Raw genomic sequence first — 144,179 nt, 5'->3', positions numbered from 1 at the left:
GATTTTGGTTGAAACAACCGGTTTTTATTGTTACCCATTTTTATAAATTGACAATACGTTTGCCAAATCACATTTTTAAAACATAACGCAATAAAAGTAGCAAGTAGAACACATGCATACATAGAAGGAAATAGCAAATACGCTAAGCCAAATATTGGCTCTCATATGAAGATATTAACTATAATTGGAAAATAGGGCCACGGTGGATCAGAGCTCTCACCTCTGGTGTGAGGGGTCCGAACTTCAATCCTAGACAATGTTATTTTGAGATGAATAACATAAAGTTGATAGATTTCACACTATAAACCCAGGATGTGCGTTGTCAAACAAAATAATAATAATAATAATAATAATAATAATAATAATAATAATAATAATAATAATAATAATAATAATAATAATAATAACAGAAAGCAAAGCTGTAAACTTATATGCTTTTATAAGTTATTATGGGAATTAAAATACGTTAAGCTTTGTAATAGTACACTTAATTATTGGTTACTAGATACATCGGGAAGTTCATAAGACTCCCAAAGAACCGTCACTATTTTCTAGTGAACTACGGTTCACTATCTCATCCAAAGTGTCGTTCAGAGCGTCTGATGTTAAAGCTCTTCCACCACATATCAGCCTTCTCGAGACAAAGAGGAGTATCTCATTTTCGTAACTTTTCCAGGAGACAATTTTAAACTTTCTCTCATTGGTTATTCTTTCGTCTTCTTTTAAAATTTAATTTGATCTCGTAAGTTATATACCTGAAAGAAGGATATCAAACGAAATTTTAAAAGAAGACGATATAATAAATGATGAGAAAAGGTTTAAAATTGTCTGCTGGTAAAATTAATAAAATGAGATACGCCCCTTTGTCTCGAGAGGGACGATATAAAGTGAGAATACCCTCTTTGTCACAATCAGGCCTTAAAGATTTGAAATGCTGACATCAGCAAGCAAATATGGAACAAATAAATGTGCTTCCTGTACATTCATACAGGACAGAAAAATAGGTTGTGGTGTTGGGGGAAAATGGCGAAGATAAATGGACGAAGAGAGCAACAAACTAAGATGTTTTAAAACAGATAGGAGAGAAGAGTACACTTCTAGCCATCCTTCGTAGGAAGGCCAATTGGATTGAACACATCTTACGAGGGCCACTATTTATATGTTGAGCCTAACAATAAAGAAACACTAATTTGTCATTGAAAATTGATTTATTGTTTTTCGAAATATTCTCCTTTATGATCAATACATTTTTGCATTCGTTCGAACCATTTGTCAAAGCATTTTTTTTAAATCTTCAGACACCTCCATAATATGGTTTTTGAAGCATCAGCGGCTTCTTCCGCCGACGAAAATCGTCCACACGATTCATTCTTGACATTCAGGAACAAGAAGAAGTCATTGGGTGCCAAATTAGGACTCTACGGCGGATGACCCATCAATTCGATTGTTTCACTGTTCAAATAGTCGGTTGTTAGATGAGATGTGTGAGCTCGCATTGTCTTGATTACGAATGATCCGACGGCGCTTGTTTTTTTTTTTTTTTTTTTTTTTTTTTTCGTATTTGACTGAAGACCTCCGGCAAACAAATTGTTGTGTACCATTCAGAGTTGACCGTTCTACGTTTCTCTAAAGGCACAGTTTCCACATAGTCTGTTTTCCCAAACAAAACAGGCGACCATTTGCTTCGATGTGCTTTGAGCACGAACAACTTTTATTGGATTCGGTTCATCTTCAAACGCCCATACAGTCGACTGCTGTTTACGTTTCGGCTCATATGCATATATCCATGATTCGTCACTTGTTACAATCTTATATACGTCTTTTGAAGTACCGCCATTGTATTTATTGAGCATTTCTGTGCACCAATCGACGCGAGCTTCTTTTTGAGTTTTTGTCATATTAAGTGGGATTCAACGAGAACAAACCTTTATCACAGCTAAATGATCACGTAATATTTTATATATGCTGGTTGAACTAATGCTTAGGGTTGACTCAATCTTACAGTATGTCACATGACGACCTTGCAGTATTAGGTTTTGCACAGCATCAATGTTTTCTTGAATAACAACTGATTCTGGAGGATCTTCGCGAATTTCGTCAGTGAGCGAATGGCGACCAAGAGTAAAATCGTTATACCAGCGTTTCACAGTGGCAAAGAATGGAGCTTCATCGCCAAATGTGGAAGTTAGTTGATGCACTCTTGTCTTGATAATCCGCGTCGAAAATCGGAATAAATTTATTTATTTATTTATGATAGGTTTCAGATACAGCGCCAAGCCATTTTACACTGAACATTTTAACATTTTGATAACATAACAATTGAATAACAATTTGAGCTCAAGATGGTACAGCACAATAGCAACATTACAAAAATAGCTTATTGCATGAAAATTTTCACTAGTTAATTCCATTTTTCTGTTGTCACGCAATCTTCAAATCAACGTAAACAACACAAATAAAGCTATTGACAAAACATTTGAAGTACATTATGGTCGACAATGTCAAACATTTCTATGCAAACAAAAAATGGCGCCTAACTGCAATCAGTATTGCCAAGGCTCAAAATATAAATAGTGGCCCTTGTACAGCGGTGGACACTTCTAAATGGTACAGCCATATGGAGATTTACGGCTAAGGTGTACCATTTAGAAGTGTCCACCGCTGTACAAAGTAATTGTCTTCTTCATATCGTCGTAGAAGGAAAGATGGAAGGAAAGCGAGGAATAGGAAGAAGAATACACATTGATTGATGATTTGAAAAATAGAAGAAAATATTGGGCGTTGAAAGAGAAGTTGAAGATGAAGAAACATGGAAGAAACATTTCCAGCTCCAAATCTAAAATAGAAAAAATCTTCATTAGCTCCAGGACCTGACGGAAGGCAGAATACTTAATAATTAATAAAACGCAGGACAATGCTGTATTTACAGAACGTCTGATAATCGTAGGATAATATCATGTCCGTGGCTTTTCTATAGGTTCTCCTTTTTCCTCCCGCATTATTATTCCATCAGTTCCTTTCATGATTACTTCCCTTCATTAATTTATTAATAATCCTTTTAGCCTACAGACATCATTGGATGAAGACCGAAATATTTCATTTATCATTTTACAATGGATTTTTTCATAACCTTTGCAAGTTTAAAAGAATTTTCTGTATGATTTAGTTCGTAAGTTTAAAAGAAAATTCTTGTTTATTGCCATAAAATTTTGTGTTGAACAAATTTAACTAAAGCTCATTGGAAATAGACCTCGAACAATGCAATTTTTATATAGTGCGGACATTTCTCAGAACCAATAAACCGCGTTATGAAAGATATACCTGTATATAAGGGCTACTTATCAATAAATTTACAACTAAAAGAACATAAGTGACCCCACGTAGCGTAGTCGCTAACGCTCTCGCCTTCGGTGCGAGCACTCCCGGTTCGATTTCGGGTGGGGCACTCGGTTGAAAAATTGTAAAACGCTTTTTCAGGCCAGCCACTCTGAATAAGATTTTCCTAGGTTTTCCTCACTCACACCAGGCAAATGCTGGGGTGGTACCTAACTCATAGGTCCCAGGCCGCTTCCTTCCTTCTCGAATCCCTTCTTCCTTCCTTTTCCCGCCGAGGGACGTCATAGCTCAAAAAGTGAAGGGCTAAATGGCCTTAGATGCCCAAAGCCCAGAAATCTAAACCCTAAACCCTAAAAGAACATAAATAAATGTTATTAAAATGTCGACGTTGTATTCATAAAGATATGGAGAGTAATTTTCATTCCTCATCTAATTCTTCACGCCGCAAATACACCGGGTTTATATCCGGAATCGATGTCAAAATCCCATTTTCCAAGTGCGAGAGTGGTTTATCTAGGAAAACATTATTGCAACATACCCATAGAAACTCTCCTTCGTGTAAGTAGTTGTATACACATGTCCTTACAAAAACGGAGTAGAATAAATCAAAGTAAAGTCATTTTTACACAATTTATAATGTTTATTTTATGAAAATGAATATAAGTAAGTATTATATTACCATAAATTACAATGCTGGCTGAAATTTGGTAAGCTGTAATTGGTGTTTTTTCCTTTTATAATTAGCAATCTCTTGTGGAAAAAAATTAATTTTGTACTCTATTTTAATTGATCCACACTACGATACGTGGGCTACATACATGGTCCACACTACCACTGAAACACCGCGTTCTCTGAAATTATTTAAAGGAGAAAGGGACTAATTTATGAAAACATAATGACGAACACATTTGTTAAAAAATGCCAGCTTTTCGTGAAATATTGCTTATAGACATGAGCGGATTAAGGCTTTTGGGGATCTGAAGCCGACTATTTTAAGGTGACCCTATGTTACGAATAGTTTCAGCGCAAAAAATTTCTTTGCTGCCTTCCACTGCCTCATAGGCTTATCGAACCACCGAGAACTATAATGTACTATTTTAATATGCTCCAAGTTTACAATAATTAGTTTAGTTACATTCATTATTAACAGTTAAATACTGCTGATAGAAAGACTTAAATCTAGCGATACCGCGAGCGTACCGAGTCGAAAAAAAATTAACATACTTCTGAAGCCTATAACTATTCTATCAGGCCTTGTTTCCATATTGTACTAATACACAATAACACACTGAGCAAGGCTATGTGATAATATGTAAAAAAAAAAAAAAAAAAAAAAAACAGTATCACATAACAGTTTCAACACAATAACTGTTACGTGATACTTTTTTTTTTTTTTTTACATATTATCACATAGCCTTGCTCAGTGTGTTATTGTGTATTTCGAAGCCTATAAATAATAAGTTGATTGGTACATTTTAGTATTAAACAGAGGGATTTTAAGGGTCCCCCAGAGCTTGGGGTCCCGGAGCCTGGGCTCCAATGGCTCCGCCCTTAATCCGCTAATGCTTAAGATTCAGGGGTCCGGACCGGGTCCGGTCTAAAAATTCCGGCCCGTGCAGACCTCTAGCCCTTGTGTATATGCTGTCTTTGGAAATACAATAGAGTTTCGTTTATCCGACATAAAATATGCTGGCAGAACGCCGGAATTTATGAATGTGTTAAGAAAAGACCTATTAAAAGTCAAACTATGATATAATTTTACATATTACGCATCCAATAATCATGTTTTGTAAGACATAAATATAATGCATTGAATCAGGGACGTATCGAGCGTGAGGTCCTGGATGCTGTCCCCTTCCAAAACTCAAGCACTTTTTAATAAACCTTTTTTCCCTTTTGAAGTTCTTTTATATCAGATTACTTTGAGGCAGTGTCCAAACTGTGGACAGTTCCCCGTTATTAAGAAAGAAAGCTATAGAAAATTATTGAAGTTTGTCTTCTTTAGGGTTTCAGCATGATATATATATATATTCTTTACAAGACTATACTTTATAAGGCAAGATGTGCGATTATACTCACAAATTTAGCATAATGTTGTTGTTATAATTCGTACGGTATGTTGTTATAATTCTAAGAACATACCGTAATGCAATTGATACCAGGTGGAATTAAAGAACACTGGTTTAAATGGGATTACAATTTTGATTCCGTTCTGTTTATAACGTTAATATATTAGAACGATACACTCGTTGCCATTTGCTATTTTTGTTATGTGATATACGTAGCAAATAATACGAAAGTTTTATTTACATGTGTCTCAAAAACATTTTTTTTTTTTTTTTTTTTTGATTTCGTTTGTGTTACAATGCAGTTTGTTTAAAGTAAACCGGTCCAAAAATGAAAAGTAAGAAACGTTTAAGAGAAATACAGAACTGTTGCATATTATTATTATTATTATTATTATTATTATTATTATTATTATTATTATTATTATTATTATTATTATTATTATTATTATTATTATTATTGATATTTTTGAAACATTAGAATTAGGTGCTGACGAGGATTCGTGTTGGGGGCCCTCCGAATAGAAAACCTGGATACGTGCCTGCACTGAATGATAGACGTATGAGTCATGGTGTAGATGGGCTTCCTAGGCGATAGAGTGCAGAGCATCAAAAACAAACTAAGACCACAACTTGCAGTTCTTCTTGCCGATTGATCTCCTTTTTACCTGCAGAGATATGTCGGATGATACGGTATGTGGAATAAACGAAGGCCAGATAAGCGAGACCATGGCGTATTAGTGTTTCATGCACCTAAACTGTAAAATATTTATGCATAAAACATCTTTCACTCACTAGTTAAATTTGTAGGTGTGATCGCACATCTTGCCTTATAAAGTATAGTCTTATAAAGAATATATATATATATATATATATATATATATATATATATATATATATATATATATATATATATATATATATATATATATATATATATATATATATATATATATATCATGCTGAAAACCTAAAGAAGACCAACTTCAATAATTTTCTATAGCTTTCTTTCTTAATAACGGGGAACTTATTCATTTCATCACGTTTGGTACTAAGATGTCTGTTTCTGTCTATACATATTTATCACACTTTATTGGAAACAAAATTGTTCTTTTTCCAGGAAAAGAAGCTATACAATAGCATAAACTAAAAGAAAATAGTACACTACTACACACGAATAGTACACTACTATTACTAATAGTACACTAATTCTGAATAAATACGTCATCAGAGGAAACAAAAGGTTATTTCCTTATTATATTGTTTCGGTTCTTATTAACATAAAAAACTATAAACTTTCTATAATGTTTTGTAAAAAAATAAAATGGATGGGATGGGATTCGATCTGGTGTCAAAACAGTGTAAGAACTAACAGTCCGCCACTCTACCCACTTGACCTTTTTTTAAACTTTTTGTTATTTATTTATTTAGATGCAGGAAGGTATTATACATTGGAATACATAACAATTTGTTTTCCAAAAAGGATAACTTATACTGTATTATGAACAAGTAACAAGGAATCAAATCACAAACAGCAGAAACATTAAAAAAAAAAAAAATAGAAATGCAAAAATTATGAATACATCATTGTTAATTTTTCATCAACAACAGCTAAATAATTCGAAAACAGTTTTCGTTTGATATTTTCAGTTATCTTCCATCGTTCTTTCAACAGGTGAAAATAGTAGCCAGCAAGGGTTGGCGTTTGACTTTGAATCAAATATTCCACAGTTACATCACACAACCAGATTACACTATTTTGTTTGTAATGAGGATAATATGAAAAAACAGGAAATAAAATCATTAGCGGGGAAATATCCTGGATCCCACAACGAACTAGAATACACATGATACGTGCGAACGTCGACCATATGTCGTGCACCAAATCACAAGTTGAAAGCCGATGTTGTAAAATATCGTCTCTACTACAATGCGAACATGTTCCGATAGACATCAGCTTAATCTTCTGTAACTTTATATTAGTTGGTATGACGTCATGTACAATTCGGTACCACACAGAACGTTGGTTGACATTTAGGACTGTGTTATTGATATTTTTCCAGATCATATCCCAATTATAGTTAGGAAAGTTGTCTTTTCGTTTAATAGTAACATTTTGTTTACACTGATATGAGCTGTACAAAATTTTAATATTCTGACGTTTGGGAGTAGCTAAGTCTAGAACCATGTAACTAGAATTCAAGAGTACATCATACAAATATTTTACAGTGTTTGAAAGAATCGACATATTAAGAGGAGGGGTGACCGCCGTGGCCTGTACCCAATAGAGGCTCCAGATTTTAGCAAAACTGGGTGTATTTAATTGTAACTTGTACATCCAATTAATCAAATATAAAACAGTGCTTTTGCAATATATATCCACCATGTTAAGGCCTCCAACATTTTTAGATTGAGTAAGAACATACATGGGTGTTTTAAAAATGTTACCTCTCCAAACAAACCAATAAACTGCAGCTTGCATAGAGTGGGCAATTTGACTTGGCAACGGTAAAACATGACTTAAATATCAAAGGTGAGACGTAATATATGTATTAACAATCCAAATTCTTTGTTCAAGACAGTAGCCACGAAATTTCCACGATTGACATAAACCTTTCACTTTCTGGAGGGCTAGAGCCCAATTTTCTAAAATCATTTGTTGGACCGTGCAATAAAAATAGACACCTAAAATTTTTATCCTATCAACATGGAGAATAGGAAAAGTAATCATCTGAAAGTTCCAAGTACCAAATGCAAGCAATTTTGTTTTCTGAAAATTTATGCATGCTCCACTAGATTATCCAATATTTTGTATGATATGAATAACTTGATTAAGTTGAGCTTCATCTCGTACTAAAACAGAAAGATCGTCAGCATAGGAACGCACTGTAAGGTGGAGATCAGCAAAGGAAATATCTATTTGCATAGCATGTAATTCACAAATCAATGATGAAATGTAAATATTAAAAAGAGACATAGAAAGCGGACACCCCTGTCTAATATATCTATTGATTGTTACAAAAGGGGTTTATATCCATTCACCTGAATTTTAGATCTCGCAAACATATACAAAATTTTCACTTGATTAATTACAGCAGAATGAAATCCAAATTTTTCCATTACTTGATATAAATACCCATGGTTAACCAAATCAAATGCTGTCCTTAAATCTATAGATAGAAGGCCACCTTTACATTTGTTGTAATCAAAATATGCCACTGCATCGCGAAGATCCATCAAGACATCAAGAAGTTTATTACCTTCTAGAAATCCTGCTTGCATTGGGTGTAGAAAGCTTGAGAGCACTGTTTTTAACCTATTGAAAAAGCATTTTGCTACTATTTTATAATCAACATTTAACATAGTTAATGCTTAAGACAGGTAGGATTTGGTAACTTTGGTACTAATATAATGACACCTGTAGCAAAGGATTCACTAATTACACCATGATACAATATTTCATTGACAATAGTAGTAAACTCATCTGCTATAATAGGAAACACCTTTTGATAAAATTCTGCTACTAATCCATCAATTCCAGGAGTTTTATAACGCTGAAAAACTGAGTATTACATCATGGATCTCATTTTTGGTATATGGTTGCATTAACATGTCGTTATAATCAGATGTCACTGTATAACCTGGCAGAGGCGTAAATTGCCAAACAGGAGTCGTGTTCTGTGATACATTATACAATTCTTGGTATGTTTTATGAATGTGAGCTCTAATTTCACTCGGAATAGTTAGTACTTGCTGAGTATTAGAGGTTAATCTTGAAATTAAAGCTCGATTTTTACGTTTCTTTGTATGAATTAGGTGGTACAACATCATACGCTCGTTTTCTACCACAGTGTTATCTTTACAATAGTAACGAAATTTTTCAGTACATTCTCTCTGCAAATGTAAAATTTTACCTTTATAATACTGCATATCTCGGTACGATATTGGGGAAGTAGTCGATAAACCACTAACAGATTGTAAACATTTAATATAAAATTGCATCATATGGTTACTATTGGCATTCCTATCTCAAAAGTGATCGATATATAGCCATTTGATATTGGGTTTCACATATTGCTCCCACCATGTGAGGCTTGTGGTATACATGTGGCGGTGGTGAAGCCAGACTGACCAGTGCCGATGAAACTGGTTAAGAAAATAAGGATCATTTAGACCAAGAGGGGACATTTTCCACTAGGATCGTCCCCAGACACAGTACGGCGAACCAATATTAAACTCAAGAACTAGACCCAAATGTAAACGGGGTAAAAATCAGTAAACGGGGCTAAAACGACATCATATTTTACAATTAATTTAACCAAGTCTGGATTACAATAGCAACGGTCAATTCTGGACGCCGCATTACTGCGCACGTAAGTAAAGATATGGTCCTTTTTACAGTAGATAGCAGTGTCAACCAGCCCATATTGAGAAACAAAAAATTGTAGTGCAGGACTATATGATGGTGTCCCGACACAATCATTAGCTCGAAGTACACAATTAAAATCGCCCATGAGCATAATGTTATTAAAGGGTTCAGAAAGCAAATACAACAAATCTTCAGAATATAAAGTCTCTCTACCCGTCTTCCCTTGATGCTCCGAATTCCCATATATATTGACAATTACAGTGTTTTTCCAATACAACGCTATCCCTCTGCCATCCACCAACATTTGAAGGGAATCAACTTGTATTCCTTCTTTCACTAATATAGCAGTTCCAAAACCATGTACACCAATATTAATATGACTCTTATAACCAGAGATGGAACAGTGTTCATCGGAGATTATTTCCTGAAGACATACAAAATTTGCGTCATAATCATAAACAAATTTTTTAAACAATTCTTTTTTAACACTATTTTGCATACGGTTTACATTGAGGGAAACAATACGTGTAATGTACAGTGTTATAAGTAAGAAAACAAAAAAGCAAACGTAAGATTGGAACATATCAACGAATTACTATAAACAGAAGACGAGAACGTCAATATAGTCACACTGACAACAAAAAAGCGAAAAAAGTGTTTACAAATCTTGAAGGTCAGTGAGCACACCTGAGGCAGTATCGTCGTGACGTAAACATTCAGTTATTGAAGCACCACGCCTTTTCTTCTTTCGAGTTGTTATGACATTCACAGGTTGTGAATAAGAACCACGTGACCCTCGTTTCTATCGTGAACGTAATTCCCTTGTGTCAGGAATGTCTGTTATTTCACTTTCCAGGTCAAGGTCACTACCGTCTGTATCTGAAGTAGGTGCAAGGAATTCCATATCAGTTTTTTTTGTTTCACAGCTTGGAGGGAGCCCTCAGTACCAACAGGCTGTTTACCAGGGAGACAAGACGGTGTATCGATATTATCAACACTTGCAAAGTCATTAACATTAACATTAGGTGTATGTGTTTCTTCAGCTGCATTGTTGATAAGACCAGATGTGGAATCAGAGTTGTCATCCGTATGAGCAGCAATCGTAGCAGAGGTGTCAGTTACTGATTCTGAACTGTTTGGTTGTAATTGCACATGTTGTTCGCAAGGTTTTTTTGGAATAGTGCCGAGGGATGACATTTGTAAAGGCAGTGGCGGTGCGCTAGATGCGGGGCGGAGTGGGGGGAAAAACTCGGTAAATCGAATGTCAGACGTTTGAGACGTATGAGGGCCATTCAGTTCTTGTCTTCTTTTCTTATCACAGTCACTAAGTCGGTGAGTTAATGATCGACAGAAAAAACACATTACAGGCTGGCCTTCATATGATATGAAGCCACGAAAGCCGTTAAAGAGTAAACGTGAAGGGATAGTTTTTTTAAGGACAATATTCACAGTTCGTATTCCATTGGATACTGCAAGGGGATAATTTTGAGACCATGTATCATTAGTTATATTTTTCACTGTTCCATAGTCAGTCAGAATTTGCACAATTACGTTATTATCTAGTTGAATAGGTAAATTAAAGACTCTTACCCTGGTAATATTTTCTATTGCGTTGACAAGTTTGACAAAAGAGGTACTACCGTCACTATGTTTAAATGGTACCGTAGGTTCAAGCTTACTTAACACTTTTTCAAAAATGGCATCAGTATTAAAAGTCACAAACACAGTATATTCATCACAGTGAAGTTGGAGCGCAATAATGTCATGGCAGTCCTCTTTAAATAGACTTTCGATCCATTTATGAATAGCGAGGGGTTACGGGCGATTATTACGTTTTTCCTTGTCAAATACACATTTGATGGTATTTTTTCTAACGAGCTGAGACATCGTAATATATAGTCACTTACACAAATAAACCACACGTAGTGGTAAAGCTAAGCACGTCAAACTGCGAACAAACACTGCAGCGGACAACACGTCCTACCACTAGCACAGTTTAACAGCAACCTCGACCATAGAGACTCCGTTTGCTTACTTGTCTTTTTCTTAACAAATAAATGCTCATGGCTATAGAGCATGTCACTTCCAAACTTAAGAAAACAGTTTTCCTCTTTGTTTCTATATTTCCGAACAACATCTTGGTTACAGAAGCAAATTTATATTTGGCAGACAACTTAAACCTTAGATTTAGGCCAATAGATGCAATATTTTACTCCACTTTTCAGTTCCTTGATTCAGCCCTCCCCCTACCAATCGTGTTGTTCCCTCTGCAATCGTGCTCTGCTACTGCAAAATTCCTCGAAAACAGTATTGCCAGTATATACAAAACCGAATATAATTTTGTTTTTTGCTTATATTTTTATTATTTTATATTTTTTGGAAATATCTTCTTAGATGGATTGTTTTCTATTATCTCTACTTACTAATAACTGAATTTTACCCATAAACGTAAGGAAAATCGAATAATTGCGAAAAATCGTGGGTTAGAGTATACGCGCAATTTTTTGCGCATGAGGGTACGTACCTCTAACAGTGAAATCACATGGATGGCAAATGATAGACACAGTCTATGTCCGCCCCTAGGCACATGCCTGATATGTATGATACCTGGGGAACGTGCCTAGTATGTTCTAGGTGTGTTCCTCATGCCGTAAGCGTCTATGAACCAGAAAATAAATCCCCCACAATATGTTAAATCGCCTGTATGCGTAATGTATTTACATTAAGGTGAGTCTAAAAACACTTTAAGCAATTAAAAAATGCAGCTACCTCAGGGTGGGCGCGAACCACTAACCCTTAGATTACTAGCCGCGTACTCTTCCGACTTGGCCACGAAGACGACGAAAATAACAATGCTCGTAGAGAGTGATAAAATATTGATGTCTTTTGAATTTGGCTAATCAGAGTGCTCAGTAACCGCGTATATTCGACGATAGCCGTTTGGGATCAGATAAAATCTGCTCCCCATATAATTTTATAATAAAATGACGAGTGTCTATTTACTTTCTTCCATATTCACTTTCAAATAATCGGCGACAGTTGCCATCTAATATAATCGATGTGTTTGTTGCTTCTAGTACACAATCGCTTAGAAAAAGCAGCAACAAATGTATCAAATGTGGGAGTTGAATTTAGAACACCGTAATAGCGCATGCCTAGCACATTTTGTGCTGTTAAGGTATCTGAAACGGTATGTACCTAAAGGACGTACGTAGAACATGACAGATATGTGTCCCAAGTGACGACATAGAAACAAATGACTGTTAGAGTGCGAAACTGAGCCAGGTATATAAATGCTGTGTGTGTGGTCCATAGTTGCAAATATCAATTAGGTGTAACAAGTACCTAAGACTGTAGGTAGCTGAAGTACATACTTAGCACATGAATATCAAATGTGCAAAGTGTCGGGTACCTAAAAAGTAGCTGGGACACCTAAATGGCACGTGCCTAGCACATCTCGTGCTGTTAGGGAGGAGTTCAGGAAGTTAGGTGAGAAGGAACTGGATCTGTGAATTCCGGAAAATTTACGTTCTTTTACGGGGAAGGAAATAAAAATCACCAATTAGGACCAGGGTTTTTCGTTCACAAACGAATATTACCAGCAATTAAGCGGGTTGAATTTGTCACTGACAGACTTTCTTTTATTACTCTTAAGGATCGGTGGTGTCATATTATTGTTTTAAATGTATATGCCCCAACAGAAGATAAGGATGACGATATAAAAGACAGTTTTTACGAAGAAGTGGAACGGATATTTCACCAACTCCCGCGATACCATACGGGGATTTCAATGCGAAGGTAGGACGAGAGGATATTTTCAAACCGATTATAGGGAACGAAAATCTGCATAAGGAAAGTAATGACAACGGTGTTAGACTCGTGAACTTTTATCACGTGTTAGTAGATAGAAGAAGACAGTCTAGCATAATTGATTTCGATCGTTCAGAGAAGCTGACCGTGACACTGATCACTATCTGGTATCAGTGATAAGAGTGATATTATCATTGAAGAAAGCAAATATTCAGCAGCTTAAAACAAGGAGGTTTAATTTAAAGAAATTAGAGGAGAGCTAGTCGAGAGGGAATACTAACATGTAAGTGGGAATAAGATTCTTGATTTTAGAAGGTTAGGAAAGAACTAGGTGGAAACTTCGGTTGAAATTTGGGAGAGCATTAAAATTTCAGCAAAAGAAAAATTGGGGCATGCGGAAATATATAAGAACAAATCATGCTTCCACCAGGAATACATTAAACAAATAGAGAAGCAAAAACAGGAAAAACTGTGTTGGCTACAAAATCCGAACGATATAACTATACAAAATTTCGTTGTTATCAGGCGGGAAACATTCAAAATTTTTTAGAACAAAGAAACTCACATTTTTGAAACAAAAACATTTGGGACATGTATGAGGGAATCAACGAATTTAAGAAACGCTATCAACCCGGAACAATTCTCACTGATACAGATAGTATTTTAAATAGATGGAAAGATTTCTTTCACGATTTCCTTAACACGCAGCCAAAAACTAATGTTCGAGGAGAGGAAGTGAAATGAACATAGCATAACCATATATTACAGTGCCTAATCGAACAGAAATAGAAATTACTATCAAGAAATTAAAGAAATACAAATTTCCGGGAGTAGACGAGGGAAAATATTGTGGAACGAGATCCACAAACTCATTTTCCTCATTTGGAGCAAAGAGGAGTTGCCACAAGAGTGGGAGGAATTTATCATTGTTCCAATTCATAAGAAAGGCTACACAACTACCGAGGCGCGTCTTCCTTCTGTCTACTTCCTATAAAATCCTCTCAAACATTCTGTTAACAAGATTTATCCCATGCCCAGATGAAATTATTGGAGATTATTAGTTTAGGTGAAATCAATCGACTATCGACCTGATATTTACAATTCGACAAATATTCGAAAAGAAATGGGAATACAATACTCCCGGTTCATCAATTACTTATTGACTTTAGACAGGCCCACAAGTCGGTTAGGAGGGAAACATTGTACAACATTCTTACTGAATTCGGTATACTGAGAAAGCTAGTTAGATTAATTAAAATTTGTTTAAATGAATTCCAAAGTAAAGTCGGAGTAGGATAATATTTGATTAAGAGCTTTCACATCGAGAATGGTTTGAAACAAGGGGATGCGTTGTCGCCGTTATTATTCAGCTTTGTTCTAGAATACCCATACGAAAAATCAAAGATAGCAACCAGGGCCAGGTATTCTCGAGTTATGGCGTATGCTGATTATGTAAATCTTAAAGGGGTATAGGAGGAAAATAGAAAAAGTCCCGAGGTTTCGTTAAATGCTTGCAGGGACATGGGTTTAGAAATAAATGCAGGAAAAGCTAAATACATGGAAATTCACCGTTATCATAATACTGCAAATTATGGATACTTCAAAATGTCAAATAATATTTTTGACAAAGTTGATAGTTGCAAATATCTAAGATCAATATTAACAGACCAAAACCACATCCACGAAGATATTAAATGTCGACTGAAAGAAGAGAATTTGTGTTACTAATATGTTCAAAAATTTTTGTCTTCGCGAATTCTGTTGAGAAATTTGAAGTTAAAAATGTATAAAAGGATCATCATGCCTGTTGTGCTGTATGGTTACAAAACTAGGTTGCTTACTTTGAGGAAAGAACGCAGACTTAAAGTATTTGTGAATAAAATAGTAAGACGAATATTCGGACCCAAAAAGGATCGGAATGGGAAATGGTGGAAATTTCATAATAAGGAGCTGCAAAATTTATACCATTTACCTAACCAGTGATTGTTAGGACCATCAAGTGTATGATGCTCAGGTGGCACATCATGTAGACAGAGTGGAAAAAAGTAGGAATGTGTTCAAAATTTTAACTGGAAATTTAATCGGAAAAAGTCCAATAGGAAGACCTAGACGCAGATGGGAGGTCAATATTAAGATGAATCTCGCAAAAATAGGAATACAAAGTAGAAACTGGATCCAGTTGGCTAAGGACAGAAGTCAATGGAGAGTACTTGTGCATGTGGCATGGAACCCACGGGTTCCATAGGTCATAGAGTTAGTTAAACCACCAATTCTAAATCTTAATCCTAATTCACTATATTGTTGTTTTCGTTTCTAATTAATCTTCTTTCTTTCCATTTTCTGGACGTTAGTTGGATCGATTGTAAAAAAAAGAAAAGCTTTTTGATATCTATTATAGTTTTCGCTCTATGGAACTTAACATTGAAACCAAAAGAACTAGTAAATTTCAACCACTTTTGGCTTCTTTAGAAAATTGTGGGTGGCGATAATGTATTGTCTTGATACGCTGAAACGATTGCAGAAATCGCTCATTTCTATCAATTACTGTTTTTATTATGGCGATGAACATTGCAATTGGAAATGGTTGGTTTTTATCCTTCCGGTTTGAATTAGGGCTGGGCAAAACCTTTTTTTTAATAAAAACCGGAAACCGGCTTCTACAAAAACAGAACCCAACAAACCGACATATTCACCAAAATGCGGTTCGGTTTTTCACTGAAACCGGTTTCGGCTTTCTCCAAAACCGTTTTGGGTTTTTCACCGTAACCGGTTTCGGTTTTCTCCAAAAACAGGTTCGGTTTTTCACCGGAACCGATTTCAGTTTTCTCCAAAACCGGTTCGGTTTTCTCCAAAACCGGTTTCGGATAAAAAGTTTTGGAAAAAAAACAAAACTATTTCTGTGGAAACAGAATAGGTTTCCGGAGAACAACGAAGCACTTTTGTCATCAGAAATAGAACCAGTTTTGGAAAAACTGAAACCGATTTTGGAGAAAACTGCCACGGGTTTTGAAGAAACCCGAACCGAACCGGTTTTAGAGAAAACCAATAATCGGTTTTGAAGAAAACTGGAACCGGTTTGGTGAAAACAGGTTTCGGCGAAAAATCGTTTTTCTCAAAATTTTCAAAGCCCGGTTTCGGTTTTTTAAAGTCCGGAAACCGAAAAACCGGGTTTTGTGCCTACCACTAGTTTGAAGAGACAGTAAACTCATGAGATAGAGTCTATATTGTCAGAGACGCTGAATCGTTTGCAATTAAATGATCTTCGATATCTGTTATCGTTTCTGTTCTATGAAAATAAATATTGCAACCGGGAATACTGGTAAATTTCAACCAACTTCGGTTTTTGTAGTGTTGCGGGTGGAGATGATATGTTTTCTTGAGACGCTGAACCGATTGCAAAAAGACGCTTGTCGCTATCAATTGTCATCTTTTTCTATGATGATAAATATTGTAACCGGAAATGGTTGATCTTTTTTTACCTCTTTTGGTTTGAATATAGGATTAAAGGAGGAGATGGAACCATACTTGGGATCCTAAATCCACTGCAAGAAACCGTTTCACGATATCTCTTACACCTATTGAGTTACTTTTAAGAAATATGATTGTTTTAATAAGGAACTGAGTACGTATTTTCGTAGTATAATGAATACATACTGACACAGTGGCGGTGGTTGGACGTTAAAAGTGGGGGGGCAAGACATGATGTTAACAATTGTATATCAATGTTAGATTTCCTGGATGTTTCTAACAATGGTTTATGAAAGGTTGCATAACTAATAGGATACTATCTTTTTTCACTTAAAATGCCGTATATCGTATTTCTGTTTTATTAAGTAAATTCGTAAGAGCAATACAGGTAGGTACCTAGCCCTTTAAACTCTTAAACAACGAAAGTGTAAGAAGATATTTGATTCCTTGCTCATGAATATCTTACAATTCTGTCTGGAAAATTGTGTGATCAGATTATTTAATAACAAATTTGCAAAACAAATAAATAGAAAGGATAATATTAATCATAGTAATGAATAATGATGCTTGTTTTGCAGAAATTATATTAAAACCGGGAATTAATGAACAACTTATACTTTTAATTCCACACATGCCATTAAATGAATGTTTTTACTCTTAGAAAATGAAATACAGTAAGTACTGCAAGCATATGATATGACATTTACGGAAATATGTAATTGCAATATTAGTTTCTTTGAATTGCAATTACAACGCAATTCCTGTAGCTTTCTTAACTCCACAGGAAGACAAATATCCAATACGTACTCACGCAACGGCAAATATCATATGGCATTATTTTTTCCTATGAAACAGTAATACATACAAAACCTTTACCAGGGTGTCCACATTCTTGTAAATAAGTGAAAGTCAGGGAAAGGTCAGGGAAGTAAAAATGTGTCAGGTGAAGTCAGGGAAATGGCAGATTGGACAGGGAAAGTCAGGGAAAAATCGATTTCGGTCCATTGTTCAATTACTGAATTTATGAAATAGGGTTGATTTCTTTACTGTTACTGGATGCAAAATGTAGTGTTCTCTGATATAGTTGTTGAAACTAATTTTCTGCGGAAAAGAAATATCTAACTGCATCCTGGCATATTTGCTCAAAAGAGTAGACACTGTTCTAGAAGAATTGCATGGTGCCAAGAGGATATCTGATCAAGTGGCTGAGAACGCGAAGAAATATTATCTCCAGCTCACAGTAAAAGCTCAGACTGAAGAATTTAGAAAACACTCGAATGAATTCATAGTCAATGATAGAGATGGTATTGGACTTGATGAGTTTTTTACTTAGTCTTAGGAAATGAGAAAAACTTCGCTGACTTATGGTCAGTTATGAAATTGTGTTTTATCTTTTTTCACGGAAACGCATTTTTTGAAAGTGGTTTCACAATAAATAAAATTCTCATTGTTGACAACTTACAAGAAGAATCTCTGGTGGCTCAACAGATCATATATGATTCTGTGATGAGAATATGTGGATAATCAGGATTAATAATTACAAGAGGTATGATAAATTCAGTGAGAAGTTCGATGAGACAATACCATGTGTATCTGGAAAAGGAAAGAGAAATAAATGCTGGAGACGAGAAGAGGAGAGAGAAATGGAAGATTCAGCAACAACTAAAGGAGCTGGAGGAAGAAGAAAAGAAAGTTAAACTACGGAGACAAGAAGTATATTCAGATCAATGAGAAGAAAAGTATGCGAAAAAGGATGAAAACAAATTTCTAAATATGTTGCATTTAACAACTGCACCAGCAAAAGTATCTGTTACATAATGTGTTCTTTTTTTAATAATTAGTAAAATCAGGACTGTTTATTACTATAGGCAATATTATAATGCTGTGTAATTGGTATTATAATGTGTAAGCATATAATGTGTATTTTTTTTCATATCTTAAGTACTCTGTATATTGCACACTTTCGTTTGTAACTTTACATTTTGTGTAATATGTAGGCCTAATCAATATCGGCCTAATGCATATTTTTGTAAATTTACATTCCTTTGGAAAGAAAATTGAAAAAAGAAAGAAACAGAAGCGGAAGAGAACAAGGCCAACTATGGAGAGTGTGAAGGCTGGAGTTTCTTTGTTTTTCCTATTCAGGGGTCAGGGAAATCTGGAACTTTCGTCATGGAAAGTCAGGGAAAAGTCAAAGATCTTTCCTCCAAATTATGTGGACACCCTATTTACATTTCCAAATGAAATTATATAAATTAGGGCGTCTCTTCAAAAAAGTAGGGGGGCAACTTGCTCCTCTTGCCCCCCTAATCGCCGCCCATGCATTGACACATCAGTTACCATGAGCACTATCTTTTCAACTGCGAACAAGTGTTTCAATATTTTAGGGAAAGATGGCAGCACAGGGCATGTACCTACAGTATTTACCAAGTGCTAACGAACTTGCGCAGATTGACATCGTTCGATATCGTCTGCTACTACAGCGTATACAAACAAACAGAATCAGCTGAGCTCTGTGTAAAAACGTCTGTTTTCTGAAAGGAGATAAAAGCTTGTTTACGAAATGCTAAATTTATCTTAAGTTGATGATTATAGAAGAAAACATCTCTAGTTACATGAAAAGCAAGACATTACCGTGATTGTAAGTATTTTTATTGGCATTTATTACTTTTGTTAAAAAGAATACTTCAGTAGCCATTGCAACAGGTTGCTTTTTTGAAATTGTGTGCATGCTTGTTTTTACCCGTTGCTCTCCCCTTGTGCTATTTTGTTCACGTCCAAAAATACTTCTGTCAGGCCAGCTGGCAGGAACATGCTTCCAATTCACTTAAGTTCTCAGTTATATGTCAGGTTAGCATGTTCTCTGATGAGTATATATGCTTCCTCGAAACGTATGAGCATTAGAGAAGACAAGAGTGAAGATTTCTTCACGGATGATGTTGAGAATATAACGTTCCTCTTAAAAGTCCTTTTAAGTTATATTATAAGTAATTTTCGACTGTTTCTACAAGGTTCTTGCTTATGTTTATGTTTGCTTGTATATTTTTAAGGAGTTTAAACAGTGGCGGTTCTAGAAGGTAAAAACTGGGTTGAGGGGCAGCCAGAACCTACACGTTGATAAATATATCATGAAACCTTACAATTTTACTTTGAAATCTGTTTACGCACTTCGTTAATAGGAACTAGGAATTAAAACATGAATAACTCCTTTCATCAGTTACAGTTAGACATGAAGTACGAATTTGCAATTAATAAATTGTAGGCATTTGCAGGTACAGTCAGATTAGTCACCGGACATTGCGCTTTATATGGCAAAAAAATCTTAATTTACATTCAAGTTAGAAATTGTCGGAGAAAATAAATGTTAACTATAAATATACAACCAGGCCCGCAACCAGAGTGCTGCTTGGGGGGACTGGCCCCCAAAACATTTCGTGTCCCCTTCGGATCTTAATACAAAATGCTATTAATAATACAAAAAACACAATTTAGCTATTAGTAAAAGAATGTTTAATAACTTGCCCCCCTAACATATTCATGGCCCCCCAAACCCCTGTGGCTGGTTGTGGGCCCGTATACAACTCGCCACTATTAATGGGGCAGACCACACAAGTTATAACAAAATAAATGTTATTACAAAATAAATACAAATATTGCTTAAAAAGTAGATAACAAGGAACAAAAACAGCACGATAAGTCATCAATTAGCGTTGAGTTGATTTTTCTAGTCGTTGCCTTTACCTAGATTTTTGGGTAATTCAAATTCTGGTCACACTGTAATTTCTATGGATGGCAACATGAAAAAAATTTCCTATTCATATTTTCGGATGTAGAATAACATTATCTATTATTGTTGTAAGTTACATTTCATTATCTCTTTTCACTTACAAAAAATGGGCAAAAGAAAAATTTTTAGCTTTTGAAAAATATTTAGTAGTCTGCCCCCTTAATGTTATCCTGAAAGTGGAAGTGCCCTGTTAACCTCTATTTGTTGAAGACTACTTTTGTCACTCAAAATCTACGAGGCTTAGGGCCGTGCTAAATCCACCGCTGAGTTCACAAAATCCCCTTATTTTGTCCGCGTGTCCGTTCATCCGGGAAACAAGGATATCTCAGAAACTACTTAACGGAACTCCATGAATTTTGACCAGAACGGAGAGGATTAAAAGTTTGGAGACGAGTTTGCTGATAGACTGATATTTAAAACCGAAAGAGGTAGCAATCACCAATTTCCTGTTTTAACAATGATCACAAAAGACGGTAATCGTATGTATAGCGAGAAACGGTTTCGCACAATAGATTAAGCGTCCCAAGAACCTTTTTCATCTCCATCATTAACTCTCTACTAAAACCGGAAGTGATAGAAACGAAGTAGCTACAACTTCCGGTTTCAATATTGATTTACATCAAGCAAGAACTATAAGAGATAGGGAGAAGCTTTTCTAAGAAATCAATTTAGCATTCTAAGAATAGGTACTATCTTCTCTCTTAACCCTCTACCACTTCTAATTTTAACGTTGATCGCTATTGAGTAAAAGTGGTCATGCATAGCGAGAAGCGGTTTTCTGTAATTAATTAAGCGTCCCAAGAATATATTCTAACTCCACTCTAATCTCCGTACTAAAACCGGAAGTGGTAGAAATATGCTACCACTTCTTGTTTCAATATTGAGACAATATCACGCTAGACGAATCTAATTCCTTTACGTGGGGTACACGTGACACTGCCAATACTTAAAAAATAACCTGATTTGTTCTGAATATCGCCTTGTATCTTCGAAACAGTGATAAAATTTAAAGGAGTTTAACTATTCTCATGAGATGGATTTTGAATCTATCGTTTTCAATTTTATGATTTTTATGTACATGAAGTATATCACTCAGCCAATAACAATTTGGTTCTTTTTTATATGAAAGAAATTTCCATACGCTGCTAACGAGCCGAGTTTTCATGAGAGGCGAAAGAAGAATAGCAACGGGAAAGGAAGTCTATCAAGGCCAACATTTAAAGACTATCTCGACATTCGTCTAGTGAAAGAACTGGCCTGAGGTGTTAGGATGGTGTGAAGTATCGGATTCGAATTAGGGATCCCTAAATTGCAAATCAAGAAAGCTAACTGATACTTTACGCCCTCTTGCAATGTGTTCCAGATATTTAGTTTTATATATATTATTGCAATGTGTTTCTGATAGTCTTCACTCCAAATTACTATTTTAAATAGCAAGAAGTATTATTTGTTTGAGTGTTTTCCAGGCCTGATTACAGAAAGTTCCACAAAAGCTCACTAAGTTTAGTAGCTCTACTTCCTCTAGTGTCAAGGGTCGAAGTTAGTAATGATTTCCCTGGAACCTTGAAATTTCCTTAGCGCCGTATCTGTGTTCTTACTCAAAATGGGTTCCACCAGTATTTTCGCTATGCTACTTTTCATATCCCAGAAAAACTGTCTAAAACGACCACAGATAGAACAGGTTGTGGACAAATATTTCACCAACAATTATTGCATTCTTCAGAAGTATACAAAAGTACAATGACTGTACATTAAGGGGACAGACTACTAAATATTTTTTCAAAAGCTAACAATTTTCCTTTTGTCAGTTTTTCGTAAATGAAAAGAGATAATGAAATGTAACTTACCTCAATAATACGTCATGTTATTCTACACCCGAAAATATGAATCGAAAGAATTTTCAATGTTGCCATCCATAGAAATTACAGTGTAACCAGAATTTTAATTACCCAAAAATCTAGGTTAATGGCAGCGACTAGAAAAATGAACTCAACAGCAATTGATGATATATCATGCTGTCTGTGTTCCTTGTTAACTACTTTTTAAATAATATTTGTATTTGTTTTGTAATAAAGAGTGCAAAATAAATAACTTTTAATAAACAGTAGAATTAAAATACAAATATTATTTAAAAAGTAGTTAACAAGGAACATAGACAGCATGATAAGTCATCAATTGCCGTTGAGTTCATTTTTCTAGTTGCTGCCATAACCTAGATTTTTGGGTAATTCAAATTCTGATCACATTATAATTTCTATGGATGGCAACACTGAAAATTCTTCTGATTCGTATTTTCTGGTGTAGAATAATATTATCTATTATTGAGGTAAGTTACATTTCATTTTCTATTTTCACTTTCGAATAACTGGCAAAAGAAAAATTGTTAGCTTTTCAAAAATATTTAGTAGTCTACCCCCTTAATTTTATAAACCACTGACCGTTACTGGAGATTTTATGGTGGAATAAAAGGAAAGAAAGAAAACAATTGTGGACAGAGATTTGAGAACAGAAGATATAAATTACTCTAAATTATAATCATCGTGTTCTATCAGTATTTAAAACCATATATCTATTAGATACATTTCTAAATCGACATATCTGGGTGATTCTTTGTTCTCAGTAAAAGTATATATATTTAAAATGAATTTGAAAGAGCAAAAACTCGGAATATTTAACTAGTAATAGAAGTTACTTCTCGCCGTGATAAAAACAGTTACGTAATGTACGTACGTTAAAGTACGTAGAGAGAAAAAAGATCAAGATGTCCTTGGAGATGACATCATAGGAGGAAAGGATGGCTGTACTCCGATTAGGTTGATATTCTGTGACAACTGGCCTTCCGGCCAAAGAAATAGTACACTCAGTGAATTGTTTCTTTAACATAAATATGAGGGTCATCCGGAAAGTGGTACCCGTTTGAGCAATAAAGACACAGTAGTACATATTAACAAATATACACATTTTTATTGGAAAGAGCATACTTTACACTACTTCTCTACATAATCACCAAGCAAATTTAGGCATTTTTCATACCGTGTGACGAGTTTTTGTATTCCAGCGTCATAGTCCTCCGCCGCCAGCGTATTGAGATACGTAGTCATGCCTCGTTTAACTTCTTCATCGCTGCCAAATCTTTTTCCCGCCAGAAAGTCTTTAAGCTTCGTAAAGAGATGAAAATCCGAAGGGGCCAAGTCAGGGCTATACTGTGGGTGGTCGAAGGTTTCCCACTTGAATTGCTGCAGAAGTTGTTGTGTTTTCGCAGCTGCATGGGGTCTGGCATTGTCATGAAGGAGAATGACGCCTGTAGACAACATACCTCGCCGTCGATTTTGTATTGCCCGCCGTAATTTCTTTAATGTTTCACAATACGCATTAACATTAATTGTGTCTCCACGGGCCATAAAATCAATGAGCAGTACACCTCGTCGATCCCAGAATATGGTTGCCATGAGTTTCCTGGTGGACGGAATTGTCTTGAATTTTTTTGGTTTGGTTGGTGAATGAGCGTGATGCCACTACATGGACTGTCGTTTACTCTCAGGTGATGCATAACAAACCCATGTTTCGTCCCCTGCAATGAAGCGATTCAGGAAAGAGTCTCCTTCATCGGAATAACGTCCCAGAAACGTCAGTGCTGCAGCCATACGCTTGGTTTTGTGCTCATCTGTGAGCTTGCGAGGGACCCACCTTGCACGGATTTTTGAATAATGCCGATGGTCTTTGACAATTTCATGAACAATTGTTCGAGACACATTAGGAAAATGTTCACAGGGTTAATCAATTGTGACGCGCCGATCGTTCCTCACGCATTCGTCTACTGACCTCAGCAGTTCGTCTGTAATGACAGATGGTCTCCCTGAACTCTCCTCGTCGTGTATACTCCCCCTCCCCAGGTTGAAGTTGCGACACCAGCGCCGAACAGATGACTCGTACATCACATTGTCTCCATACACCTTTTTTAATTGGCGATGAATTTCACAAGGTCGAACGTTTCGTGCATTAAGAAATTTAATCACGGCCCTCACTTCACAACTGGACGGGTTCTCAATTCACAACGAGCTCAAACGAGGGAGCTCACAACGAGGGAGGCTCACTTCACAACGAGCACAGACACAACACAGGCACTGCTAGAGTCACGCAACCTCGCACTGAGCAGGCAGACAAGGCACTGACGCGGTCTGGCCTTGCCCAGCGGCTCCCCGAGTCGTTAGCGCTTCATACGGCGCAAACGGGTACCACTTTCCGGATGGCCCTCGTAGTTTCCTTCGTTAAAACTTCACGAAGAACTATGGGCGGCCTGATAGGTTTAGTTCAGTGATATTTGATCGCAACATTCGGCTGTCTTTACCATTATTTCTTGTTTTCTAGTCCAGAATTCACAATCTGTTACTTCAAGTATCTTTCCAACAATCTAACGATCCTACGTGAATTCAGATAATGCTGGGCCTCAACTTGGAATCGTTGCAAAGGAACGTATACTGGAGTGCAAGACTTAATGATGAGATAAAGTAAAACAAAATACTATAGGGGACAGGGGAGGGGACATTGGTACGATTTTTACTTATCTGAGATTTTAGAACATATCGTCAGTTTGGGAAATATGATTTTTTTCTACTTAAACTGTGATTCTTTAGCTAAATTTAGAATGTATATACAATATTGTTTCTACTAATGCCCTACTTGGAGTAAATTACATTTTACGAAAAGTCTGCAATCTGTACCAATCCTCCCCATGTAGGGGCAGATTGGTACTGGCTTGGGGCAGATTTGTACGAGCAAAGTGAAATATCACACATACTTTTTGATAATAACATAATTTTTTTGTTTTATTTTTCCATGGAGTGTTTTGAGATATTCTATTAAATTTCCACGAACTCAAAAATTTTTAACAATAGATTTAAGGACCTACAGCGGCAAAAATGCAAAATAAAGACATGTTTCATAAAGAGAGTGTCAACAACTGTAAGAATCTTTAGTATCTAATTCAACATATCTAGTTCAACCTGTCACAAAAAAAAAAAAAAAAAAAAATAGAATAAAATAAAAAATCCAATGCTTGCTTATGTTCTCATCAAAATTTAAAAGTTCAGCAAGCTGTTTACAAAAATAAAAAGTACTATAAATGAAGTTCTGTCTCTAAGGAAAAACGCAAGTAAATAATCCAAGGGCTACCTACAGTTTACAAAATTTTTAGATCTTTCATACCTCAACTACTAACCGGAAAAGATATATTTTGTTCGAACGGTACCCTTTGTCTGCAAAAAAGGCGGTCCTTTGCTGTTATAAAGATAACAAAGAAAGTTCTATCGCTTTTTCACCCACCATCTTCGAACAACGATATGCCACCTAAGACTTACCTGCTGGATTAAAAATAGTCCCAATAGGCGAATTTCTGCCAACGTTCTCGAAGGCCATGGATTGCATCGCGGTAGAATGTGGTCGGCCGTGAAGCGAAGAAAGTATCAAGTGCATTTGGCACCTCTACTAGGGATTTGAACTGGCGTCCTCTAAGATAATTATCTAAAGAAAGGAACAGGTGATAATCAGACGGTGAAATGTCCGGGGAGTATGGCAGAAGCAATAGTGTTTACCACCCAAGACATAGAATGGTATCCCGGATCATCCTAGCCAAGTCAGTTTAACGTTGCCCTGTAACAGGAGGACTCCTTTGCGATTCAGATGTGCTGGCTCCAGAGTTTTGAGTTTTTCTTTAACATGGCTTAACTGCTGACACTACACAGTTGTATTGATGCTCTGATCAGCTGTTAGCAGTTGCCGATGCACGATGCCGCGAGTAGTCCTCCAAACACACAGGAGAACCTTTTTCTGGTGCAGTTCTGGTTTTGGTTGTTTTTGAACCGGTTCATGGGATGCTAACCAATTATGACGACGCCATGGAGCTTTGTACATTACCCACTTCTCATCACATGTCAACACCCTGTCCTGAAATGGCTCCTTCAGCCTAGACAGCAAAGAAACACATGTGTCTGCTCGCGTTGCCTTCTGATCCTGAGTCAATTCATGTGGGAGCCACCGACACAACTTATAGTGCTTCCCAAGTTGATGGAGGTGCTGCCGAATGATTTCTCCACTCACACTTAATTGAAGTCCCAGTTCCTTACATGTCTGGTCACTGTTCGCCTCAAATGCTAACTGAGTATCTTCATTTTGGACATGTGTTGGTCTTCCGGCAATTGGTGCGTCTTCCAGTTTTTCGTCGGTGTCCTTAAACTTGTTAAACTGCCGTTGCATTTCCGCGTAGTTACGTCACCCTAATATAAAGACCTGGCACATCTTCTGTTCCGCTGCAACTGCGTTTGACCCCAGTTTGAACTCGTACAGCATTCACGCCCTTAGGCTCTCTGTGGAGGTCCCATTTTCACTCTGTCCCTACGCAAGTTCACTGTGTAACTGAACTGCCTCAACCAGACAGTATGTTGGATATACCCACACCAACAACTGACCTTCGCCGAATAATTTTCAAATGGGTTGCTGAAAGTCGAATAAATATGACGTTTACTATACGCTAGCTTTTAGTGTCCATGTACAAATATATATTTGAGGTTGATTTTGTTAGACATTGTGCCTATTGCAATCACTAGCATGTTGCAAGGTTACGACCTGGGGGAAGAATCTTCACATTTTTGCTATCTTGGTTCCTAAACGGTTAAACTATTTTCCATTCAAAAGTTTATATGTACCTATCGACTATAACTATACTTTCGGAAAGTCGAAAATATAATCAAAGGAAAGTTTTCCATATTATTGTGGTTAATTTATTTTTATGCTGTGATTACGGAAATCAAGTGATCACACAAGAGATAACCTATATTATTAGTAACTTTTTCTACTTGATGTTAATCACAATGAAAACTGTGACAGATGGGAAATGCACAAAGAGTGGTCTACTTTTATAATTACAAATGGAAGGTGTAGATTGGTACAGAGCAGTGGGGGCACATACCGTGCCAATCTACCCCACATGCATGTGTACTAATGTACCTCAACTGAACTTCAGGATCATTAATTCCTATAACTGAAAAATTACTCCACGCAGGCCAATTATAAATGAAATTATTTATTAAATATAAAGAATTACACTTTCAAGCAACATGCATAAGTTTTCAAAAATCCAGTGCATATTACAAATATAAGCTTACAAAGACATAGGCCTAAGTGAAAACTTACTTTTGCACTAAGAAATCATGTTTCTTTTTTCTGCACAGAGAAAAGAACGCTGCGTTCACTTATCAACTGTGCCTCAAGATGTTCGTTTGCCACCAATGTTGCTAACACCAAACTGATGTCTTCACAGTGGAAAAATACCTACCTCGTACATATGTGCTCCGTGTACCAATGTACCCCCTCTTCCCTATAGCAGTGTCGGACTGGAAAGGGTGGCGAGGCGGAGATCTCCGCCTGCGCCCACCCTCTTATGGCGCCCCTTTGTCACAATAAAATAGGTAATTTTAGTTACAATTTCCATTATTGTAAATATCATATAACAAAGTTATTGGAGTTTTGCGTAGATTATTTACAGGCTATAACCTATCAAGGCGCCCTGCTCTCCTCTTCGCGGGTGCCAGCACTGCCAGATATCCTAGATGATATGTAACAACTCGGTCTGATCTAGTATTATCACAAGTGATTTTGTGACTGCTCTATGACTCATTCTCTCGTTGCATTATTAGACTGTGTTAATATTATAGTGTTCGAGTGGAGACTCAACGTAAGGGCGCGATGGCTCAGTGGTAGAACGTTCACCTCCGGTGCGTGGGGTCTCTAGTTCGATCCCAGCTTGCGCCGTGTGGACTTTGTGGTGGACAAACACCGTCCTCGTGAGTTTTCTCGGGATCCTCCCGTTTTCTCCCACTTTGTTTATTCCAGCATTTCATTCATTTCTAATCATCACCGTCTCCTTTAGCCTAATCGGCATAACCGTGGGACGTAAAACTTAAAGATTTCATTTCATTTATTTTTGTGGGTGTGTAAAGGCGCCTGCGTGTCTTAGGTAGGAAAGTAGATGTTAATTAAGGCAAGAATAGTGTGTTCTAGTGTTTATGGCGTTATTTATTAATGTAATTGACTTCAGTAGTAATAGATGTGAAGGTAAAAATGGAAATATCTTTTGATAAAATTTTCTTAAGAATTTTAATATCCAAATTATGCGTAATTGCGTTTAACATATCTAAAAGTCATCTTCACATTCTGTTTGGCAGAATTTTCAATAGTTATGAAATTATAAGTTTATTTTGATTAAAAGTTAACAGTCGCTCTTCTGACTAGATCAGTGCATCGTCTGCACTTTAAGAACGAAAACAATATGCAAATTTAACGTTTAAAATTTTGCTAACTACTGCGACAGAATATTTGGATTTTATATTGAAGGTAAGGCTCAAAAGCCCAATATTTATTTATATTCTAATATTATATGCAGTACAAACGTAGTGCAAAGAGAGCAGAGCAGCCAGACCAAATGATTGAAAGTCCAAACTCTAATGACAGAACCTCTTTAAAAAGGGCTATTTGGGCTTACAACACTAACTTCGAATTACCCTCTTTCCTCAAAGATGGGCTACTTAACGGCATAGGAAATGGTCCAAACACTAGCAACAGGTTTGAAGTCACTCAGAGAGAAATTTTCTCACCTGTATGGAAACGTTAAAATGTTTTCGGAAAATCTTAACAGAGAATGGGATGCAAAGGAACATCATCTCAGGGTAGATGCCGATTTTGCAACGAAAAATATTCGGTGTAAAAAGCGCTTTTTGATGGTAACTGCTTTGATGAAGATTCGTCTTTGCAAGAAGAAGCCAAGTGGAAGAAGTTCTAAGTAGAAACCTCCTATGATAATTTATGACACTGCTTTTACAAGTGTTGAGGAGAGATTTATTGCAAGTAAACATTTAATAGAAGATTGTGCCTGTTTGAACCCAAAGAGATTTGAAGAAATAAACAAAAATGGATTATTAGATGGAGCCCTGAGAACATTAGCCGAAAATGCAGGCGTGTGTAAAGAAACCGTGCCAAGCAAACTCAGACAATTTGCAATTCATTACAAAGATTACTTCAAGAATCTGAAGGATACTTCTACTAGTGACTTCGATGTGGGTCAGTGCCCAGCTGATTTTGGAAATTAAGATGAATTGACTGAACACAAAACGGAAGGTCAGGATCAGCTGAATCCTGACCGTTGTAAACATGGCTGCGTACACTGTGCGTTTACACTCTTGTATGAGCTGACTTTAAATGAAAGCACTTATAGCAATTTATATTGTGTGTACAGATATGATATGGCTTTTCCAACTAACCGAGTAACTCATGGATGCTTATTTTCTAAGTTGAAGATTATCAAATCAAAACTGAGAGCACTTTTGGGATAAAGTCTACTAGAAAATGTAATGCCTTTTAATAGTGAATATGTCCAGAATTTTCCTGTAGATTACGATGTTATTGGAAGCGAAATAGCAAAAAGCTCAAGAGATCTTAAACGATTACTCATGGTGTGAAACTTAATATAGTCATACAATTGTACTTAATAGTAGTTTTTTCTTCTGTTTGTGCTGGAATATATAGACTACTGTTAATTTATCTATCCTACATCACTTTTTTGTTGGTTGTAATTATAAGATTATTCTGCGCTATGCAACATTTACAATATTTCATCCTAGTCGTTTTGTGTGTAACTATGTATGTTTAATGCTGTGAACAGTTAAAAAGTCATTTTAAAAGCCAGAATGTTTACATAAATTTGTGCATGAGGCGCCCCTCTAAGTTTCCATCTCCGCCTAGCTCTGATAGCTCCAGTCTGACACTGCTATATAGTCGTTGGAAATGAATAAAAACCCAGCAGCATGTTCCCAAGGATCTCCTACACGTACACACGGAGCAATACATTGCATAACGTGACGTAATCGTGACCGTAGCGCCGAATGGGAATGGGTCTCCCCAACGTGAAGTAGTTGAATGAAAGGGACGAGATAATGTGTCTCAGTCAGAAACCTGTTAATGTACACGTCAAACAGTGGTGCAAATATAGTTAACAGGACTGCAATTGCACGTCAATTGCATGGGGATGGTCTCATGGCCCATTACATTGTGTTTCGTTGATAGCCGCACACCGGAGGCACCGTTCGCAGTGGTGCCAAGAACATCAGGACTAAACCGGGAATTAGTGGGGTCGCGTTCTCTTCTCAGTTCAGACAAGATTCAGTCTCAGTGGAGATTCTTGAAGTACATTCATCTGGCAAGAGGTAAAAGCACACAATCAATTTAGGAACATTGTCGAACTCGATTGTTTTGGTGGTCCACTACAGGTGTTCTTGTGTGGAGAGGCCTAAGTAGCATAGGTATACCGACCTCCTCATTTTTAAATGCGGTACGCTCATCGGTCAAAGCTCTTGTGGCACTGTACTCTTTCCTCATGTGTGTCTTTAAGAGGCGTTCCCTTCTTTATCTTTATGGATGATAATGCCCGACCGCATCCAACAGTATGCGAATGGACTGGCCTACGCGTTCCCCCGATTTCAATCACACGAAGCATTATGGGATGCTCTAGGAACATGCACCAAGGACCATCCAGTAGTTGTCAAAAGCGATGGTGGAAGAATGGAACTCCATACCACAAGTCATTTCCAACCTTGTAAGTAGGGATGGGCACGAGTGAGTTTTTCTTGAAACTCAACTCCACTCGAAACAAACATCTTTGAGCTCGACTCGAAAATTTGGCTCGAAAAATTTCCTCCAACTCGACTCGAATTCGGATCGAATTTCGAGTTGAGTCGAGCCAAAACAAGTCAAATCGAGTCAAATTTGATTGTAATTTCAAGTACTCTCTTCAATTATCCTATATAGACAATATAATTATTATCAATAATAGTACTACTGCTACAACTTTATTATTATTATTATTATTATTATTATTATTATTATTATTATTATTATTATTATTATTATTATTATTATTATTATTATTATTATTATTATTATTACATAGTGTATAAATATGAAAGATAGAAGATAGAAATATCTGAATACTGAAAACTAGGTGACTGTCGACCTCGATCATCGAGAAGAAGTCTTCAGAAGGCAAGGGCATCGTTCACGAGGTTCTAGATTTAAGTTTCGAAAGATCAACTATTCGGGCTCGAGCCAAAAATTATTAAAAGTTATAGGGCGTCGGCCAAACATGTTCAAACCTGCTCGGTCCGGGTTTAGGGTTGTCAACGACTCGGCTTACAAATCATTCACTATTGAGCCGAACCGAGAAGTGAGCCGAGTCAACAGCTCACCCAACTGAGCCTGCTCGAGCCAATGCTACATCCCAACCGAGCCAGCTCGAGCCGGTGGCTTACTTGAGCCTAACCGAACTTAGTCTGTGGCTCCTCCAACTGAGATGGCTCGATCTGTCCGCTCAGTTGAACCAAGCCGAGCCGGTCGACATTACTACCTGGGTTGGACTTCTGCTTGGGCTCAAAAATTCGACGTGCAAGTCTCAACCTTGATCGTAAGAACTACAGTATATACTTATATTGGTGCTCACGGCATTTGAGGCTGTCTCGTTATAAAAATCTTTCGTCGTCTCGTTATCGAGACGAGACGAGATGTGAGTAGTGTCCCCTCTCGTGAGCAAAACTTTAGTATTCCACATTACTGCTTACATTTCTCATGCCTTTCGTTTTCTAGTTTAATCAGGCCATGATGTCAAAACAAGCTGAACGAGCGAGCCACATATCAAACTCGACTCGAGAAAATTATCTTTCGCTCGACTCGAAACTCGAATCGAATTCGAGTCGAGTCTAGTTTTAGCTCGACTCGTGCCCATCCCTACTTGTGAACAAAATGGAAGAACGTTGCAGAGCGTTTATTGCTATACGTCGTGTTACACACCTTTTTAATGACCTTTTCACTCCTTCTGTAATATCAGGGAGCCATCATGATTCGCAGCAACTTCAGTTAAGTTCTTGTTTCTGTATAAAAGTGTCATTTTTGTTCTTCTAATCACGCGTGTCTTCCTGTTGTTTCCTGTATCATACTGTAGAACAGTTTCTACGTATGGTTTAAAGTTCACCGATCTATGCTGCTCGGAAATGACACAAATTGTGAAACTTATTTTCGTCTCCACGCCCCTTTAATTAATTTGAAATGAAAGGAACAGGGTGGATGCCAACATACTTGTTAGGGAGAGGGGGTTGAGCTTCTAAATGTAGCACCGATCATGTATCCGTAGCCCCGATGCACACGGACAATAAGTGTTGCACGATCAATTCACGACTATTTCCCGCGTTGTTGATGCGAGGTCGTGCGGCATTGCAGGACCCTTGGCACGATTGGCAGCGGAAACAAATCTATGGATACGCACTAAAGATGGTTTATAACAGTATAAAGAACGAAGTTTGAAGAAGAACTGTACAAAGAAAGAATTTTGCAAAGGAAGAAGTATAAAGTATATATATTTTGTTAAGTTTAAGGTTCCATGAATATGCTCTGAGGCTGTGGGAGACGATGATGATGTTGATGAGAATAATAAACGAAATAGTGGAATGAAGAAAGTAGGAAGAAACTGGAAAACCACAATTAAACCGACTCACATGGTATTTGTCCACCAATTCAGTATCATCTCGTATGTTCTCATTTCGTCTCTCGTCAAATTTTGATAGCTAATCTTGTTCCCTAACACCAGCTGCAGTAGCATGTTGTACTCTACACATACCATATTGACGATTTATAGTAAAGTTGTTAAGCTGTGCCATGCTTCACTTCATAGCAAAATTCTCTTCATTTTTTTTTTTTTTTTTTTTTTTTGAGTTGCCAGGAACTTGTTTAATACAATCATATTTTTTTAAAAAAAATGTAATAACACATAAGGTTACAAAATTTACAGAGTATATTTTAATATTATAATTTTATATATTCCAAGTAAAGGGGAAGGGGCTATAGAGCAGTAGAGTTTAAATAAATGTTGACTACACGTACGGTAACTTATTTACATAATGGTATAAACTATAGATACTAAACTTTCGAAAACGAATTGCTGCTACTTCTCACTGTGCTCGGGCTTTATTACAGAAACTAAGTAAGCTACAGAAGCTAGCTTCTTCTTCTTCCTATTACTGTGTTTCCCTGAAAATAAAACCCACCCAGAAGATAAGTCCTAACATATTTTTTTAGATTGCCCGTAATGTAAGCCCTCCTCCAAGAATAAGTCATACTCCGAAAATATGCACCAGTAGTTGCAGGGCTAGTAAGGGTTAATTTATATATAATACGAGATTATAAAATGTATAAAATTATAAATGTACGTATAATACAGGATTATAAATGTTCTAGTAAATGTATACAGATAATGTTTCTGTATTTGTGTAAATAGATAAATGAGGAAAACTCGAGCAATTTCGTGACTCGGACAATTTCGTGATAATTGCACAGTTGAGGATTATGATTCCCTGCCTGCCCCCACCCCCACCTACAAGTTACGGCCCTGATTGTTTGATTTGTGAACTGGTATCCCTGACTGGATTAACGCTGTTGGAAGCTTGTGTAGAATTCATTCGACGATTGCTGCTTTTTAGATCCTGAAATTAAGGCATGTATCAAAATACTTTGCTTTGACTCCGACTTGCAAAGTTCCATTTTCTTTACATGTTTACTATTGGATATGCTGCTTTATTCTGTCTATTTGATGTTTCTAATCTATTGCAATATTTACATCGCAAACTGCACATCAAATAATTAGATCATCAGTTTCAAAGCGTTGATTCTTAAATCATACTGCAAGAGCTTACAACTTTTCCTTCTTGACCTTTGGCATGTTTGAATAGTGAGCAATATGCTCTTACGACACTAACAAAACAACTGCAGAGATGAAACGCCAAAGTAACAACGAAATGCTCAATTTATTCTGACAAGGAACCCTAGGTATCTATCAGACCCCGATTTTCATGAAACTTTGTATATAGAGAGAGTACCTCGGGAAACTCGCACAGCCAAAATTGTAGCTGCAGAGTCCAAGACGTTGGGACACTAGGACCCTAGAAGGATCAAAGGTGGAATGTCAGTACATTAAGGACATGGTGACAAAATGCACATTTTTGTTTAAAAGTAATCATTGTAGCGACACGAAATGAGCATACATCGATACGAGATGGTCGATATGATCTGTTAAAAGTTATAAAAAGAATATCCGCCATCTTGAAAGAGGCCATGTTGAAACTGGTGCGATTGGTGTAAATGAGAAGAGGGTCATCCGATGCATTAATTTAAACGTAAATAGCCACAAAAACCTGTTGGTGAAGTCTGTTGTGGGATTATATTATTCCTGTGCTTCTGGTAGAGTGGTGTAGGTACAAGATAAGCAAAGTGTATCTCATGACACTCGAGCAGATGGAGGGTATGGAGCGCTATAGGTGGACTGATATGACGTTCTGATTGCTGTTCGAATTCATTTAAGTCTAATAAAAAGTTACAAGTTAGTGTCAACCATGACATTATTATGAAGATTGAACCGTCATATCAGCACATCGACACCAATTACATGTTGACTCTGACACAAATGTAGTGCTAAAATTAAATTGCGTTCGGTTTTCTAGTTCCACTGATCCCACTCATAGCGATCCATAATCTGCATCTGCTCGAGTGTCATAAAATACACTTTGCTTATCTTGTACCTACACCACTCTACCAGAAGCACAGGAATAATATAATCCCACAACAGACTTCACCAACAGGTTTTTGTGGCTATTTACGTTTAAATTAATGCATCGGATGACCCTCTTCTCATTTACACCAATCGCACCAGTTTCAACATGGCCTCTTTCAAGATGGCAGATATTCTTTTTATAACTTTTAACAGATTATATCGACCATCTCGTATCGATGTATGCTCATTTCGTGTCGCTACAATGATTACTTTTAAACAAAAACGTGCATTTTGTCACCATGTCCTTAATGTACTGACGTTCCACTTTTGATCTTTCTCGGGTCCTAGTGTCCCAACGTCTTGGACTCTGCAGCTACAATTTTGGCTGTGCGAGTTTCCCGAGGTACTCTCTCTATATACAAAGTTTCATGAAAATCGGGCTCTGATAGATACCTAGGGTTCCTTGTGAGATTTCTTTATATACTAAGCCTCGATTTCATGCATTACAGTGATTCTGGTTAAGAAAATTAAGTTTTGTTAAAGTTTGTGTTTTCTCTTGTGGTGTTTTGTGAGATGAAATTGTTGCTCTTTGTTATCGTGCAGAATATTTTTGTTATTGGAGCGAAAGAAATCAAAGGTAATTTTTGTAATCCTGAAGTTCTCAGTCCAAGGGCGCCCATGTTGCTTTTTCTAGGAGGGGGCAGTATAAGCGACATTTCAAATGTAATCTCAAATTTTGCGGTAAATATTTTTTAAAATCTTTTGAGTTTTCGATCTTCCGAAGTACAATTTCCTCTAGAGGGGGGCAAGCGCCCAACCTTGCCTCCCCTGATGGGCGCCCTTATCTCAGTCCAATTTTACTATTACTTTCTTCATTGGTGTAATTTCAAATTTTGCGGTCGCCTAAGGTTGCGAATGAATACCATCTTTTTAAGCTCTTGTTACAACTAAGGTATGAAATTTTACGCAGCTGCTCAAATCGAGTGAAAATAATTTATTTTTCTATTTAAAAAAAAAAAAAAACATGATGAAAAATGAAGGATAAAGATGCTGAGAAGTCAGAGGTAAAAAGGGAGGAATCTTACAAATTAACGTAACATCATGCCCAGAAGTACATATTTTAAACTCTGGGTATGAAAATAACTACAATTTTGAGAAAGTGCTGGACCTTAAAATCCACTCTCTACTTATGATCGTTCTGAGTTTACTTGTTCATGAATTGAAGCTTACGAAAATCAATTCGTCAAAGCACACTTTCCTTCATTGTGGTAAGTGAAGTGCTTGTTATGACTGATTGCCGACTTAAAAAGAATCGATCCGGCCATCAATAACTGTCCTGTTTGTACCGCTTCAAACGTCGCAGAGGTCACTCACTGGTTCAACATTAAGGACACTTGTATTATCGACGTGACCTACAATTCACAGTCATGCTTCTCGGAATTTACATATAATATGGTTATAATATGTAGTTTCAAATATACAGGGTGTTATTAAATTACACCGAAAAACTGTAAGGGGTGATTCCTTACATAAAATAAGAGAAAAAGTTCATATGGACCTGTGGGGAAAAGTGCATAGTTTCAGATCTAGGGCTGTCCAAAATCACGAAAAGGCCAAATTTCAACTGGCGCTATTTCGAATTTCAGGAACTGTGGATGGTGGTCCTTACCAACACAAAGGAAGCCACGCATATGCAATCCAAAAATGTATATTTCATTAATTTTCAGTGGCTGTACATAGTATTCCATTCAGGGTGAAATTCCCAGACATGCCATCAACCCAATTTTGAGATATGCTTTGACTTTATGACTGGTCAAAAGTATGCAAAAGATAAGCCTTGATAGCAGTGAACACAGAATCCTTTGGTACGATGTCGGACGTGTTACGGATCGTCAGCAGCACGGTTTCTCGTAATCCGGAAAACGCATGCTGCAATGTTTTCTTTCACGCTTATAAGTGAAGAAAATGTGAAATATATCGCGACGAATTACATCGCATCGCACATTATTACGAACACAAAAAAACATGGAGTTGCCGGTTCCTAACACTTCCGACTTCCCTCCGAAGCATTGGATGTTCATTGTTGTCAAGGCTTACCTTCTACCTTCTACCTTGCCAACGTTGGACCTATGTTGTAATTGGCCTCTTTGGACCATTTGCCAAGAAACTCAATTGGCACACTGAGAAAAATGATTGGGTTGAAACATGATCATGCGGTGTGGTTAAAAAGATTTAAACCAAATTGGGTTTTTTAGGAACGATGGGTGGTCACTTGCAACCCAACTGCATTAACCGTTGGGTCAACAAAATGACTATATGTCACCGTAGAGTATTTTAAACCAACACTTGATTCCTACCTGGTTAACGGAAAGTGTCATGATACGTGAAACATATAGTCTAATCGAAGCTGATTTAAGTGGACTATTAAGTACTACAAAAATTACAACACATGTTTGTTATTCATTGTCTATTCAGTCGAAATTATACAGAGTTATATCTTGACAGAGCACGATTACAATAGCAACGTTAGCTCCGGTCCAAGCGGAAGGCTGCGGAAAAAGAAAGTAGCGCCAAAAAGAAAAAAAATCATTGCATCGAAACCACAATGCATGAATAGCAGTGTTGTAATCTTTTTTCCTGTTATTCTTATGTCCTAGCATACAAGAATAACAGATGGCGCCACTGTTACTGTGTAACTATTGTCAGACTGTTCACAAGTTTTAAAAAACGATTATTTTGGGCAATTACAGGAAACTTAGAACGTTATTTGTAGCTTTGCACAAATGTCAAATATACTGCGAAAAACTTTGAAATAACTACTTACTAGCTATGAGAAATGAAAATATCCACAGCCAGTACGTAATTATTTCTGATATACTCGGAAGGCGATATCGTTGGTGTCGGCACACACATCTTCTTCCCAGAGCTTGCTCTGAAGCGCCACTGAGAGAACAGTGACGAGTTTTGCAAATTACCTTCCTTTTCCTGATCCTGAGCTTCTTCCCTGTCTCTTTTGCGCGAACCGTCTGTCAGACTGATCAAGCCAAGGGCAGCCGGTTCTACAGATCGAGGCAGGGGACCTGCTCCCCCTGGATAACTATCCGAACGGGTTGTCCCACCTACTCATCAACACATATCATCATCCATCTTCTCGAGTAAAGTTCAGCTCTCGTGACAATAGCTCGTTATTTGCGATGGCAGACCCAGGCTCAGGCAGTGGAGCATCTTCAGAAAGTCGACATGGAGGCTTACCACCAGTCTTCGTTAGCCCACCTGCTATCTCCACGAAGGTGGAGAAGCGGAAGGACTATGCCGAGAGACAAAGACGAGCTTCTGAACGCTCAACCGCCTCCACTACATCAGCCTGTTCTAGATCTCGATCTCGATCTCCACGGAGCCAACCCAGTTACTCTGATAGGGTCAAACATTCGCCTCCTGCAAAGAAACACCATATCGATGTTTCAGAATCATCTGACATGGAAGCCGACGTTTCACCGACAGCACGCCGATCATCAACATCTGTTCATCCTGTTTCATCTTCACCTCACTGCTTTTTGCTTCAAAACTTCGACACTAAATTCACCAATGAAAAATTCATCATCCTTCAACTTCGCAAATACCTACCAAGCATTCCACTCACTGAAGTTGTAAAAACCCGCAATGGCTTTATCTTCAAGTCATCTGATGCTAACTTCCTATCTACAGTCCGTAATAAAGCCTCGTTTGAGATTTTCGGAAAAAATGCTACACTTGTCTCCTTGAACGCTACTCGTCGTAAGATACCACCTCCTCCAAAACGTTCTCCGATGTTATCTGTAGTTATCAGGGGAGTCGATCCATCATATTCTGATGATGAAATACACGACGAATTGCGCAACGAGGGGCATACCATTGATAAAATTATTCGCATTCGTAATAACACTGGGCCTACTTACATGGTGCGAGTCCTAACCATATCTCAAGAGACGATCGACCATCTGCTTACTCATGGTGCCTTCATTTACAAGCGCAAACATCGCGTTGAACCCTCTCGATCGTCTGCGCCATTGCCATTACGATGCGAAAAATGTCAAACGTACAACAATCATGCAACAGCGCATTGTACAAACCCCACTGTATGTGGGTATTGCTCTGGCCCCCATTTAACTCGTGTTTGCCCTAATATGAACCTTCCACCTCAATGTTCTGCGTGCGCGGAGCGCCACCCTACCTATAGTTATAAATGTAAACGCAAACCATCCCCGGACCAAACACACCCTGAATTAGTAGTCCCATTACGTACTCAGTCTACCTCCACCTCCACGAACACAGAAACTTCAGTAAATGATCCAGTCACCGTTGGTAAACTGTTAGAATTTCTCACATTAACCCTGCAGAATATTCATCCTTTCCATCGTCCACACATCCTTCAGCAACTCACTCTTGCCGCCAAAGCCACTTTTCATGTAGCTCTATATGCCACTTACTCAAACAATTATGTTCACTTCCATACTACACCACTCGAAACATCTGTTTAATATCTTGGTTGTCATGGATATCAGCTTTCTGTTTCTCAATATTCGTTCAATCACCAAGAATAAAACTCTTTTTCAAGCACTCCTACAAGAAGAACACATCACTGCTTTTCTTCTGAATGAAACTTTTTTGACTCAGTCCATGCAATGCAGATTTCCTAACTACACGTTGCTTCGCCATGATAACATGACACCAGCGTTAAGAGCGAACGGTGGAGTTGCTATGGGCTTTCGCCATAATATACCATTCAGACAGCATAGCTGCCCTGCACTAGCCATACCAGAGCATATCGTAGCTACTTTGTATTTTAAATCCATCGCTCTTACTTTCGCTACCATCTACGTCAGACCCGGCACTCCAATTCCGTTAGATTTTTTCACTCACATCTCTAATAACTTCAAACATTTTATCATCCTCGCAGACGTAAATTTTCATAGTCGCTCTGCTCATGAACGCACCCAATTTCAAGATCATATAGCATCTCAGACTTCAGGAATTCTTCTCAACCTTCCTTCGCCCACACGTCCAGTTTCCAATACCACACCCGATATTGCAATTACATCCAATACAATAGTTACACGTTGTACCGTGGCAGTCTTAGACTTACTAGGTAGTGATCACGCTCCCATTAGAATCACATATCATACTGGTCTCGTCCCTTCGCAAGCAGCATCATCACCTCATCTCACACCACGCTATGATAAAGCAGATTGGGCCAATTATCGCACTTACATCTCTTCTACCATCGACCATTATCGTTCACCAACCACTCCTGACGAGCTTTCGACGCAGGTCACCACTATAACCAATGCTATTCAGCAAGCTTCAGCTCTATACATTCCACAAACCGAATCAGTACCTTATCGACCTAAACTACCACCTCACTATCTCGCTATGATCCGTCGTTCCCGTCAGTGTTATCGGGAATACCTGCACACTCGAAACCCTGATACTTTACGTCTTCACCATCAACTCCAGAGAACTGTTCGCAACTATATTACAGCTTATAAGCAACGCCAATGGATCAAAACATGTAATCATCTTTCTGAAACATCGCATCCCACGCTCTACTGGAAACGCTTTAATGCACTCTGTGGAAAAATCACTAAGACTCCTTACCCCCTTCTACTGGATAATACAGCCATTCATTCCGACCAGGATAAAGCGAACGCTTTCGCCAATTATCTTCAAGATATATTTACACCGTCTCCACCTGATCATATGTTCCACCCTCACCCTGCTGAGGCAGTAAATACTCAATCTAAATCTCTTCAACCTGCTGTGACTCATAGACTTCCTGAACATGTTCTCACTGCTCCGATTACAGTCGAAGAAATTACTTCTGTTGTCCGGCGAAAACGCAACACAGCTCCAGGATTCGATCGTATCACCTATCGCCATATTAAAGAAAGCCCCATCACACTACTCCTACTTCTATCACTGATATACACCTTCATACTTCGCACTGGCTTTTTTCCGATAGATTGGAAGGTATCAAAAACTCTTATGTTTCCAAAACCGAATAAACCACCATCCGACACTTCATCCTACAGACCGATTCAGTTAACCTCCACTTTCAGCAAGATTTTCGAACGCATTCTTGTCAAACGCTTACATCCATACCTAACAGATCGAAACATTATTCCCTCTCATCAGGCTGGTTTTCGACCTTCCTATTCAATAAATGACCAATTACTCCGCCTTTCTACACTTATTACCAATCATTATAACTCCGTCCAACCGTCATGTATGGTTCTCTTTGATCTTGAAAAAGCCTTTGATAAAGTTTGGCATTTGGCACTTATCTATAAACTCATTAAACTCAAACTTCCTATCACAATCATCCGCCTCATCTATCATTTTCTCGTCTGCCGATTGTCATATGTCGCTATCAATGATGCACTCTCTCATCCTATTTTTCTACTGTGCGGTGTGCCACAAGGATCTGCCTTATCACCTTTATTGTATGTTCTCTTTGTCGCAGATTTTCCCGAATTACCTCCTAATGTTCACCTGTTACAATATGCGGACGACACAGCTTTTCTGGCACTCTGCCGAACTATCCAACAAATCAATGTCTGTCTTCAGGAAGCTATTAATCGCTTTATAGCCTGGTGTCGCAAATGGAATTTAACAATAAATGCTGCCAAAACCCAAACTATAGTTTTTATTCCGCCACGCAAACGCACCAAAGTTCATCGAAATCCTTCTTTACTTTCCCTTACAGTTAACCAGGTTCCTCTCCGGCCTTCAAAAACAGTAACCTATCTTGGGATAGTTTTTGACCACCGTCTGACTTGGACCCCACATCTCAAATCAGTGACCACCAAAGTACGAAACAGACTTAATTTATTGAAACGTCTCACCGGCACTACCTGGGGCCTCTCTCCAAGTCTAGTTCTTAATACTTACAAAGTCTTTCTCCGACCAGTCATCACATATGGTTTTCCCGCTTGGATCTCCGCTCCACTATCCTATTATAAGCAACTTGATATTTTCGAACGGCATGCGTTCCGTCTTGCCTATCGCATATTTCTACCTAGTCCTACTCGTGACCTGTATTCACTCATCACATTTCCTATTCTCAAATTTCACCTGGAGACACTCCGTCACAGATTTATCACCACACGTTACACTGGACATCATCCTCTTCTTTTTGCCACTATGCACCTTCTCGCACTCCATCCCTCCCGACCCCGATATTATTACACACCGTTACATTTACTGTATACTCTTTATTGCTACTCGCTTCCCCCTGATCACCTGGACCTCACACTTCTGGAGGATTATCGTCTGCATGCTCATTTACCTCATGTTTTTCCTTCATATAGTGCACAGTAAACCCTCTTGTAACTAACAGGGCTTCTCCTGTCTTCATTAGCCTAGCGTCGCCCCTAGGCAGAAGATAACTGCATTCGTCTTCCTAACATTTCCCTTGTGTTGTCCTGTGCTTGCACCTCATCTCATCTTTCACGCTCATCCTTTTATCACGATTTAACATAAAAACATAATATCATTGAAGCTTATGTAGTCCTTTTCTCTTCCACCATATTCATTTGTCACCCAGGATCTATGCCTGCATTTCCATACAGATATCTTCATATTTTTCCATTTTCTATTATTATCTATATGTATCTGTGTTCCTATCATTCATTTTTTTTTATATATATTTTTTGTTTTATCATTTTGTATTATGTAATTTCTATGTGTTTATTAAGTTATATATTTGTGTAGTTTTCCTCTTCACATCCTAATGATTATGATCGCAAAGATCATAATGGCTTATACAATGCTTTAAGAAAGTTAATAAAGTAAATAAATAAATAATTTACCTTCACTTAGACCAGCCACCCTTAAGCCAATCCTACTTTTCCGTCACATCTTCTCCTGAAAGAGGGTGTAGCCCTCTCAGAGGTAGCTAGCCTCGTGCTAGCATTAAAAAAAAAAAAAAAAAAAAAAAAAAAAACGTTGGTGTCCACACATACCAGCTGTGACGTACCATACGTCAAATCAGCTGCTTTTTGAAATCCTTTCCTCGATCCTGGGACTTGCTCGTCAGATATTCGCTGAGCAACAGCTATCAGACTTATCTCAGCCAAGGGTAGCTCGTTGCGACACGTTTAGACTGGGGCATTTCCTCACCTAAGTCACTATCCGAATGGGTGGCTTCTACCTGCTTACCATACCTTGTTAGCTGTTTTGTGTTTTTTGTGCTAATCATCATATCATGGCTACTGGACCTCAAGCTTCTACAAATCTTTCTTTGGGCCCCTCCGCTCCGTCAGCATCTGCCGATAAGCGAAGGGAGAGCTCTAAACGCACCTCACGTAGCGAAGTTCATCATAGTCAGCCTCAGTCACCTCAAGCAAAGCGCCATCACACCCTCAGTGAATCATCCACCGACTCAAACTCATCTCATCGCATGGACGCTGAAACTTCTGCTATTACATCTGTCAAACCTACTGTTCATTCATTTCTGCTCACCAACTACGATCCTCAATACCTCGATCTGAAGAAACTGTATCATCGTATCACCAAATACATCCCACGGACAAGCATCGCTCAAATCATCTATACACAGAAAGGCATCATCATTAAAACTCCAGACGATAAATTCGCTTCAACACTTCGTAATACTTATTCATATGAAATCTTTGGGAAGAATGCATCTGTTTCTAAGCTCAACACTCCATCAGCCAAACAACCGCCGCCACCACGCAAACAACCTGCTCTGTCTGTCGTCATCCGAGGTGTTGACCCCTCCTTCACAGACGAAGAAATCACACAGGAACTCCAACTTGATGGTCATTCTATCATCAAATGTCTTCGTATTAAAAACGCTCAAGGAAACACATACATGGTTCGTGTACTAACCAACTCACGCGACACCATTGATTCTCTTCTTTCAAACGGGGCCTTCATCTATCGCAAACGTCATCGTGTCGAGCCATCTCGGTCTCCTGCACCTCTTCCTGTGCGCTGTGAAAAGTGCCAGGTATATAATGACCATCCGACTGCTTCCTGTCCTAATCAACTTAAATGTGGTTTCTGCACTGGCCCTCATAGCACCCGCAATTGTACTAATCTTAAAGACACTCCTAAATGTTCCACCTGTAACGAAACTGGACATGCCACTTACAGCTACAAATGCAAGGCAAAACCTACTGCGGATCCATTCAAGCCTGAATTAACCGTACCACTGAAACCACATGTTACTCAAACAGCTTCTGCTCCCCACGATGTCTGTCAACCAATCACAATTACACAGTTCTTATCGTTTATAACTGTTACCCTTCAAAATATTCATCCTTTATTGCGCAACCATATTCTGTGTCAAGTTCAACAAGCTGCCAAAACCATCCTCAACATCAATTTCACAGCTACTTATTCTGGCCAAACTGTTTACTTCCATTCTGATCCATTGCAAACTGATGCTTAAAACTCTCTCACACATCATACTGCTTTTAATTAATATGGATCTTAATTTTCTTTTTATGAACATTAGATCGTTACCGCAACATAAGATCTTATTTGAACAACTCCTCTTTGAAAAACATATTTCATGTTTCCTCCTAAACGAGACTCATCTTACGGCCCGCAAGCACGTACACCTTTCAAATTATACCATGCTGCGACACGATAACACGACTCCAGCAAGACGGGCTAGTGGTGGAGTAGCTATCGGTTTTTCGCCATCTCTTCCTTTCCGCCGTGCTACTCTTCCCCTTCAGCCATTACCTGAACATCTAGTTACTACCTTGTATTTTAAACAGCTTAACATCACAGTTGCGACAATCTATATTCGTCCTGGACATCCTCTTCCATATCAGTTTATTCAATATATCTCAGACAATTATCGCACTTACATCATTCTAGCTGACCTCAATTTTCACAGTCGCACCCCCCGTAACACGACGCCGGATGTTGTTATTACTTCTATTAACCCCCAAACTCGTTGTAGACTTGATGTACTAGATCCTCTTGGCAGTGATCATGTACCGATACTTCTTACCATCACAACGCCACGTCCTGCTTCTAGTACTACTTCTGAACCTCCTCGCTCTTATCCAATGTTTGATAAAGCCAACTGGAATGGTTACCGCACCATACTCGAACATCAGCTAGAAACTGTCCAGGAACCCACTACAGAAGACGATCTTTATGTTGCGCTCGATACCATTACTGCTGCCATCAACACTGCCTCTGTCCAAAACATTCCGGTTCGCACCGTTCATACTTACAAACCAGCTCTTCCCCCTCATTATCTAACGCTTATCAAACGTTCCCGGGCACATTATAGAGACTACACTCACACAGGCAATCTTGAGTCTCTCCGTCTCCACCGTCAGTACCAACGCACTGTCCATAACTACATAGTTGCTTATAAACGCCGTCGCTGGATCACTACCTGTAATGATCTTTCCACCACCACTCATCCCACAAAATACTGGAAGCGTTTTCACCAACTCACTGGCCGCTCATCTCGCACACCTTACCCACTCTTAGACGGAGACCAACCCCTTGCTGACGATACTGCGAAAGCAAACGCCTTTGCCGATTACCTTCAAGGAATTTTCACTCCTCTTTCACCTGATCCGTCTCTACGCCGCCATCCAGCCGATAATCTGAATCTTTCAACACCAGATCTTCAACCCAATTCCAGCCACCATCTCCCTGCAAATAGTGATCTTACTGCTCCTATTACGGTTGAAGATATCCACATCACAGTCGCCAGAAAACGTCAGTCGGCTCCAGGCGCTGATCGTATTTCTTACCGACATGTGAAAGAGGCTCCATATATTCTTCTTCATTTACTGGCTGCTATCTATACATTTATTTTACGCACAGGCTTCATTCCGACTTCTTGGAAATCCTCGATCACTCTCATGTTTCCCAAACCAAACAAGCCTACACATGCTGTCTCTTCGTACCGGCCCATTCAGCTCACGCTAGTGTTCAGCAAAATTCTAGAACGTATCCTTATTACGCGTCTGCACCGTCATCTATCCGTTCATAATTTACTTCCTCTTTCGCAAGCAGGCTTTCGGCCTTCCTATAGTATTAATGATCAGCTTATGCGCCTTACAACCCATATTACACTGCAGTTCAATACATCCAAACCTTCCTGTCTTGTCTTATTCGATCTGGAAAAAGCTTTTGATAAGGTATGGCATCTTGGTCTTATATATAAACTCCTCTCTTTCCGTCTTCCTCTGTGTTACATCCGTTTCATCTTCCACTTTCTCTCTTGCCGCCTTAGTTATATATCTATCAACAACCACCTCTCACACCCCATTTTCCCGCATTCTGGAGTTCCTCAAGGTTCATCATTATCTCCGTTATTATATCTCTTATATGTAGCCGATTTTCCTCCATTACCTGGCAATATAAGTTTATATCAGTTTGCCGATGACACAGCCTTCCTCGCAACCGCAAACACTGTCCAAGAGATCAATCGAACACTGCAGATTGCAATTGACACCTTTCTCGCTTGGTGCAGACGCTGGAGATTGAAATTAAACGCTGGCAAAACACAAACAATCATATTTCTTCCTCCGAACAAGCGCTCACGCGTCTATCGCAATCCGGCTAACTTCTCTGTCCATGTCGACCACGTTCCTCTCCAGCCACAAAACACTGTTACATATTTAGGCATAGTCTTCGACAGACATCTTAAATGGACAGCCCATCTGAAATCCATATGTGCCAAAGCCTACAATCGTCTCAATCTTTTACGCCGCATCACTGGTACAACTTGGGGCCTAAACACCCGAACACTTTTAACCACTTACAAAGTTTTCCTTCGTCCCGTTCTTACCTTCGGTTTTACTGCCTGGATTGCCGCTGCTCCCTCGTTTTATACTCGACTACAAATTCTTGAACGACATGCCCTCCGACTAGCTTTCCGAATCCGCCTTCCCAGCCCTACCAACGAACTCTATGACCGCACTCCATTTCCCCACATTCTTTACCATCTCGAAACATTGCGACACCGCTACATTTCTTCTCGGTTTCAAACTCATCACCCCATGCTTCTAGCCACAATGCATCATTTCGCTTTACATCCTTCCAATATCCTTCTACGCCATACCCCGCTTTCCCTCCTCTTTACCCTCTACCACTTCTCCCTACCCCCCGACAGTCCAGACCATCTATTTATCACAGACTACATCACCGGCACGGCATCACCTTGCATCATTCCATCTTATGCACAGTAGTCCTATTGTCTAACTGGGCTTCCCCTGTCTCCATCAGATCCGGAGTCGCCCCCGGATCAGAAGATAACACGCATCTGTTTTGCTAACTATACTCGATGTTGTGACGTTTGGTGCACCTCATTTCCATTCATTCCATTCACCTTAATTTATGATTATGGTTAAAGGCCATAATGTCCACCCTTTTCCACAATATATGCTTATTTAATCAAATGAATTAATGTATCCCCACTGTATTTATGATTGTGTATAAACTGATGTTGAATAAAGTTTAATAAAAATAATAATACCCATCCACACTCTCCAAATCCTCACGATCCCATTACTCCACTTCCCGATATAAAGGGCGGTACCCTTTGGGCGGGAGCTAGTCGACCGTGACTAGCAAAAAAAAAAAACGTTGGTGTCAACTCTCAGAATTCAGGATCGATCATTGATCTATAGACCTGAGACCGATTACTAACGCTCTGCGAGCATCTAATTGTCTTTTTGTTCATATAGGGAGGATTGTTCTGTTCCAGACAATCGACATCCCCTTGCAGTCCGTATTGCTGACTCAAGTGGGAGCCCGTGGCCATCATCATCATCATCCTCTAATCGTTTCTTCATCTATTGTTGTGGAGAGCCAGTGCTTGCACTGACCGACATCTCCGCGAGGACGTATTGCTTCCTCAAGTGAGAGCCACAGTGGGCTTCCTCAAACTCTTCATTCATACTATTGCCTCGAAACACTTTCATCTGAATTGCATCCTCTGCTAGGTTAAATCATCATCATGCCCCCCTCCCCGACGGGAGCGAAGGGTACAGCCACGAAACCAGGTCACTCTGCTGGTACGAAGACCACTAAAGCAGATACCTCTAAGCAGACTGGATCTCGATCTCGCTTACGATCTCCAATTAGGCCCTCCAAGGAATCAGACGCTAAGAAACCAAGGCACTATAGCTCTGATGGAGAATGTTCCAATGCCTCAGTGACTGCGAGAAACACCGAGATGGACTGGGCTAATGCGCCATGCTCTCCTACTCTGCCAGCTAACAGAGAAATCGTGTATAATTTCATCCTAAAGAACTTCGATACCAAGTACCGGACTTCACGTGCCATCTTCATGCAAATCAATAAATATGTTCCGCGCGCTGATGTCCACCAAATCATTCCTACTAGGGATGGAATCATATTGAAATCTCCAAACCCTAACTTTCATATTCATGTTAGGAACAAAGCTACCTATGAAATTTTTGGGCCGCAGGCTGTGTTGACACCTCTCAATCCGAGCCAACGGAAAACACCTCCGCCACCTCGTCGTCCACCACTTCTATCAGTAGTTATCCGAGGCATTGAACCCGAACTTACTGATGACGAGATCTTTGATGAGCTGCGATACGAGGGCCTGGAAATCAAAAAATGTATTAGAATTCGTAACAACACTGGCCCTACCTACCTTGTGCGTGTTTTGACCGACCAGCAGCAAATAATTTATCATCTTCTAGCTAACGGTGCTTATATCTATCGCTGCCGCTACAAGGTAGAGCCTTCTCGCACGCCCCCACCTCTTCCAATACGATGCGAGAAATGCCAAACATATAACGATCATTACACCCATAATTGTACAAACACCGTCAAATGCGGGTACTGTAGTGGCAATCATCTGACCTGAAATTGTCCCAATTCAAGCGCACCTCCTCAATGCACCACTTGCCCTGAAAAACACCCTACATACAGTTACCGTTGTCGTGCCAAGCCCACACCTGCACCTGATAAACCAGAATTAGTAGCACCCATCAAAACTTCTGACGACAGCACCCCACCTGCAAACTCGCTGACACATCCTGTCACAGTAGAAGACCTCTTAAGATTCATAACTCTTACTTTACAGAACATCCTGCCATTTCAGCGCCAGCACGTCCTCAACCAAATCATTCACTCCGCTAAACTTCTTTACAATCTCACATTACACGCCACATACAGTGGATCCAACGTTCATTTCCAAATTCAACCTATTGAAACGGCTGTTTGAACATGTTCCGTAGTATCAGTGCTATCTCCATTCTTCTGGTCCACACCATTATGGCTTACAATTTCTTATTTTTGAACATAAGATCTCTTCTTACGCATCAAGTACTGTTTCAACAACTTCTTCTGGAGGAAAACATCACCGCTTTTGCTCTCAACGAAACGTTCCTGGCTCCCTATATACCCTGCTATATTCCTAAATACGTTCTCCACAGACATGATGGACCGAACGGCGCTCGGCTCCATGGAGGTACAGCTCTTGGCTTGCAATCACGCATTCCCCATCGATCTATTATTCTACCTCCTGCTCTTCAGTTGCCCGAATACAATGTTGTTCTCTTATATCTCAAGAATCATACTATAGCTTTTGCAACTATCTATGTCAGGCCGAGACAGGATATACCATATCGGTTTTTTCAATACCTCTCTGACACCTATCGTAAATTCATTATCATGGGAGACATCAATTTTCACAGCCGGCCTCAACACGAAAAACAACGATTTTTGAATTTCCTCACGCTTAATACGACCGGCCACTTCCATGTACTTCCTCGGCCAACTCGACCATCTAGCAATACCACACCTGATGTCGTTATATCCTCTACAACACTCAACTCTCATATCAATATTGACGTTTTAGATTCTTTGGGGAGCGATCACATACCTATCAAGCTGTCTCTTGCTACCAACACTTCTTCACACAATTCCATACCGAAGAGAAAAGTATATGTGTATCATCAGGCCAACTGGCCAGCGTACCAAGCGACCATCACCGCAGCACTTTCTGATACTCTAGAGCTAACATCACAACATGACCTAGACACTGCCGTTCAGCATCTCACTCAGACCTTACATACAGCTGCTGATCAACACATTCCAACCGCATATATTTCTCCGCACAAACCGAAACTTCCTCCACGATACCTTTCTCTCATAACTGCAGCTCGACGTGCCTACAGAGAATACACCCGCAGCCGTAATTTAGAAGCACTTCGCCTCCATAGACAATATCTTCGCATCACTCATAACTACATAATCGCATACAAACGCCTTCACTGGACCAGAACTTGTAATAAACTCAACGAAACATCGCATCCTACTAAATATTGGCGACAATTCAATCAACTCGTTGGCAAATTTCAAAGGACACCATACCCACTAGTTATAAACCAGCAAGCACTCTCTTCTGATCAGGACAAGGCCAATACCTTTGCCGCCCACTTCCAAAATATCTTTACTCCCTTACCTGGCTGGCATACTCCACAGCGTTTACTTGCAGAAATCGATCGGTTATCTGATCCTAACTTAACACATTTGCAACCACATCATAGTCACGCTCTGGAACCAAATAATGCACTCACAGTACCCATCCAACCGCCAGACATCCAGTCTACTCTCCTTAAAAAACGCAATACTGCACCAGGCTTTGATGGGCTTACCTATACTCTCATTAAAAACGCACCTCCTGTTGTCTTCACCATCCTCAGTTTTATTTATACATTTATACTCCGTACTGTTTTTTTCCCCATCACTTGGAAGTACTCAAAAGTATTACTCTTTCCTAAACCTAATAAACCACCCTCTGACGTTACCTCTTATCGACCTATACAATTGACGTCTACGTTCAGCAAAATATTTGAACGTATATTAGTGCGTCGTCTCCACGATCACTTAGAGACTAACGCTCTTCTACCATTGCATCAAGCTGGATTTCGCCCCAATTTCAGCATTCTGGACCCCCTGTTACGTCTCAGCACCTCTATATACAATCAATTCAACCAGGGTCATCCATCATGTCTGGTTACATTCGATCTAGAAAAAGCATTCGATAAGGTTTGGCACCAGGGTCTTATATACAAGTTATACTCTTTCCAACTTCCTCTCTCTTACATACGGACTATACGCTCCTTTCTCACAGCCCGACTTGCTTACATATCGATCAATGATGCTCTGTCATTTCCAATATTCCTTAATTCTGGCGTTCCTCAGGGATCTTCTCTCTCTCCTCTGCTGTATTTGCTATATGTCTCCGACTTACCAACCACTCCTGGTACACAACTTTTCCAATTCGCTGACGATACTGCATTTCTCGCTGTCGGACGGACAATTACTGGTATCCAACAACGCCTTCAACAGTCAATTGACACATTTGTTGACTGGTGCAACGTTTGGCGTTTGGCTATCAATGCTACTAAAACACAAGCTATCGTTTTCTTACCATCTGGTCGTCGATCTAGAGTACACCGAAATCCTCATTTGTTACGACTTCATGTTGAGAACTCACCAGTCACCAACCATAACACTCTTAAGTATCTGGGCATTGTGTTCGATTCCAAGCTTACTTGGACACCGCACCTTCTCACTGTCATCAAAAAAGCCAAAAACAGACTTAACTTACTGAAACGACTAGTTGGTACCACGTGGGGTCTACATTCAAATCTCCTCCTAAACACTTACAAAGTTTTCATGCGTCCGGTCTTAACCTATGGTCACACAGCTTGGTTGCCAGCTCCTCCTAAGTACTATCGAAAGCTAGCAATACTCGAACGCCATGCATTTCGTTTAGCCTTCCGTATCCAGCTCCCCCACCCAACCCGTCTACTCTACGACCGTATTCATTTCCCCCCGCTCTTATCCCATCTTGAGGCTCTCCGCTTAAAATACATTACGAAACGCATTACAAGTGCTCATCCAGTATTCCTGAACATTCTCCGCTATGATAGAGACTATGACACCCCTGCTGTTTATTATCCGACACCTTTACAACATCTGATGACCCTGTATCATTTGAACATCGGCCGCGAGAACGTCGATCCGGAAGTTTTCGACATTTATCATCCTGGCACAGTTTCACCGCTCATCTATCCATCTCATGCACAGTAAATCAACCACTAACAGGGCTGCCTTTGTCTTCATTAGTTCCTGAGTCGCCCCAGGAACAGAAGCTAACAGCATTCGTCTTACTAACAATACCCATGTGTTGTCACGTCATAGCACTTCACCCTCATGACATCTACCACTCTTCCTGTCTTGCCTACCGTCTATTTCTGTGATTGCACCGTATGTTTTATAGCTCCAGATGAACCTGAATCACCGCAACTGTGTTTTGTTATGTTCTCTTCATTTCAGGCGCCGAAGTTAAGGAACGACTACGACTTATATGTCAGCCAGACGATCTTCCTTAGCATCCATGGCAGATGAAAATTGCCCTCACTTAATTGATGCCCATCCCTATGAGTGAACTGAATAAAATGTTAAATAAAGATGACTAAACACCACCTAGACCCTCTCATATTAAAATTGATGCTCCTATACAATCCGACCTCTTCCCGAAGAAAGGGCGCAACCCTTTAAGCGGGTAAACGTAAAAAAATCGTTGGTGTTCATCCATACTTACTACGAACCTAACTCCTCTTGTAGTTAGTTACTGTGCTAAGCAGTGATCAAGTATTGCAAACGTACTTGTGAGATCAGCGCAGATACCCTACATAGGAGATTGACAGAGAGTCTTCATCTTCTGGAGGGTTTATCTTAAATTTTGAAGGTCATTGCTTGTAATCACAGTCTGACCAACTCTTTTGTCGCTTTGTTAGGGCTACCTGTAGCACTATCTGAGCGGGGTGTTGTTTTCATCACTTTATGCGGTGCATATTTTTATCGCACCATGCATAAGTTACCGGGATTAGTTCAAGGTCCCACACCTAAAGCAGTAGCTGATGCCAAACGCGATCCTCGAACGAATCGACGTACCCGTCAGCTCTCGGAGGGTAGTTTAGATTCGGCTGATAAGCGTTCCAGATCTCGCTCTCCTACCTATATTCGTAAGTCGGAAGAATCGGAACCAATGCAGACGGCCGCTGGGGATCCTAGCACATCTACTGTTGGATTACAACCATCATATGCAGCCACCCTTGCTCGTCCTAAATTGCATTCTTTCCTTCTAACTAACTTCGACCCAAAGTACAGTAACACCCGCCATATCTTTAATCAGATTATCAAGTATCTTCCAAGGGCCAGTATCCAAGAGATAGTTTTCACCAGGGGCGGTGTTATTATTAAATCTCAGGACGAAAATTTTGGCATTACTCTCCGTAATAAGGCCAGTTACGAGATTTTTGGCAAAGCTGCACAACTGTCTAAGCTTCCTGACAAAATCAAGCAAACTCCTCCACCTTCGAGAACACCAATGATGTCCGTAGTTATTCGCGGAGTTTTACCTGAAATAACAGATGATGAGGTGCTTGAGGAGCTAAAAGCAGAGGGAATTGAAGTGACCAAATGTATACGTATCAGAAATAATAACGGTCCAACATATATGGTGAGAGTTCTGACTACTTCTCAATCCTCGATCGATGCCTTGTTACAAGATGGCGCATACATATTTAAGAAACGTCATAGGGTGGAACCTTCCCGAACAAGCCTCCCTCTTCCAATTAGATGTGAAAGGTGCCAGGTGTACAACCAACATATAACGGCTAAGTGTCCAAATGTCGTAAAATGCGGCTACTGTGCTGGCAACCATGATACTAAAGAGTGTCCTAATACGGGAAAACCACCTCTATGCTCGACCTGTTCCAGTGACAAGCATCCAACTTATAGTTATAAATGTAAAGGGAAACCGAATCCAACTCCTAACCACCCGGAGATGACGGTACCGCTACGTACCATAGATTCTAACGTGCCTTTGTCACAGTCTATCACCTCTCCTCTTATTGTGGAAAACTTCCTCCGCTACATAACACTCATATTACAAAATATTTTCCCATTCCAACGTCAACTTATATTAGATCATGTTATTGCAGCAGCCTCCGCTATATTTCAAGTTAACTTGTATGCTACATATTCTGGAACGTACGTTCACTTCCATATTGCTCCCCGAGACACTGCAGTTTAACTCCGTAATTTTGTGTATGAATATGGCTCTGACACTTCTTTTTCTGAACATTCGTTCTTTAGCGCAACACCGAATACTATTTGAGCAGTTACTGCTTGAGGAAAATATCGATTTATTTGTACTAAATGAGACTGCACTTAAACCTGCTACTTATGTCAGATTTCCTCGCTATCAATTTCTTCGCTGCGATTATGCAGACAATAACGCACGAGCCCAAGGTGGCGCTGCAATTGGAGTTCATAATAAACTTACTTATAGATGTAACTCTGTTCCGCAGCATATGCAGTTACCGGAACACCTAGTGACAACAGTTTATCTTCCTCACCTTATATTAACAGTAGCTACAATATACGTTCGACCAGGTCATATCATTCCTCTTGCCTTCTTCACCTATTTGTTTCACCACTTTAAACATCTTGTCATACTAGCCGACGTTAATATTCACAGTCGCTCTGCCCGTGATAAAGCTGAGTTTTTCGATCATATAACTCTTAATTTAAATGGGCATGTCCATCAATTGCCCAAACATACGCGACCAAGCAGTCAGACTACACCTGATGTTGTTATTAGCACTGCCTCTATGGTCGATAAATGTAATATACATGTACTAGATTGTATCGGCAGCGACCATCTTCCGGTGAAAGTCGTTATCAATCATCAGAGACGACAACTATCTGAATCAACTATGAGAACTATCATGTTATACGACAAGGCGAAATGGGATCAGTTTCGTACTGATATAGATGTTGCTCTTGCCTCCTTTGTACCACCGACATCAGAGACCGACCTTAATAATACCGTCCATAGCATTAGCACAGCTATCACCAGTAGCGCGAGGCAAAACATATCAACCTATGCTACCTCCGCAGTACTTGGCTCTCGTCAAAAAGTCTCGCACTTACTTTCGAAAATACGAACAAACACGGAATCCAGAGTATTTGACTCAAGCAAGACGATGGCAAAGGACAGTTCATAACTATATTGTTGCTCATAAACGGCTTACCTGGAGCAAAGCATGCAATCAATTGAACACAGAGTCACATCCCACGAAATACTGGAAAAAATTTAATCTTCTCACTGGACAGACAGTTAGTTCATCTTATCCTCTAATACAGGATAATAAATCTCTAGATACAGATCAAGATAAAGCAGACGCTTTAGCCACACATCTTCAGTCAGTATTTACACCCCCGCCTTGCACACACCAATTCAGCCCTAGAGTTTCTGAAGAGGCAATTGCACAATGACTTCAACCTTCTATCCAGCACACTTTAGAAGCGGATAATCCTTTGACTCGTGAAATCACCTCCGCGGAGATACAGTCCATCATCAAGCGTAAACGTAGTACTGCCCCAGGCTTTGACCAAATAACTTACAGATTACTTAAGGAATGTTCGGTCAATTTTTTCATATTTCTAGCATCGATATATACATTTATGCTTAGAACTGGTTTCTATCCTCTTGATTGGAAGGTATCTAAAGTCTGTATGTTTCTGAAACCCAACAAACCACCGCATTCCGTACAGTCCTATCGTCCAATCCAGTTAACTTCCACGTTAGGTAAAGTCTTTGAAAAAATACTCGTATCTCGTTTACACCCATACATTATGGATCTACAACTTCTACCTCTCCATCAAACTAGATTTCGACCTCATTATAGCATAAATGATCAACTACTTCGTCTAACTACCATTATTACCAATCATTATAATAAGTCTCTTCCGTCCTGTCTCGTTTTAATGGATCTGGAAAAAGCTTTTGATCGGATTTGGCATTATGGATTATTTTATAAACTTCTTAAACTGGGTCTTCCTGTTACATACCTCCGAGTCATATTTTCTTTTCTACTCAACCGAATAGCCTATGTCAGCATAAACAACTCATGATCACATCCAGTCTTCCCATACACAGGAGTACCGCAAGGCTCTAGTCTATCTCCTCTTTTGTACATACTCTATGCTTCCGATTTAACATCTCCATCACCGAACACTTATCTCTTTCAATATGCTGATGATACAGCTTTTCTTACACTGGGAAACACGATACAGCAGATTAATACAAACTTACAGACAACAATTACTAGCTTTCTGAATTGGTGTAGTAAATGGAGACTTTCAGTTAATGAAGACAAAACACAATCACTTGTTATTTTACCTCCTAAATGCCGCAGCAAAGTTAGACGAAATCCAAATTTACTACAGATACGTGTGGGAGATCACTTTCTTCAACCAGCTAAAACTGTAACATACTTAGGAATCATTTTTGACGATAAGTTGCGATGGACACCCCACCTTCAGAAACTTGTTATCAAAGCAAAGAACCGCTTACAACTTCTTCGTCGTCTTGTTGGCCAGACCTGGGGTCTAAATTCCAAATTATTGCTTAACACATACAAAGCATTTATGCGGAGTATACTTACATTTGGACACATAGCCTGGTGTTCAGCGCCTCCGAAATTTTACAATAAATTTGAAATTCTAGAGAGACATGCCATTCGTCTTGCATTTAGGATCAAACTTCCGTATCATAATACTGACTTGTATGAAAAAATTACCTTTCCTCCGCTTGTTCAACACATAGCACAATTGCGTCATAAGTTCATAACTACCAGTCTCCATGATCGTAAAGATATCTTTCTTGACACCATATTTACTGATTTACAAGAATCTCAATCTAAATACTGCTATACACCACTCAGACTTTTGCTTTCCATATACATCCGCACCCTTCCAGCAGATCACCACCATGCCATCTTTTTCCGTCACCAACTCATCCCTCAACATCTGCCACATCTTTTTCCATCATAGCACTTGTCTCTCTACAACACTAATCTGGGCTTACCCCATGTTTCTCATCAGTCCTGAGACTCCCCAGGACAGAAGATTAATCTGCATTTGTTTGAACTAACATCTATATGTTGTGTTGTGGCGTTACGAGCACCTCACTCATCATCATTTATCCATTTATGCATTTTCTACGTTATTCATTAGTTTCAGTTTTTTTTCCCGCACCTTTTGTTATCTTTTTCTATGTGCACCTTTCATTACTAGTTTGTTATTATTGATATATTATTATTGTTATTGTTGTTTAATATCTTTATTTTTTGATATTTGTTAGTGTATAATAACAATGATTATTTCACAGCTCCTTAACCAACTATGAGTTTAATAAAGAATAATTGATGCTCCCACATCCCTGGCCAAGAGAGAGGGCGAAACCCTCTAGTGGCCGTTTCTTTACACCCATTGATTCCAAGTTCTTCAGCTATCAACAAATGTTTTTACTTAAATTGATACACTCAAGGTTTTCCGAATCGTTTTCTGCATTTACTTCATTCTTATCTCATTGGCAGAACCTTTCATGTGTCGGTTGATGGTGTCAAATCCTCGTCTAGACCAATTAAAGCAGGTGTCCCACAAGGCGCTGTACTTTCACCGCTTTTATATAAGCTCTATACAGCAGATCTTCCAACTTCACCAAACTGCTTTTCCGCAACGTATGCCGATGATACCGCCTTTTTCACAACAAGTAGTTCACTTGCACAGTGCTACATCTATACGCAACGTCAACTAGACAGATTTCAGGAATGGGCCAGGCGCTGGAGAATTAAAGTAAATGCCGACGAAAGTTGCGCTGTCATCCACAGTAGAAGACGCACCCGCGCCCCTCGAACTCTAATATATGAGAACGCACACATTCCTCACGCCACGCATGCGAAATATTTGGGTGTAACATTAGATCAGGGGCTCACGTTAGCCCCACACATCAAAGATATAAAGCAACGAGCATTACGGAAAATCTCGGCATTGTACCCCATTTTTCACTGCAGTTCAATCTCTCATGAGGTCCGCGTGCACATTTTCAAGATGATAGTCCTGTCCACACTTTCTTATGCATGTCCTGCCTGGCAGCATGCTTCTAATAGCCATATTCAAACACTCGAAAGTGTGCAAACGAGAGCCGGTCGCATCATCACTGGTCACGACAGATATACTCGCAACAGCCAAATTCTGGAAGATTTAGAGCTGCCTCCTGTTAGAGAAGTTCTACGGCATCTCCATCATAAGTTCTGGCATACTTTACCAAGACATGTTAATCCAGCTATAGCCACCATCGGCACCGAATGCGCTCTACGGAATGTTCATCGCACGCCACGCCTTTAATATCTTTCCATAGCCCGTAATAACATTATCAGCTACTCTGCGACAGTTGCAGATGTAGACTTCCAGACATAATAAAACAATAGTAATACCCAACTAGCCACCTGCACATCTATATATATTCTTTATGCCATCTTACTCATGGAGTCAGGGGCTTCGGCCCGATACTCTTCACACAACTTGAACATTACCGTGACCGTGACCGTGACCGTGGTGTTAAATAAAATTCCAAGTAACACGATAAAGTGATAATCACTTTATATTGTGTAGTGTTAGGTCACCTAGGTAACCAACGCATGGTTTGTTAAATCCCGTAACGGTTAATGTGATATTTACTCTTTTAACCCATTATTTCGTCATGTTTTAACTCAACCATGGTCAATTTTATCTCATTGGTGGGTTATTTACACTTCCCTTCTCCAAGCGACCCCACACTGTGGTCATTTCTTACCCCATGTTTATTTACTTTTAACTACACGTTTGGTCAAACGCATTATCGGGTTAATGGAATTTACACTTTGTTGGGTTATATTGTACACCAAGTTGGGTTAAATGTATTAACCGGTTAAGTGATTTTAAACCAATTGGGTCGTTGGGTTGGACTCCTATATTTAACTACACATTGGGTTGAATTTATTTCAACCCAATTTAACTAAACGCTTTGACCCTATTTGGGTCGGAGCAGTTTTAGGCACGTGATTGGGTTTAAATATGCACCAATAGGGTCAATTTCAACACAATCATTTTTCTCAGTGCAACGTTGGATCTATGTTGTAATTGATCGCTTTGTCGACCACTTGCCAACAAACTCAATTGCGAATGTTGGCTCTATGTTCCATCAAACACAATGGCCACGTAGCTCCTACGAAAGGAGTAAAATTGTGATTGAGTATCAGAGGCCAAAATTATTGGACAAATAACGGCAAATTGTTGATTGGCGAACGTACTTTAGATTACGTTTAGCCAACGTATTTTAAAGTTAATTATCTCATTTACCAATTATCAACTATGTCGAGAATTAGCCCACGTTGAAGACCTACCAAGTGTGCTGATAGAGTATTTATCTATCTTTCATCTATAACTATATACATAAGCACACTCACAACTTGCATTAAAAGGATGGGTACCCAATTTTCAAATTAACAATCGACTATACATATTTTAAACAAACAAACAAAAAATGAATCTAAAGCGAAAATAGGTACCTGGAATTTGAAGCTGTTTAATGTGAACAATTTACTGTTACCACATATTTATTTACAGGTTCTATACATCTTAACAGTTTATACAATACATTACATACATGAATACATGTAGGAAATGATTTCTTAATCCTTATCATATCTCCATGACGAATTCATGTAGTTTTATAGGTTACTGATTAGAAATAGATATCTATATTCTACAAGGTCAATTATTATAAGTAAACACGATAAATCTCTCGTTTTCTGTAGGAAAGAGAAATGTCTGCAACTCTGATTTATACAGATAAAATTCAATATAAATTCAGAAAAATGGTCCAAGGAGAAGACATGCACACATCTCCCATATCTATATACTGGTTAGTATGAACATATTTTATCAAACCAGAATTCTAGACCTAAAGTGCTAATCGTCTAATGTATAATAATAATAATAATAATAATAATAATAATAATAATAATAATAATAATAATAATAATAATAATAAATCAACAACGTACGGATAAAAGCTCAAATCTTTCAGGAAAATGTTATCAAAGGTCAGTTACGTTTATTCATATTGAGAAACAGGCCTACAATATTTTCTCTTATCCAGTGACTTTCTTTCTTCTTTAATGAATTTTGATGAGGTTGATTTCGTAACATTAAAACTTCACTTTATGTCCAGCGCCGCAGGAACAAAGGCTCGTCATTGGACTCTGCTCACCAACAATCTAATCCTATCAAGAATGCTATTGCAGGGCGACATTTGGAGAGGGCAGGGGGATGCTTGAGTTTGAGAAATATGTGTATGTTTAATCAATTGAGCATTGACTAATATACTAATAAAAAAACAAAACTTTTATTTCGGTAAGAATCCTTTCCCCCTTCACCTTAACCAAAGTTGAAATGACGCTGTAATGCCGTTGCTCGCCTCATTAATAAGCTAAGGGGGCGCGGTGGCTTAGGGTAGATCGTTCACCTCCGATGCTTGGGGTTCCTGGTACGATCCCAGCTCGCGCCATGTGGATTTTGTGTGAGACAAATACCGTGCTCGTAGGTTTTCTAGGGGTTCTCCCGTTTCCTCCATTTTCTTCATTCCAGCATTTCATTCATTTCTCATCATCACCGTCTCCTTTAGCCTAACCGGCATATACGTGGGACGTAAAACAAATATTTCATTTTCATTGATATGCTGCTGTATATTATCATCCTATTTCCTTCATTTCCTACTTGAAGATCTCTTACCATAGGCTAACCAACTGAAATTCTATAGAAAAAGTCCGTTACAATCTTCCACACTCATATTAATCGAACATGTCCTTCGTAGGTTACGGTAGATGGGTTATTTCCTATCAATTCTTCCAGCATCATTCACTTGCTTAAATCATCCATTTCCCTTAGCCTAAAGGGTATAATTGAACTGAAAGGTTTTTTTTTTTTATAAAAATGGATAATTATTTATGAAATGGCCGTAATTCGAGATGCTTTGAAATCTATTGAAACGCTTAGCTTATTTTTTTCAAAGGCAGATCAGCATTCATCACAACAGACTTGTACAAGATTGAATTAATTATACAAGTATTACAAACCCTCAAAACTGAAGGTATTAGAACCCTGATGGACTTCATTTGCCAGTTGGAGGAGAATGGTACCTTTCGTGATATTCCAATAGTGAAACCACCAGAAGAGTCTCTTCATAGATATGAACGGATAAGACTAGAGTTTCTTCAAAGTTTAGTGGACAACAAATCTCGCTTTCCTCAGAAATGTTTCAACGGAGCTGTAATGACGATAGAATCGTACTGGCACTGAGAATCAGCAAAGAAAATGTTGAATGGTGACCAGAAAGTTCTTGAAATTTCAGAAAAATTGAAATTTTCTTCTGACAAGTAATCCAAAATTTTGCAGAAATTTCGGGAGCACAAGGTGCAACCTGGCTACGTAGGACAAAATTTATCGAAACTGTACTTAAGACTCAGTGTTCCTCCAATCTGATTAGCGGAATGTGAAAGAGGTTCTCGAGCTTGAACGCTCATTATACTGAATCTAGGAATCCTTTATGTGCTAAAACACTAGTATATCTTATTTTTGTGAATATTAATAGGTGGCGCGTTTCATCATTCAATGCTGAAAATAATCCGGCTAAATTGATTAAATGTAGTCAGCATTCTACGATTGACAAACTCTCTATCAAAGAGTCAACACTAAGCAGTCTCCCATAGCTTCCCTCTTTTGAGTTGAAAACTGATATTTATGAAGGTTTATGTTCAATATATAGTTCTGAGTTATTAAAATGCATTCAAGATATCGAATAGTTTTCTACTCTTGTTGCTCAAATATATTTAAATGACATAAGACATACCTGTCGTCCTTGTTTAAGATTACCCCTGTTTTCGTTCCTATTTCCTATATAGTTTTATTTATACAAAAACGATTTACATGCTAATTTTACAAATTCTAGAACCAAGTAAATATAAGGTATTATATATGAAATTCTCAGACAGTTATAATAATGTTTATCAAATAGTCTCAAAGAAAATGAGTTCCTTTATGGCTAAGCAGTTAGCCTTCGCGCCTTTGGCGTGGGAGACCTGGGTTCGATTCCCGGGAAGAGCTCATGTGGTTCGGATTTTACGTTAATCACTAGGTTCTGTCTAATATAGCCTTGCTGCTGAAATGGACGTTAATCTCAAAATCAATTCAACTCTCGAAGAAAATATTCATATTATATTTGGCACAGGGTTGAAAGGGCTGCAATTTGTAAATTATGTGTCACCTCAAGATTCAAGATTCCTCCCTCTAGAAAATTCATAAATAAAACACTGGTTGAATCTACTACTTAAAAGCTTAATAAACGTTTTTACATCTTGCAATGTTGCTATTTTGTTGAACACCCCCCTTCGCTGTACTTCGTTCTGTGGCCTTGGAAAGATTATCGAGTGACGCTCATTCCGTATCAGTTAAGGAAAATATCGTTTCTTAATGAACCGTCAACAGCCTTGGAAACGTGATAGTTCACAGTACAGAGGGTAGGAAAAGATGCATAGTGTCTCAGGAAATGCGTCTTGACGAATGATACACAACGTCACATGTTTTACTTGAGCTTTGTATATACGGAATTCTTGCCATGTTCACTTTATGAAATTTATATTCGAAGTAATGACAAAATATCACAGTACCGATAGCTATACATTTTAGATACCAATTTCGAAAAAAAAACTACTTTATTAACATTCACAAATCTTGATTACATTTACTTAATGTTTAATGGGTTTGTTCAATGTATTTTTCCTTAATTCTTGTTCTAAACACGATGATTTATTTGCAAAAATTTTAAGAAGTCTAAACCTTAACTTTAACGGGCAATAATTCGGGAATCAAAGATCTACCCAAGAGAATATTTCACATCCTTACTAAGCAAACCGAGATCTATCTTCATGTTAAGTTTGGTCAAAATCTGAGTTCTGTAGATTGCCTATGATATGGATTGCCCTTGTAAATGTGATTGATTTTCTTTTAGAAAAATCTATTTAAGGATGGAAATATTGGTTCAACATTTTGTTTTCATCGTCCTAGTGGAGTTTTGCCCTCATTTTCTGGTATATACATGCTTCATACAATAATAATAATACCTCTCATATGAATAGTGGCTATTGAGCGTGGGTTTCTTATACAAGGTCCCGCGGTGGAAGAGATCCTACTTCAAATTGTAAGTCTTGACTTAAGTTGCTTCACTCCTAACTATGAGCTTAAATTCAATAAATAATAATAATAATAATAATAATAATAATAATAATAATAATAATAATAATAATAATAATAATAATAATTCAATTTTCTGAACTCCCTGAATAGATATATGAATTGTTTTCAGTTTAACGTCCCATGATTATGTCCTTTAGGCTAAGGGAAACGAATGATTAAGGTAAGTGGTGATAAAAGATTAGGTGAAATGAGAATGTGGTAGAAAACGTGACTACCCGGAGAAAGCCCACGAATATATTGTCACCACAAACTTATCTAGTCGGGGGTCGAACCAAGGATCCCACACACTAAAGGTAAGCGCTCTATCACTGAGGCATTGAGTCAAAGTTACCAGAAAGGGACATTGTGCCCCCTGAATGAAAATATGAACACTGTAAGCATGTATTGTACATGAATTGCGTACCGTATTAATTTGACATATAACTTAAGATGAACACTTAATTAGAAATTATACTATCTGTACTTTTAGCGAAAATCGCACAACGGCTTCTGAATAAAGGAATGATTACCATCATCAAACGCCGAATTGATTTTTGCATTTAAAGGGCACCACCAGAAATTCATCGCCAACCTGTTCATGTGCTCGGTAGTTATGTCATGTCAGGGAACTTTGTGTGGGGGTTTGGTGCAAGATACGCAATGGACTAGTTGGTCAAGCATGGAAATAGATATCTCACTTCGAATGGTCTTCGGACCATCGAAAAAGCAACTGGGCGGTATGATCCAATACGGAAGTTCAGCAAGTTGTCATGACATGGCTTCAGGGACGTGCCTGAATTCTTGATGTACAGTTGAAACAAATCGTTACACAAGAACGGTGACTTTGAGTATGTGTCAGTGTCCTATTTTTGCCTGAGCTTTTGTTGCTTTACAGTTTGAATAACCCTTCTAAATTAAATATAAACTAATTATTTGCTGAGCAAAACTATATATTTTCATTAAAATTCAACACGTGTTACAATTTCGCCAACTAACTCTTTGGCTTCATCAGACACTGTAATATACCATTACAGTCTAATGTGATGATGTTTTTAATAGGAGCGTGCCCGAAATTTTTTGCACCGACTGTACTTGATGTTTAACAAAAAATTTCTGGCTGTTCATATAATTCGTAATTTTGTTTGTTATTCTATTTCAAATTAACATGGAAAACTGTAAAACTTCATTAGGAATTATAGTTTTGGGAATCGATATCTTTATTTATATATTAAATTAGTTATAAGTCTTGTATATGGATATGTAAATGGATTATTACAAGTCTTACGGTGTCAGTGCTATCTGAAAATATAGGTCCACCATTGGACGGAAATTTTCGAATAAATAACCAATCTAAAATTCGGCAGAATTTTCTGGACCACCCTTCACCTCTCTTTTAGATATCTATGTCCTTCTGATATCTAGTTCAATCCAGATTTTACCAAAATTTATTCGTTTCAAAGCCCCACCGCCAAAAATGCTTTGTTTTGATTGGAGGATTCACCCACGCTATGATGTTAGAGCGCGATTATTCCCATTCCCTGCCTAGAATTTTGCTGAAGACAGCAGACCCAGATCTTCCCAGCTCAGAAAAAGGTAGAAATTAGCTAGAAAAGCTGCATTAACAAGGTAAATCTAGTTTGATAATTGAATAAATACCATCCAGGAAGCTACGGAGCCATAATTTACTAAATTTCATAGTAAAAAACCGGACTGAAGAACTGAAATAGGAAGTGTAATTCAGTGACGCCATGTTTTGCAGATATAATTAGTGATGGACAGGTTCTACCAAGTGAAGTGCATCAGTTTGTTAGTTGTTCTTAAAGATCCATAAACAGTTTAGGAAGAGTAGTGTTTTCTCCCTTAAAATATTTTTATCCTGAAAATTATTCCTTTTAGAGTTCCGTAAGGCCTGCCCCACTGCCGTTTGTGTTCGTGTATGTAGTGAATGTGATTTCTTTTTTGTACTTATCTAGTAGTAACATGGCGGTATTTAATTTCGTTGTAGTTAGGATAGTGATCATAATGCACGTGTAAAGTTTCAAGAGGGCTCCTGTTTACTCCCAACTTGGGGGTACAGCTTCCAGCAGGGATGGGTTGAACGTATAGTTATCATAAGGTTCTTTTCCCTTCAGGAAAGGGGCCCATATATTTTTTCAATAAATAGTTTGGGTATTAACTAAACAGGTTGAATTAAGAATGTGATTTAGTGAATACAAGGGCCAATTGGCCCTGTTCCTTTCTTTCCCTTTCCTTTCGTAAACCGATAGAGCCCATTTTAAAGAAAATGGTAAAATCTGAATGTTGTTTATGTGAGTAAATAGTAATGATTAATATGTATTATAACATGTATTAATGTAGTTTGTAGTTATGGATGTGGCATGTATGTGTTTGTAATGTAGTATCAGTAGTAGCAATTGTAGTTAAGTGATGAAAGAGTGTGTGAAATAATGAAGTATGGACAGTGTATCATTCGTATTCGATCAATAGCTAAACGCAACATATCAATCTATAGTAATATCAGAAAATGAGAGTGTCATAGTATCAAAATTCCGTGTACAAAGTCACATTCAGTGGTTCAAGGGTTGATCATATCGTCGCTAGCCCCCTAGTGTCAAAATTCAGTACTAACCGTCATCCTTATGTCGATGTTCTTAGTGATTTAGTTTCCATGGAATTGACCTTTCTTTTCGAAATAAAACCTAGTACATATAATTCCCAGCCCAAATGCATATACAGTTAGGTTAAGTGATCCAAAATTAATATTTTCTGAAAATTACAACATTCTACTTAGTCTAGAAATCGAAATATTTAAGTAAATAAACAATACGTAAATTCTTAACAGAAGTCGGGCGATATGATGCTAGTTTTTCGCTTTGAAATTATATTAAATGTTCATTTTTTTCCCTCTGTGGCTGCAGAATAATTTCATTGTTGTCAGAATTTTATAAAATTGAATAATATCGCGGAGAACTCTACTTTCTGTGAACATACATACATATTTTTTTTACATGAAGCTACGAAGTATAACATAGTATTGTTTGCGTGGTAAGGGAGTCTTGAGTTCGAGGGATGTTTTGTATGGTGGCCGGAACATGAAACGTTGGCAATGATTTATAGATTTAGAAGTATATGACGAAGTGTGCATATAGTCTGGGTGTAGTTAAAGAAATAGGGTGGTTATGAAATACGACGTCGTAATAAATGAATAAAATGATAGTATGAATATATTGTGAAACGAAATGAATGAGAGGACACCCATATACATAGATATACATATAGATATATATAAGCCCAGTTTATGATTAGTCACGTTTCGGTAAAAGAATATATATATATATATATATTTAAGGATCATGTATAGCTAGCAACATCTCGGGTTCTGGCCCCTACACCGGAGCATCCTGCGAACATGTGGGTGAGATATTGCCGGACTATGTTAGTGCTTAATAACTTAATTTGTTATTGCAGTCGTGTTCGTTCATAATAATCTCGTTTAATCATATTTGTAGCATCATATAATCGCTGACTGGACATATTTAATAATCAATTATGGAAAGACAATAGTTGTTACACAACGGGGCTGTAGTGAATTATATTTTTTATTTTTTGGGGGTCGGTCTTAAAATAGAATATCCTGCTCCGTGAGATTTTTTTTCACGTTACCTACTCGGGCTAGCTTACAATATTCATGGAGGCGATAGCTCTGACAGGGTTACAGAATCAAAACAATTAGTTATTGAAATTTATTTTCGCGTACCCGGACGTCCATCTATGACCTTCTTAAGTATTTTCGTTTCTTTTCTCAGTTTAATTAGTTGATGGAAATTGACGACGTCCCAGACTGTGGCATGTCTGCGCAGGGTAGCCATCGGTGATGTTTTGGTAATTGAAATCACCGATCCAAAATTCAGTTTATTTAATTTTTTTTATTTTGGTAAATTACTAATTAGGGACATCTTAGCTATTTTTTCCCTCTAATTTCATTACTATTCTGGATTCTCTTACTTTCCGAGAGGTCGGATGATTTTTTTCCCTTTTTGAAATTCTAAATTAACGCCTTCTCTAACCTTCCGGTGGATTTCCGGGATCTCCAAGGACTCAACCGGATACAGCGAGGAGGGGAATTTCCTTAAAGCTTTCGTCTTTCTGAAAATTCCCTTGCGGGCACAGACAAGTTGTGTGTTTGGAGATAACTTTTGAGTTTACGTATTTAAGTAAACCAACCCTTTTTGGCACAAAAGAGAATATTTGGTTATAGTATGTTGTATACGTAAATTCGACCACTTATCTTTCGTAGTTGTAGTGTTCTGTCTCCTCTCTCTTTACCTATACTTCTTCTACTTCTTCTCTAGAGGTTTTTTTTTTAATTTTCAACCTCCCCCCCCCCCCCGATTTTGAACTTGTCGCTTACAATTTATTTAACGTACAACTCTGATCTGAAATTACCAGCTGAGACGTTGCAAGACAAAATTTCGTGGATAGAGTAGATAGTGATTGGGTTCTCCATCACATTTTGACCTATTGCCAAAATGAATAACGACTTTATATTTGACGACACTTCAATTACGTTCTTTCACCGTCGTCCCTCTAAGTTTTTTTTAATCCATCGGTCACTTTCCTTCCGTTTTGGTTTTCGTTTATCTTGTAGTTAACCTGGGCCCAGAAATTGTATTTTGGTTTATCTATTTATATCTTTAGGAATGTTCTGTGTTACGTGCCTGCCTCACAAAGTTTTTTTTTTTCTTTTTTTTTTTACGATTCATGCACGAATTGACTATATGAAAGTTGAAATTTATAGACACGCGGTATTAGGTAAGAAAAAAATCAGTTCTTTTTTCATATGTAATGTCGGAAGTCATTTGTTTTTCTTGTACAATGTTTGCAACCTTTTCTGAAATTATTGTTGGGGTTATTACTTTAAATGTGTGCGCATTTATTAAATATAAATATATATATAGAGAGAGAGATAAATGAATACGTCGAAATGTACATGTGCTTAGTATGTGAATATGATGTTAAAGTAAAAGTATGATATTAAATGTAAGAGCGCTCGTGTCTATATCCCCAAACGTGTATTGGTTGCTATAGTTTACAAGTAAGTTTCCGACGAATATAATAATATAGATTTTTGTCAAGAATACCGCCGTGCACTCAAATAATTTTCCTTTCTTCTGAATAGATGTAAATCATAACCTATGTGATCATTATTTAATGGCATGTGTTAAGAAGTAACGGCAGGTCTAAATGTAACCCACATCATAATGAATATTATTCCTGAGTTACCAACCTAAAACCATTGTGGAAAGTGTACCTTTAATCCCTCTCACCTGCATATGTATCCTATGACTTGACCAGTGTTTTTCCTTAATTTAAATCATTATACTCCTTACACCTGTGGAAGATCATCTCAAATCCGAACTATATATATACATACACAAAAGTGATCCTGGATAAATGAAAGGTCTCATGACGTGTCCCAGTGATGAACAAGTAACTTAAAATTATCTGATTAATAAATTTGTAAATGGACTGACTAAGAGGAGAAGCATCCTCTGGCGGAAAGTGATTTTCAAAATCCCTAGATGGGTATAAATGTCGCAGTATGCGAGTGCAGATATAAACTGCTAATAGTCACAAACTAAATATAGTTGATGAATGGTTTTTATAAACCAATAGTTATATATATATGTAGATATATATACAAACACAAACTAAGTTAAATGGAGCGAAATATTTTGGACGCTACGAGTAGTGCGCGATTTGTGATTTGAACGCTCGGAATTATTAATATTTTATTGCTCAATGTTAAGTAGAGACTCATAAGTTCTATTACACCCAAAAGTTTTTTTTCTTTTCTTTTTCTTTGTCCATTTTTTTAAGTAAAATAAGTGTCTTCTTTGCGTATGTCGCAAATCATAATTTCGCTTTAGCATGCCTAAGATATAATATATGTAATTATTTTTTTCTTTTCTTTCCATTTGTCAATATGATCAAATGTATAGAGACTTACTAAAGTATAACCCTATGTATTCTATTGATATATAACCAAGAACTTGTGCTTTTAATATTTTTTATAATTAATTTTTTCTTTTCACTATGAATGTAATAAACTATTTGTACCTTTGTAGTTAGTTGGTTTCCTTTAAACATATATACACTGTCCTGAGTGAGTGAGCGAGTGAATGCATGATAGATTTAATTTAAGTAATTTTAGTAATATCATTTGTCATATTAACGTCTATAATATATGTGTCATGTTTTAATATATGTGTTAAGGTAAATAACCTAGGTCATGAAGGACCGCTACTAACGGTTTAAATCGGCTCTAGGAGTGAGACGAAAATAGCAGGATGAGCCTAAATACGACATCTTTCTTCCAGGAAGTTGAAACCCTTATTGATACGATACATAAATTTATATTGAGTTTATAACTTTGATTTTTTTTTCTTGGCTAATTCATATGTGTGGTCGATCCTAGAGATACTGGATGGTTATCAATCATCGTTTGGAATAACTTTACAAAGAATAATTTCGATTTTCTCCTTTCCTGGTCTAGGTCTGGGCAACCCCACGAACGTGGTGCCTGGAGCTAGGTCGGGGTGGTATGGAGGAACATGTGTCTATTCCGAAGCATTCTAAAATTGATTAGTCGTTAATAACGCTTAACATGATTCATCTTTCAATGACTCTCCCGACTTCTTACTATATTCCCGGGAATTATCCAGTAATCTATTTCTTATTAAAATACTCTATTTGTTTTTTTTTCTTTTTCCTCCCTTTTCCTACCTCCTTCTTTTACCCTTCTACTTTCTTCTCTTTCTTTTCTATTTCTGAATGAAAGAAAACGTAGTAATGACTGAGAGTAGTCGCTATTGGCACGGTCAATAAGTTGTTTCGATGAGTTTTCTTCGGGAGTCCGATATGGGATAATTAACCATGAGATGAGTATGCATTGAGGGACGAACAATAACAAGAAAGTTTATTGAATTTTACTTTATTGGAAAATAATCATGATTTCAATTAGTAAGTGATGTTTCGTAATCGCCCTCGTTAAAAATTAATTTTAGCGACTCCTCTACACTACATGCAGTTCTTCTTCGTTAACTACTACAGTTTTTTTTTTTTTTTTGTTTTTGTTTTTTGGATTCTTTTTTTGTTTCTTTTTTTCTCGTTTTCTTTCAACACTATGTGATACAGAAATAAGTATAATTGAAAGGGATTTGCTGATGCCAGTAGCCAATCAGAAGAAAGATATCTTAGCTGTTGTATGTATATACAATTGTACAGTTATCCTGTATCACATAGTGTCTGAAACTATATATATATATATATATATATATATATAGTTTTGTTCAGCAAATAATTAGTTTATATTTAATTATAACAAAGCAAAGCTTCTATTTATGGGAAATATCACCTTTTAAATTATTTTGAACTCCATATATTTTATATGATAGAAACAGCTACAACTTTTAACATCCCTTAAGAATAAAAGTCCAAAATGAAACTTCACAAGACTAACATTTTGATTATAGTCTTGGCTTCTATTTTTTAAAATGTAAATGATGCTTGTCATCTTCATAAACTGAATCCTACAAATGAATAATTAGCTCGAACCCCTCGAATTCTACGGCTTCTTTCTTTTCATATAAAATAAACGCCAAGGAGAGTGTTCCGTCTGAGCATCATATAATGTATTCAGAGCACAAGAGAATCAAGTTCAATTACCAAAAGTGTGAGGAAAAGAGACATAAAATTTGTACGGTGCGTTTAAGTACATGGAAAGTTATTCTTTAACATTATAAGACTTGTTTCCAATCATTGAACATGAATATTTTAAGCTCTGAAAAGATATTTCCAAAAGATGAAATATGGATCCAAAATGACCAAAAATGGACTTGATTATCTTGTGCACTGAACGCGCCTTATATGTCTGTACTTAAAAAGAGTACCCTTTAATTTTGAACCATCGTTAGAAGACGAAGATTTTCCCGCAGAACCTGGAATGGGACTCACAATTGTGTGTAAAATGCATGAATCATTGGTTAATGGAACCTTATTTTCGCTGATATCTCCAAATTTCTGAAAGCATCCTTGTTGCCGCCACTGCTTGTATTGATAGAAGTACATTTAAAGAACTGGCTCAAGTATTTAAAAGTGGTTCATTTCTAATGTTACGTGAAAGTTGCCAAATCACACAATGCAGTTTCTTGTCTTGTGGGCCCATCTTTCTTCTTTTATTGTTGATGTTGGTAAAGAGTACGAGTTATTGTTGCCAAAAAGGGATGAGTGACACAGATCTATCTCCAAGCTGAGGTAACTGACAAATCAAAGGAAAACTACCACCACTCATAGTCACTGTTGGTTCCGCTCAGCGTATGTGAATGTGAGGATGTTTGAGAGAGATTTTTGGACCAGTTTCAAAGCGGAGGACAATCACGTTTTCTTCGGTTGATGTGGGATGCTCTTGTTTAGTTTCCTATTCCTTGTTCCAAGTTCAGAAAAACAAAACATTTCGTCACGTAACTGACTAAACACAACACAAGTGCCTTCTTGAATCAAAGCCACAAGTTCACAAGATAGCTACACAGTTAACGCTAAATAAAAAAAAACGGCATCAAAATTGTAAGAAAATCTGCGAAGTTAAATACACAGAGAATAAGAACAGTGCTTCCATCAGACATTTGGTTTTAATCAATCAACATCTTATCGGATCGTCTTCAGCTCACAAAAGATTTAAGTCCACATTCAATTATTTTGGATATATTTCATACTAGCTGAATATACCTATTCTTCGCACGGGGCTGTATTTGAAAGTCAGCGCCTTTGAGAGTATCACCATTCATTTCAGCGACCACGAAAACTATGGATTTGACACTAATATCAGTCATTTTTGGCTATTTTTACATGTCTCGATATCCCCCCGCTGACCCCTGGCCCGCATATAATGGTAGCTGAATTTAAAAGTCATCGTTAACGGAAGTGTCACCATTGATCTCAGCGACCGCGAAAACTATAAATTCGATACTAATATCGGTCATTTTCTACTACTTTTACATGTCCCGGTAAACACCTCCCTGAAACCCCTGGTTCATTTAAAAAAAAAAAAAAAAAAAAAAAAAAAAAGCTCCGTCTTGATCTGGGGCCTGGACCAAGGTACCCGTGACCAAATTTTGGTAATTCTCGGTCCACTCGTGTGGTCCCCAGGCTGCACACAGGCAGACAAACACACGAACAAACTCTTTATTTATATTAGAAGAAGATTGAACCTCTCTATCTAATGCTCATTTGAGTGCTTAAAAGATTCCTGCGCAGATATTGTAAATAACTCTTCACCAGTGTTCACTTTTTCATGTATTTAAACGGAGCGAGAGCTTTTTTTATCTCGTTTGCTCACAACTTTGGTGATTGCACTTGAATCCCTTGTGCTTTGAACGCCCCATATAGAGAAAGAACTTGCAATAATTTTTAAAAATTTTGTGGATCAAATTTTGCTCAAATTTGCTCATTAAATCCTAGGTAAAAGATAGAATGGAGTTTTTCGAAAAGTGAGCCCAAGGGGGAAAGCGGGCTTGGACTGTCCTTCTCTGTTCACCAGATCTCCAAAACAGTTGGAACTAGGTAACTGAAATTTACTTTTTGAAAAAAAAAAATGTTTTTCTCAGGCCCTAGACTACGGATAAGATTGCAATTTCTGAAATTTGAAATCTAAGAGAGCAGAAAAGTGGAATAAACATTTTTGGTCTAGGAAGTTGATTGACTATTTCTAAGGTGGAGCTTTGAGTAATTCTATTCCAAGGGATGCACACGGTTTCTTTTTCTTTTCTTTTTTTAAAAGTTTTACACTATTATTAAGAATTTCTTTTGCAACATTCAGCATACAGCCATGGACTATATATACTATATGTTTTAATATTCACAATATGAATATTTCATACAAGAAGACAAATTGGCTAATTGTCAACACTGAGAAAAGAGTTAAAGTGGATTTCTGGATAATTCGGTTTGAGGGATATAAATTTTTAGTAAAATTTCCACGAAACAGATAAAATTTTCAGACTTCTGATTTTGACAAAATAGGCATCTTTAGAAATAAATTTCGGGATGAGGGAAATTGACCAAAACTTTTTGAGCATTGTTTCTACAAAATCAAACTTGTATTGACAAGTATGTGAAACCAGAAAAGTGTGTATACCAAGGTTACTAGAGAGAATACAGATGTATATAGCTTTTAAATAATTTTCATAAACCTAATTCTCCCCGTGTGAAGAACGGCCATTCTACTAATAGCAATATAAACGCGATGTTAACATAAGATCTTTTTTTATTATATTAAATATACATATTTTTCTCATATCAAATCAATATATCTGGTTTATTCAGAAATGTTAAGAAAATTGCGTGTAAAGAACATGACTAACCCTTTGGGGATCTTGGCTTTTTGGGCTATTTTTTAGACTTTCAGTCAAGCAACTACTGCATCGTCACTATTTATCCTAGAATCATGGTTCATACCTCATTCTCTTCAGAATAGAGCTGGCTTTTAAGTGGTACCACTTGCATGCTCATACCATATACCAAAAGCGGGAAAAAATGTCAAAGTGAAAATTTCGGAGGGAAAAATTTTTTCCTCGAATTTTGCCCCCCCCCCTGAACCCCCCTGTGTGAACGTAGCCATGTAAAAAAATATGATAAATAGTACTTGGTATACTGAATGTGTGTGCCAAATTTCAAGTTTCTATCTTGAATAGTAAGGGCGGGAGAAATTTTATCAAAAATTCCCACAATGCCCTAAATTACCACAAAACACTATGATCTCAGGGAAAAAAATTCCTGAGACATCCCTAATTACCCTAGGGACATGTGTCGCCCATATTTTCTTCTGAATAGAACTGCCTTTCAGGTGGTACCATTCACATGTCTCCATCATGTATCTAAGACGGGAAATTCCAGAAAAAAGGGATTTTTTGGTCTAAATTTCCCTTTTTTCAATTTTTAGCCACTCTGGACCCCCCCCCCTGTTTTAACGCAGAAATCTGAAAAAAATCTGTTAAATGCTACTCGGTGGACTGAATCTTTGTGCACAATTTCAATCTTCTAGGTGCAAAAATAAGCCCGCCAAAAAAAATTCAGAAAATTCCCCATGTTACCCTATACAGAAGTATATTTTGAAAAAATCACTGAGACGTTCCTAATTACCCTAGAGTAATAATTCGACCATCATTCTCTTCAGAATGGAACTGCCTTTCAGACGGTATGACTCACGTGTCTCCATCATGTATGTGAGGTGGGAAAATCATGAAAAACGGGATTTTTTGTCTAAAAATCCCTTTTTTCAATTTTTTCCCCTTCTGGACCCCCCTGTTTTAATGAAGAGATCTGAAAAAATCTGAGAAATATTACTAGGTGGGCTGAATGTTTGTGCACAATTTCAATCTTCTAGGTGCAAAAGTAAGCCCGCCTAAAAAAAATATACCCACCATGTCCCATTTTTCCCTATATAGAAGTATATTTTTCAAAAAATCCCTGAGACGTCCCTAATTACCCTACGATAATGATTCGACCGTCCTTCTCTTCAGAATGGAACTGCCTTTCAGACGGTATGACTCACGTGTCCCCATCATGTATGTGAGGCGGGAAAATGATGAGAAACGGGATTTTGGGGGTAAAAATATCCCTTTTTTCACCCCTTTGCCCCTCTGGTTCCCTCCCTGGTTTAGCACTGACATCGGAACAAAAAATCTGGTAAATACTACTCGGTGAACTGAATGTTTGTGCAAAATTTCAATCTTCTGCGTGAAAAAATAAGCCCGCCAAAAAATAATGAACATAGGCTTCATAAGGGAAAATTTCTATTTCAAAATTATGACGTCATCACCTCCTATGTCTGGACGCAGGACGGTCTGAAACCATACGTAATGTCTTCTACAATGTATCTGGACTTGAAAAACAAAACAAAAAAAACCGGACGAAAAAGCTCAAATAGAAGAGAAATAACGCAATGTACGATGAAAAATGCGTATCGTACAAAATGTACGAAAAGATCCCCAAGGGGCTAAGATTCAAGAACTGCAACAAACAAATAATTTCTTTACTTGCAACTTTCAATTCTTCCAATACTTTTCCCCGGCATTTTTACAGTACGTACCCGCTTTTCAAATTGTTGTAGCAAATGAATAGCAGAAGATAAACTGAATGAGCCAAGCACAGATTCGCAGTGGCGAGGTGACAGGTGAAAAAATCAAACGAGTTTTAATCCTGCAAAAGTGCGGGGATGCTGGCGAAGTGAACTGCTTGACTATATGTAAAATCAGGGGCGGACTGGGATGAAAATTTCACTATGGAACAAATTCCACCAAAAAGAAAAGCCCCTATTTTTTGTTATCCAATAATAATTTTTATAATTTTATATTTTTAAAATGATCCTTTATACATTAAGGAATATACGCTCTTGTAAATGAAACTATATTCAATTCGAGGTAGGTCTACTTTGTGCTTAGTATTCTCAATGTTCTTTTAGCACACAATCGTCACAATAGTATAGGTATTATACTGTTTTAAGAGAAAGATTTTTTGTGCATTTAGCTTTTTATTTTCAACTTCATACAAAACAAAATTTTGCGAGTTGACTTGCTGTTATATATGTTAGCAAGTTTTATGAAGTTATGAAGTGAATTAGAAATATGAGCACATAGCTACAGCCAGACATTGATACATACGTACATATTTTTCAGATTACATGTTCAAGTTATGAGTAATTTTTTAGGGCATCACTTTTCTGTGCTACACTATCTATGATGTTGTCTATATCAATATGTTGAAACATTTCCTTCTCCACTGACATAAGCATAAACGATTCCAATTTATTCTGTGATAGAGTCGTTCTCAGTCTGTTTTTATGAACTTTAATACAGAAAAGCTTCTCTCGCATGCTACCTGTGTAAAAGAAAGTGTGAGTATGTACTTGTAGGCAAATCCTATGTTACAATAAGTTCCTGTCTAAAGATAATACATACACAAAAATCTGTAGCAACAAACACAACAGTCCTGACACGAACGAATACACTTTTTCTTCAGAGTGAAGTCATCCGGAGAGATATGTGTGGTTTCACCTCCTCTTCTAATTCCATTACATCATGCTTGTCTAAAGGGGACTGTTTCAGTCTCTCCCAATGATTAGCTAAACTGGTCAGTTCCGTTCTTAATACTGTAGATCTACTGTGATATGCGACTTAAAATATGCAAACATCTTAGCTAAATGTTCAAGTGCGGGTGATTGAAGTCCTCTGCTTCTAATGTCTTGGAAACATTTTGGATCAAGAATAGCTAGGTCAGTAAAGAAAGCACTATTGTTCATATCAAACCGCCTTGACAAGCTTGTGTTTACTCTGTCTACTGGATCAGATACAAGTTCATCAGGTGCTAATTCTCCAGGCATCATTATTATCCTCCGTCTTTTCTGTGGAAGAGTAGTAGGAACAGCAATGATCAGATTTTATTCTTCAAGTTACTTAGCTTTTGCCCATTCAATGAATTTTTTCGCTTCATCCTTGATTGTTTTAAAACATTCTCTAAGTTCCTGTAACTTTTTGGAAGTCACTTTGACCATGTTGAATGCTTTCATTATATCCAAACCATTTGTTTGCAAATATTTAGACAGAGTTGATGTATGGTCAAAAATATACAAAAAATAAACGCCGTCAAAATATTTTCAAATTTGAGCAGGGACTCTTTATGTGATGCTGCTTTTTGTCTAGTGTCTGGTGGCATTAGATTGTTGTTTTCGGTTGTGTCAAGTGTTACAAACAGAATAACAGAGATGATTCCTTATTGGCCTTTGATCCGAAAACTTTCTTCAGAGCGCTATCCTTTGCCCACCATCTTGTTTCTCCAATAAAGTTCAGTCGTTTTCGGTGCTCAGCCCCTTCATTTGCGTTTTCTCATACATCCATTCGTGAGAAAGAATCTGGTAAAAAAAAAAAAAAAAAAAAAAAAAGCAACATTATTTAAAACCCGAAATAGAGTTGCACATTGAAGAGTGGCAGTGGTAGTTTCTGCCATTACCAGATTCAAGATGTGTGCATAACACCACATTTTTACACTACAGCCCTTGCCTGAGCGTTATGAAAAATAAAGAACATTGTTGTATTTCGAAAGTGGAGGCATATTACCTCAAGAAAGGAATCAATTTTTGAATTGGAAATTAAGAAATTAATTATTTTAACTTTTCAATAGGCCTACCTTTTAAAAATGTTTTAGACATATCCTACATCTTTTGATTTGGTCATACTGTACTGTCTGAATGTCTTTTAGACCTACCGGCCCCTGTGAAAAGCTCCACAACTTCACTATGGCCAGTCCGCCCCTGTGTAAAACCCTATACTTACATGTGAATGGAATTACTGAGCAAGGTGAATTGAAAAATGAACAAGGTGAATTGCTGGTAGTATGTTTTCACACTAATTAATTAGAAATATTTCTGTAAAATCATATGTAAAGCTAAAACATAAAAGAGAAATATTTTCAAGTTGTGTTGGTGTATTGTTAAGTGAATACGCGACAAAACGTACTAGCGACAAAACGTACCACCGACAAAACGTACCACTTACCCTGAGGGCTGCTTGTGAAAGGTTTTCTAAAAACACTTTAAATAATGAAAAGCGACAAAACGTACCACTTGACTGGAGGGCTACTTGTGAAGAGTTTTCCAATCAGCCATCAAATAATGACAGGCGACAAAACGTACCACTTGATAGGACAGGATATATGTGTATATATATATATATATATATATATATATATATATATATATATATATATATATATTGGCCAAAATAAGGTTAAAAGTTGAACAGATTGGTGCTGATGCAAGACTAAGACTAAGACAATGCCTGCAAGATTCTCGCCAGACCAAGAACAGCAAGAATCTTGCATATTCAATATTTGAATATTTGCTGATTTCCATCACACTTTATCCAGACTTTGGACCAGGGACGGATAGGCATTATTAGAGGGGCGCGGCCGCTTTCTCCCACAAGGGCCACCAGCATCTCAATGTCACAAATCAAGTTGCACAGTTTTCTTTCTACAGTAAGTCAATAGTATTAACAATTGACAATTAAAACCTGATATTCTTTCATCCGTATATTATTCTGAATTGTTCAAAATATTATATAAAGTTCAAGGAGAACGTATACTATATTACAAAATTAGCAGATGTTTTAGTGTACTAGTTTTTGATGCTACTGTATCTATCACTTTTGCATTCGAAATATTTTTTAATAAATCTTTTTTAATAGACATCAACATAAATGTTTTCAAATGTTCCTGAGACAGGGTACTCGTTAGCCTATTTTTAATGTATTTCAGTTTATTTCAGTTTTGAAAAAATTCTTTCACATGTGACCTGAGTTACGGGCAAAGTCAATAAAAATTTGTCTGCTGGAAACCTGGATAAGTATTACTGCAAAATTTACAATTCTGTAAAATTAAAAAGCAGCACATTGGACAGTTTTGCAACACGTTTTGCATTCGCTTTCCTTGTAAACAAATGTATTTTCTCCTAATTCTGAATCACTTGCACCATCAGCACAGTCATTTTTTCTCGGTTGTGCTCGTCATCAATATTGACTTTCAAGGATACCCACGTCCTTCAAAAGTCCAAGAGAATACATTTATAATATCCTTGGAAACTTCTTAACTGAAGTTTTTCAGAAAATATGTAAGTTTATCGAAAGGCACGTCTGGAAGTTCTGTTACTTGGTTGAAGTGTCTAGGGTCCAAATAATCCATAAAGTACATTGCTTCTTGAATCTTGAAGAAATACTCGAAACTACCATGTCCAATATTGTGTTGAATACTTCGATGCAGTACCTGGTCATTGGATAGAAGCAGCTTCATCTTCATATTCACAGGAAAATCTTGTCCATCTCTGAAGGCGAATTGTCGATAGGTCAATAGAAAAAAAATCACGTTCTAAGTCTTCAAATTTGTTATTGGGCCATTCTGCAAAGCTTAATGCTGCATTTTTAACGGATTCAAAGTCATCTCTCTACTCTTTCACTTGGAACAGAGTAGTCTGCACCATCCGATAGGACTACACTAGCAGCACCCTCTATTTGGAGATAGTTTGACAGAGAGATCGTCACTTGAAGTATCTTAAGGAACATTTGTGCTGTCCTAGTTGTTTTGAATTTGAGAAGATCTTTTATATATCTTTTCGCTTTACACCTAGCTTTTGGTTTGATACTTTCTGTAAAAGCAATTTTCTTAATTATTATGGTCAATCTATATACAAAGCACTTTCTGGGTTCGAAAAATGACCAAACTTTTTCTGAAAAACAGTGTGTTTTCTACCATCTTGTTTCCGCAATAACTGTAAGACGCCTTTGTTAACATTTGATCTTCCAAATGTCCATTCGCTGATAAGACTCAAGCATAAATATCGTACAGTCACTCAGCAGAACAATGACACAGAATCCATGCAATTTTTTGTCAGATCACATATGACATGATTGAGTATATGAGCGTAACACCACACGTGTAACTGAGTTTCTTAGTGGTTAAGCGGTTAGCGTATGCGCCTTTGTCGTGGGAAACCTGGGTTCGATTCCTGGCGGGAGCTCATGTGCTTCGGATTTCCCGTAAATTAGTATGTCTCGTCTCATATAGCCTCGCTGCTAAAAGGGCCGTCAAGCTCAAAATCATCTGAATCACACGTGTAACTGATCATAGGTGAATTGAAAAAATCCGAATATTGTCCTTGCATGTTACTTGAGCCATCGGTTGAATTTCCAATACACTTCTTAATATCAAGGTTCAACTTCTGCAGAATTTCCAGCAGTAAACCGCAAGGACACTGGCCTGTGGTAGATATGCATTTTACAATGACAACAATACTTTGTTTAACAACCATTTTAACAACATACCGTAAAACAACAGAGCACTGGCCTGAAACTACTATATTGAGTAGTGTCTAATAGAAAAGAAAATATTGAAGCTTGAGAGACTTCTTTCGAAATATCTTCTCTGATAAGTGTGCTGATAGCATTCAAAACATAATTCATTGTGTTTAGTAAAGTTATGCGACCACTATCCTGCTTACTTCCTCGTATATGGCTCTTCTCGGTGACCTTATCTAAATTACTTTTAAGCGGAAAATCAAATTTGCTTAAGAAAGGAATAATATCCAAAAAGTTTCCATGATCTATAGCTGTGTCTTTCAGTTTATAGGCTGCTACATTTCCTCTGTAAATGAGCCCTCTTTTACCAATGAGTTTCTGCACTTTGACAACTCGATACATTACCTGTCTGTTCTTTTCAACCTTATACTGCCATTCTTTTACCTGTTCATGAGGAAGTAGTTTCTTAACATTATGTTCTCTGTTGTTAGATATGTAAGCACCCACATTGGTCTAATGTATTTTGGAAGACTCGTGTTCTCTTACTCGCTGATAAACGTGTTTAATGTTACGTTTGTCACGTACAGAATCTTTAAGAGAAGTTTGTTCGATCTGGAGAATAATCTGTGAACACGTTGCAAAAAAGATGCTTGAAGTGGTACGTTTTGTCGCGGATTAAATATCCGAAATGTTTTAATTAGTCCAAGACAGGTTGTAATTTATATAAGTGGTACGTTTTGTCGTGGAAAAAATATCAGAAATGCTTTAATTAATCCATGACAGGTTGTCATTTATGACAGGTCGTCAAAAGTGGTACGTTTTGTCGCGAAAATTCAAGTGGTACGTTTTGTCGCTGGTACGTTTTGTCGGGACACCTTGTTAAGTAGCTAACCAATGCTTGATGGTGGTGGTTCAAATGCCGAATATATTGTGCTCCATTGGAAGTACAACCAAAACCACATACACCAAAATTACGTGTGTAGAAAACTATGGCCATATAGAATATGTATTTTACTATATTAATAAACGAAAACTCCATAAGGAAACCGATAGAATAAATGGCAACTTCAATATGCCTATGAAGCTTCCATCGATAAGTTGTATTAACATATTTGTCGGTTACATTGAACTATTGCGTTTTTTTTTTTTTTTTTTTCTTTTCGTCTATAGGAAAAGTGTTCATGGCTCCATATCCTCTTCTCTTAAGGTATAGTTCAAATTTAAACTGGTTGGTTGTTGTGCATATACCATTGTCGAATCTAACTAGTATATGATATCTTCAGATTGTATAGTATTTGTAGAGAAAGAAATGTAATGTTTATGTGTTTCACTAGAGAGGTCGTGTAAGTTTCTCACTTAAGTGATTATGTAATATATTATCTCACTATGTAATTTAATAACTTTCTCACAAAGGTATCTCTGCACTGAAAACATTCTGTACCAGTCTCACTACTGATGGTATGATTCCGTAACTAATCTAAAAGCAATAAATAGTATAGCTGAAAATGTTATAGCTGGACGTAACAGATATTGCTATCTTTTAAGTATAACATAATGAAACTATATAATAATGAAGTTGTATACTAACTTAACAGGTCTGTGAACATTACGTATTTTCCTACACTACTGGTTGCAAGATAAATTTTGTCTTCATATGATGTGACGGATACATTTGCAACATTTATTGAATACGTCGTCAAATACTCTGTAGCATCCTTGAGGGAGAAGTTAATGTTCGAAAGTAGAAATCTAACATTGTAGCAAACAAAAAATAGCCAGCTTTTTACGTATATTAAATTTATTAATATAGCTACATTTCATTACAAAAATAATATATTCTATTAGAAGAGACAAACTGTAATCTTTCTCTTTAGGTTTATATAAATTAAAACTAGGTCTTTTCTTGTGTTCATGGCATTTAGTTACTATCTTTTCTCATTTCTTATCTTTTCTTTAGACATCCCGAGTCACATAATGACGCAACAATCAGTGACTTTCAAGGCTCATTTGGATTCAGGTAATAATCCATCTACGGAGGACTCCCAACAATTGGGGTGGTTCAGTGTTTCAAATCAACTCGCTACAGATTTTAAACATATAAAGACGAAAATTGGCTTCATTTTTTCGTTGTCCAAGACACAAGAATTAGAAGTTTACTTCAAAGGTAAATCCACAATATCTTCTTTCAAAAAAACTAAGTGTCTTTAAGTTGTAAATTTGCACACTGTTCATATCATAGTCTGTAACAGTAAAATTTAATTGCAATAGCCTGCTTAATATGAAGTTTAACAGTTTGAAAAGGTTGAGAAAATAGACACATGTTATATCAACAACATCAGCAAAAAATGTTGATAGACTATAATATATTCTTATTTTGTATACACGTTTATGAACAACTGATGTGAATAAGAATCAGTGACTACTTCGAATCATTTTTTTTTTTCGAGAGGAGAAAATAAATAACCAGGAAAAATATAAAATCGACCCCTATATAAGAGTAAATAAAACGTATGGAATTCAAAAATCCTTGGGAGAGAAAATCTTAGTTGTAGTTAGTCGAATTCACCCGACAGCAACTCTTTGGAATCAATTTTATAAACACAAGTCATCATAGAATTTTTTTTTTCAAAAAAGTACTTAAAATCTTTCTCCGTCCTAAAAGGCAAGTCTTAGAAAGCTGTGCTTTATCTATAGGTATTAGTTTCATTTGAAACAATCATTAGGTAGGTAAGATGGACCCATGTCCAAAGATAAACTAATATGTTATATAGAAAGGAACAATATTTGCTCCTTTTGTGGGCTAAGTTTGAAAATCAGTTAGCCAGGATCGGTGATGACTTACATTTATTTTATTTTATTTGAAATTCGAATTTGATGTTATTTGATTCTACTCGAGCCAATTAGTCTGCATACCAAATTTCAACTTCGCAAACTTAGGGCTCCAAAGTCATGGAGAGGTCAACGCTCCCCCCCCCCCATCCATACTTCAAAAATAGATACTTTTATTCCTTTTTGCTTTTAGAATTCGGCTTTGATGTTATTCAATTCTATACGTCTTGATTTGTCTATACACCAAATTTTAATTTGCGCAAATTAAGAGATCAAAAGGTGTGGGAATTAGATAACTTTTTTTGCCGAAAAATATAGGAACTTCTAAGTTTTTTTTTTTTTTTAAGTTCAGTTTTGATTTTAATTGATCGTTTACTTGATTAGTTCACGTACCAAAGAACTAACCATCATGCCACGAATAAAAATTGTCTACGCTTGGATAAATTTCTCATTGCGCTTTTCATACTAACTTGAGAACACTGAATCCTATGGAACTATGTCCATAGCGTGCCTAGAAAAATGATCTTTGATTTGGGATATAAATATTTTTATTTTAGATCGATGGAGGGATAAGTTTCAAAATAATTCCATTGGATTCTTATCCTCAAATCAGTAACAAAAACGCACTTAGAAATGTGTCGAAGCGTGGGCACTTTTACGATTGGCATGTTTGGCACGTCAGAGATCCTAAATTTGAATTGATTTTTCTCGTGACCTCGTGGACAGATATGTTTCAGAATAGTTCCACTGGATTCAGCATCCTCAAATAGGAACAATTAAAAATTTATTCAAGTGAGGGCACTTTTTACTGGTGGCATGATCGTTAGTTCTTTCAACATGAGCAATCCAAGGAATCCAATGTAAAGGGGGATAAAAATTTTGCGAATTGTTGAAATATCGTATCCATTGGTCTCAATGGGAAATGTGGAACATTTTGCAATTTTGTTATTTAAAATGCATATGGAAAATCATTCTCTTAGCCGATCAAAACTACAACTTTTAACGAAGATAGCAATGCAAACAACTAAATTATTCTTTTTTCTTTAATTATTTTAAATATTTTAAGCTTTTTAGTTTTAAAGAGTTCTAATTTTTTATTTTGATTTTCTATTTTTATATTTAAACGCGTACGGCTCCTTAGATTTAAGTAATGTTTATTTACAGATTTTAATTCAAAATCAATATCTGAGTAGTAGGATTTACGTAATCGAAAATGTGCTATCCATCTGCATTAAATTTGTTAATGGGTCAAAGACTATGGAGAGCAAAACTTTGTAAAATGGTATAATATTCAGCTTATAGGTTTCAATAGGAAATGTGTTTAGCTGTTTAAGAACGCAGCTTTAATGTATTGAAAAGTTTTCAAAACACATGATTCCTCTGCACTTGCTTCGGTCGGTTACTAAAAAGAATACGATCTCAAAACCGAAAACATTTTATTGAAATAAGCAATCCTACTCGACAAAGTTTCTGATTTAAAAGTTATAAAACTAGACTTTTCTACATTTTCTCACTAAATATATGACGGGGTTGTATCACGCTTTCTCTTATGCTGTGGTGACGTTTGGAAACACTACAGTGTTCACAGTGTACAAATGAATAGAAAAGTACTTTATGTGGTTTTGATGTGTTATTATATTTGCTTTCGGTTTATTCGAATGTCATGCCTTGGAAATGACAATATGATGAAAAAAAAGCAAGTACTGAGTTTAAACAAGTTTTTGTCTTTCATATTAAAATTCATGCCACTTCGGGACAACTGCCTCGATCTGCTTATTGGCAATAATGCTGGCAGTCATTAACCACAAAAAATTGCAGTCGTTTTGTTATTTGTTTGTAACCTATTTAAACCAGGGTGGAAAAAAATCATGATTTTTTTAATAAAAATCATTTTTGTTGATTTTTTTGATTTAAATCGATTTTTTTGATTTAAATCAAATCTTTCTCCTGGTATAATACAAGTCGCGAATTGAAGATAAAGCATTAGGAATTAGTATTAAATGCTAATTATGCTATTTAAGTGAAAGTATTGGGGTTCAATTTTGAATTATCCCCAATCGTTAACCTATATCAATCCCAAACAATGTTTCTTAACCCTTTTAAATTATGGCTCTTTTTAAAGGTAAATTATACACTTTCAGTCAAGCAGCTACAGCATCATCCCTATTTATCCTGGGATCATGGTACATGCATCACTCTCTTTAGAATAGAACAGCTTTTGAAACGGTAACATTCACATTTCCTTATCATGTCCCTGAAGCGGAAAAAAAATCGGCATTTTTTTAAACTTTTTTTTAATTTGGTCCCCTCTGGATACCCCTGTGTTACAGCACGGATCTCAAAATCAACTAGGAAATGCTAAGGGGTGTACTAAATGTGTGTACAAAATTTCAAGCTTCTCTTTTGAGTAGTAAGAGTGAGGAAACTATTTAACAATGAGCTAAGAACATTCCCACAATGCCCCAGATGACCCGGATTTAATATAAAAAATTCCTCAGACATCCCTATTTATTCTAAGATCATGATTTGTACATTATTCTCTTCAGAATAAAACAAATTTTCAAACAGTACCCTTCAAATGTCTCCATCATGTATCTGGGGCGGGTAAATCACGAAAAAAGGAATTTTCTGTTAAAAATGTCTTTTTTTTTTTAATACCTCTGTGGATCCCTTCCCCTGTTTTAAGGCAGAGATCTGAAACAAATCTGAAAAATGCTGAGGGATGCACTGAGTAAATGTGCAAAATTTCAATCTTGTAGGTGCAAAAGTAAGCCCGTGAAAAATAATATTCCCCAAATACCCCAGATTCCCGTATAAAACAGGATCTCAGGTAACAGTTTCCTGAGACATCCCAATTTATCCTAGGAGCATAGTATGTACATCATTTTCTTCGGAACAGAACAGCCTTTCAAACGGTACCATTCATATGTCTTCATCTGAGACGGGAAAATCACGAAACAAGCTATTTTTTGTTAAAAATATCCTTTTTTAAACATTTTTGCCCCTCTGGACCCCGCTGTTTCCACGCAGAGATCTGAAAACATCTGAAAATTATTAAGGGGTGCACTGAACGAGTGTGCAAAATTTCAGTCTTCTGAATGCAAAATGTAACCCGCCAAATAATAATAATAATAATACCCATAACAAAAAATATCTTTTTAAATTTATGACGTCATCACACACTATGCCTCAACGCAGAAAGGCGTGGCAGGGTAGGCAAAAACCATGGTTTTTATTAAAAAAAAAAACAACCAAAAATCAGTTTTTTTTGTTTAAACCTGGTTTTTTGGTTTAAACCAGTTTTTTTTTTTAATTAAATAATTTACTCTATGTATTTATATCACATATGAACAGAAATAAGTTTGTTTCACTTTGGTGTTATTATGCAACAACCGGGTTGTGCTGGAACGGATCACATAAGCTTAAAGCGGAGTCCAAACTGTTTATCGTCTCTTACATCCGAAACAAATTGTCCTCCATTTGAACTTGAAAACTGGACTAATTGGCCACAAATGCGATACGTGTGCCGACTCACTCACGAAGGACTCCTGATACGTTGTACTGATCTTTACATACTTTTAATATAATTGTCTAATTGTCAAGAGTCATTTCAGAAGGAGAAAAAGATAAACAGTTGCACAATTGAAACCATTATACAGAATTACATATGGACAGTTTCAAAATACTGCAGAGTACAGAACTAATTTAGTCCAAATTAGTTCACTACGACTTTGATTAGTCCAAGTTAAAGAAATACAACGACGTAATTTTCATATCAGTAAGAAAAGTGAATAAAAATAAGAATTATTTGAGTCGACTTTGGCTCTGACCCATTTATACATAAATAGATACCAAAGATATTTCTGATTTCAGTAAATGCCTCTCGGGGGGTTTGTATGACCCCCTTTCCCCAAAGTACGATATTTTGATGTATATTATCAATAGTAAACATTACTAAAACGATACAATATTTAGAATTTTCCTTTGATTGCAATTGCATAACAATAACAACCAACTATTTAAAAAAAATCACAAAAGAAACATTCATAACCTTACAAAAAAGTTGCTTTTGTAGTATAGAGCTAATTTCTTTGAGTAATGAATGGGGAATTTAAATTTGAATATAATAGGAATAATATGCGGGAGTGACATGCGATATCCCACTAATATGTGTGTTGAAGATTTTACGAAAACTTACTTTTACAAACATTTTTCGTTTTTTCATGGTTTAAACCAGCCAACCCTGCGTTAAAGCATATGTAACGTGTTCTAAAATGCCTCCAGCCTTACAGAAAACGAAGTAAAATGCCTTATTGGTACTTTTTAAATTGAATAATGAAGATTCTACCATATCACCTAAAAATAGGTGATATAATTTAAAAGGTCAAGCATTAAGGAAAAAGTACAGCAACGTTTATCAAAAAGACACTTTTTTTTCACAAAAGTTACTGATATTTGGCAGGGGCCTATTTTTAAAAACTCAGAACCAGCTTGCGGCATGAAATACATAAATTTCACCTAAAGTTAACAAATTAACAAAAAGAAGGGGGGATAGGACCCTCTAAATACGCCCTATTATCTGAGGACAAACAAACAGACACGCACAAAAAAGAATTTTTGTCTTAAATGTCAATGGTGATTTCCCCGTCGGAATAGTTAACGATTTTAAAACCCAAACCCAATGTTACGAAAAGAAGAAAGAAGGATTGCTCCGTTACCTGTTCAAAACGGGATTTTCCCTAATCATCCTCTGCATGACACTTGTTTTCATACTATACTGTATATTTGAGTCTCATTGTATTATGATTATTAACTTCCATAATCGAAATAACAGAACAGAAATGGGATTTTACTTATTTTCATTTTAAATTAATTTATTTAGGAATTCGATTTAAATCAACGATTTTTATTAAAAAAAATCAAGTGATTTAAATCTTGATTTAAATCGTGATTTAAATCAGACTGATTTAAATCAATCCACCCTGATTTAAACTACTGCTCCTTCGTGGTCACACGGCTTACGTTTATGCTTCATGGTCTCAAATTCAATCAGGATAGGGTTGTTCCGATAATCGAGTAATCGATAACAATTCGAAAAAATTTCAAAACCGTTTCATCGATAAAGAATTTTAATTTTATCGAATTATTGAACTTTCGAGACTCCCGAAATGTTTGAGACTCTCGAAATGATCGAGACTCCCGAAATGTTCGAGACTCCCAAAGTGTTCGAGGCACTCGAAATGTAAGAAACATTAGACAACTTCGAGACACTCGAACTGTTCGAGAATCTCGAATTGTTTGAAAGCAGCAAATATAGAAATATATCAATATGATCGCATTTGTCGAGTCGCTTGAATATTTAGAAAAGTTCGGGATTATCGGAGTGTTCGAAAGAAACGATATATTCGAGGTTACCATAGTTGTATATAATATGTATTACATATATGCAGAGTGTTCGTTTTAAAACTTCTCTCCTTAGCAATGTAGTGAAGGAAAAGTTTTTTTTCCCACAGATCTGTACAAGGTTTAAGCAGTCTGTCAGAAGAGAGAAAGAGGAAGAGAAAACATGCATCACCCGAATGGGATTGGAATTCAAGACAAAATTAGTCTACTAATAGTCACTTTGCCGATTGCGCCAATAACGGGGCAGGCAGAAAAATAATTTATATATGATTTCGACAAATACAACTTTGCAATAACTTATCAGATGAAAAAAGTTGTTTGACTAGTTTGGCTGCAAGAAGAAATTATTGGAGAGGTGAAGGAACCGAACTGTTCATCACTACTTTTGATAGTACCCGAAACTTCGATAATACTCGAAATGTCGATAATACCCGAAACTTCGATAATACTCGAAATGTCTATAATACCCGAAACTTCGATAATACTCGAAATGTCGATAACACCCAAAACTTCGATAATAATCGAAAATTCAATAATACCCGAAACTTCGATAATTTCAAATACTCAAAAGGTTTCGAGTAACCGATGACAACTCGATAAATTTTCACTCCCGAAGTTCGATAGGTCCTCAACCTTATCGAACACCCCTAAATCAGGATACTTGCCTCAGATACAAATCCGATTAATGATTTGAATTCAGCCTTAGAGCTGAAAAAATACCTAGTTCATGAGATTCCTTTTGTAAACTGCAGGGACCAATCAATCATTCTTCATGAAAGTAAACGTCTTATAAGAACAAATCAGATCAATAGTCTCAACTTTTGATGACATGAAGGAAGAGGATTTAATGAAGAAAGTAATGAAAGAAGGAAGAAATTTCAAGAAATGGATACCAAAAATGAAAGGTTTCCCAAAATTACACAAGAAAGAGGTGAAGCTTAGACCCGTACTAGACTGTAGAGATAACTACTGGGAGCCACTAGAGAAGGAGTTGAAGGAGATTTGTGAAAGCATAAGAGAAGGACAAGAATCGAGCAGAGTGAAAAGCACAGAAGAAGCCAAGGAGGTGTTAAAGAGAGTGGATCTTACACGTGTTAGTGGAGGCAGAGTACTTATGTTCAGTCTTGATGTTAAGGCTATGTTCCCGAGCCTTAGTAGAGAATCGATAATAAGTGTCATAGAGAAAGAGAGAGAAAGTAATAGTATAAAAGGATGGACAAAAGAGAGGATAGTTAAGGCTTTGAAGATAATATGGGAAAACAGTTATGGTATAATAGGGGAGAATGATGAAAATAAGAAAAGGAATCAGTATAGGTTCGAAGCTGAGCCCAGTACTGGCAGAAATAGTTATGAACAAATGGGAGAAAAAGGTGAAAGAAGAAGGAGGTAAGAACTTGATCATGTTTTGTAAGTATGTGGATGACTGTCTAGGCTTGTGGAAAGGGACTAGGAGACAATTAGAGAACTTCAAGGATAGTGTGGAAGATAAAGAAAAAGGCATAAGCTTGGAAATGGAGTTGGAAGAAAATGGAAGAATAAACTTTTTACACATGATCATAATAAAACAAGGATAAAGGCTGGTTACGAGGTGGTATCAGAAATAGTGCTCAGCGGGAGTGTACTGCCATGAGAGGAGCGAAGTGGATTTCCTAACAAATATGATAAGATGAATAGAAATGCTGGAGGACAAAGAGGAAGGAAGGAAGGAGAGCATAGATAAATTCTACAGACAGTTAGAGAAGAACGGTTACAGTAAGAAGTAGTTAGAGAAGGAAGAAGAACGCAGGAAAAGGGAGAAAGAAGAATGAAGAGGATGAGAGTGAAAATGGCATGGTACAGAAAGTATGGGAGAAGAAACCGAAAAACTGAAGAATTTATTGAATAAAGGAGGAGTCAGAACTTATAGAAAGAGTGGAGAAAGTTTATTAAGATCAATAAAGAAGAAGAATAGAAAAGGCACCAAAAAGATTAATGAAGAAGAAGAAAGAGTCATCTACAGGATATGGTATGAGGACTGCGATATGTCATATATAGGAAAGACAGGAAAGAGAATGAAAGAAAGCATAAAACAACATAAAGATTATGTGAAGAGGAAGAAAGATACCAATGCCATATACAAACATGTTAAGGAGACTAATCACAGAATTAATTGAAATAAGACGGAAGTATTGAAGATGGAGAAAAGAATGATAATAAGGAAGTGGAAAGAAGGAGATTGGATAAAGAAGGTAGGAAGAGATAAACTGATGAACTGGACAGGGGGGTCTACCTATTAATGAATTATGGCAAGGAAGTTTGGATAGAATAGACAAGAAGAAAATAAAAAAGGCCCCTATAAGAACCAAAAATGGCGGAACGTGATTAGTTGGAAAGTGATCAAGGAAACTTAACGGGTTTGGCTGAAGGCCTCAGCAAATATAATAAAAATTTATAACAATGACTATATATATATATATATATATATATATATATATATATATATATCAGTGGCGGTTTCTCTTAATGTTTGCATGTTTGTACAAACCTCCTTCCAATATTTTCAGTTTTTATTTATGCTAAATCACTTTTCGTTTTAGTATCAACATCATCTTTCCTTAAAGAAGTGCGTTTAAATCGGGGCTGGCTAATAGCTTTCTGCTTGGGAGTTTGACAAACTCCCCAGCTAGGCTACTGCAGGGATTGCGAGATGCGAGGATCCTTATGGTGCCTCATAGGAATCTATATGTTTGCAGATCTTTTGCAAGCAAGTCTAACAACAAAAACAACTTTTCCAAAACAAAACGCTTTGGAACTGGAAATTCTCCACCGTACCTCTCCCTGCAGTATTGGTTGACACGGTTCTCGCCTGAAGGGGAATGGTCCGCTCCTCCAAGTCGTACACAGAGGAGATAAAAAAAACTTGCGCCTTGCCTAAATGCGAGATTGCCAAGTGGTCATAACTATTGGTTCAGTCAACTAAGTAAGGTCAAGGCAGCTACGGACACAGTAAAGGCGACCCCGTGAAGAGTGATGACAGATTGAGGGTGTCAATAGTTAATACACCCGTGTTTGAATGAGTAGAAATTTGGTAGAGAGAATGTTTTCTTTTTCATACGTGTGTGGGTGAATGAGAGAGTTGAAGAGCAGTTTTTAGAAAAAGAGGGTTAATGGGGGGAAGGTGTGAGATTTTAAAGGGAACTACAATCCCTGTCCTCAACTCGACTGACCAATGTCCAATGTAGGAAACACTTGTCTTTCTTCACTTTCCTCTTCCGCCTACTATCACCCACGCCTTTGGCTGCTTAAATAGGGGTAGCTCCCCTCACTAAAAGGTCTTTGAGGGGGAGTATTTGGATGGTTTCTTTTGGCGCAAAATAAATCACACCGGAAAAAATCATGTATTTGGAGTAGGACTGGAGAATGTTCAGGATCAAATTGTCGAATCTGTTCGTACTTTGTAGTGTTGTGTGTGTGTGTGCGTGTGCCGGTCTTTGTTGTTCATTGGAATGGTTGTTGTAATTGCATAATTACGTGTCTGTCCCTGATATACGTGAAGTGACAATGAATTCTGTAACGTCTCTGTTGAATGAGACGTTTTCAAAAAGAACTTTAGAAGGAAAGCTACTTAACAAACATTACAAGGAAATCCAATCTCAACTTGTACGAGCAGCATGAGTGGTTATGTAGATGTGAAATTAAAAATGCTTTATTTTGTTTTCCGTGTTTGTTGTTCGGGGCGGCGGAAGATGCATAGAGTAAAAAAGGTGTGGATGTCCAGCATCTGCACAACAAAATTTAAAAAAAAATGAAAATTCGTCAGCTCATATAAAACAAGTTAATCTCACTGTGTTAGGAAGTGTGAATATTGCTGCTCAACTAGATGCTGGTTATAGGCGGTCCATTGAGAATCTCAATCAAAAGTGACGCAAAACAGGTACGTGCTCAATATAATCAATTCGGTTTTGTGGCGTCTTCGAACTGGCTTTAAGAGGACATGATGAAACAGACTTCTTCAAATCCATGAGTATTTAGTGTATTAATTAATTTCAGTGCTGAACTTAGCGCTCTCAAGAGTCATTTAGAAAACGCAACAATTTTTAAGGGTAATCAAAAATCATACAAAATGAGCTTCTTCATCGCATGTTAGAAGTATACCATGAAGAAATCGCTATTATTGTTTATACTAATCATTATTATTATTAAATTATTATTTATAATAATATTAATAATATATAATGAAAAAACGAGGTCATATATTGTGCACCACCTAAAATTCAAAGCACGAGCCGCCACTGATATATATATCTGTTAAAAAGAATTTAAAATTTGTCATGACAATACTACATACATGTCTGTATTCTCATTTACGTTTGATAGTGTCTGAAGAAGGATATGCTAGATATCCGAAACCGTTACTTATTATAATTTAAAATACAGTGGGTTTTAAGCTTTGGTCAGTGTTTCTTTTCTTAAAACTTTTATGTGTGAGAGAGGAAAGTTTTATTCTAACTCCTTAACCAGCTTATTCCCCCCTGACTCTTGCAGCGCTCCTAACTTTTCACCTACTGATAACTTACTTAAACTCTAAATAAATCAACACAAAATAAAAGTTAGTGAGTATGTATTATATTTTCTTACATAAGGGGTATTTTTCCAAATCACCATATAAATCATAAGGCAAGATATTCGAAAACTCTAAGGGGCAAAAACTGTAAGCTTTACTGACCTCCTTGCAGGTATCCACATAAGATCTGGATATTAAATATTTAATTTCAATTTTAAAATATATGTAAAAAATCTTTTACGATTTTATAAATTTATTGTTTTCCATCCAAAGTTTCTTATTTTGCGAATTTTATTTGTTTCTTTGTTTCTCTTTCTGTATTGACCTAATTTTATCATTTGAAGCCAAATGCGCAATCTTGCAGATGCAACTGTATCAATATTGAAAAACAACAGATAATACGTCAGAAGTCACTCTGATAATTTCTTCATCTCCTACTTATGACATAAAATTTATCTGAAGGGATTACGTAATATTTGAAGTGAATACTAAGAACTGAACATGCAACGTAATAAGTCTCATGATATTTGATACGGGAATAATTAATTTAAAGCAGTGGTTCCCAATTTTTTAAGACTCCTGACCAACAGATCATTTTAGATTTTACTTTAGGACAGGAGGGCAAGGTTTTCCATCGACGTAACAGTTTCACCGTTTATATTATAAAGATAACTAAGAAAGTTCTGTCGCTTTTTCACTCACCACCTTCGAACATCGATATGTCACCTAACTGTAAGACGTACCTCGAAGATCAAAAATAGTCCCCATCAGCATCGACGACTTTCTGACAACGCTCTGAAAGGCCATAAATTCCGTCGCGATAGAACTCGGTGGGCCGTGAAGCGAAGAAGGTATCAAGTGCATTTTGGACATCTACTAGCGATTTGAACTGGTGTCCTTTAAGGTGATCGTCCAAGAAATGGAACAGGTGATAATCGGACGGTGCAATGTCCGGGAAGTATGGCGGATGCAATAGTGCTTTCCATCCAAGGCGTAGAATGGTGTCCAGAGTTCTCCCAGTTACGTGCAGCTTAGCGTTGTTTTGTAATAGAAGGATCCCTTTGCAGTTCAGAAGTGCTGGCTTCAGAGTTTTGAGTTTTTCTTGAACATGGCTCAACTGCTAACAGTACACAGTTGTATTGATGCTCTGATCAGCTGATAGCAGTTCCCGATGCACGATGCCGCAGAAGTCCACCAAACACACAGGAAGACCTTTTAGTGCAGTAATGGTTCCGTCTGTTTTGGAACCTGTTCATGGGATGCTAACCAATGATGACGGCGACGTGGAGCTCCGTACAGGACCCACTTCTCATCACATGTCAATACCTTATCCAGAAATGGCTCCTTCATCGGCCAAGACAGCACAGAAACACAGGTGTCTATTCCCGTTGCCTTCTGGCCCGGAGTCAAATCATGTGTGGACCCAACTTGTAGTGCTTCCCAAGTTGATGGAGGTGCTGCCGAATGGTTTCTCCACTCACACTGAATTGTAGTCGCAGTTCCTCACATGTCTGTCCATTGTTCGCCTCAATTGCTGCCTGAAGATCTTCATTTTGTACATGTGTTGGTCTTCCGGCATGTGGTGCGTCTTCGAGTGTTTCGTCACCGTCCTTAAACTTGTTAAACCACCGCTGCACTGTCCACGTAGTCACGACACCCTCACCAAAGGTCTGGAATATCTTCCACCCCGCTGCTGCGGCGTTTGATCCCAGTTTGAACTCGTACAGTATACATGTCCTTATAACGCTCTGTGGAGGTCCCATGTTCACTCTGTCCTTACGCAAGTTCACGGTTTAACTGAACTGCCACAACCAGGTAATATGTTGAACATACCCACAGCAAGAACTGAGTTTCGCCTTAACCCAGTTCACATTCAACTCGCGGTGTGAGGGCCAATTGAACACAGACCTCAACAAAGAGCGACAAAACTTTCTTGGTTATCTTTATAGCATATTATCATACAATTGATTAAAATATAATGTATTACTCGAATTCAGGGGTGAAAGTAATTGCTCCTACTGTCCCCAAATGACGCCCCTGCTCGTTTCACCTCTGAAAAGATAAGTTGAGAAGTTCCTAGTAAGGAATTTTCCTTGAATGTTTGTAGCAACTTAAATTGCCTAGGTAGTAGGCCTACGCTGATTGGAGATCTCTGCTTTAGATATTGACAAAAATCTAATCCAGTAAATTTAGAATTCAAACGATGAAATTTCGGGACACTTGCAAGAAGATTATCTATTCCCTTTAATGATTCTTAAGACGTTATTCTCTCATGATAACTAATGTTACAAGACTGTGACCATGATAGCGCGCACAAGTTACAGACTGCACAGTTTTAACCGCACAATAAAATCCTATTAGTACTCCTTGTTACAAACTCAAATAATGCATTTTCTACTACTTGTATTCAGATTTAAATAACTTTCGTTAAGAAAATTATGTATGCAACAGTTTCTTTTGTGTTTCATATATTTACTTGTTTCAACTGAAAGGATTTCAGCGTTTCTTTGCTACTAATTACCCCATCGCTGATCGAATTATACAGGCGACACGTAGGAACAGAAGATTTAGATTTGCATATTTCTTTTTTCTTTTTTCGCGTTGCAAGATTGTATTGATTCTGTTTTGTTCCTACAATAATGCCATTTAGTTAGTATGCATGAATGGTCTGGTTAGGTATACAACGTGCATTTACATTAAAGTAATTTTACAACAAGAATTTAAGGAATGATAAAAAAAAAAATGCACCAAAAGATTGCGATCTTGGCAAATAATTAGTTTTTGGTTCAGGGGCCAATAAAGTTTGGAACGGCCCCTAAATCGAGTTTTCGTTTGTTTTTTTTTTTTTTTTTCGGAATAAGCACGTCATACTGAGTTAAGTGATAGTTTTGGTTTGGCTACACTATATGTAGTTCTCAAAATATGGGGCGTACAAGAAAATGTTTGATTGAATGATATATATGGAATTTTGTAAATCAGAGGCCACAACATTTTTGAACGGCCCCTAATTCGAGTTTTCATAATTTTTTGCGGAATAAGCACATTATATTGTTAATTGTTAATTTCCGTTCGGCTACACTATATGTAGATCTAAAAATATGTGGCGTACAACAAAATGTTTCATTGAATGAAATATATTGTTTTTTTTTTTTATCAGGGGCCACAAAAATTTTTTTTGGCCTCTATATCGAGTTTTCATATTTTTTACGGAATAAGCACAACATATTGAGTAAATTGTTAGTTTTGGTTTGGCTACACTATCTATAGTTCTCAAAATATGGGCCTACAAGAAAATGTTTGAATGAAATATATTGAATTTTTTGGATCAGGGGCAAGAAAATTTTTGAACGGTCCCTAAATCGAGTTTTCATATTTTTTACGGAATAAGCATATCATACTGAGTAAATTGTTAGTTTTGGTTTGGCTACACTATATGTAGTGCTCGAGATATAAGACCTACAAGAAAATTTTTGCCAGAAATATATTGGATCTTTTGATCCAAAAACAATGCTTAGAAGATCCAAGATCTGAGTTCTGACGCTACTTACAACTTCGGCAACATAATACAATAAAAGTAAGCATTTTAAAACAAGTTCAGTACTAAGTTAGAAGAATCCAAGACGAAGAAAACTGTCCAAATACCAGAGACTACCGAAGCTGTCAGGAACCTCTATCTTGCAGAATTCACTGCGTTTTGGATGGCGGCATTCTGTTGTATTAGATTTCTCACGCTGCAGTTTTGGAAGACTGTTGTTTCAAGATTTACATTGCTATAAAACGCAGGTGGTTCAAGAACTGAAAGTTTGTGATAAGGCCGGCGTATTATTTAGTACTTAATTTTTGCAAAACATTTCTTATTTAAAGTGAAAGAAATTCTCCTGGAAAATCTAACGAAGCGCACTTTCATTTAAATGGGTACGAAAATAAACAAAATGCATATTGTTCCCAATAGCATCGTTACAACCTTACCAACGCAAAAGGGTATACCTGAAATACACAAATCAAAATCTGCCGTTACTCTATACCACTATATATATATTTATACATTCAAGAATATTTGCAGTTTATAATTAGTATTTGTATATTAAATATTTATGTACGTACACTCATGTCCAAAATAATTATCACATATCTATAACTGTCTTCTTGTAATAATATAATTTGATAATGATTTTGCAGGGTACTTTAAATATTGATACTATGTCTATAATCGGGAAATGTATATTTGTGATAAATTTCATAGGAAAAGAATTATAAATACGAAAATTAGAATGAGTAAAACAAAATGTTTCTAAATGGACAAGAAAGTTTTGTTTTTGTTTTATTGTTCTTATTTACTGCTCTTTTGACATGAAATTTGCCACATACATGCCTTTACCGATTATACACACACTAACATAATAAGAAATACGTGGCGAAGTCGTTATCAAATTATATTCCTACAACAACGTATTTATAGACATACGACAATAATTTTGGACATCAATGTACATAATTAGGACAAAATAGTATATAAATATTTATTCTCCACAGATAGTCACGGGAACAGAACTATCATATCTGGAAACGAAGAACTCCAAAATGCTGTAACACAAAGTAAAGATGGGCTGTGTAATTTATTTGTGATATTAAAAGGAAATTCCTAGTGATCTATGGACCAGGTAAATATTGGTTTCTTTTTCATTTTCGTATTACAAGGGGAAACAATGATTCAGACTTCAGGCATCCATGAAATTATTTTACACGCTATAAGATGATATTATTTAAAGTCAAAATCATATTAATGTGCAAAAGGTCGTAGTTATTCAATGAATTATAGTGCTGTAGGCAAATATAGTTTAGTTCGAGGAGGCAATAAGAACGCTGTAGAGAAACTCGTACGCAGATAGTGTGGCAGTCAATTATGGACAATTACGTAAATTTTCCTAATAAGATCGTTTTACTCGTATAATTCTTGTCAATATATATCATTCGTGATATAATTACTTACACACAGAATACTCAACTGATTAAGTGATAAAAATAATACTCACAGGGTTTAAAAAAACTTAGTCGTTGGTATTTTTATGATTTGTTGAATCAGGCATCTAATATACAGACGGTTCATTTTTGGTAGCTAAAAAGTATTGAAAAATAATTGTTCATATATTGTTCATTCTTTTCTATCTTTCCTTCACAACACAGAAGAGGACATTCACTACTTATTCTACAGTACAGGGTAGTTCGGGAGTGGGCGTATCCCCCCCTTTACTTTCAACAATATAGTATTAGTATGTGGTAATGTTAGTAGTGGTAGAATGTCTGTACACAGTTACCTTCAAGTCGTATGAGCAGGGCCCGGATCTTGTTGACAAGTCAACTTTTTTCTTTTACTCATATGACAAGGCAAGTTCAAATAAAAACGTTATCCATCAATTCTAGGTTCTAAAAATATAGTTTTTTTAGGATCAACTTTTGGTCACTTTTTGCTGTTTTGAAATTTCAGGTCATTTTTTAATATTTTAAGGTAACTTTTAGGTCACTTATGGTCTTTTTATTATTTTTTCTATATAAGGAAATCTTTAAATGAACATGGTTTACGGATGTGGAAAAGACGAAGTTGAATAATCTCTTTTCTTACTCCCTGACTATTGGAGTGGAAAAACTGCATTCTTAACAAGCTAATGAAAACTAAACTGTAGCTGGTTAACGAAAGGTGGGGGATGGTAGGTGGCCAAACAGATAGTTTTGGGTTATTGACCACAATGAATGTGATAACGTGAATAACTAAAAATGCATTAGAAGGCGTACAAGGGTTTTAAATAGGTTTTTATCTATTATTTTCATGTAGTCTAAACTTGCTAAGTTTTATTGTTTAAATGTGCTTCCTAGTTTCAACTCGGGAGTGAATTGACGCTTTCAATACTTACAATGCCGTACAGTGGACTGATCAGTAGAAATAAATCATCAATGGAATGCAATTAACTCAAACAAAACTTTTTGAATATGAGTGAGAAATGTTAATTAAAAATCCAATGGATATTAAAAAATGTCAATGTTTAATGAAATAAAAGTTTGAGAAAACGTAAGTTTTAAGGTCAATTTTTGTGATTTTTAGGGTCATTTTACAGGAATTTTAGTGTCATTTTATAGGTTACTTTTTAAAACTTTTTAGGTCAACAAGATCCGGGCCCTGCTTATGAGTCTTAAGAGTCATAAACATCGGTATGATTACCATCCATGTCGTAAAACAGCTGAATTCTGCGCCAAGTTCTCGTAGATGTTTTGCGGAGATATTCCGGAGTCACGAGGGTGAAGGCGTGTTGCACAGCTGCTCGTAATTCCTGCGTTGTGTGATACCGAGTGTTTCTTACTTATTGTTTCATGAAACCTCACAGAGCATTGTCTGTTGTCATCAGATCGGGACTTCTTGGAGGCCAGGCAAAGGGAGCTGGTGAAGATGCATAACACATTGTTGATTACTCCAACTTCACTGCAAATAACTGTTACCAAGCAGAAAACAAATGAACATGGACAGCAATGTTGCCAGACAATGCCAAGCAATGTTACCAAACAAATGGGGATAAAACCTAAGACCGTCAGAAAACACCAATTAGGGGTACGCCCACTTCCGGACCACCCTGTAGATATCCACTTCGTCAGAGAGACTTTTAAACAATTGCTTCTCATATGGCATAATCACATTTTTGATTACGTTGCCTAATAATTCACTTTTCAAAATAATATAAAGTAGAAGTTTATGCGTGTGAAATTGGAATCGATTTAGTTTTATGTTAAGTATGTATGTTATTATTCAACCGTGGCTGATAGAAGAAAATATATTAGTGAGACATAAAAGATTAATCAAAATAAAATGAAAAGAGATCAAGCACATTACTATAATGTTGCATGTGTGACAACGTCGAAGATGGAACAATGCTTCATTCTCATTAGATGTATAAATGTACATGGTTATTTGGTTTAAGGAGTAAAATTTAGTTACTTATTTCATTGCTCCAGAAAACTCTCTTATGTCCAGCGTATTATTTTAGTTAAAATTTAAGCAAATATCTTATGTAAAATATTTTCTAAATATACAAGCAAAGAACTAATGCATATGATGTTTTGATCCAAACTATAGTCACTAGTATAATAATGTATCCACATCATACATGTTCGGTATTCGTTTCCCGTAATTTTGGAACAAATGTTTCAATTCGTGCACTGCTTTCAGTAGTATAGCTACCCACAAAAATATATTTTCTTTACGTGTAAGAAAATCGCTCACATTCGTTATGAAAAAAAAATAGTTGTGATCAGAAGCAAATGTACTATGAGGTGGATACGCAGGTGCTGCCACATCATCCAAATAATAAAGCACTAAAAACGAGTACAAATCAAATAATATATTTTTTTACACACACATAAAAATAACAATTTTGTCAAATTAAGTGGGACCTCAATTTTTAGTTTTGTAGAGTAGAGATTACTGCTACTCTTTCCAGCTCCAGACCGATTTTCTTGTACTTTCAACCCGTATCTGTACAAGTTGATAAGTTGTGGTTCGAAGTTCCTTAATCCTCTCTTCCTTTGTGTATTTTTTTAAAGAGTGCTTTTCAGGTGTTTTTTTTAAAATCGTTTTTTGCTTCAGTCTAATCTGATTGCTCTAAGCTTTCAGCAACGGAAGAACTTGCCTTTATAATCAGGATTTAAAAAGTATATAATTTTAATCAAGCTGTTTTATTTACTTTCTGTTTATCTTTTAAGGATGCTTACAATAAGAAGTCATTAAGACAGTCCTGGTGTAATGTGAGAGTTCAATCGAATAGGTTATATTTGGAGACTTTAATTATTAGGTTTGGACCGCGGATGTAAATTGTTGGTCCACACGGCTCGAAAACCAAAAGTATCATGCAGGTTAAGGAAGTGCAAAACAAAATCAATAACATAAAAGTATTTTCGTAAGTGTAGAATAAATCAATAGAATTAAGTGTTCTCCGGTAAGAATACATATATTTACAAAAAAGAACATAATTTGATATATAAATTATTATTTCAATAGATCTATAGTGTTTAGAGCCATTACGTTAGTCAATATTGTCGAATGCAAATATTATTTGAAATGAAGCTATCTTTATAATATCACAGAGTAGTTGTGAATTGTCTTTTCAGATATGGTATTGGCATATAAGATGGGTTTATTGTTTTGGTTGTTTTTCTGTTTTCGCTCTTCATATTTGTTTGCTTGCTCTTCTTGTTTTAATGTATGTTTAAATTATCAACATTTCTATATTGTTTATTTAGCATTTACACTAACTTATAACTTATGTACACTGTAAGAGGTATACGCTGTCCTTGACTCAGCGGTAGAGAGGTCACATCTAATGCGAACGGTCGTAGGATCCATTCCCTGTAAGTAAGTTTGTGGGTGCACAACATCGTGCAGATAGCTTTTCTGGGAGTTTACCTCGTTTCCTTTTAACGATCTCATCTCATCAACTCCTGCATCATCACTCGATTGAATTTATAGTCTCTCTCCTGTAACCTATAGAAGACATCTTTGTGACGCAAAACAAACTTTTACACCTTGTGCCAATTACGTTGTATATCAATGGTGTAATACTGATAGACGTATAGAAAATTATCGCTAGTTATTTTTTTATCAGTTAGAAGAAATAATCTATATTGAGTAAATAAAAATCCTTCAAATATCACACTTAGAGGAATAAGAAATATGTTTCGTAGATAACACAGACAATTAATAATTTTCTGACAAAGCTTAATTTATTTTGCATTAACCAGTATTTCCTATACCTTTTCGGTTCATAATTCTCTTCGTTTCCGTTGGTTTCCCAAGTCAGAACATAGGTACACGTAAGGCATTCATAAAAATACATACATATAAATACATAAATAGGTATAAACAAATACAGGGATGAAATTCAGAGGGAGCCAGACGGGTATTTGCTATTGTACCCATTTTAAATGGGGAACCGCACATTTTCCCACCACAGCGCTCCGTTAAAACTAAACGCTCATATAGTTTTATTCTGCTGTAATTAATGTCCGCTAGTCTTACACTATTATTATTATTATTATTATTATTAATAATAATAATAATAATAATAATAATAATAATAATAATAATAATAATAATAATAATAATAATAATAATAAAGTAAGTTTGTTCCGACGTCGTGGGGGTTCAGCAAATGTGTGGTCAGTCAAAACAGTTTGGGAACCACTGATTGAGGACCTCGCCACCCATGACATTAAAACACAATCTCTGCATAGGCTCTATACATAAATAAGTAGAAATATCACGTGTACACCGCGTGAAGGAGTTTGGTTTATATGGAGTGATATTTTCTCAGAACTGAAACCGGAAAATTTCTATCACTTTCAGTTTTAATAGAGAGATTAGAGTGATGTTCTTGGGACGCTTAATCGGTTGCAGAAAACCGCTTCTTGTTAAATATTACCGTTTTTAATCTATAGTGATCAACGTTAACACAGAAAATGGTTGATTTCTGCCATGTCTGATTTGTAGGGTTGCGCACGAGATGACACAGCACAGAGCCCTTCCAATAGAGAAATATATATTTTTCGAGTCGAGAGAGACATTACTTTCACGACACATTTTCGACACGAGACGAGACAGTCTCAAATCTTGTCTGATGCTCATCCTTACATGTTTGAATAGAAGGCTAAGCAGAGCTGGATTCACCCATATGGAGGCCCGGGGCTAGAAAAAATAGTGGCCCCTGCTCAGTTCTCCTAAAACATGTCTGTGGAAGTATAATAGTAAACTTAAGTGAATATGTTTCATATTTTGGTCAAATTTTATCTCATGATGATGATTGTATTTTGTATGACTCTTTTTTAGACAGCCACTTGAGATTTTGACAGCCCCCGTCCACCTGGAAACCCGGGACTACAGTCTCCCTAAGCCCCTGCCTTAATTCAGCCCTGAGGCTAAGAGAAAAAGTGGGTTCTTATTCTTAGAATACTAAATAGATTCCAAAAATCTATTTCTCACTATCTCTTTTCATTTTTGGTCTCTTTCGACTAATATTCAAAGTTGAGTGGAATTGTATAACTTCCAGTTTTAATATAGACTTAAGGATACAGATCAAATGTGACGCTTGACCATTTGCAAGAATTGGCTTCTCGGCATCTATTACTGTTCTTGCTCTATAGTGATCAATGTCAAAACCGGAAATGCTTTATTTGTACCACTTCCGGTTTGAATATCAATAAACTCGATTTTTAACTTTCCATCCTCTATATTCTGGCCACCGTTGATGGTGATCCAGGAAGTAGGTCTTGAGATTTTTTTATCTCACGAATGGAAAGCACACAAACACACAGGGTAAGTATATAAAGGAGTTGTGAGTTACCGAACTCCATAAAAAGGAAGCCAAGTGAACTTTGCGGTTGACAAACACCGTGTACATAGGTTTTCACGGGCCCACTTTCTTCTTTCCACCATTTCATTCAGTTCGCATCATCACCGTCTCCTTTGGCCTAGCCGGCATAATTGTGGGACGTAAAACTAAAAAAAAAAAAAAAATCATTTCATTTCATTTCCAGAGAAATGAAACACATTCTTAATGTAAAAATGAAATATATCATGGATAATTCTTGAAGTAAAGCCTTTGTCAACTACTGATGTGGGCTCAAAATCCAGATAATTCTAACCATACTTACATTGTTTGACATTTCAATGATACTTTTCAAATATTTTGCGATTTCCCTATAAGTGATCTAAAGTGCAGTAGACCGCTACGACCCTTAGCTTTGGAAAGCCTTGGGTAAAACTGTCGTAACTCTGAAATGTCAATTTTAAGAGTAAGCCAAAGAAATTTGTTATATCTAAAGAGACTTCATTATCTCGTCTCTTTTTGAAGATTGTAACGTTATTTCAATATGTATAGTAATAATTATTGCAGACAAAGTATTTCTTAAATACATACACATTGCAATTATTACACGTTAAAAATTGATAACAATTAAAAATCTATTTTGAGTTACGACAGTCTTATTCTGGGGGTGCGTTGTGTAGATAATGAGGAAATATTCAAAACACAATTCAAAGGTAGAAGCTGAACTTCACATTCTACCCTCTCTCCACACACACACACACAGCGTGTAAAACTTTTGTAGAATGCATACTTCTTTTGTAGAATAAATACTTTCAACAGTGATTATTGTTATTTGAAATTTGTAATGTCTAAACGAAATATTGCTATACCCTAGTTCCAAACAAGCGTACAGTGAGATTTACTACGTAAAAAGTAACAAATAAGTAAATTTTACTAATACTGTAAACATTAATTTTGAGAAATGCAAACAGAAAAAAATATTCAATAACTTAAAAGTATATATTTTATACAGTTTATACTGATTTATAGTGTTACAAAAAAGCTTTATGGGCCATTCTATCTCAAATAAACCAAAATAACAGCATTTTAAAAATTCATTGTCTTAGATTTTGATATTTTTTTGTAGAAAGAATAGTTATTTCCCAAAATAAAACTTTTCCAGCCCTCATAGGTAATTAGTAATTAATTATGCAGTCAGCTTCAAGATTACGACTCAGAAACGTCTGATTTTGCATTTTATTGTTTATTTTAATAACCATAAGAGCTATGAAGCTAAAAATTTTTAGCCGCATGTAATTGTGCCTGTAGATATCAAATCTATAATCAAAACTAATGAATATTGTATAGGTGTAGAGTTATAGCAGCATTTATGGTCCCAATTTCAGATCCCGGAATGAGCATGTGGTGAAAGTTGTACACTTATGAAATTTTAGCACAAGGTTAAGAAATACCGATATTTCGTGTGAACCCAATTTGGTTTTGGATATTTGAACCTAGGGTCCCCCAAAAATCTTTTGTCTCTTAACGAGCTTCTGAAATAATGATGTAGGCTATTTGATACTGTATAACTTTTATTACAACTATTCCACACAATAGCCTACAATCATGGGCACCCGAAGGGGAGGCAGGTCCCCTGGTTCATAAAAATGTATATGTAATATGGAAACCACGTATATTAAATACCAGTCTAATATAGCAACCATGGAATGGTCTTCACTAGAAAATTTTTTTTGGGCGCCCCTGTCTACAATTATAGCAAAAAATAACAGTTGCCTTAATATGAGGAAATGTACAAGGAGGTGAAATCTATGGAATTTCGGAGGAAACAAGGGGTATTATGATGACAGTAGAAAATAAGAATGGGAAGGTAGTCAGCGAGAGAAATGAGGTCATAGGAAGGTGGAAAGAAAACATTGAAGACTTATATGAGAGTAGGGATAGACCGTGTAGCCTAAATGTTGAAGTGGAAAATGAAGTAGGCGAGGATGATAAAGGATTTAGTATTGTTCGGGATGAGTTTGAAAAGGCTATATCCGAGATTAGGAATGGAAAGGCAACAGGAGTAGATAACATACCAATCGAATTCATTAAAAATATAGGAGACAAGGGAAAGAAAGAATTGTGGCGACTATGCAATGAAATATATGAAACAGGAGAATGGCCAAGAGACTTTCTGAAAACGATCATGATACCGATGGCTAAGAAATCGAACCCAAAGAGATGTGAGGATTATAGAACTATTAGTCTCATATCTCATGCAGCTAAAATTCTGCTCCGAATACTGAACAGAAGGTTATATGGAAGAACAAATAAAGATGTTGAGGAAGAGCAGTTCGGGTTCAGAAGAGGCAAGGGCACAAGAGATGCTATTGGATTATTAAGGGTGATCGGTGAAAGATTTATAGAAAAAGGGAAAGAGATGTATGTTGTATTTATTGCTCTAGAAAAGGCTTTTGACCGCGTGAATTGGGAATTGTTGTTGGGAGTTCTAACAAAGATAGGGTTGGAATGGAAAGGTTGAAGACTCATAAGAAACTTATACATGAACCAACAAGTAAGTGTTGGGATAGGGGAAGAACTGATGGAAGAGAGTGCAATTGGAAGGGGAGTTCGACAAGGATGTTGCCTCTCGCCAACACTAATTAATGTCTATCTAGAAGAGATAGTGAAAAAGAGCCTACATGATGATGATGGCATTTCGGTAGAAGGTAGAATGATTAGATGCATAAGATTTGCAGACGATATGGCGCTTGTTGCAGAATCTGAAAAGAAAATCAATAAAATGTTAGAAAAATGAGAAAGAGCTTTGAAGAATATGGGATGAAAATAAATGTTAGAAAGACAAAAGCCATGGTGACTGGAACGAAGGGGTCTGTGTCAAATATAAAAGTAGGAGGGGAGAAAATAGAAGAAGTGAATAGTTTTCGATACCTGGATAGTATTCTTAGTAATGACATGAAATGGGAACGTGAAATAAAAGCAAGGATAGGAATGGCGAAAGCAGCCTTTAAAAGAAAGAAAAGTCTGTTTTGTGGGATTTTGAACAAAGAGTTGAGAAAAAGACTCATAAAATGCTTCGTGTGGAGTGTTGTATTGTATGGGGCGGAAACGTGGACATTACTAAAGGTAACGAAAATCGACTGGAAGCCTTCGAAATGTGGGTGTGGAGAAGAATGGACAGAATTAGTTGGGTAGAGCGGAAAACGAATGAGAGTGTGTTAGAAATGGTGGGTGAGAAAAGAACACTTTTAGATATTATTAGGAAGAGGAAGAGAAACTGGTTAGGACATTGCCTAAGAAGAGATTGTATCATGAGGGACGTCCTAGAGGGTATGGTGGCGGGAAAGAGAGGGAGGGGCGAAGGAGACTACAATTGATGGATGATATTAAAGCAGAAAAATCATACGCGAAGACGAAAAGGTTAGCGGAGGACCGTGGAGCATGGAAGCTTCTCAGCTGCGGCAAGTGATCTGCCAATAAAGGCAGAATACCTATGATGATGATGATGATGATGATGATATCTACTAACCATCAGCAGTGTACAATATATCAATTTTACTGAAATTCTTGAATAATTCGTTAAATTTATTAACAGTCTGCAGTCTCATGTGACACACTATGTGATCTTCCACTAGCTGTGATAGAAATGTGATCTGTTGCGTCAATAGGGATGTGCTTGGCAGGCGCCCAGAGGTAGCATGTGGAAAATATCTGTAGCGCCTCCCCCCCGCTTTCTAAAAAATACAATGGGCTAAGAGACACGGGGGGACGGCTTGACGTCATGCGTCCCTTTACCTTTTCAGATCCACTTTTACCCCTGCTGGCACCCATACGACATTTGTCAGTTCCAGGCCAGTGGAAAGTGAAAGCGGGCCCTGCAGGGTGTAAGAACTTTGTGTTGTAGTCCTGATATTCCTCAGAATATTCCAGCACCATCCCAATCCACCATTTGTAGTCATAGACACATGCTACAAATTTTCCTAAATCGAAGACTTTTACTTCTGATGTCTTCTGTTTTCGTTTTTTACCTATCCAAACTCTATGTAGGTATTCCATTGATGTAGAGGAAATTAGTTCAATTTTTAAACTTATTTCACTATCAGGAATGAAAGCATGATTATTTCTTGATCCAGGTATTGTTTTCACAGGAATAAACCTATTTCCTTGAGTCGTGCGATGCTGCTGAACATTTTCAGTTGATACAAAACATATCTAATGGATGTGATATTGTCCACAGCCCATTTATAAAGCTACTATACATTTAATATTTGATTCGCAGTTGTCCTCTGTAAACTCGCACAAGCAACTAATCGCTTTGTCGTTCCACCTACGCCATCGCTAACATTTTCCTATATGAAATAGCAAAGAAATGTCATTCACATGTAAGACCAAAATCTGATCTATATATATAAAAGAGAACGTACAATTTTTTGTCCGCTCATCACGCTAATACGGCTGAACCAATTTCTTTCATTTTTGGGGGGTTATTAGGATTTGGACCCTAGATGGTTTTTATCATATCACTTTAATTTTTAATTACCAGTGTCTTGAGATAATTGACCATTCAGGTGTCCACAAATCCTTTGTTATTAGTTCATCATAGGTAAAAATAAACGTATTTATATGCAACCCGCATGACCGTGTCACTCGGCGGGTTAACATAAATGACAGGCGATATACAGCGGAAAATAGCTTGAATCTTCTGTTTAAAATTTTTTAATTGATTTGCTTATTTTTACAGACACTTTTACAATATGCCAGCACCGGGATGACCGCAGCGAAGCGGGGCGGGTTAACATAAATGACAGGCGATATAATGTTAAGATTTACTGCAATCTTCTATGGTTTTTATCATATCACTTGAAAGCGAAAAAGTAAAAATTATCTAAGTAACAAAGTTTATTGCGTTCCGGGGTGACCGCAGCGAAGCGGGGTGAACGCTGCTAGTTTTTGCATACAAATGTTCCTGAATTTTTCACAATTTTTATATTGAGCCACAGAGACGTCACTGACATATATGACATGTTTACGGAATTTCTGTTATTCTTAGGTTATTCTGTTATTCTGAGGTAGCTCCGTTTTTAAGTTTGCCAAGAACACTGCTAAAAATTCATGTACAGCCACATTGTCACGTTTCAAATGGTCACTGATTTCGCGATCACCTTACAAGGCTGTTCTGGGTGATTTCCATGGTTTGTTAACCTGAAATAGTCATTTGAAGAATATATTAATCCCTTGGAGATTCGTTACTACTGGAAAATTTTACTACATATTAGAAGTTTTATTTTGGCCCTTAGGTTCAAATACCCAAAACCAAATTTGGTTAATACAAAATATAGGTATTTCTTCACCTTGTGCGAAAGCGTACAACTTTGACCACATGCTCGCTCCGGGGCCTAAACTTGGGTCTATAAATGCTGCTATAACTCTACATTTATACAATATTTGTTAATTTTGATTGTAGATTTGAAATCTACAGGCAAAATTACATGTGGATGAAAATTTTAGCTCTTATGGTTATTGAAACAAACAATAAAATGCAAAAACAGCCGTATTTGAGTCATGACCTTGAAGCCAATTGCGTAATTAATTACAAATTAACTATAAAGGCTGGAAAAGTTTTATTTTGGGAAATAACTATTCTCAAACATGTCTTCCAATGTACAAAAAATTATCAAAATCTGAGACCATGAATTTTTCATGAGTGGTTGATTTGAAATAGAATAACTCTTATGTTATTAATCAAGCACTTGAGCTTACATGACCTAAGTTAGTGTACCACAGGAACTCATTAGAAACTATATTGTGCCGTGAACGAGGTGTGGTTGATTACCATGATCCAAGACTATCAACACTGTTTATTTATTTAGTTTAAGTGGTGCTGCCAAGCTTTCACGAAGTGTTTATTTACAATTTCGATCGTTATTTGTGATTAGTTTAAGATTTTTCTTGCCACTAATGGCTGAATTCATGTGACACAAATAAATCCAAAATGTTTTTCAACACCCTGTATGTATGGTTAACATCTCAATGTTGTAGAATCGTCATGTGTAATGTATAACAGTAGTATGTCAATAACTTTTTTTTTTTTTTTTTTTTTTTTTTTAAGTTGACCATGAGTAAGAATTTAACAGTCCGCTGAGAGACAAAATGTTGGCACAAACATCCAATGCAATTCTTTTTCTTTCGTTTCTTTTTTTTTTTTTTTTTTTTTCGAACTGGAGCCAAATTTAGAGCAATATTACGTATACATAGATTTATTTCGTACCGTAATAGCTTTTGATGTTAATGTGTTCATCTTCGCTTCCCGAAAGGTTGGCTGATTCTTGAATAACCACATGGTGTTAGATGCTGTTCTCACATCAAACTCTTCATTTTACTAGGGTTTCGGTTATTTCTTTGTCGTGGCGGCTCTTGAAGGAAGTCACATCGGTAATCGTGTACAAGGATTAGAATACAGTAAGCTTTCCCCCTTATTTTGTAGCGGTCAAATTGTGTTTTATCTATTTAATTTCTCTCATCTAATTGTGTTAACTCAAGTGAGATTCATCAATAGATAATATTGTTTCCATTCTTCAATGTAGCTTAACTATTAGCATTTCTTCATGTGCTTCACGTAGACCTGAGTTCGATTCATCGCAGAACACAGCAAATAACGAACAATATGAATTAAGAACTAGAAACTCTAGTCTATAGAGCTAGACACAATGTTGGTCGTTTTGTGTCAATGTTCTGACCACACACCATTCATTTAAGCGTGCGCCATCTGTTTGGCCTCTCCTCTCCTCTGCGCCAATTGGATGTCGATCAGGGACATTTTGAAAGAGTTTTTGTATGGGAGTGTGTACCCTCGCATTCAAAGAATAATTTATTTTACTGGTGTCATTTTTGTTAATAAAATTCAGTTATCACTTCGTCTTATTTGAAGATTACGATTAATTAAGGCTAGAAATTATCAATAGCAGTATTTTGATTCTTAAGCGAGATATTTGTATGAGAAAGCATTCTTTCCGGTAGAAAAAAGCAGTTTCTGCTTCTGAATTTAATAATTTCTACTTCATAATATCTTTTGATATCTTTGAATATGTGTCAATATTACACATTGATATAGTAACTGCGGTCACTTACTTTCATCTGGATGAAACTATCGTAGCTCGTAAAAACCGTTGGACGAGGAAATCAAGCTTTTTACAAGTTCTAAATCTTATCTGATTCGTACACGCAACGCAACAACTAATTTTGCACGCAGGGAATATTGATTTATGTCACAGAAACGTAAACTACCATTAATCAAGCTGAACTTCGTTTCAGATAGCTTTCGTAACAGAAAACAAGCAATGGTCTTCATTAACATTATATAATATACTTTTGCTTTCAGATAAAAATGTTAATAATCGTAGTTTGCTTAGAAGTTGTATTCGTAGATAGTATCTAATATTTACATGGGTGCCAAACTGGTGCTTCCAGAATAGAAAGCTGCTCTCAAGGTAGTAGCTACCAACTTAATTAAGAAGAGAGGAAGTGGAGTACAAATAGCCAGATTTGTGAACTGATGTCAAGATTATCAGGTCATTAAACCATCTGATTTCCAATAATGTTATTGTTTATTTTGTTAAACATTCGACGATTATGTCTGCAGATTGAAGGAGAAGTTGGGAAATTTATAAGATGCAAATAAATGATAAAATAAACATAATCATACCCAAGCACAGTAGGACTAAAATCCGTGGTATCTCCGTTGCACTAGCCAATATAACACCTTAATTATCATAAAACCTGGGATACAATAGCGTTATACTCATATATAAGCAGTGTAATTAATCTCTCATGTGATATGTAAGTGTAATTCTCTATTGCATCTCGGTAGCTTTTATCATCTCTATTTTCTTAATTCTACTTTCCAAATTCTCTCGCTATTTCCAAAGGAGTTAGGTACGGTTCCATGAACAAATTTGCCCAATTTTTCCTTCGTGTCATCTGTGGTTTTGTAGATAAAGGCTTCTTTCTGGTGACTGGTGACTTCGTAACGTTACTGAGTAGTATGATATAACCTTGTACTAAAATTTCAGCTCAATCATTAGATTAGATAATCAGGCCTCCCGGCAGGACATTGAAAAAATATAGGACAGTTTGGTTTATACAATAGAATATTATGCTCTGAAGCACAGAAATAATATAAATGTATTGTAAGAAATAGCACCTTCACCCTAATGGACAACTGGAAACAATATTTAGATTAATACAGAATAAGAGTATATATAACCTTTTACTCCACCTCTCCATACATTCTGAATTACACTTTCCACACTTCAATGCCACTGCTGCATACACAGCTGAAAGAAAATTCTAACACAGCTTGCATTATAAGAAACTGGAGCATGGCAAGGTTCGTCACCTAAGCTTCATTGGGGAAGAATAAGCACATAGGAAACAAAGAAATAAAGAGTGGACATGGGAAGATAGGAAAAAGCTAATTTTAAAAAAATAATGAGGATTAGTGACCAGTCCCTCAGAAAAGAAATATAAGAGATTTAGCATATTGTTAATATGTAGAAATTTAAGTCATCACTGAAACTGTACTTTGCTTGTATTTTTAACAATTCAATCACTGAAAAATATAGGAAATAAAGGACAAGATATAAATATGGGACATATAGCCTAGGACAAATATACACCAATTTCCAAAATATAGGGAAAAATAGGAAAATAGGACAGCTGGGAGCCGTGGATAATTACACTGGTGTACAAAGTTTAAGGACAAGATAGATAAATTAATCACAAAATATTATGTAGTCGATGAAAATGTATAAAATCCTGATAGCATGTTGCCAGAAGTCTCCCACACGTGCACAGGGAGTAAGGTGTTGAATAGAATGACGTCAGCGTAACGTAATTCCAAGTAGGTCTGCTCCTCAACTCAAAACACTTGAATGAAATGAACAAGACAGTGTCTTACTCAAAGCAACGTAGTCTGGAAACAACATTTGGGTGACTTTACACGGGAAAGAATTGTCGGAAAATTAGAAGGACGAAGAGTAACGAGTGTGACCCAGGAGCTTGATATTGAGGACAACATCGTTTTACGTGCATAAGGAGCATTCCGTAACAGAGGCAATGTGCGTAGGAAACATGGTAGTCTACCACAGTCAGCTACGGCAGAAGACGACCTGTGAAACAGGCAAGAAGGGACCAATGTCAAACAGGAGGTGCAATTGCAAACAGGTTTAACAGGACTGAGAGGTATCCAAATCACTCTCCACAGTTATATGTAAACTGCTTGGTGGTGCTCTCTTCGCCCAACGGCCATTACGCTATATTCCGTTGACACCTGGCACCACCGGCGGCACCATTTGCGGTGGTGCTAAGAATATCAGGTGTCATGGAGGGGCGGGATCGCTTTCTGTTTTGAGATGAGAACAGATTCAATCTGAATAGTGATCCTGGATGTACGCTTATTTGGCGAGAGGTGGGAATACTCAATGAACAGTTGATTATTTTGATGGTTCGGTGTTCTCGTGTGTTAAGCCATAATGTTGCATGGCCTCCCAATTTTTGAACACGGTACAATCACCAGTCAATTTATTCTGCGACGGAGTCAGTCCCTATTTTTTTTATTATGGATAATAATGCGCGACCACATCAAACAGCACAGATGGCAGAGCTCCTGGATCGAAAGCATATGCGACAAATGGACTGGCCTGCCTGTTTCCCTAACTTGAATCCCATCGAGAACGTTTAAAATATTATGCGAAGACATCTTTCAGTACGTCCAGATGCACTGAGAACCATCCAACTGTTGTTAAAAGCGATGGTGAGGTAATGGGCCTCCACAACAACCATTACCAAATTTGTAAGTAGCATGGGAACACATTGCAGAGCATGTATTGTTGTCCATGGTAATCACACACCCTTTTGAGAACTATTTTCCTCGTTCTGTAATATCAGGGAGGTCCATCATAACCCACAGTGTTTTCAGTGTAAATTATTGTCCCTGTATGAAAATGTCATTTTGTTCTTCTAACAAAGTGTTTCTTTCTGTTGTGCTCTGTATCATATTGTAGTATTGCTATCTATATATGTTCAAGTTTCGCCAATCTGTGCCACTTGGGAATGATACACAATACGAAACCTACTTTCGTCCTTAAGTTTTGCCCACCAGTGTAAATGTAGGGCGCAAAGGAAAGTAACTAAAAATTAAATTGGGCTTATGTCTTCATAATATTTTACTAATTAAATTTTGTTTTTCTTTCTTTTACAGAAACTAAATGTTTGACTCTATACGTCTCTATGTATATTTCTCAGTGTGTGAGTATGGAGGATATGGAAACATGACAAGTAAACCATGTAATAGCCGTTAACTGCCAAACTAAATCGATTATTCTACCTTGTTTGTATTATAATACACATTTTGGAGACATACATACAAGATTTATTGTATAATATAAATATGATTTTTAAACATCTGTTGTTTCTAATTATTGTTAATTTATACCAAGCAGATCACAAATATAAAGCCCACTTTCATCTCTAGTGGCACGTTAATCTATTTGAAATTGACGAAATATGTTCTGACAAAGTGGGAAAATAGAATATAAATATATCCATCAAATTTGACAAATCATTTTCTTATGGATACATTTTTGTTACTTTATTTAATTGCAAATCCGAATTGTAAGCATATCAGTTTTCTCTCCACGTAATATGTATTTAATTCCAGTTGATGCTACTCAGAATTCTTGGTATTGACCTAACATTTTTTATGTTAATGAGTCAATTAAGAGGGTATCCTCAGTGGTAAACTATCTAGTGTGCTAAGTTGGGAGACACGGTGACTCAGTGATAGAGCGCTTACTTTTGGTGTGTGAGGTCCTTGGTTCAATCTCCAGCCAAGTAAATTTATGATGGACAACATCGTGTTCATGAGTTTTCTCGTGATATTCTCGTTTCCTCACACTTTCTCATTCCGCCAAACTTTCCATCATCACTCACTTACCTTAATCAATGTCTCCTTTAGCCTAACGGGCATAATCGTTGGACATTAAACTGAAAGATAGAATGCTAAGGCGAGGAGTAACGGAAGCTGATGTGTATGCTTCACATCGCTTTGTTGACCAACAACAATCCTTCCTGGGACACATAACCATGGAGTAGTTGTAATGTTTAATAATACGAAACAGAGTATACTGAAAGAAATAGGGGAGGGAACAAATTCTAAAATTACTACTGAAAATATACTTTTTTAAGTTCAATGTCCCACGTTTCGCACCGAGGCTAAGAGATAATGAGATGGATGATAATGGTGGAGAAAAGAAAGTGGGAGGGAAATAGATGAACCCCGAGAAAACCCACGCACATGGTGTTTGTTCGCCACAACATCCAGGTGGCAGCAGTAAGATTAGATACACATGAATGAATAGATGTGACCGAGCTAAACTAAATGAGATGATTGAGCGTAAGTTCTCATTCATATAGTTTTTCTTTTCAGAAAATCTAGGAAAACAAATTATTATGCCGCTAAAAGGTATAGCGATCGTTACCAAAAATAACTGATATTTTATATTCTGTTGGAACAGTTTTATTAAAAAAAATAAGTTTTTTTTTAAATTATGTACTATGTAAAACAATAGACTATTAAATAGCAGATTGTCTTCTCATAACGATAACACAAATAGTCTTAACTGCCCATACTTACATCTAACAGTGATAACTGTAATACTTATAATAGAAACAGAATGTCACTGAAAGAGGATACCGAAAAATATTTTCTAAAGTTCCGAGTGAAAATTAAAAGAAAAAGTATCACCTAAGAGAAAATAACGTATAATACTTAAATAACTTAATAACTTAAAATAACTTAAAAATATAAATAAAAAAATAATCTTTCCCCAGAAGGACTTGTAGTTACCTTCTTCTTATTAGTTCTTTTTTTTTTCATTATACTTCCACTCATTATACAGGAAATTTAAGAGATTGCAGGAAATGTATTTTTTTTTCTTATTACACAAATAGCACACAAGTACAAAATGATTACCGGTATATTATTTGTTAACATAATTGTATTTAATTTATAGCTATCTTCTAAACAATTCCAAGTTCTTTTTTAAATGTACATGAACGTGTCGCTAGACTCGAAACAATGTACAGGGTGGCCCAAAAGTAGATTACATACCTGCATTCGTCAAGTAACATTCCAGTTTATGGATTTATTTGCTTCGACTGTTCCGGGCTTAAGTTATAAGTAAAAAGACGTCAAGAGCAAATAATAAAGAAACTAGGTCTACCAATAAGAAATTATATAAAATACAGTGCGTTGATCAATACGGGACTGTATACCTACTTTTGGGCCACCCTGTATATCACAAAAAATATTAGATTTGTGACTTTTCTTTCCATATGGGGTCTGCTTTGTATTTTGGATGCAGTACATTTAAATAACAGCAAAATTCTACATACTTAGTTTAATTTGAATGTTCTTTCTGCAGTATACTCGAAGAATATCAGTATTGTTGTGATCGTTTCATACATACTGTATTCATCAAACAATGTCCACAATAGTTTTTTTCTTCTTATATTTGAGTAATAAGAAATATAACTATAATCACAATGCAAAGAAATTGTGTGGAAAAGATGAGCACTTAATTAAATACACAAGGAAACAATCATTGATATTACTTTGCATAGTGAAGATAAGAATAAGCGATTCGTCAGTAAATTAGAACTATTACTTTAAAAACTGAAACGAAATCTTTCAGTTGTACGTTCCACGATTATATGCCTTGTCGGCTAAAGGAGGCATGATTAATGGAACTAAACGACAAATCAAATAATTCGTGTAGTGATAATGTGGGAGGAAAGAGGAAAATTTCGAGAAACCCCACGGATATGATGTTATCTACCATAAACTTACATAAGTTGGAATCGAACCAGAGACTCCTCGCATCACAGATGGGCACTTTACCGCTGAGTTACTGTGACCCCTAACTTCTATCTTAGTTGTACAGACTACAGATTTTCATTTTTTAAAAATAAATGTAAGAAAAACCAAATAAAATTGCTATAAACATGACTTTATATCATGTTAGAATTTCTAAGTCTGACATGACAATAATCTATTTCTGCAAGAAATCCCAACATTTTACTAATAACCATTTAGTTATGACATTTTGTGTGACACAACCGGTACAAAACGTAAACTGTATCAATAAATATTTTTAAGTAATGATATACCATGTGCTACAAATTGTTGTGAATTTTGATTTCTATATGTCTATTAATGTTGCCATGTTCCTCCAGCATATGTACTTACCTCGTACGTACAGTGAAAAGTTGGTCATACTTTTCTGAAACACGAAAACTGTTAAAATATCATAATTGTAAATTTGAGCTGTTAACGAAGAAATCAATGATGAGATATGTAGACAGCTATAGAACATCGAGTATTGCAGTGAAACGTTTTAAAAAATAAAAATATACTGTGAAACCAAATATCTATACTTCACACATCGTGTAATCTTTATCTGATATGCTTTGTAATCAGAAAATTTTTGAAACACAAACTTTCATTAAAACATATAGATAATATTTCCCCATTGCCGTCTCAGAGACAACTAAAGCAAATAATCTGTCTAAGGTTTGGACGCTAATGCAAGAAAAAAGTTTTGCCTTGATGTTGCAGAAAGTGAGAATTCTGTATAAATGAACTAAACTGAATAATTTTGAACTGATAGTTTTGAGATTCATTATTGGTAAGTTGAACTATTTATTGAAAATTTAACATTGTAATCATAAGTTCTATTACTCCGTCTTTGATTTTCGGGTGTTCAAAATGTATTACTTCATAAAGATGCTCAGAACATGACAATATCACAAGACAAAATCATGGTGTCTTGACTCAGTTGTTCCCAACCTTTTTCACTGAACACGTTATACCCAATGCTCGGGACATCACGACTCGCTTGTTTATTTTTTAAAATTAATAATAATATAAATTATACTAATGTAATGCTATTTAGTAGTTACTCTATACAGTACTCAACATTGTTGGTGCAGCTGGAGGCGTTGGCTTGGGAACAACTGTCTTAATTCATGTTACATTATTTGTGTAAAACTATTTCAACAACGAGCACATATACGTATTTTAATATTGTATAGTTCCTTGACTTGAAAGTTATTGCTACTGAAAAAATAGTTGTATTTTCATTTGAAGTATTGTTTAGCATATAGAAGTACAAGTACTTGATGTGAATAAATAATAATGAAGATTATTATAGGTAAATATTAGTTAAATAAGGTGTAACCAGCTACATTATTTTATTTATTCACGTACAATTTGTATAAAACTATGTCTCAAACCATAAAATATTTTTTTACAGGAAGTCTCTTATATTTTCTAAGGAAATACATATGTTTAATTATAACAAATAAACAAGTAATCGTATGTTAACTATGTATTAAGTGCAAAAACTATAGCAGTAAGACAAAGTGTTATGTAAGTAGAAATATGTGGTATTACTAAATAGTAATCAAGCTATGGATTCAAGCATTGTTTAGAGAAATAAAGAGAATTGTTTAATTTACAACTTCTATTGCTACTCGTACTTCTTATCTTATCTATTAGTAAGAAATAGAAACAAAACTATGTTTGGTGGACCAAGCCTAATTTACTTCCAACTCGCTTTTTTTTAAGTTATTCTTCAACTCTGAAAAATACTTTAAACATTCGTTGCAATACTCTTATTTTCTCATACGAGCTCAAATTAACCGATATTTTGTATTTAAAATGTGATTTGTTAGGTAAACAACCACTTTTAAATGGTTTTATACGAACTTATATACAAGCTGATTTGTTTCCACCCGGACAAATTGAAGTTCTTACTTAACTAGGATATCTTACCGTACCACCGACAACTTTGCTCGATATGAGCCACCGGTATGGATCATTGCATGACACCGTAGTTTCCACTGCAATAGAATTCGTTGCAGCTGTAACGGAGATAAATTGTCACACACTGCTTGCAGACTTTCCATTCCATAGGAAATTTACCGTGCGCAAACGATATAAAAGTTGCCGTTTGAAACGTCCAAAAGCATAGTAGCAATAGCGTCTGGATTCTTAACTAAAATATATCGAACGGAATAGCATGGGCGCGACTGGATTTATTGTCGCTTTCAGCAGCGAAACTATATGAGACTTGGACGTATTGCTTAACGTAGAATCCAAATCACATGAGCTCCCAGTATGGATGCGAATAGCAGCTGCCGTACGTCGGTAAAGATCAGCGATGTTTTAGCCGTGTGACTTGAAGCTTTGTCCTGTTGTAGTTCCACATGGTGGGTGTAATCATCATGAATTGCTGGTATTTCGCCTGTGTAAACTAAGGATAGAACATGTTATTAGTAATAAGCAACATTGATTTTCACATTTTCTTTTTGACATTGCGAATCTTGAGCGAAAGCCAATAACAAACTGAAAACCTTTGGAAATTTCTGGGATTTTATTCATTAAACTTTATTCTTCCTCACGTAACTCGGACACTTCTAATAGTATATGTACCTAGGTATATACTGTTGTGCAACTCTTAGGACAAAAGTAAATTCTGCGAGCTATGTCACTTGCGAAAGTAAGTTGCCCGAAGTGGCATAGATTAGTGGAACTTGAACCATACATAATAGAAAGTATAATACAGGAAACAATACGAAGAAACACATAATAGAAAAAATGACACTTTTGTTCAAAGTCAACGCTGAAGCCGCCAGCGCTGTTGACAACTGCTGGATGGTCCTTGGTGCATCTGGACGTGTTGCAAGATATCTCCCCATAGAATCCCAAATGCGTACGATGGGATTTAAGTCGAGGGAAGAGGTAATTCATCAATTTACCGAATATGCTCTTTCCAAGAGTTTTGTTACCTGCACTGTTCGATGCGAACGCGCATAAGTCATCTGTAAAGGATAAGTTGGGATCGATTGCACCTTTTAAAAGATACACTTGAGGGAGGAGTACAGTGTCACAATAACATTGACCGGTGAGTGTACTGCGTTCAAATATTGGAAGATCATATTCATGCAACATTATGCCCCTTCACATGCAATGGCACAATTTGTGGCCTTTGCTGTTTCAATTATTTTTAAAATTTTTTATATATGATATACAAGTTACATGTCGATTCTTTCGTATTATTAACAAGTAGGGTATACAAGATCTGAATTTTGGTTTTTATTTTAAATCTATTTTATTGGTATACTTCATATAAAACCATTTAGTGTGCAAATATGTTCTTTGCGTTTGTTGTTTGTTATTTATTATAAACGTGAACAATGTATATACTAATTAGAAGATATTTCCAATCGATTTTAACTTGAAGACAAGACTAACCAATTCTACAGTATGCTTTAGTTGCAACTCTGTTCGGTTGGATACGGAAACTGGATAACCGTTTTGAAAAAAAGTTCTAGAGAGGGAACTTTTTTATTTTTCCCTTTACAATAGTCTCTCTTTCTTCTGGAGAAATCCTTCCGTTTATTATATAACAGGCCACTCCAAGTATTCTGGGCGGGTTTGTTTAGGAACTGACACATCCAGCAGTAAGCCACATCTTGCATCTTAGTGCTGAATCTAGCATAACTTACATACCTTTAGAATCTAGCATCTTGGTTAAGTTTAGTATAATTTCATTCTTTCCTCAGGAGAACATGTAAGAACGAACATTTAATGGTTGGAGCGAAAGTGATGGTTGGAGTAATAAACCAGTCCGTATTTCTACTGCGTTCTGTTGTTGAATTCACAGAAATGTTCATAAATAAATTCAAGAAGTAAAACACAATCCTACAAAAGATGTTTCCTTGCCCACTGGTTTTATTATTGTGAACTGGATTCAAAATAACTGGACAGTTATTTTGAATATTTCTGTTCCTTTTCACTTTACAACTTGAGGTGGAATGAGGGTCAGGATAGATCTAATGATATACCTTTAAAAGAAATGCTTCAGTACAGTGTCGGAAGTGGTATGTATTATTTATATTACTACTATGTTACCTCCCCATAAAATATAAATTTACCCTTCCTCCTCTTCCCTTTTTCGAATACGGTGAATCGCCTTTTTGCTGAAGAAAGATGCTAAAAGAAAATTGAAATGTCTGTGTCTTAAACTTTCTTTGAAGCGCAGTCTCTTTTATTTGTAGGATTATGCGAGTATGTTTTCACATCAATATGAAGAGATAGAGAGCCAAATTTTTTAAAATGGACTCCTGCTGCGAACTGACCGTCAGTAAACACCTGATCTCGCTCTGCTCATTTTTCTCGCACACGTGAAATGGGTTTGTTGTTTCCAAAACAAATGGGAAGATAGTTATTTGGTGTTTTTGCGTTTTAGCACGCACACAGGTATCACTATGTTTTAATCGTCAAAAGAAATATCAAAAACATCCGATACACATGATACGAAACAGCGAACAGAGGGAGACAAAGATTATAGTAGACCAAGTTTTCCGCGTGGTACCATTATGGAGAATAAATATTTGATAATGTCACGTAGATGCTCTTAAGTCTATTCCATCTGTCCTTATAATTTTTCTGGCCTCATGAATTTCTCAGAAGAATACGTACGACATATGTCTAGATTTGTACTCTTTCTAAACTAAGGAAAGAAAACAACACTTCATACTTCTATCATTTGGTGCACATCTCTATGAAGTTGTTTTGCATAGAAGCATAGCTTACTTCTTTTTAAAATAGCTCCTTTATGTTAGAATTCTTAAAGATATCTGACATAAACACAGAAACACAGATGTGTTTAGTTTTGTTTCGTGCTAGGATAAAAGGGAAAAGTGCAACATTTGCTTCGCGGTGAAGTTATATATATTATTAACATGAGCGATGATAATTGAGGTTTAACAAAGAGTGCCTTTCGGATCCACAATTTAACGGGTAGTTGCAGTCCATGTTAAGAATCGAACCAAAGCTATGTAAGACCTGTTTGAGCTCTTTTGTTGTAAAAGTAAACTTTAAAGACACACAAAAGACTTGGGAAATATCAAGCTAATGTAAAGCAATTGCAAAATACCCTGCACAATGCTGCATCTTTTCTGTGCTAAGAAACATGCGGTGCGCGAGTTTTTTTTTCGAACATAACATCCCTTTCCACACAATAAAAGACAATATAATGTTTGTTAAAAGAAAGTGCACATAATATTTTAAATTTTATTTGTGATCTTATCATGCATAATTATAAATAATGCCTTTCCTAGTACGAGAATGAATTCAACTGTATGTCATAAACCCTCTAAAGCGATATTTCTCAAAATTATTTATTGCTAGATATTGTAAATTTACGGTATCTATTTTAGTGGGCTGGAAATTTTGCATCTAATCGGAAAATTTCATGGCTTCGGACAGAAATTCTGAGATACGAAATTTGCATCATTGTCTTCTGAAAGGATGCCTAGAAAAAATATTACTGGAAAGTAACTGAAAACACAAAATGGATTTCATAGCCAAATTTACGTCATTTTGGTGCGTCATCATTTTTCTTTAAACACTTGTATTTAGTATGGAGTTTAGTGCCCTTTTCAGCATAGAGGCTATATGAGACGTGAACTTACAAATTAACATGGGATCAGAACCACAGGAGTTCCCACCGGAAATCGAACCTGGGTCTCCCCCACCAAAACACGTACGCTAATCATATAGACACAAGGGAGTTCAATATTTGGTAATGTGTACATACAATTGTGGAATTGCACCTGTTTAATGGAATGCGATTCCTTCTACTAAGATAAATCTTCACAATACTCAGCTGAATAAAGTATCTTTAAAAAGAAAATGTCACTCTTTATGTTTCAGTTCCTGGTTCAACTGAAGGATGGTACAAATTGCAATGAGCTTTTTTTGGATCCTACTTGATGCATTGGATCCATCATAAACTGGGTGTTTCATACGGATATGAACTAAAAGCGTACAAATATAAATTTAAGTTACATTCAAATATCTTTAAGTTAAAATTGAATGTATACATACATACATAGGTCTACATATTATATATTAGGGTGGGCCGAAAAAAAATTTTTTTTTTTTGAATTTCTATTGGGGGGGTTGCGGTAAAGTTGCCTCGTGTTAGTGGTAGTCAACACACAAAATTTGGATTTTTTTTTTGGTCAACCCCTTCCTTTGCCTCATCGGACTTCAATATTTTTCTAGCTGCGGATATGCAACCCGCACATTACGAAGAAAATTGTGCTGCACAGCCTTTTTTGTTTTAATTTTCGATTGGCCGAGTTGCGGAAAAGTTGCCTCGTGTTAGTAGCAGTCTACACATAAAATTTGGATATTTTTGGTCATCCCTTTCCTTTGCCTCATGGGACTTGAAATGAAATGAAATGAAATCTTTGAGTTTTACGTCCCACGGTTATGCCGATTAGGCTAAAGGAGACGGTGATAATGAGAGATGAGTGAAATGGTGGAATGAAGAAAGTGGGAGGAAACGGGAGAACCCCGAGAAAACCCACGAGCACGGTGTTTGTCCACCACAAAGTTCACTTGGCGGGGGCTGGGATCGAACCCGGGACCCCAAGCACCAGAGGTGAACGCTCTACCACTGAGCCACCGCGCCCCCCTCATGGGACTTGAATATTTTATAGTTGCAGCTATGCAACCCGCACAACACTACGAAGAAAATTGTGCTGCACAGCTATAACCTTTGGTTCTTTTTCACACTGAAGCATTATGAGGCTGAATATAAAACACAAGATAAAAGTGAGATGCATATTGCTCCTATGTAGTTAAAAATTATAAAATTAAACTTAACACAAGGAATAACGACCGCACCGCCTGAAATTTAGTTTTGAACATACCACTTGTTGCAAGCACGAACTGTTCATATTATTATTATTATTATTATTATTATTATTATTATTATTATTATTATTATTATTATTATTATTATTATTATTATTATTATTATTATTATTATTATTTCCATCCACATACGTATCCTCACTGTCAGTGATGTAGCTAGGTTCTTTCATTTGTGGGAAGAAGCAAAAATTTACGAACTTATGGCCTGTTTATGGGATAAATGGCTTGAGAATATGGACCTCATATTTATTTTTAAGTACTTTGCTAAAGTTATTTCCCCCTCCTTGTGTTTTCTCAACATTCTAATTAGTAAAACGTATATTGCATATGATCAATTTAATTTAGTGTTTGTCCATATTATTTTTATACCTCTTGACAGTGATTGACTTCAACCAAGGTGAACTACCCTAACAGCACAATCACATAGTAGGCATATGCCTATCATGTTCCCTCAGGTACATGAGAATGTGTCCAGTATGTGCCTTATGTACCTCTGAGAGAGAAATCCAATGGATGGCAAGTGATAGTCTCAGTCTATGTCCGTCCCTAGGCACATGCCTGATACGTACCTGGGGAACGTACCTAGTATGTTCTAGTTATGTTCCACATGCCGTAAGCGTCAATGAATCACAAAATTACTCCCCCAAAATCGCCTATATGCGTAATTTGTTTACATTAAGGTAAGTCTAAAAACAATTTAAACAAATAAAAAATGTACTCCAGGGTGGGCACGAATCACCAACCTTTAGATTACTAGCCGCATGCTGTACCGACTTGGCCACGGAGGTGATGGAGACAACGTCGCTTGTAGAGGGATAAATTGTTGATGTCTTTTGAATTTTGTTAATCAGAGTGCTCCTTTAACCGCGTATATTCAACGATAACCGTTTGGGATCAGATAAAATTTACTTCCCATGTAATTTTATAAGAAAATGACAAGTACTTTATTTTATGGTTCTTCCATATTCACTTTCAAATGGTCAGCGACAGTTGCCGTCTAATAAAGTTGATGCGTTTGTTGTTTCTAGTACACAATCGCTTAGAAAAAGAAGCAACAAATGCATCAAATGTGGGAGATAAATTTAGAACACCTAAATGTAGCATGTCTAGAAGGATGTACCTAGAACATGACAGATATATGTCAAAAGTGACGACATAAAAACAAATGACTGTAAAAGTTCGAAACTGAGCCAGGTATATAAATACTATATTTGTGGTACATAGTTGCAAATGTCAATTAGGTGTAACAAGTACCTAAAAGTGTAGGTAGCTGAAGTACATACTTAGCATATGAATATCATATGTGCCAAGTGTCGGGTACCTAAAATGTAGCTGGGACACCTAAATGGCACATGCCTAGCACATCCTGTGCTGTTAGAGTAAGAAATCTTTATTAGAAATAATGGATGATAAAATAATGAATAATATTTACACTTATGAAAAATAACTGGTCACAACTATTTAAATGTTTTCTATTCTGTAATAATAAACTAACAATAGAAAAGATCTATGATATTATTGGCATTGGATTTTTGTGCAAATGCATATTTTGTTTGCTTATGTGCATCTCTGTTAAACTTGGTACGTGTTTCTAACTACAATAATACAGCTCAAATTTGAAGTTTTATAGTGCATATAAATGCATATTTCGAAAGTTAAAGCATATATTAATGCTTAAGATCATATTTAGCATAGATATTCTGTAACTTTTTATTTCAGATATACAGTACGTTTATATAAGTAGCATGCAATAAATCTAATTTTAGATTGAATTTTCAACGCATTTAAATGTTTATGCAATATAATAACCTTTTGCATGGAAAGATGGAGGAATGTCTAGTTTATGAAGTACTAATATTGTTAGCAATTGATCAGCAGAGCAAAGACACTTTGAATTGTCAAGATGTTAACAGAAATTTAATAGTAATGAAGACTCATTGTAATATTGTGTCAAAATCAATTCAGAAACAAGAGACGCGAGGAAGACTGCTCGGTAAATGCTTAGTTCTAGTTGATGAAGTTCAGCACGAGCTCCAGTCAGTTTCTGGTGGTCAAGTGATTTGACTATCTTGAAGGCGCCTGTTTGGAAGCATGAGGAAAAAGTACTTTTTATGGGTATTTTGAAAAAGGATTTTTAAAAATCCTTTGTTTTCCCTGATGAACACTTAAGTAATGATACCTGATTAAGCTGATGAACGTAACAATGTGGATAAGGCGCATAAGGACACTCTTCTATCAAAACATCTTGAACTCCTGAAATTTGCTCTCATAACGCTTGCATCGAAGTAGCCCTGACCCACATATATACTTTCCGTCTATACTTATGAATCAAGCAAGGCATTTACAATAGCTTTTGATATTGCAGGAGCATTGGGAGCAAAGTTTTACAATTTAAAAAATGTTAATCATGTTTAACGTATCGTACACTAAACTGTTCATGGATAGCAATATCACGGATCTCATCAGCTATAATGCTAAATTTCTCAGTTGAACATAATTTCTGATATAATAACTTTACTCAGGGCCGTTGCGTGGCTAGTAAGCGCCCGGAGCGATTATTTCAAGTCCCCCCTCCCCCAGTGTGTTATGAAAAACAACCAGAGGTTATTCTGTACTCATAGATTTAAATTCGGAATTTATGATCAGAATATAAGATAAAAGAAGTTAGTATTATGTCATTTTTTTAAAAAGTGAATGGCTCTTGTAGTTAAAGCAAAGGAGTTAATGAAAGTATGGTTTTGAATTATTAAAATCGAGTGCTATTCTTGTTTATTTTGAGCTGACATCAACATAGCAATAGCATAGACTATATAAATAACGATACAAGTATTAAATTCCAAGATTACAAAAAAAAAAAAAAAAAACTCCCCTTACAGAGGGCTGGGGAGAGTTCTACTTGAATAATCCTAGACGATGTTTTACAATACCGGTAATTTTCAAGTTCAGTACTCTAACGGGAGTCCCTCAAGGATCTAATCTAGGTCCCCTTTCGATTATTCTTGTTATTAATGATATTCCTCTGTGTATTAATTTCTTTTTTCCGACAATCTCAAATTATACTCCAAAGTAAGTTCAATTGATGACTGGGGGGAAAGTTCAATAGGATCTACAAAGAGTTCAGATATGGTGTAATAAGAACAAATTAGTCCTGAACATGTCCAAATGTAAATCTGTATTTTTCACGAAGAAAGAAAATCCAATTAACTTTACCTATACAATAAGTGGCACTTTCTTGTCTACCCCAAATACTATCAAAGATCTAGGCGTTTTATTTGATAGCAAATGAACTTTTGCTCCACACGTTGACGAAATAACGAGTGGTACATATAGAAACCTAGGTTTAATTTATAGGATAGGGCAGGATTTCTACAAAGAATCAACATTTATAAGGTTATATTTTTCGTATGTGAGGTCAAAATTAGAATATTGTTGAATTGTTTGGACACCAAATACTCTGATGCAAAATATATAGTTTAAATTTTTAAAAATGCTTGCATATAAGAAAACCAGTTTCTGCCTAAAGAATACTTCCTCTGAAGACTTAGTAACGAATTTTAGTTTTCAAACATTAGAAAAAAGGAGATGGGTTTTTGACTTGTTGTTAGCAAACATTGGGACATTCTATTGTAGAAAAGCAAGAACTAACATACGTAAGTCTCCTCTGTGGAGAATGTGTGCTTCATATAACGAAATGATTAGATTTCAAGTAGTAGGTGTATTTAGTATGTCCGAAAACAAGTTCAAAACAATTGTCAGGCAATAACTTCTGCATAATTAAATTATATATATTTGTGTTTGTATAATAGTGTATGATTATCCTTATGAAATAAATAAATAAATAAATTTTACTTACCCGTGGTCTGATCATTACTAAAATATCTGATTTAACATTTAAAAAAAAAAAAATTCATTTACCAACATAATCTGAATTCCTTGAATTTTGTTGATTTGTTTTCCCGGCGCCCCCTCTGGTCGCGGCGCCCAGGGCAATCGCCCCGGTCGCCTTGCCCACGCAACGGCCCTGACTTCACCGTTTCGTCATAGCACGATGTAAAGTCATTCTGCGTTTCAGGTGACAGATAGCGTGTATTTGCTGGGTCTCTACATAGGCCCTATTTTCAGGAGGGGATCAAATGTTGATGGGATGTGTTGTAGATGTAAATTGAAGTTACAAGTATTACCCTCTCTAGTTCCTTCAAAACAAATCAAGACTGCAAAAGTTAATAGACTAGATCCACCTATGCATAGTAGAGGTCTGCATGGACTCGGTCCTCAAAGCATATATCACTTTGGGCCAGGGCCGGGCTCGGGCTGTAAATTTTTAAATGTACAACCATATTTCCCGGGCCTTTTCGGACCTAAATATAGGCTACTGTAAACTTTGTAAATATATTGTACAACGATTGGAGGTTGGACCGTTCTTTCTGGAGAACTTTTAAAGCCCTACTGCAAAATTAAATTTCTAATTGCTGTAAATAAAATACAATTTTGCGTTAATTGTAAAGTTTCTCTAATTCGGGCTTATTTCGGGCTCATTTGATTATCACAGGAGCTCGGGCCTCAATGCTAAAACATATTTCGGACTCGGGTCGGGCCTTACATTATGAATTCACCGGCCGGGCCGGGCCCGGGATAAAAATGCCGGTTCGTGCAGACCTCTAGTGCATAGCAAGCTGAGAAGTTTAGGAAAATGTCCCTTTACTCCTAAGCACACCTAATGAATAATAATAATAATAATAATAATAATAATAATAATAATAATAATAATAATAATAATAATAATAATAATAATAATAGATCCTTCGTGCCTAAGCGTTAACGTATGCGCCTTTGGTGTGGGAGACCCAGGTTCGATTACGGCGGGAGATCATGTGATTCGGATTCTACGTTAATCAATAGGCTCCCTCTCATATAGCCTCGCTGCTGTAAGTGACGTTAAACTCAAAATCAACTTAATAATAATAATAATAATAATAATAATAATAATAATAATAATAATAATAATAATAATAATAATAATAATAATAATAATAATAATAATAATAGCTCCTTCGTGCCTGAGCGTTAACGTATGCGCCTTTGGTGTGGGAGACCCAGGTTCGATTACGGCGGGAGGTCATGTGGTTCGGATTCTACGTTAATCAATAGGTCCCCTCTCATATATCCTCGCTGCTGTAAGTGACGTTAAACTCAAAATCAACTGAATAATAATAATAATAATAATAATAATAATAATAATAATAATAATAATAATAATAATAATAATAATAATAATAATATAAAGTAGGCTACTTGTTAGCTAAAAATGTAGGTACTGTATGTCAAGTCAATTTTGGACTCCCGGAAAAAAAACTGCGAACGACCTTGGCGACTGCCCTGGAACGTCATTTAAATGGACACTGCATTTAATAAATAAATATGTTTTTTGTTCAACTTAGGTTTACACCGACATGATCGAATCACGGCCGACTCGATGTTCCCCTGCCCTCGCTCCTTTAGAGCAATGGGAAATACATCGAGTCGGATTGCTTGATTCTGCCACTAGATGTCAGAAGTATCTAAAGCAAGCAATTATGTTGCTTCATAAAAGACACAACAGATGTCACGCCAGATAAACACGGTTCTCTGTTTTCTCAGTTTATCCATGTCACGGTGCATGACAAACATTTTCAAATACAGGGTCACATGGTTCGGGTCCGGGTCACGGTTCGGGGCTGTAAGATTTCAGGGGCAAAAAATTTCCTCTTCGGCCAGTTCACAAATAACAGGCAACATCACACTTCCAATGTCGCGAAAATATATATAGAAATTGCCTCTTGCCCATGGGCACCGATAGGGGAGGGCAGGGTGGGGCCCAGGTCCCCCTCTGGCTCACGAAAATTTATACGTAATATAGCAAACCACATACATTAAATACCAGATATACCAGACGTAATATAGCAACCATGGAGATGGGTCCCCTCCTAGAAAATTTTCTTCGGGCGCCCCTGTTCTTCCTTCTCTTTAAAACCAGAATTTTAGGAAATGCTGGGTTACGTGTCTACTTATTTGTAATTCTTCTAATTGAGGGATTCGTGAGATACTCTATATCAGTAAGTACGCCAGCAATTTTTACTTGGGGGGTGTTCAAAATAAAAGGGGGTGTGCTCTCAGAATAGTGATAAAAATTTTAAACTAACTCAAACAAACAAACAAGAAAACAGTATATTTTGTTACGCAACTATTACAATACTACTGCTATTACTATTGCAGTACTATTACTATTACTATTGCAATACTACTGCTAACAATAATAATAATAATAATAATAATAATAATAATAATAATAATAATAATAATAATAATAATAATAATAATAATAATAATAATAATAATAATATCAGCTCTTCGCAGTGTAGGATCAATAAAGTAAGTTCACACATTTGAGCATTTATTATTATTATGAAACTAAGTAATACAATGAAACCTCTCAAAACGGACATGAGTGGAACACGATTATTTGTCCGTAGATGAGAGGTATCCCTAAAAGGAAGGGTTCTCTCTCATAACACCACACCACACATATTTATGACATGGAAGAATAAGAAAGTTTGTCTTCTTATGAAGATGTCTACTATTGAGAGATGCCCGTTAAGAGGGGTTTCACTGTATTAGGAATTAATCTCCACTATTTTACCCAGTAATTACATGTGAATTGATTACATACGAATTATTGTAATTATTTTGCAAAATTCTGCTATTATTTCAATTTTTTCACCCCCAGCAAATTTTAGTGGGTGATTTTTTTTTTCAAAATATTAATTGGGAAAAAATCCCTCGTTCCATGCTAAAATCACAGTTCCAATTTCATTATTTTAATATTCTAACCCTGGTGTTAACGTTAATTGTTGTAATATTATTTGATCTCTTAATCTCCGTTCCTGCCCCTTCCTGGCTACGTTATTAATTCTGAATATCTTTCATAAGAAAATTATTCATTGATTTAGTTGTTTTCCAGAAATCCAGTTTTTCAATTTACAAATATTTTGTATCTTTCTGTTTTGTCTTCTTTAATATACCCTAATTTTAATAATCTCAGGGCTCATAGTGGTCTGGTCTCTTATAAATAGTTGAAAAGTGACAAAAAAAATGGCCAAAAGTTCACGAAAAAGTGACCAAAATCTCATCATGCCCCTTTTTTTCTTTGTCAATTTCTCCATCACCTCTCTCTTCGTTTGTTGTTTTGTTTCTTCTTTACTTCTTCTTTTTGACCTTCCTCCTTTCTTATGTTTTCAAAGTATGCTTTGTACCTGTAGTTACGGTAAGCAGACTTAGCAGATGTAAAAAGCTTCTGAGTAAGTGGAACCAGTTCTGGCCTATTTCTGAATTTCTTCATCCCAGACATTATATTTAACTTCGCATATAGAGTTCTCAAAAACGTGAAATACGGACATGATGAACCACACAAACACACACACACACAACGTTGAACGGACCGTTAACTATTACGAGAGAAAACTAAAAGATTATTATGATAGAAGAAAGAATAGACACAGAAGGGTTCGCAACCAAACCTTGAGAGCTTAAGCATCCAACAACCGTCCACTGTGCTTTACAAAGAATAAAAGTTGAAGTGAGAATAAAGTTCACTGTTTCACATGTGGCAGCAAGTACTGAAGCTTTCAGAAGAGTAATGAGTAACAAGTGTTTGCCTTTTTCCATTTGTTTTTATATTTTTCTTAGAAAACTGCCAATGCAAAACATAAATCACATAGTGTTGCCACGAGACGAGACATTTCTCGTGTCTCGTCTCGTCTCGTCTCGTAAACGAGACGGGACAGAACCCTTTTAGACGAGACACGAGACGAGACAGACTACTTGTCCCGTCTCGAAAACGAGACGAGACACGAGACGAGACGGGACGTCTCGTGAAATGTCTTGTCTCGTCTCGTGTCTCGAAAATGAAAACGCTGGCGGGAATGGCCAAGATTAAAATTGCCAGTGGTCATATAGATTGCAAAAAGAAAATCCCCTTTGTGAGAAAACGTGTTGAAAAGCCTTCATAGAAAAGTGTCCTCTGTCTATTGAATTAAACAATCGTGATACATGAGCTTCCAGGGATATCATCCTTAATGTCTTGTCCCCAATTCCCCTTGCTGTAAACTGAGGAATTCTCTCTTTTTTTATTTCTGGCTGGAATGATGACAAACAAAATCAAAGACAGGGAAGATTTTTACAAGGTCAAGAAACCGAACTACCACCACCATCTATTCAATTTGAAAACTGGGTAAGGTCTACACTCATTACAGGCTGTAGTTGAAAGTTCTGGCTGAGATGGTGGAAGATAACAGAACAGACCACCTTGTCTTTATTCTCTGGTGGCGGTATTCTTTTTGCTATATGAACCGAAAACGGCAATTGAAGTATGTCATCTTGCAACTAAAATTTTGTCTTCTCTCTCTCTCTCTCTCTCACACACACACACATACACATAAAACATACTTTTACCATTTTACCAATCGCTCGCTTATTATACAGCAGTCATGTTGTAAAATTCACCTCTTCGTTTGCAGGCGAAGGACAAAGAAAGCAAAGATATTATCGACGAACTCTTCAAATTGTTTGCTTTCAGCAAATTTATGATACCAACAATAACACTTTAGGTGAAGAGGTTTTACAGGGGGACCTTCGTTTTGTTACGCGAAAATGTTTGATCTGACCAGAGTGCGAAATTGTTCTCTGCTTCTGCTTCCATGTTCTCTACTTCCCTTTCCTAGTGAATAATAATCATTAGGACCTGAATTATCTTCAGAAATTGTTTCTTACAGGCATATAAAACCTCTCGAACTTGATAAGTTTAAAGAACATTTGGTATAATATTCATGGAACTCCGTTGAAAGCAGAAAATATCATGAGAATGATCAAAATTCGAACATTGGAGAACATAATTAACAGAAAAGAAATAGGATACCCAAACCATATTTTTAAACCTGCTATAAAATGTATATCCTATATTTTTACTAATTCCTTACTCCCATGAAAGTATCCTGGGGAGGATATTCTCTCCAATTTTTTCAGACTGAAATCCTTTTATCCCGTACGATTTCGCCCCCTGACACAATACGAAAAAACAAATGCTGTTAAAATCCATACACATGACCCTTCCAGGACTCAACCCGGGGCCTTCAAGCCATGGTCTATCGCCGCAGACCACTCGGCTTGGTATGAAGAGGTACGTTGTATGATTGCGAATAGATCACGACAATATAAGAAACTTTAATCAAAAATGGCCAACCAAAAATCAACTTTTTTTAGCCACTAGCTAATCTGGGTGTACTGTCATGAGTTTGTTACACAAACGGGGCAACCACCACATAGTAGCACACACCCCGCGGTTATGGGAACAGATTTGAACCATGGAGGTGAAGACTGGCTTCAAGCATTGTTTCGTCCGATGTGTCGTTCAGCTCCCATTACTATGGCACTTTAAGTAGAGGTTACTGTGCAGTAACATAAAATTTCAATCAAATACTTTCCATTACTCAATAAAATTATTTGGTTCCGAGCTTTTTTTTAAAAAAAATTAATTGCAACAAATCTAAACATGCTAAAATGGAAAGTAGTTTTAGTATCGGTATGGGTTAACACTGTGAAACCTAAAGGCTGGAATATATGAAATCAAAGTGTGCACATAAAGCAAGTGGGCTGATAGTATACGATAGTGTCGGGGATGGTGACACTTTTACATCGAACTTTCCTTGTCGTGTAAACATTATTTGACATTAGTGTCTTCATCTTCGACGTACTTATGAGCAATTTGCTGTATATTCGTGTATTGAAACTGGTGAAACAAATTTCAATGTTTCAGAATGGTAAAAAAAAAAAAAAAAAAAAAGCCAGGATCGAGAAGCCTCAGACAACTAACAGCAGAGATGTATTATCTTGTAAACTATTTGTCCTTGCCTTGTGAGCTTATTTGAATTTATTTTTAAGACCTTTAGGCAACTTTGGCCGAATGGACGATGATGGGGAAATTAGTGGAATGAAGAAAGTGGTAGGATACTAGGCAACTTCGAGAAAACACACACATTCGAAAAATGAAATGAAATATTTGAGTTTTACGTCCCACGGTTATGCCGGTTAGGCTAAAGGAGACAGTGATGATGAGTAATGAATGAAATGGTGGAAGGAAGAGAGGAAACGGGAGAACCCCGAGAAAACCCACGCACACGTTGTTTGTCCACCACAAAGTTCACTTGGCGGGGCTGGGATCGAACCCGTGACCCCAAGCACCAGAGGTGAACGCTCTACCACTGAGCCCCCGCGGTCCCCACACACATTCAATGTTTGTCCATCACAAAGCTGACATGGCACTAACCGAGATCGAACCGACTACCACATAGACCAGAGGTGAAGGCGTGACATTTCTTGTCTTGTGTGATCTGGGTAATACTTGTAACTTAGTTGTATCTTGATTAGCATAGTGCAGTCTGCTACATTTTACTTTCGTTCCCATGGTATGCTGCTATATTTTTTACGAGACAAGACGAGACAAAACGAGACAAACGGGACGAGACAGAACCTCTCGAGACGAGACACGAGACGGGACGAGCACATTTTTTCGAGTCGAGACACGAAGCGGGACACGCTTTGCACGAGACGAGACGAGACAGCCTGAAGTCTCGTCTCGTCTCGTCTCGTGGCAACACTAAAATCACACGAAAAAGCAATTTTACCTTTCAAAAAAGTAACTTTTAGTGACAAATTTGAAAAAAAAAGTAACTTTTAGTGACCAACTTGAAAAAAAAGTAAATTTTAGATTTAAAAATGTGACTTGCTATGAGCCCTGTTCTGCTCAATGAATTTACGTGAATAAAAATATACTTTACAAAAAATTAAACTAGCACCAAATGCGTTCCTGAATAAAATTAGACTCAGTCTAAAATATATATAATTCTTACTTCGATCGATCTCTTCATTTCTAAAAACGTTTTGTGTCCGTCCGTTGATACACCACTTGCAGAGCAGGCTCGAAACCAGCCACAGAGCTTTGGGGGGCCATGAATATGTTAGGAGGGGCCAAGTCATTAAAAATTCTCTTACAAATATCTAAATTGTGCATTTTGTATTGAGGTCTGGAGGGGACATGAAAAATTTGGGGAACGGTCAGAATGGCAGTGGGACAAAATGGCAGGGGACAAAATGGCAGGCGGACGAAATGGCAGAGGACGAAATGGCAGGAGGACATAAAGGAAGAAAGTATAATTTGAATTCTCAGACTTTAAACTATTTAGTTTCTTACTTGGTAAATGAAGATTTCAGCATACATTTTCGATTTATTCATTATGTTCCAAAATTCGAACTGCTAATATTTCAATTCTGAGAATTCTGATGTAAGAATTAAGAGAGTGCCACCAAGATTTCCGCCGGAAGTTTGGAATTCTCAAGAGGCGACTCTGTCTAACAATCCTCGCACAAATAACTTATGTGAGGGGTGGAATCTTAAGTTTTTCCATTTGGTTGGACACAACCACCCAACGGTATGGAAACTCATACAAAGCCTACAGAAAGAGAATTCCACCGTTCATTCTAGAATTTCTAGTGCGAAAGAGGACAATACCCCGTCAAGAAAACTAAAAAGGTTTATGTTGATCTGCAGCATAGATTGAGGAACCTATGTGTGGATTATTACACAAACAAAAGATCTCTTGAGGAATTCTTGCGGGGAATTGCTCACAACTTGAAATTAACGACAATGTAAGTAGTTAGTTTCTTATGATTGCAAATTGTTTTTGTACTCTATTTTACGGTATATTTCATTATAAAAAATTAACGACGGTGTTAATAATTAGCAATTCTTTTCTTAAGACTGCAGAATGTTTTTATAGCATATTCTAGGATATGTGTTATAGGATGTTCACGACACTGTAAGTAACTAGTCATTCTTACGACTGCAAAGTATATTTATAGTCTATATTACGATGTATTTTGTTATATAAAATTAAAACCGATGTAATTATTAGTCATTCGTACAACTGCAGAATGTTTTTATATTGTTCTAGTATATGTGTTATAAGATGTTAACGACCAGACCAGGTTTCAGGCCGGTAGCCAGCCCAAAAATGTAGGGGGACCCGGCTGAAGTTAGTGGGGGCCCGATCCAACCATATTATATTTCATCACCATCGTGAACATTTTAGGGGGCTACAAAAATTTAGGGGAGACCGGTCCCTAGATCCCCCTGGATACGGGCCTGTCTGGTATGTAATTAGTCATTCATAAGACTGCAAAGTGTGTTTATAGTCTATATTATGGTATATTTTGTTACATAAAATTAAGGACTATGGTTTAGTCATTCTTACGAGCGCAAAGGGTTTTAACTGGTGCTGTCGAAATCGATTTTTCAAAATCCGAAAACCGCTTTTGCGGTTTTTATGTTGGAAACCGCTTTTGATGTTTCCGTTTTGAAAACCGCATGATTAAATTTGGCATGATTGTAGCTTTCCGGGACAAACCCACAGAAAAACTGCCAAAAGTGAATATTTTTAATTTTTGGGGGTGTAAACGGGAATGAAGAGATTCCCATGTTATTTAAATGGACGTTTTCTTAGGATATAAAATCTTATTTTTTAGATAGTTGAAATAGGAAAAGAAACGATAGAATTATGGGTTTAAGAGATGCGAAGCCGTAGGCCGAGCAAAGACAGTGGGGGGAACGAAGCCCCCGGATGGGCAGATTCAGGAAATACGAAGAGCAATGCACGAAATTCATTGTTGATGCAAATGTCGATAGATAAGAAATGCGAGGCCGTAGGCCGAGCAGACCTGGGAGTCTGGAGGCGGAGCCCCCAGCTAGCCAAAGGCTAGGTTTGTTATATAAAAATTAATGACGATGTTAGTAATTGGTCATTCTGACGACTGCAGTGTTCCTTATAGTCTGTTCTACGATATCAGTTATTATTGAAAATTAAGAAAGATGTACGTAATTAGTCATTCTTACAACTACAAGCTGTTTTTATAATTTAAAGGATATGTTACAGGAAATTAGAAAAAAAAAACTTTGTCATTCCTGTAACTGTAGAGGAATTTTGTAGGTCTGTTCTGTGATATGTTTTAGTATTGAAGAATAAATAGTAACCATTCTTTCAGTTTTGTATTTAACTTGTTTACTTTCAATCTATATTTTCTTGTAGTTAGAATTGTTATAAGACCAAGATATCAATTGGAAGATTGTTACAAAGAAATAAATTTAAGAAAAAAGTTAAGATTTTAAGTTAAGTTTGGATATCTGATATTTGCCCTCTTTCACGCTCTTGGTTCAATTTAGCTGTATTTATATGCTTTGGACATTCCAGGCAGAAATGACTAAAATTGAGAACCGTTACTTACTAACAAACACAATAGGTGAAACCGAGCCCTAGGAGTTATAATTTTTGCCAAATTAACTTCCTGCCATTCCGTCCTTCTGCCATTTCGTCCTCCTGCCATTTCGTCCGCTGCCATTTTGTCCTCCTGCCTTTATTTCCTGCCATTATGTCCCCTGCCATTTTGTCATCCTGCCATTCGGTCCTAAATTCGAAAAATTTAGGAGGGCCAGGCTCTCCCTAGCCCCCCTCTGGTTGCGAGCCTGTTGCAGAGTAGCACTTACCAACTGAATCTGGTATTCTATAGGCTTATTACTATAACTCGACAAGTTTCAAACCAAGATGCGCAGATCGCTGCGGAGCACTTCGTATTCCACCACCCTCCCCACTACTCTTCCATCCACTGATCTGGCCTTGAAAGTACCAGTGATACTAACTCAGCAAACTTATGCTACAACAAATATCACCTGCTAAAATAAATGACAAATATTACCGTGTAGCGTTATACCTACAGTATCGACTCGTAATTCTCATATCAGTGGTCCATTTCATTTAATCCCGCTTTCGAAAATGCGTTGCGGTGGTAGCTCTTCGTATTCTACGGTAGTATATTCTGCGTATGTTCGTTATTAAGCTTTAAAACGAAGAGAAACCAAAAGGCGAATGGCTTAATTTTCTGGATTCCACATTAAAGACTGAACTGACAGCCGAGCCTACTAGAACATTACGATACTGAACCAGGGGCGAATACAGAACGGGGGGCGCACCTTTCTGAAAGGGAAATATTTCTGTCTTACTTCAATGAGACGAGTTGACAAAAGTATTTTTGTCAATATAAGACAACAAATAAGCTGCTTTCAGTCTATTGTTAGTACAAACTATGTCTCAAGTGTTATAATGTTTAATATTTTGCGCCCCCCATCCTTCTGAGTAAGAATGAATAATTATTCAACTTCCAAGGCCGAAGATACAACTTGTGTAAAAAAAAAAAAAAAAAAAAAAAAAACTATAACAACTTATAACTAGTAGAGAAAACTTCGTTCAACGATTTCTTTTATTTCAGCTAGTTCCTCTTCCAGAAGTGCGGATCAAAATATTTGGCATAGTTGCAATTAAAATATTTGATTTAATTATCACCCTAGTTATATGTTCGAGGTCCCAAAGGTCATGTAGGCCCCCTATTGTATTTATGAATATACATTATTTGGCATAATTTGAATGCAATTTGCTTTAAAATCCTCATGTATATACCTTCTGCATCTGAATGCCCCCAACTTTACAGAGAAATCGGCACCCTTGGGTCGGGCCTCACATTATTAATTCACGGGCCCGGCCTGAGATGAAACCTACATTCACGCATCACATTCAGTACTGGCGTGTTGGCAAAGTAAGAGTGAAATAGGTGCAACAGAAATTGTTGGAAAAGGGCCACGTCTTATTATGGTCCATGCAGGAGGGGAATTTGGGTTTGTTGATAATGCTCTATTATTGTCCAAATCTAAGCAGAAAAAGTGGAGATTCTGATGAACAGTAGAAATTTTTCAAAATGGATCGATGAAAAACTACTTCCTAATCTTCCCAAAAACAGCGTTGTTGTTGTTGATAATGCCAGTTATCACAATGTTCAAATCAATAAAAGACTATCTATGTCTTCACTTAAAAGCGACATGATACAGTGGCTATCAGCGACAGACAAACCTATAAACGAAACCGAAATTGAAGAGGAGAATAGAGTAAATACATTGTGGAGAATGAACAAAAGACAATTTTTCTTAAGAATTCAAAATGTACCTTATGTGAAACAATACACGATTAACAAGAAATTTATAAACGCGAGGCACACTATAATAAGACTTCCACCTTACCACGCAGACTTAAATCCTATTGAACTTGTGTGGAGGGGGGGGGAAGGGGGAATAAAGAGCAAAGCAAGGCAATGCATTTCCGATTCACTGGATGAAAAGAAAGAATTACTGGGAAAGTTATTTAATGAATATTCACCACAGAAATGGGTAAAATGTTCTGAACACGTGAAAAAATTTGAAGATTCTTACTTTGAAAGAGACGGACTTATGGATGAGCGTGTAGATGAACTGATAACTAGATTTGGTGAAACCGATTCAGACTCAGATTCATCGGCCGATACAGATTCAGATGAGTGGGAGAGTGAAACTGAAGGAGAAATGGAAAATATTTAGAAGGTGATTTCTGTTATCAGTTATTTATTTATTTTTCATTAAGATTCATTGCGAACTTTTCCACCTTTTAATTCATATATTACGTTGGTAAGGAATACCACTAATCCTACTTAATTCATTTAATATTCAAAGAGAAAATATTAAAATGCATTAAAAATTTAGTGCAATCAATATACAGCATTTACACTCAAATGTCGTAGAAAATCCTCAGACCATTCCGCTCCCTCCAGATTGCAACACTGCAAAACATCATCGTCGCGGAGAAGGGAGTGGGGAAATGTAGGATTAGATGCGCAACAACTAGGCTGCAGCGTTCTGTTTACAAACTTTTTCACTTATATATTGTCACACTTTTCCTTATTGAGCAGGAAGTAGGTGAATGACCGCTCAAGACGTTGCCAATTTCAATCATCTGCATCTGTCAATCAATGTCTTTTCTCGGAAACGACTGCGGAGCCCAGGAGGGTAGGTATCAGCGGTCTGTTTTGTCAATTGTTTCGATCAAAACACTGCCCGAAACAATGAGGCCATGTGGTTCTAGAAGCCGTTTATGAGAACGAAGTCGCTTCGTATTTTGAAGTGAAATAAATAAATAAGAATATTACCTTCTTTCCTAAACGCTAAACCTTTTTTTAACTTGATGTAATAAATAACCTATATGATACTGATTGATACAATTGGATTTGGGGGAGTATTCCTTTTCCATCCAAGGGTGTGTGTAAAGAAATTTGGAAGGGTGTTAAGCGGCCCATACACGTAAACACATGCCTGAAGAAACAGCCCGACTTGTATGAAAAATGATAAAACCACAGGCAAGTTGATCGTGTATGGCCTCGTTCATTCATGTTGAAAGTTTTCAAAATCTTCTGAAAACATGTTTGATGTTTTTGCCGTTCTGCATGCATGTTTACCGTGTATGGGCTCGTTCATGCAAGGTGGCTGTTTTATATTTAGGTCCGCCAATCATGACAGCGGAAGAAATCACGTGAGTCTCTCCTCCGTCGCATGCCAAGGTAATGCAGTTGCAGAAAGAAAAAGCACGCGTTTCCTCGTCCTGCACATTTCTCAAATTACTTTCAGTATGTTGGACACACTGTTGCCACACTTGGTACAATTGTACCAAATTCAGCCCCTTTTGTCATTCATCGGCCCGTTGGTACCACGCTGGCATTTTCAGCCCCTTTTGTGAAAAAGTTGGTACAATTCTACCCAATTCAGCACCATTTAATAAATATTTGTCACATTTTCAAAAGTGTCAGTAAAGCTTTTCCTACATCTCACGTTACTCATACTGTGTGATGGCATAAGGAGCGAACTCGGAGATGATTGATTTGTTTCTCGTTTTATGTATATATTTTTTCATATATGGCCATAATACCGTTTTGATTTATTGGTCACTTTGAAATAGAGGCGCGTTTGGTTTCCTTACAATACATACCGAAGACGATAACTTTTTCTCTTTTAATTTGCGGCCTCTGTCATACTTCCTACGTGTGAGAAAAGTTCCATCTACACCCTCCATTCGAAAGAAACCGAACGTTTTAAAAAAACAAAAAAGCAATGTACATTTTGGAACAAATCATTTTTATTAATCAATGTATTCCCCTTCTGCATCGATACACATATTTGCACGCTCCAACAAGTTGTCAAACGACTTCTCCATGTCCTTTATTGGAATGGTCTTTAGGACGGCGGTCGTCGCCTTCTCAATGGCATCAATCGATGCGTGCCACTTTCCTTTCATCGCCAAATGCAGTTTCGGGAACAGATAGAAATTGCACGGAGCGAGATCTGGTGAATAGGGCGGATGATGCAACCGAATACAAAAATTCAGTTACAAGTCGCGAACGATGTGATGGTGCATTATCGTCCAAAAGAGTCCAACTGCCGATTTCGCGATATTCGGGCCGAATACGACGAATTCTTGCCAGCAAACGCTTGCCAGCCAGCCGTAAAACTCTCCAGTGACTGTCTGGCCGGGCTGAACAAATTCTTTGTGGATAATTCCTTTTGAATCGTAAAAACAAATCAGCATCACCTTAACTTTTGACTTCACCAAGCTACTTTTTTTGGTGTTTCTTCTTCCGGCGCTCTCCATTCAGCACTTTGCCGCTTTGTTTCGGGCTCATATTCAAAACACCACGTCTCGTCACCAGTTAAAATCGATTTCAAGAAGTTTCGATCCTGCCGAGCACTTTTAACGATGTCTTTGCAATGCGCAATTCGATCAACGTTTTGGTCTTCGGTGAGTTTGTGTGGTACAAACCGCGAATTAACCTTCTTAAGGCCCAAAACTTCGGTCAAAATGCGGTATGCGGTTGTTTGAGGAATGCCTAATTCCATTTCAATAACTTTCACCGACGATTTTTTGTTATGTTTGATGAATTCACGCACTTTTTCTATGTTTTCTTCCGATAATTTGGTTCTGGAATGGCCTGATCTTTCGTCATCATCCAGCGTCTCTCTACCCGATTTGAATCGCCTGAACCACTCGTAAACTTGCGTACGGGATAGACACTCATCACCATATGCATTTTGTAGCATTTGGTGCGTTTCACTAAAAGTTTTACCCAGTTTAACACAAAACTCAAATGCAGCTCGTTGTTTGAAACTCATTTTCCGACCGATGTACACAACACGCTGACAGTTGAAACTCAATAACTTTGTTGCCGTGCATCCAAATGTCATGACATTTATACCAGTTGTCAATGAGGGACTACGCCATCTACCGGTAAAATATTACAACAGATGGCACTAGTGGTACTATTTGTTTTCAAAAGTTCGGTTTCTTTTGGAATGGAGGGTGTACTTCCACGGTTGTTTGGGGTCCTCCCAGTAGCGTAGCAATAGGGTTGGCAGGGTAGGCATTGCCTACGGGCGCAGGACGTTTCGGCATATTAGAGGACGCCCCAAGTTTTTAGTAAAAGAGAAGCAAATTATATAAATTAAGCCCCAAGTTTTTGTGGTCTTCAGTTCCAATGGCAAGAATAAAAATTCCTGCTCAATTCACTCGCAGTTTATTACATTTGCGTATAAAATGATTGGTATTACTGTTAACTCGTCGAGGTTATAGCACTGTATGGTTAAGAAATTAATGTTCCTGTTTTAATACGATACCAGTCCTATGTTACATGTACTAAGCTTACTAACTATAAATAAAATTCCCCTGCGCAACAGGCTTTCAACAATAACGACAAACTCTATGACCTATAAGATCTGGAGTAAAACGAAAAAATGAAATGAAATGAAATTTTTGAGTGTTACGTCTCACGTTTATGCCGGTTAGGCTAAAGGAGACGGTGATGATGAGTAATGAATGAAATGGTGGAATGAAGAAAGTAGGAGGGAACGGGAGAACCCCGAAAAAACTCACCCACACGGTGTTTTTCCACCACGAAGTTCACTTGGATCGAACCCGGGACCCCAAGCACCAGAGGTGAACGCTCTACCACTGAGCCACCGCGGGGGATGTAGGATATGGCGCGTACGCGTAAGTTACAGATGGTCATACATTGGCCTATTAAATGGGTGAGGGGGCACCACTAGGGATTATTCCTAGGGGCGCCAAAGACCATTGTCACGCCATTGGGTCTTCCTATTTGGATGTTTTTAAAGAATATTTTTAATCCTTTCTTGATTTGGATTCTTGGAAGAGGGGAGAGTGTTCTAGAACTTTATCTCTTTTAGTTTCGTGCTATAGAGCAGGCCCATGGAAAATCAGCGCCCGGAGTGAGAGTATACGACGGCGCCCCCATACATATATTCCAAGCAATTTTTTCTATCTTTTTCCTTTTTTATCCCGAATTTTTCGCCCCCTTACTTCTTCTCCCGGGGCCGTCGCTCCGCTCGCCTCCCCACGGCACGGCCCTGCTATAGAGCCATGTATTACACTGGTATAAAATAACGAATTCAGCCCCTTTTGTTTCCATTTGGTACTATTCTTCAGCCCACTCCAGAACTAGGATTGTGGCAACACTGGTTGGACAGCACGTTGGTACGTGTGTGGTCAAAAAATTCTTTCAAGATGCATGATGAAAGAAACCTTTCATACATGTTGGTAATGCAAGTGCGTGCGTCTATGGCGCGCTTTAGGGGTGTAGATTACTCCCTGCTCTATATTAATTTTGAACCCTATACTCCCTGCTTTGAATTAAAGTGATGGCTGAAATCTTATTTGAGATAATAGTCCAAAATTAATTTCAAGGCTTTCAGCCATTTTCCCGTGATGCGATCACAAACAACAGATAAAATCGCTTTCAATTCGTATTTTTAAAAAATAGAAAATCTCCCTTTCTCTTAAAAACAGAAATTTTCATGAACGCTAGGACACGTACCCGTTCATTGTTAAGGAGGGGTTTATATACCGAATTTCATGTCCCTAACCTCAAGAATTCATGAGGATTTCTATTCTGGGAAAAATATTTGAGACCCCTTTAACTCCCTTAACATGTGTATTTTTAAAAAATCCGTTTTATTCATTCCTCTTGTAATATATTTTTTTTCTATACAAATCCACCGTTTCTAAAAGTATTAATGTGGGCCGAGCATCTAAAAGTGAGTCATTTTTATTTTTTAATGTAACAATACATATTGCTTTCCTTGTCCGTTTCAAGAGAATAATTTTCCAAAACGCTGAAATACGTGTTCCTTTATTTTTATATAGAAGTTTATATACCGATTTTCATATTCCAAATTTAAGCAAATTCTCACATTATACTGAGCAGGTTTGGGTAGCATTATCTTCTCCGATGAGAGCAGATCTAGTCTGAGTAGCGATTCTAGAAGGTATAGTCATGTGTCAAGAGCTGGAAACAAACAGTGAAACCAAAAAGATCGTTGAACATGATCATTTTGGTGATCCAGTGTTCTTGTGTGAGGAGGCATAATGTATCAAGGGGTACTGACCTTCCAATTTTGGAACACAGTATACTCTCCGGCCACAGTTATTGTGACACCACTCATTCCCCATGTGTGCATTTTCAGAGTTGCAGTTGGCACGAACTTCTGCTTGATAGAGGGTAATGCGCTACCATTGAACAGCGCAGGTG

General features: G+C 36.9%; 1 protein-coding gene across 1 annotated transcript; it reads left to right on the top strand.

The window, feature by feature from the left end:
• Positions 1–35,948: 35,948 nt before the first annotated feature.
• On the top strand, positions 35,949–118,317 carry LOC145662635 (uncharacterized). The gene is made up of 4 exons (XM_081728404.1): positions 35,949–36,111; positions 82,557–82,763; positions 97,908–98,035; positions 113,997–118,317. Exons 1-3 carry the CDS (start codon positions 36,048–36,050, stop codon positions 98,018–98,020), a joined length of 384 nt encoding a protein of 127 aa, XP_081584530.1. The 5' UTR covers positions 35,949–36,047; the 3' UTR covers positions 98,021–98,035; positions 113,997–118,317.
• Positions 118,318–144,179: the final 25,862 nt, after the last annotated feature.

Source organism: Thermobia domestica, chromosome 10 (assembly GCF_964235325.1).
Source record: "Thermobia domestica chromosome 10, izTheDome1.hap1.1, whole genome shotgun sequence".
NCBI classification, from domain to species: domain Eukaryota; kingdom Metazoa; phylum Arthropoda; class Insecta; order Zygentoma; family Lepismatidae; genus Thermobia; species Thermobia domestica.
This window is presented reverse-complemented; position numbering and strand designations above follow the sequence as displayed.

Excerpts from the sequence above, each read along its gene's own strand:
- LOC145662635 (XM_081728404.1), top strand. The coding sequence starts at position 36,048 with ATGAAATTGTTGCTCTTTGTTATCGTGCAGAATATTTTTGTTATTGGA. Across the intron at positions 36,112-82,556 it reads TGGAGCGAAAGAAATCAAAG|ACATCCCGAGTCACATAATG; the intron begins GTAATTTTTGTA and ends TCTTTTCTTTAG. Across the intron at positions 82,764-97,907 it reads ATTAGAAGTTTACTTCAAAG|ATAGTCACGGGAACAGAACT; the intron begins GTAAATCCACAA and ends TATTCTCCACAG.